Source organism: Ascaphus truei, chromosome 5 (assembly GCF_040206685.1).
Source record: "Ascaphus truei isolate aAscTru1 chromosome 5, aAscTru1.hap1, whole genome shotgun sequence".
NCBI lineage: Eukaryota > Metazoa > Chordata > Amphibia > Anura > Ascaphidae > Ascaphus > Ascaphus truei.
The window spans coordinates 279,502,500-279,626,170 of record NC_134487.1 but is presented as its reverse complement, the minus strand read 5'-3'; the positions used below and the strand labels follow the sequence as shown (position 1 = coordinate 279,626,170).

General features: G+C 44.3%; 2 protein-coding genes across 4 annotated transcripts; one reads left to right on the top strand and one right to left on the bottom strand.

Moving 5' to 3' along the window:
- The first annotated feature begins 49,327 nt into the window (after nucleotides 1-49,327).
- Nucleotides 49,328-79,497, top strand: LOC142496015 (NAD-dependent protein deacetylase sirtuin-3-like). Of its 3 annotated transcripts, none has more exons than XM_075602237.1 (8): nucleotides 49,328-49,452; nucleotides 71,404-71,641; nucleotides 71,724-71,906; nucleotides 73,110-73,342; nucleotides 75,572-75,672; nucleotides 76,800-76,961; nucleotides 77,665-77,877; nucleotides 78,731-79,497. In XM_075602237.1, exons 1-8 carry the CDS (start codon nucleotides 49,425-49,427, stop codon nucleotides 78,854-78,856), a joined length of 1,284 nt encoding a protein of 427 aa, XP_075458352.1. In that variant the 5' UTR covers nucleotides 49,328-49,424; the 3' UTR covers nucleotides 78,857-79,497. The 3 variants fall into 3 exon arrangements, with proteins under 3 accessions (XP_075458352.1, XP_075458351.1, XP_075458353.1); XM_075602236.1 differs by having other exon boundaries at nucleotides 71,401-71,641; XM_075602238.1 differs by lacking the exon at nucleotides 78,731-79,497 and having other exon boundaries at nucleotides 71,401-71,641; nucleotides 77,669-77,814.
- A 2,444-nt stretch (nucleotides 79,498-81,941) lies between these two features.
- On the bottom strand, nucleotides 81,942-122,640 carry RIC8B (RIC8 guanine nucleotide exchange factor B). The gene is made up of 10 exons (XM_075602235.1): nucleotides 122,423-122,640; nucleotides 116,949-116,996; nucleotides 112,834-113,442; nucleotides 106,441-106,535; nucleotides 99,048-99,198; nucleotides 96,105-96,200; nucleotides 93,617-93,761; nucleotides 90,872-91,016; nucleotides 87,353-87,472; nucleotides 81,942-82,999 (listed from the first exon to the last, which is right to left on the bottom strand). Exons 1-10 carry the CDS (start codon nucleotides 122,633-122,635, stop codon nucleotides 82,888-82,890), a joined length of 1,734 nt encoding a protein of 577 aa, XP_075458350.1. The 5' UTR covers nucleotides 122,636-122,640; the 3' UTR covers nucleotides 81,942-82,887.
- Nucleotides 122,641-123,671: the final 1,031 nt, after the last annotated feature.

Below are 123,671 nucleotides of genomic sequence, written 5' to 3'. Positions count from 1 at the left end.
CCTCATCGTCACCAACGTGATGTCGCGCGGTGTCACGTTGCCATGGTAACACGACGTCATGACATCACTTGATGGCGCGGCGTCGCGTTGCCATGGTAACAAGAGGCAGGGTGGCGTGACGCCACGATTCGGAAGGAGGAGGGCGGCGGCAGCAAGGAGGCGTGCCGCCACATATAAGTGCCTTCCCATCAGACCTGATAGGCCCGAGAGTGCGGCATCTCTATATGGGAGCGGACATTTTTTCCGCCCCAAAATTTTGCCGCCCGGGCCTATCGGGCCCGATGGGAAATCCGCCAATGTCTGGGTGTGAGGTCCTCATTAATACGTTTTAGCAGTCAATATCCTTTCTCTTCAGGGTGTCCACATGTAGGTAAAAACTCCTAAGAGTCAGGGGCAAAAATAACACTAGGGCTCAACGTTCAATAGTTCAAGGCCAAGTGTGACTGGTCAAGAGAGTATGCTGTAAACAATCACTCTTTGGAGGTTATTCATTAAAGTCAATGGGAGTTTCCATGGGATAGTGCCTCGATCAACAGTATCACAGTTCAATAAATGACGTTACCCATGCTTATTTTATAAACAGAAGTGTGGAATAAATCGGACGTAGGAATCTGAAAACTATATGTGAACATGGACGAAATAAAACCTCCCTGGATGGGTCAAGTTAAAAATCTTAAACTGAGATCATAGTAGATGAGAATCATTCCACAGCTGTGTTTTTTTGTTGGTCATGAGGAAGGAAGAGGCTATGATAAATTAGGCAGAGGTAGATTACAACGGTGACATTTCTGTCAGTAAGGATAGAACATAAGCCATGCATGACAGCAGTTGAGAATTTTTTTGTCTGCAGCAAGTCAGGTGCATCAAAGAGCATAATGACATGCTCTGAAATTCCAACCGAAGAAATACTGAAAACTGTCTGCAAGTACAGAGGTAAGACAACAAATATTCTCCCTCTATACTGCTACTATGGAGATGAAGTCCCATATTTACTACGCAATGCTTTTCCATAATACACTTTCCAGCACTTGGAAGTCCATTCAAGTTAAAGAGCCATCGGGTGTCATGCATTTGCACTGCTGAGTAAATATTGTCAAAAATCCTGTTATGCGCCATTAACACTGACTTTTGGTACAAAACAGTTGGAAAACACAATTTCAGACAAACATACTGAGCGTGAGTAGGAATTGTGTTGTTCAGTTGATGATTGCTGCTGTGGAAAACTGGGTCATGAGACAGGACATGTGTCTCAATATTGTTTTTTTCTTTTCATAGCCTTCCGTTTTATTGTCACCTGGTAATTAGCACAACCAGAGGTGGGGGGGGGGGTGCAAGGGTGCATTAGCACCCCTCAAGAATACAGAGACTCTGCGCTCTTCCCCTTAGCAATGAAACCGATTGCCGGGGAAGAGCGGGGCGTATATAAGAGAGCAGCCCTCCATCGACGTTGCGGCATGCGTTGATGCGTTGTCATGGCAGGACGAGGGCCGGCATTCAAGTGAAATGCCCGGACACATTCGCCTGCGTGCTCGGCCAAATGGACATTATGGACAGATAGTAATGTAGACATTTACACCCCAAAAACTTTGCACCCCCCTCCCCCCAATATGAATTTCTGGTTGCTCCCCTGCACCTGATGGCACACATCTGTGTAAATTAATGTGCACGGAGCATAGACAAGAGAGAGGGAAGAAAATGCCAAAGAGTATCTGAGAGGGTTTGTTGAAATAATTTCCAGTGCAAACTCCTCAGCTATAGGGAAAAAGAAAAAATGAAAATACTAGTGAAAAAAATCTATATAGTTAGAAATTGAATGCAGTGCAAAGAACAAGGAAAACATAAACTCAGATGGATTGTCCAAAAAATGGATACTGGACAATGATTAGTGTAGATTTCATCCCAAGTGTTTGCTTTATGCTGCCCCAGGTACTCTCTCTGATTTATGGAAGGTTGCCGCATTTTATCGCTACACCAATAGTGTCATTGTTTTTTTATCAAGTAAAAAAGGCTTATTGTGGGATTAAAAACACTGAAAATAAAAATTCTTGAATACACATATTTGATGTAGGAGAAAACCGCAAACAGGAACCAACAGAGAAGTCTCCCGAGTGCATGGTATGACTCCGACTGTCCGCACACGGCGTCTGACATCACGTCCGGTTCCATGTGTTGGCTGTCTTTACTGTCTGTTTCTCCACTCCTTCAGTCTTACGCGTTTCGCAGGTAACATTGCTTCATCAGGGAATCAGTATCTGAGGTAGCCATGGATTAGGGCTCGTAGTCATTTTTAACTATGTTATATAGTTTAGGTTAATGCTTTTAATATTCAGAATACAAGCTTTCCGATTGGTAAAAATTCTTAGAAAATAATGACCCAAGAATACCCAGAAATGTAACTCACAAATTCTCACAAAAATAAACAAACATTAATATGAAACTAAAATGCCAGGAAAAACCAATTTACCCTATAAAAGTAATAATAACCTGTGGGACAGGGCATCATGTGATTAAAAGTCATTGCCTATAGAACTCGAGCCTTCAACTCTTCCAGTAGGAGCACTAGTAGGCAAGTCATTTTAGATTGTAAGCACTAGGGCACCCTTGCCAGTGTACACTGTAAATTGTAAACTGTTATTGTCATTACACATCCATTGTACTGCGCTACGAAATGTGTTGGCTGTATTACTAATAAATTAGAATTATTTACAGTAATGATCATAAGCAATACCTTGTTCTGGGGGACTATAACTTAAGTATAGCCATTCCAGCAGTACAGATGTGTGAGATTCACCCACTTTCGTACTGTGAGTAGTTGTAACATTAATCTTTTTAAATTCCATTTGACTGTTTTCTAGCAATGAAAGCAATGAAACCACAGTGCACATACAGTAGCACTAGAGATGGGTGAATTTCGTGCGCGGACTCGGATTCACTGGTTCCTGTGGTCCGCGGATCTCTCAAAAAGGCCAATCTGCCATTTCGGATTTTTTTAATTTTCGAGGGGAGAGGGAGAGAGAGACCTTTTTTAAAAAGTACACCTGAGGTACCTGACTGGGAGATATGTTAATGGCTATGCAAAGTACATTTAAATGAGTCCCACCCTACACTTCCTGCACCGATGAAGCGAACCTTTGATTTTATGCATTTTAATTTTCAAGTTGATTTATCAAACAAGCTCGAAATCAGGAGTCTTTTTTCTGCAAATATAAATATACAGGCTTCATTCATTGATGTAAGGACCCGTGATCGCCTGTGTCACGCAACTCGCAGGGAAAGCTTACCACAGGTACCTCGCCGAGCTCTCTCTTCCCGGCACGTCCCGCGGCATCGCAGATCTCGCCCGTTGGTCCTGCCCCACGTGCGGGCGCCGCGTGACTGGAGAGACTGGCAATGCTGGCCCCGCCTCCGGCTCTGCCCACGTGATGGCATTGGCAGTGTGCGGGCGGCGCGCGCAGCGTGCGCAAGTAAACAGAGCCTAGCTTCTCTGCATCACACCACGGCTGCTGCGGACTCCTCCTCCACCTATCACAGTACTACCTACTGCTGAGCTCTCCTCCCTGCAAGCTTCCTATTGGTTCCTGGATATATATGCTCAGCCAGCCCCTTTGCAAGATGGCTGAGCATAAGACTTCATCCGTGCGAAGTGCTTACTGCAATCCCTGCCTCCTTGTTTTGTATCTGTTTTCCTAGTACCTGTCTCTCTCCGTGTCTGACATTGGCTAGCATCTCGACTCCTTACTTCTCTACTCCTGACCCCGGCATTACCTATGACGATCCGCACCTCCAATCTCGACCACGGCAAGTATCTACGATAATCCCGATTTTTCCAACCCCGACCCGGTTACCCACTACCAATTTACACTCCGGACGCGCTCTCATGGCCGGTCTATTCAATCCCCACCTCAGCCCCGCAGTCACGCCCTGTTTATGGTGGTGAGCACTCCGTTACAATTGTTTATAATTTTGCCTAAATTACTGATAAGTACTAGGTGTCACCAAGGCCTTAGACAGCGTTCCTGGACTAGAGTTTGCACTGGACCCCCCCAGTGTCGGCGACTTGTGAGACCCCCCTCTATATCTCATACCCCCATCTCACCTCTCCCCCTTCCTCTCTCACACCCCCACCACTTCCCCTCGCTCTCGCACATCCCCACCTCTCCCCTCCCTCTCTCACATCCCCATCTCTCCCCTCCCTCTCTCCCACCCCCATCTCTCCCCTCCCTCTCTCCCACCCCCATCTCTCCCCTCCCTCTCTCCCACCCCAATCTCTCCCCTCCCTCTCTCCCACCCCCATCTCTCCCCTCCCTCTCTCATACTCTCATCTCTCCCCCTCCCCCTTTCACATCCCCATCTCTCACCTTCATCTCTCACATCCCCATCTCTCCCCTCCCTCACACCCCCATCTCTCCCCTCCCTCACACCCCCATCTCTCCCCTACCTCACCCCATCTCTCCCCTCCCTCACACCCCCATCTCTCCCCTACCTCACCCCATCTCTCCCCTCCCTCTCCTCATTCCTGCCTCACACCCCCACTTCTCCCACACCCTCTAGAATCTTCTGATACAATGGAGAATTCATGGTTGTGTCAATGATGGAAAGCCGTCCAGGTCCTGAGGCAGCAACGCAGCCCCAAATCATCACACTTCCACCACCATGTTTGACGGTTGGGATGAGGTTCTTCTGCTTGAATGCAGTGTTTGGTTTTCTCCAAACATAATGTTTCTCATTGAGGCCAAAAGGTTCTACCTTTGACTCGTCTGTCCTGAGAACATTGTTCCAGAAGTCTTGTAGATAATCTATGTGCTTTTGTCACGCTGTGCTCACCACAAACTAGGCGGGACCAGGTTGCTGAGGTGGTAATGGATATGACACCACCCACAGCCACGAGGGCACGTCTTGAGTGTAGGTTGGTCTGGATAGTAGGGCCAGGATAGGAGAGGTATCGATAGTTGAAGGTACTGTTAGCCGAGTCCAGGGCTGGAGAGGGGGACGTAGTCGTATTACCGTAAGCCAAGGTCCGGTGCGGAGAGAGCGGGGTGGTCGTATTGCCGTAGCCAAGGTCAGGTGCGGAGAGAGTGGAGTGGTCATTGCCGTAGCCAAGGTCAGGTGCGGAGAGAGCGGAGTGGTCGATGCCGTAGCCGAGGTCAGATGCCATGAGTAGTCGAGAAGGAAGCCGGGTCGGTACACGGGAGAAGCACTGGAAAACAAGACAGGACTAGGGAGGCAGAGAGTGATGTGAACAGCATCTGGTTCTGTGCTCAGCCAAAGTGCCAGTGGCACAGTTGAGCATAAGTATGAGAGAGTCCAATGGGGAAACAGCAGCATGGAGGTGTGTGCAGAAGTGAAGCTGCGATAGGAGGTAAGGTAAGCAGGCTCAGGTGAGCTCCCTGGGGTAGAGCTTGAGGGAGCAGTGCATGAGTCTGTGCACGCCTGTGCACGTGATTTGTGTGCCCCGGCCGTCCTCGGGATGGTATGCCTTTAAAAGGCTGGGATGGGTGCGCGCTGGTGCGCCCGAGCCGAGACAACGCCGGAGGGACATGTGGAGGTAGTAGCGAGGATGGGGGAAGCGCTGGGTGCTGGAGCAGATGAGCGGGGAGCGCGCCGAGGGCAGCGTGGCTCCCCGAGCCTTACAGTTTTTTGGCAAACTTTAGACCGGCAACAATGTTCTTTTTAGAGAGCAGTGGTTTCCTCGTGTCTCTCCTTCCTTGAACACCATTCTTGTTCAATCGTTTTCTGATAGTTGAGTCATGATCATTCACATTAGCCAAGGCGCGTGTGGCCTGCAGATCCTTTGGATGTTACTCTGGGGTTCTTTGTAACTTACTGGATGATTTGCCGGTTTGTTCTTGGAGAGATTTTGGTAGAAAGGCTGCTCCTTTGTAGACTGACTGTGGTCTTGAACTTTCTCCATTTGGAGACTATTTGTCTGAGAGTGGATTGGTAGAGCACCAAATCCTTAGAAATAGTTTTGTCACTCTGTAAGGGAGTCAAGAAGTGAAACTCCCTTTACAGGGCAGAAAACTGAACTAGGTGTCCGATTTCCTGCAGGTGATGTGTAAAACTCCTGATTGAGCGGGGTGTAAAAGGCAGGAAATAGCTGCTGTTCAGGGTCCCTGTTGGAGGGTCTGTGAAAGGATCACAGACAACAGAGCTCCAGGCCGCAGGGTTACAGGCTTATTGACCAGAGGGTTTTGCCTGGCAACAGTGGGGAACCCAAAGCCCCATACAGCAGAGAAGCCTGTACAAAGAAGGGCAAAAGACTTACTGGGAGCAGCAGGACTTCACCGCCTGCATCTTAAGTGCCTGGAGAAATCGGAGACGCAGACCCAGAACGCACAGATAAGACTTTCTATATTGTTCCCTGGTATTGGTACTGTTTTATATATTTTGGGGTTGGTAACCAGCTTAGATGGCGGTCCAGTTAGAAAGGGCTGGAGTAATGTTTATTTAGTTTCCCTAAAGAGAATAGGTGTTTGTTTTATGACTTATGTTTTTCCTTAAAGGGGCAGTAGCCCCAATGTTCTAGTTGTTTTTGTGAAGAATAAAACCACTCATTATTATGGTTTACCCAGAAATGCATGCGTGGACTCGTATCTTACCTCGCCTACACACCCTTTCTAGACTGATGAGCATTAATAACGGCTTTTCTGAGGTCCTCAAAGATTTTTTTTGGTCGTAGCATGATGTGTTTTCACACACTTCTATGGTGAAGACCAAACTCACAAAGTTTCTGTCTTTATATAGGGTAGAGCCCCCAAACTCATACCTGAAGGTCTACCTCATTCTTTAAACACCTAATTCTAATTATCCCCTTTAATCTACCTGATAAAACCAGTTTTTCACTTACTTTTGCACATACCCTGACATTTAATTACTCATTGTTTGTCTAATTCATACATAACTGTGTTTCAAAAGACATGGAATTGGTTAATATAAACCCTACGAGTGTCAGGAAGCACTGCTCACACAACACCTCCTTACATGCCTCGGAGGTTGTTGCTGCCGCCCCTCGCTCCCCGCTGGGGTATCCCCGTCGTGGCGCCCTGCGATCCCGGCCGGCGCTGGCTCACGCGGCAGCCATCTTGTTGGGGGGAAGAACTTACACAGCGCAAGCCTCTGGCTGTAATTTATTCACCCCTCTGGGCTTCTGGCCACGCCCCCCGTCAGCAGCTGCAGCCCCGCTCCTGCCTTTACACTCCACAGCTGAGCATAGGCAATGATTACAGCCTGCACCTATTGCAAAGCGCTCCACGGCACACCCCTGCTCTGCCTCCTCTAATTGGTTCACCCACATTAATTACCCCTGTTCTCCCTGGGAATCATTGCTCTGCATAGCTTCTGCTAGTTTGGTTGGTTTTCGCTTGTGCTCTTGTTTTCTCGTATTCTTCAGGTTTTGACCCGGCTTGGCTTTCGACTCTCCCTCTCTGGCTCTGGACCCCGACTTCCTCCTCACTACGCAGTCTCTCTCCGCCCCCGATCTTGGCTCCCACCTCTACCTCCTGGACCTATGGCATCCTCGACCCCCGGCTACGGCAATCACCACGATTCTTCTATCTCCGTATCTGGCAAGTACCTTTTGTTACCTAACTAAAGTCTCCTGGCCTGGCAACGTATCTACTTCACTCCGGACACGCTCCTCTGCTGCGGGTGCATGGTATTATACTTTCCACCTCAGTCTAGGGACGGGTCTGGTCTGCGGGCAGCACTACCGTGACAATGAGATATTTAAGAAAAGACTGATATTGATTCAAGAAGGAAAACTATGGAATTTGCATAATTATCATTGGGGTTCACAAATGCTTTCTTGCCACTGTACAAAATGATCAACCGTTCTGCATAAAATACATTTTTGGGTTGATACCTATCAAGGTAATGCAGATCTAACAATGTAAACAAACGTTTTAGGATTTATGCCAGGATCAACGCGGCGGACGACTGACACCCATTAAAAAAAACATTTTGGCACATAATTTCCTTTAGTACATGCCATTTACATCTGTACATTGTACTGAGCTGCAGAAAATGTTGGTACTCTACAAATACACAATAATCATCATCATAGGCATGCTTAGCGCATTCCATTTCTGTTTGCCACAATATTTAACTGAAGCCATTTAACAAAATGTAACCCTGGGATTGAAACAGGGGTTCTCCTGAGATAAAAAGCCCATAAATTCCATCTCCAGGAAACCCCCTGTTTCATGAGATACAGACCACCGACTGGCGATGCCGGTATCTCTTTGCTTTTTAAATCTCCCGCTTCACGTGGGCCAATAGTGTCACGGTAGCTTATGACAAGATATAATGAACACCAAATATCTGGGTTGAATTGAACGAGGCTTAGATATAATAAAATATAATTTATTCCTTAAATAAGGTGCACATAGCAATATAGTACAATTAACAGACAAGAAGATAACACTTACTTAGGGTTGGGGAATGGAGAAGTATCCAATAGCAATTCTCCATCAATCCAGTGACATTCCATGTGGTATCAGAAGCACAACTTCAGCAATCCAGTGACATTCAAGATGGTATCAGAAGCATAACTCCAGCACAACTAAAAACTGTAGGGTTGACACCATTTATATACCTGTGCAACCCTATTCTTAACATTGAACACAGCCTATTGGTGAACAATTATCTGTATCCACTCTCTAATGTGGAGACACAGACTAACCCATGCCCTCAGGTAACAATTAGACTGGCAGAGTTTGTTGATTGAACTGGAGATACAGAAATGCACTTTAAAACATTAAAATACATGCTTATAATGAAACATGGGAACAGGGGAACATACATTTTCAAGGTACAACAAGGTGCAAACCTCATCCCTGGACCGCAGTCCAGTTAACCTCTTGTCTCTCTGGTGAGGTCAGGGGATGGCCATATGGGGTGAAACCCCCTTAATACTGGGCCACCCCCTTTCTCCCTCTACAAATAGGAAGCCGCACCGGATGACATCACGGCTTCCTATTGGCCCGCAGGGTGCTGGAGCTTTGGAAAGCGGCCATTACGTGATCCCTGCTAATGGAGCCTGAGCGGCTACCGGCACCCCCTAAGGAGGTATGTATCTCTGGAAGCAGGGGGCCCCCGGAGCTGAAATTAATGGCTCCGGAGACCCCCTACTTCAACCCTATGTAAAAATTGCCCATTTGGATTACCTCTTGAAGGCACACACTGAGAAAGATTAGGTTAGTATGTAGGCGCACACAAATGTAATTAAGACTATTTTGTGCACATTTGCATCCAGAATACCTTTTGCTATGCTTAGCACATAGGCCTTAAAATTGTATTGTATTGTATTGTATGTCTTTATTTATATAGCGCCATTAATGTACATAGCGCTTCACAGCAGTAATACATGTGGTAATCCAATAAATAACAGATAATATAAATAACAGATCATGGGAATAAGTGCTTTAGACATTAAGGAAGAGGAGTCCCTGCTCCGAGGAGCTTACAGTCTAATTGGTAGGTAGGGAGAACGTACAGAGACAGTAGGAGGGAGTTCTGGTAAGTGCATCTGCAGGGGGCCAAGCTTTATGTGCCATGTGTTCAGAATAGCCACAGTCCTATTCATATGCTTCTTTAAGCAAGTGTGTCTTAAGGTGGGTCTTAAAGGTGGATAGAGAGGGTGCTAGTCGGGTACTGAGGGGAAGGGCATTCCAGAGGTGAGGGGCAGTCAATGAAAAAGGTTTAAGGCGGGAGAGGGCTTTAGATACAAAGGGGGTAGAAAGAAGACATCCTTGAGAAGAACGCAAGAGTCTGGATGGTGCATAACGAGAAATTAGGGCTGAGATGTAAGGAGGGGCAGAAGAGTGTAAAGCTTTAAAAGTGAGGAGAAGAATGGAGTGTGAGATGCGGGATTTGATCGGAAGCCAGGAGAGGGATTTCATGAGGGGAGATGCTGAGACAGATCTAGGAAAGAGTAGAGTGATTCTGGCAGCAGCGTTTAGGATAGATTGTAGGGGAGACAGGTGAGAGGCAGGAAGGCCGGACAGCAGGAGGTTACAGTAATCAAGACGGGAGAGAATGAGGGCCTGAGTCAGAGTTTTAGCAGTCGAGCAACAGAGGAAAGGGCGTATCTTTGTTATATTGCGGAGGAAAAAGCGACAGGTTTTAGAAATGTTTTGAATGTGAGGGGCAAATGTGAGAGAGGAGTCGAGTGTGACCCCAAGGCAGCGTGCTTGGGCTACTGGGTGAATGATCGTAGTTCCAACAGTAATGTGGAAGGAGGTAGTAGGGCCAGGTTTGGGAGGAAGTATGAGGAGCTCTGTTTTAGCCATGTTGAGTTTAAGGCGGCGGAGGGCCATCCAGGATGATATAGCAGAGAGACATTCAGAAACTTTGGTTTGTACAGTAGGTGTAAGGTCGGGTGTTGAGAAATATATTTGTGTGTCGTCAGCATAGAGGTGATAATTAAACCCAAAAGATGTTATTAGGTCACCTAGAGAGAGTGTATACAGAGAAAAGAGAAGAGGTCCCAGGACAGAGCCCTGGGGTACCCCCACAGAGAGATCAATAGAGGAGGAGGAGGTATTAGCAGAAGAGACACTGAAAGTACGATGGGAGAGGTAGGATGAGATCCAGGATAGAGCTTTGTTCCGAATGCCAAGAGTATGGAGAATGTGAAGGAGAAGAGGGTGGTCCACGGTGTCAAATGCTGCAGAGAGGTCGAGTAATATGAGCAGAGTGTAATGACCTCTGTCTTTGGCAGCATGGAGGTCGTCAGTTATTTTAGTGAGGGCTGTTTCCGTGGAGTGAGCAGTACGGAAGCCAGATTGTAGAGGGTCTAGGAGAGAATAGGTGTTGAGAAAATGGAGCAAGCGAGCGAATACAAGACGTTCAAGGAGTTTAGAGGCAAAAGGCAGGAGGGAGACAGGCCGATAGTTAGAAAGACAGGTAGGGTCAAGCTTGCTGTTTTTGAGTAATGGTATGACTGTTGCATGTTTGAAGGAGGATGGAAAGGTTCCAGAGCAGAGGGAGGAGTTAAAAATGTGCGTGAGCGTAGGGACTATAGTAGGAGCAAGAGGTTTTAGGAGATGGGAGGGAATGGGGTCAAGAGGGCAAGTGGTAGAGGGAGAAGAGGCGATCAACAGCGACACATCCTCCTCTGAGACAGTGGAAAAAGAGTCAAGGAAGGCAGGAGGAGAGTTAGGAAGAGGTGTAGGATGGGAGGAAGAAACAGAGGGGATGTTCTGACGTATGGATTCCACCTTTTCCTTAAAATAGTCAGCAAAGTCCTGAGCGGAGATGGAGGAAGGAGAGGCAGCGGAGGGTGGTTTGAGTAGAGTATCAAAGACAGAGAACAGTCGGCGTGGGTTAGACTTGTGCATGTTTATTAGTGAAGAAAAGTAGGCTTGTTTAGCTTGCGAGAGGGCAGAGTTGAAACAGGATAGCATAAATTTGTAGTGAAGGAAGTCTGCGAGAGTATGAGATTTCCTCCAGAGGCGTTCAGAGGAACGAGTGGAGGAACGCAGCATGCGCGTGTGGGAATTTAGCCAGGGTCTAGGGTTAAAAGGGCGAGTGCGGCAGAGAGAAAGCGGGGCATGTAGATCAAGAGAGGAGGACAAGGCAGAGTTGTAGTTCCTGACCAGTTTGTCAGGGTCTGTAGCAGATCTGAGAGAGGAGAGGGAGGAGTGTAACGTGGACTCAAAGTCAGGTAAGTGAATAGAGCGCAGGTTTCTGCAGAACCGGGGTGTAGATGGAGGTGGAGAAGTTGAGAAGCGAGATAGAGAGAATGAGATGAGGTGATGGTCAGAGAGAGGAAAAGGGGAAATGGAGAAATCAGAGAGAGAGAAATTTTTAGTGAAAACCAGGTCTAAGTAGTGGCCATCCTTGTGGGTGCTGGCTGCAGTCCACTGTTGAAGGCCAAAAGAAGAGGTTAGAGAAAGAAAGCGGGAAGCCCAAGGGAGAGAGGGGTCATCAATGTGGCAATTGAAGTCCCCAAGGAGAAGAACAGGGGAGTCTGAAGAGAGGAAGAAAGAGAGCCAGGATTCAAAGTGAGAGAGAAAGGCAGAAGGGGGATGAGTAGAGGTAGGTGGGCGATACATGACCGCCACATGAACAGGGAGAGGAGAGAAGATCTGGACAGTGTGAACCTCAAAGGAGGGAAAGGCAAGAGAGGGGGGAATAGGAATAGTTCGGTAACGGCAGAGAGATGAGAGCAGGAGCCCCACACCTCCACCCCTGCCATCAAGGCGCGGAGTGTGGGAGAAGGAAAGGCCACCATAAGAGAGGGCAGCTTCCAGAGCAGAGTCAGACTGAGTGAGCCAGGTCTCAGTTATAGCAAAGAGAAGCAGGGAGTGAGAGAGAAAGAAGTCATGCACAGAGAGGAACTTGTTAGAGAGGGAGCGAGCATTCCAAAGGGCACAGGAGAAAGGGAGAGAGGAGGGAGGGTGGCAGGGGATGGGTATGAGGTTGGAGGGGTTAACACCAGAAGGAGTAGAAGTTGTATGTGGGAGGCGAGGACGAGAGCAAGTAGAAATAAGGCAGGGACCAGGATTGGGAGAGATATCCCCAGAAGCAAGGAGGAGAAGCATGGATAGAAAGAGGATGTGTGAGGATGATTTGTAGGGGTGTGTTTTAGTGCAGGAGGTATAGCTGTGTGGTGACAGAGGACGCAGGTAAGAAAGGAGTTCATGTGAACTGAGAAGTGGGGAAGAAAGGAGAGATGGAGATATATGAATAGAGTTAGAGACATAAGGAGACTGGTGGAAGGAAGTGCATAATTTGAAAATAAGTGCGGTTGCAGCAAATATAAAAAATAAAGGCGGCATCACAGCAATAGTTAAGTGTTGAGATGTGCAGTCTTAGATAGATGATATCCTCTTTTCCAACGTAGATCAAAAGCAGGAATCAGAAGCAGTAGGTGATGTCCACTTTTCCACTTCTTTTTGAACTTGGAATATGTTTTTACCTAAATAGAACTAAATACACAGCATGGGAGGATATCAGGATAGACAGACAATTGGAATATGTTTTTACCTAAATAGAACTAAATACACAGCATGGGAGGATATCAGGATAGACAGACAATTGGAATATGTTTTTACCTAAATAGAACTAAATACACAGCATGGGAGGATATCAGCATAGACAGACAATTGGAATATGTTTTTACCTAAATAGAACTAAATACACAGCATGGGAGGATATCAGGATAGACAGACAATTGGAATATGTTTTTACCTAAATAGAACTAAATACACAGCATGGGAGGATATCAGGATAGACAGACAATTGGAATATGTTTTTACCTGAGGAAAGAGAAGAGATGAGTGAGTGATTCAATAGTCTTCCTTCCTTTTTAAACTTCATAAATACTTGAAACATATATACTTTAAAGCATATCTGCTTAAAAGCATGGCTGCTAGCAGCAATGGCTGTTAGGAGTTTACTTATATACTTTTAGAAAGTCACCTGGTTGGCACAACAAACTTAATTAACACATGTGAGGGTAGTTAAAGCAAATGGTTTTTCTAAGGTGGGTGTTGCCTTGCCTTGCACAAGTGTGAAAGCTGAATTAAATTAAGACAGTAGGGGGATGATTTACAGACAGACAATTGGAATATGTTTTTACCTAAATAGAACTAAATACACAGCATGGGAGGATATCAGGATAGACAGACAATTGGAATATGTTTTTACCTAAATAGAACTAAATACACAGCATGGGAGGATATCAGGATAGACAGACAATTGGAATATGTTTTTACCTAAATAGAACTAAATACACAGCATGGGAGGATATCAGGATAGACAGACAATTGGAATATGTTTTTACCTAAATAGAACTAAATACACAGCATGGGAGGATATCAGGATAGACAGACAATTGGAATATGTTTTTACCTAAATAGAACTAAATACACAGCATGGGAGGATATCAGGATAGACAGACAATTGGAATATGTTTTTACCTAAATAGAACTAAATACACAGCATGGGAGGATATCAGCATAGACAGACAATTGGAATATGTTTTTACCTAAATAGAACTAAATACACAGCATGGGAGGATATCAGGATAGACAGACAATTGGAATATGTTTTTACCTAAATAGAACTAAATACACAGCATGGGAGGATATCAGGATAGACAGACAATTGGAATATGTTTTTACCTGAGGAAAGAGAAGAGATGAGTGAGTGATTCAATAGTCTTCCTTCCTTTTTAAACTTCATAAATACTTGAAACATATATACTTAAAAGCATATCTGCTTAAAAGCATGGCTGCTAGCAGCAATGGCTGTTAGGAGTTTACTTATATACGTTTAGAAAGTCACCTGGTTGGCACAACAAACTTAATTAACACATGTGAGGGTAGTTAAAGCAAATGGTTTTTCTAAGGTGGGTGTTGCCTTGCCTTGCACAAGTGTGAAAGCTGAATTAAATTAAGACAGTAGGGGGATGATTTACAGACAGACAATTGGAATATGTTTTTACCTAAATAGAACTAAATACACAGCATGGGAGGATATCAGGATAGACAGACAATTGGAATATGTTTTTACCTAAATAGAACTAAATACACAGCATGGGAGGATATCAGGAGAGACAGACAATTGGAATATGTTTTTACCTAAATAGAACTAAATACACAGCATGGGAGGATATCAGGATAGACAGACAATTGGAATATGTTTTTACCTAAATAGAACTAAATACACAGCATGGGAGGATATCAGGATAGACAGACAATTGGAATATGTTTTTACCTAAATAGAACTAAATACACAGCATGGGAGGATATCAGGATAGACAGACAATTGGAATATGTTTTTACCTGAGGAAAGAGAAGAGATGAGTGAGTGATTCAATAGTCTTCCTTCCTTTTTAAACTTCATAAATACTTGAAACATATATACTTAAAAGCATATCTGCTTAAAAGCATGGCTGCTAGCAGCAATGGCTGTTAGGAGTTTACTTATATACTTTTAGAAAGTCACCTGGTTGGCACAACAAACTTAATTAACACATGTGAGGGTAGTTAAAGCAAACCTAAACGTGTTATTTTGTTGCAATGTATGTCGGGTTCTTTCAGCTTCAAATGTATTACAGCTGCAACCTCACTTATCAACATACATTGGCATAGCAAAACAGTTAAAGTGCTTAGCCATGTAACAATCTATTTAAAATGTTATTGTTTGTTAAAAGTAATTAAATAATATGGAGCCAGATTAACTGCAAATGTGCAAGAAATACCATAGAAAATACCAGACTGCTGACTCATCACAAGGGGAGTGTAACAGGGGACTTATCCCTGTTCACAAATGTGCCTCTAATCCAGCAGTGTGGTGGTTAACTGCTGGTAGGCAATTAACTAACACCACCTGCCTGATTGCTTAGAAAAGCCTGTCTTTTGAGACAGGAAGTGAGACTCCTTAGCTCACGTGTGAGCTGAACAAGGAAACAGAGCAGAGGTTCTTGAGTCTCCCAGGAGAGACTCACCAAGAGAACACAGATCTCTGGAGCTGACAAATAAGACTTCTAAACCTGGATGCTGATGATCCGGAGAAAAGGCAGCAACCCTGGAAACAGATAAGACTTTATTTTCCATTGACTGTTGTATATATGTATATATATTGTGACAAACGGCTTACTCCGGGGCTCCGCCGTCTGTCCGGGACTGTTAGAACACGGTCTTTTAGGGTAGGTTAAATGATGAGACGTCACGTACTGTTCCTTTAAACAGGCTATGCCTGGTTTATTCAGTCCCAGGCACTGAGACTGCCACAGTTTAAACAGAAAACAAAGCCAAACAAAAAGCTGCTCGTCTGAGCGATAACTTAAACTTAGATGTCCCTGACTCAGAGTTGGAAGTGGCTTGTCCACTTCCACCAACAAAATAAGTACCTTTGCAGTCTTTAGACAAACTAACAGAATGAATGAAGCGATTTGGGAAAGAGGCTTTCTCACCCCTCTGCAGTTCAGCAGCCTTCCAGGCTCTTGGGCGGGGCCCAGAGGAAACAGGAAACAGGTCTTATATACCTGAACTCTAATCAGCATGACAGGTGACAGAAAACAGGCAGCAGACAAACTGTGGAATGGAGTGCCTGTACCACGAGGCTGCCCTGTTCAGCTTAGACAGGACAGAAACTGTTCAGTATCCTGGGAGCCCTGTATATGGAGTTTATTACCAACCCCTGGTTTCTGTCACATATCCTCCCCCCCAGCTCAGACCTCGAGGGGTGAGCGACCATGGATATTAGGGAGTGCATCCTTGACAACCCGTCGGCATTGCCATGTTTGTGCCCCGACCTGTGTTCCACAGAAAATTTAAAGGGCTGTAGGCTTAGGAACCACCTGGTCACCCTAGCGTTCTTCTCCCTATTTTGACACATCCAGGTAAGGGGTGCATGATCTGTGACCAATCGGAACTTTCTCCCCAACAGATAATACTTGAGTGTCTCTACAGCCCACTTTATTGCGAGACACTCTTTCTCGACTATGGAGTAATTTTTCTCCTGGGGATTTAGTTTCCTACTTAAATAAAGGATGGGGTGCTCCTCCCCTTGAGACTCCTGGGAGAGTACCGCCCCCAGCCCTACCTCAGATGCGTCGGTTTGGACTACGAACTCTTTGGAGAAGTCAGGTGTGACCAACACTGGTTGGGCACAGAGAGCTTCTTTCAGGCTTCTAAAGGCCTGTTCGGCTTCGGGGGACCATTTTACCATTAGCGGTCCTCTTGCTTTTGTGAGGTCGGTTAGTGGGGTTGCCTTAGTTGCAAAATTGGGAATAAACCTCCTATAGTAGCCAATTAACCCCAAAAAGGTCCTTACTTGTTTTTTTGTGACTGGCCTTGGCCAATTTTGTATCGCCTCTACTTTGAGTGTTTGTGGTTTGAGTAACCCTCTACCAATAGAATACCCCAGATACTTGGCCTCCTCCAGACCAATAGTGCATTTAGCGGGGTTAGCAGTTAGTCCAGCAGACCGAACTGCGTCGAGCACAGCTTGGACCTTTGGAAGGTGGGACTGCCAATCTTCACTATGGATTACCACATCATCCAGGTAGGCGGCAGCGTACCGAACATGTGGTTTTAAAATTTTATCCATCATTCTTTGGAATGTGGCGGGAGCTCCATGTAAGCCAAAAGGCAGCACCTTATATTGAAAGAGGCCGTCTGGGGTTGAGAAGGCTGTTTTTTCTTTTGCCCTTTCTGTGAGGGGAACCTGCCAGTACCCTTTTGTTAGGTCTAGGGTTGTGAGATATCGGGCTTTGCCCAGTCTCTCTACAAGTTCATCCACCCTGGGCATAGGATAAGTATCAAATTTTGACACCGCGTTTAGTTTCCGGTAGTCATTACAAAACCTTGTTGTACCGTCTGGCTTTGGGACTAAAACTATAGGGCTGTTCCACCCACTTTGGGATTCCTCAATTACGCCTAGTTTTAGCATTTTTTTAACCTCTAAACTTATAGCCTCTCTCTTGGCCTCTGGGATTCGGTACGGTTTAAGGTTAACTCGGACCCCCGGTTCAGAGACTATGTCATGTTTAATTACGTTAGTTTTACCTGGCTGTGTAGAGAAGATTTCTTTGTTCCTTCTCACTAAACTCTGGACCTCTCGTTTTTGATGCACGGACAGTGTTTCAGCTATGCTAACCTCTGGGTCAGTTTCTTGATTCTCTGACGGACCTGGGGGTACTAGGGTTAACAAGACCTCTCTATCTTTCCAGGGCTTGAGTAGGTTTATATGGTAAATTTGCTCAGGTTTCCTCCTACCTGGCTGCCTTACCCTATAATTTACTTCTCCCACTCTTTCCAAGACCTCATATGGCCCATGCCATTTAGCAAGGAATTTACTCTCCACGGTGGGAACCAGAACTAGTACCCTATCACCTGGAAAAAAAATTCTGACCCTAGCACCCTTATTATACGTATTCCTTTGTGCTTCTTGAGCTTTCTCCATGTGTTCCCTCACTATGGGTAGGACTGCAGCAATGCGGTCCTGCATTTGGGCAACATGCTCTATTACACTTCTGTAAGGGGTAACCTCGTGTTCCCAAGTTTCTTTGGCTATATCCAGTAAGCCCCTTGGATGTCGGCCATACAATAGTTCAAACGGGGAGAAGCCTGTGGATGACTGGGGAACTTCCCTAATGGCAAATAACAGGTATGGTAACAAACAGTCCCAGTTTTTCCCATCCTTATCGACCGCCCGGCGTAACATGCTCTTTAAGGTTTTATTGAACCTTTCCACTAAACCATCTGTTTGTGGATGATAGACTGAGGTTCTGAGATGCTTGATTTTTAGGAGTTTACATAGCTCTTTTGTTACTTGGGACATAAATGGTGTTCCCTGGTCAGATAAGATCTCTTTAGGAATTCCGACCCGGGAAAACAGAAGTACTAACTCTTTTGCTATGTTTTTAGCAGAGGTGCTACGTAGGGGAACTGCCTCCGGATATCGGGTAGCATAATCTAATATTACCAATATATGCTGATGTCCCCTAGCAGACTTTATTAGGGGTCCTACTAGATCCATAGCAATCCGGTCAAATGGTACCTCTATTATGGGAAGGGGTACCAATGGGCTGCGGTATGCTTTGAACGGGGCGGTGATCTGACATTCTGGGCATGAGGAACAATAGTTTGTAATTTCTGCCAGAACCCCAGGCCAATAAAAGCTTCGGAGAACCTTTTCTTTTGTCTTTTCCACCCCTAGGTGTCCCCCCAATGGATGACTATGTGCGAGGTGTAATACTACGTTACGGAATGTCCGTGGTACCAACAATTGTTTAGTTGTAACTGATTTTCTTTTATCAACCCGATATACTAGGTCGTTCTCTACCTCGAAGTAGGGGTAAGCAAGTGACCTATCTGGTTGGCCATGAGTACTATTCTGGTCCCGTATATTTCCCCTTGCTACCGCTAATGTGGGGTCCTCCCACTGGGCCTTCTTAAAACTCCCAGGACTGACCTCTAGGTCAGCGAGGGTCTTATCCTGTACTGGGGTGGTAAGTGCCTGATCAACATCTTGATTTGGGGTATTCCCTACCAAAGTAGTGATGGGGAAGGGAATTTCACAGCACTCCTCCTTTTCCCCCTTCTTATTTGGGCCCTCGTCAACCTCCATTTCTGAAAAAGGGAAAGGATTTGTTTCTTCTAACACTTCGTTATGGTCTGCTATTGAACTCTGGGCGCTATTCTGAGCTGGGGACCACATTTTTAGAAAATGGGGAAAGTCGGTCCCTATTAACACATCATGTGCCAGTTTGGGTACAACACCCACCTTGAAATCTAAAGAACCAAATTCTGTTTCAAAAAAAACATCAACAGTGGAATATTCATGATTATCCCCATGTATACAACAAATTGCCACTCTTTGTGAACTGTTTACCTGTTTCTTCTTAATGGGCAATAGGTATTCGGACACTAGTGTGACCATACTCCCAGAGTCAAGAAGTGCCCGAACCCTCTTACCATTAACCTTTACAAATGCCCACAGATGGTTATTCAAGGGGTCCTCTGGGCTAGGGCCCATACATTGGGACAACAGCGAATAAGGTTCCACGCTGTTGCATTGCATGGGCTCATCATTTAGTGGGCAGATTTTTGCTGTGTGGCCCCTCTCATGACAATTTACACATTTAGGTACATAGTCTGTGTCCCACTTAGAGCCTTTTCCCGGCTCCCCATGTTGGCTATTGCCCTTAGTGTGCGAACCACTGTTGCTGGAGCGGCGTGAAGGTGGTCGCCGCTCTTCAGCGCCCCTTAACCCCGGTACCCTTTTACTGTCTCTGGAAGAGTCCTGGAACCTCGGATAGTGGGGTTGCTCCACGACTGTGGGTTGCGGGTGCTCTTCTGCTGCACTGTACCTTTCTACAAGGGCCACAAGCTCATCCGCATTGTGGGGGTCACTCCGACTGACCCAACGGCGTAAGGCAGAGGGAAGTTTCCTCAAGAACTGGTCCATGACCAACCGTTCCACGATGTGGCTTGCTGAGTTGATCTCGGGTTGTAGCCACTTCCGGGCGAGGTGGATGAGGTCATACATCTGGCTTCGGGTGGCTTTATCCATCGTGAAGGACCATGCGTGAAACCTTTGGGCACGAACAGCCGTGGTTACGCCGAGGCGGGCGAGGATCTCGAACTTCAATTTTGCATAGACGTTAGCTTCGGCTGGCTCTAGATCAAAGTAAGCCTTCTGGGGTTCGCCGCTTAGGAAGGGTGCGATTAGACCAGCCCACTCAGCTTCTGGCCATCCCTCTCTCTGTGCCGTGCGTTCAAACGTGAGAAGATAGGCTTCCACATCATCCGAGGGTCCCATCTTCTGAAGGTAGTGGCTTGCCCTGGTCATTTTCGGAACTGGGGCTGCCTCTGCCAGTGGAAGGTTACTGATAGTCCCCCTCAGGATCTCGAGTTCCTGCTGTAAGCCCTGAGCGAACCGCTTTTGCTCCTCTCTCAGCAGGCGGTTTGTCTCTTGCTGGTTTGCATTAGTCTCTTGCTGGGCTATTAACAGCTGTCGCTGGGTTTCACTCGCCTGTTGCTGGGCTTCATTCGCGTCTTTCTGGACAGCGACATTGCGTACCAGCGCACTCACCACGTCTTCCATCTTGTTTGGAGAGAGAGAAAAAAAAACCTTCTTTTTTTTTTTTTTTTTTTTTAAAGTTAACCCCCAGACCTTTCAGTGTTCTGCCCGCATTCTCCACCATATGTGACAAACGGCTTACTCCGGGGCTCCGCCGTCTGTCCGGGACTGTTAGAACACGGTCTTTTAGGGTAGGTTAAATGATGAGACGTCACGTACTGTTCCTTTAAACAGGCTATGCCTGGTTTATTCAGTCCCAGGCACTGAGACTGCCACAGTTTAAACAGAAAACAAAGCCAAACAAAAAGCTGCTCGTCTGAGCGATAACTTAAACTTAGATGTCCCTGACTCAGAGTTGGAAGTGGCTTGTCCACTTCCACCAACAAAATAAGTACCTTTGCAGTCTTTAGACAAACTAACAGAATGAATGAAGCGATTTGGGAAAGAGGCTTTCTCACCCCTCTGCAGTTCAGCAGCCTTCCAGGCTCTTGGGCGGGGCCCAGAGGAAACAGGAAACAGGTCTTATATACCTGAACTCTAATCAGCATGACAGGTGACAGAAAACAGGCAGCAGACAAACTGTGGAATGGAGTGCCTGTACCACGAGGCTGCCCTGTTCAGCTTAGACAGGACAGAAACTGTTCAGTATCCTGGGAGCCCTGTATATGGAGTTTATTACCAACCCCTGGTTTCTGTCACAATATATATATATATAAGCCTATAGGGAACCATGTTAACAATGGTTATTGAGGCAAAAAGTGACACTGTGTGCTCATTTGCATGTCATTTCCCAGAATCCCATGCTGCAGTGGAAGTGCTGTATGCTGGGTGATAATGGGGAAAGGCGGGGTTGCAGACCTGCCTAAGACATGCAGATGAGCATACAGTTATATTTGCATATTTGCTTTCCTGTGGAGGGTTTTTGTCACTATTTTTACTCACCATAACTTAACTCAGTATTATGGTTTAGCCTATCCCATAGCCTCTCTTGCATTCCCAGTAAAATCAACCCCACACTGATGAGACCCATCAAGGTCGAAACGGCTGTCTGTGGGTGGTTTTCTGGGTATGCACCTTAACCCTGGCTGTGCTCAAAGCTGTGACCATGCAGCAAGCTTAAGCCTATAGGGAACCATGTTAAAAATGGTTATTGAGGCAAAAAGTGACACTGTGTGCTCATTTGCATGTCATTTCCCAGAATCCCTTGCTGCAGTGGAAGTGCTGTATGCTGGGTGATAATGGGGAAAGGCGGGGTTGCAGACCTGCCTAAGACATGCAGATGAGCATACAGTTATATATATATATATATATATATATATATATATATATATATATATATATATATATATATATATATATATATATATATATATATATATATATAACTTGGGCTGATGAATAGCCTGGGTAGCCACCCAGTTAAAAGGGGCTGAAATAGAAGGATACATATATGCCAAAGTGGAGCAAGTTTTATTTGGCTCACTATTTCGCTTATGTTGGGTTTTTTGCTGTGTTTTAAGCGACAGGCACAATAAAGCCTTGTTATGATTTCACCTTACAACAGTCTCCATTGTGTACCTCTGCACATGTCCTCCTACAGGGAGTCATAAGAACCCCCCAGAACACTGGTTTTAAATCAATATTATTAGAACTGAAAACCACTGGAGGATTTTACAATGTGGCATGCAATGATGATTTTAAAAAAAATGGAAAGTAAAGGCAGATTACACAAGCACAAACGTCCTATTGACCTAGGCGAAGATGGTTTCTTTTCCTTTGATTATAAGCTTAATGGGCCAGGGCTCGAAAAAAGTAATACATTAAAATGTATAACCGTGACCTATAAATCTTTTATAAGAAAATAAAAAATATGTATAACACACAAAGCTCCAACTCAATGTAATGTAATGATCGAGAAGCTAATTATTTCCCTGGTTAGTACAGGCATACCCCGCATTAACGTACGCAATGGGACCGGAGCATGTATGTAAAGCGAAAATGTACTTAAAGTGAAGCACTACCTTTTCCCCACTTATTGATGCATGTACTGTACTGCAATCGTCATAACTAATGTAAATAACGCATTTGTAACAGGCTCTATAGTCTCCCCACTTGCGCACAGCTTCGGTACAGGTAGGGAGCCGGTATTGCTGTTCAGGACGTGCTGACAGGCGCATGCGTGAACTGCCGTTTGCCTATTGGGCGATATGTACTTACTCGCGAGTGTACTTAAAGTGAGTGTACTTAAAGCGGGGTATGCCTGTATACTCTCACCCAGAGTACAGAGAAGAAATGTCCCAAATAAGAAGGAAAAACCTATTTTGCAAAAATGAAAGAAAACAGAGCAATCTGTAAAAGTATTGTGATCTCCCCACTCCAATGTGTTAAACTCGCAGGAAAATGTCTTTATATGAGGATGAAAAAAACAATAAACTGCACACCGAATGCAGCTTAATATATATAATAATAATAAATAAAATAATTATTGTGGACAATTTACAACCCAAAAAAAGTTGTGAATTAAAAGTGCACTTTAAAGGTTTAAGGGAACACAATGTTGTGCTCCTAAATGTGAAATAAATTAATTAAGATGAAAATAAGATACAAAAAACCTTTTACATCCGTGGAGAGTCTGCAGCCTGTCAGAGTGGATGGCTCAACATCACACAGGGAACATGCAAAAAAGAGAAAACACAGCGCACGACTTTCATAGTGTAGTAAAGTAATTATATTGTGATCATATTAAAATGTAAATGATTGCACGTACAAGATAAATTAATAATAAAAGCAGGACATGTTTAGGGTACATGTTACCACTCTGAAGATTGATGACTTGCTTCGTGAGGATCCCTCAGCATACACTCCTTCTGGTCCGGCAGGAAACTTAACCTCAGTTGCAGCAAGAGTATCCAATCACGTTATTGTAGCAAAGTCCGTTACATAGTACCCACAGGGTTACAATGAAGACAGCAATGGAGCAAACCTTTCCTACCGCACGCCTGCACGCACTCCCGCCCGCCGCCTCTCTCCCGCCCGATCTCCCGCCCGCCGCCTCTCTCCCGCCCGATCTCCCGGCTGCACGCACTCCCACCCGCCGCCTCTCTCCCGCCCGATCTCCCGGTCGCACGCACTTCCGCCCGCCGCCTCTCTCCCGCCCGATCTCCCGGCTGCACGCACTCCCGCCCGCCGCCTCTCTCCCGCCCGCACGCACTCCCACCCGCCGCCTCTCTCCCGCCCGCTGCCTCTCCCAGCCGCACACACACCCAGCCACCTCTCCCAGCTGCACGCACTCCCGCCGCCTCACCCGCATGCACTCCTGCATGCCGCCTCCCTCCCGCCTGCCAGTCGCACTCCTGCCTGCCCGCACCCCCGTTTAACCCCCCGTACTCCCGCCCCATCCCCTTTTGCCCCCCCCCCTTACCTGCCTTTCAACCCCTCCCCCCCTGGTGTGTTAGTCCTGGTCTCCTGTGACATGCAAATCCACCACCCCTCCTTTTTTATTTTTAATATACAGATGGGAAACAGAGTGTCTCCAGAGAGGAAACATGCTACACGTACCATACTTACGGCGGAAGGTAGCTCGGATACCATCCGCTCAAGGGAAACAAAATGGAGGTGTAAATCTCTCCCTCAACACGCAGTAGAATTGAAATACAGGAAAGTACCTACATTCTCCGGTAACTATTTTGGGAATCAGGGGGCCTCCCGAGCTGAAATCAACATCGAGCTCCAGAGACCCCCGGCTTCCCACCCATGTAAAAAAAAAAAAAAAAAAAAAAAAAAAGATGGTGTGGAAGGGGGATAGCTCCTTTAAGCATTTTTTTTTTTTTTTTGTAACTTGCATTTTATTAAACTTTTGTATAAGAAATAACAACAAAGTAATAAGGGGAAGGAGGCTGGAGTACAGTAATTGAGAAAAGAGGGGGGAGGGGAGAGGACACTGCCATCATTACATTGCATATACCAGTAATATCATGCTGTTTTCACAATCATATACAGTAGTAAGGTCTACATTGACCATTTGATACCGGTTATAAGGATTTGAAAAATTTTCTTTTTAAAATTACAGTAATCAGGACAACAAAGGAGAACAATCGCCTCATTGGGCTATCATCTCCCTCCTTTAGCTGTATGCCTTAAGAAAGAAGTACGTTTCTCCATAAGCTGAACTTCATCAATTATTTGTTCCACTATCCTTTGGGATGGGTGGCTCTTCCATGCTGCTGAAATTGCACATCTAGCTGCCGTTAATATATGGGAGATCAATCTTCATGTAGAATGACTCCCGTCTTCCAGTGGTTTAGCTAGAATATATAAAGTTAGGTCCGGAAATAATTGGACACTGACACAATTTTCATAATTTTGGCTCTGTACGCCACCACTATGGATTTGAAATGAAACAACTGAGATGCAATAGAAGTGCAGACTTTCAGCTTTAATTCAAGGGGTTGAACAAAAATATCGTATGAAACCTTTAGGAATTGCAACCATTTTCATATACAGTCCCCTTATTTTAGGGGCTCAAATGTAATTGGACAAATTAACACAATCATAAAAAAAATCTTAATTTTTAATAGTTTGTCGAGAATTCTTTGCAGGCAACGACTGCTTGAAGTCTGGAACGCATGGACATCACCATACGCTGGGTTTCCTCCTTTGTGATGCTTTGCCAGGCCTTTACTGCAGCTGTCTTCAGTTGTTGTTTGTTTGTGGGTCTTTCTGCCTTAAGTTTTGTCTTCAGCAAGTGAAATGCATGCTCGATTGGGTTGAGATCAGGTGATTGACTCGGCCATTGCAGAATATTCCACTTCTTTGCCTTAAAAAACTCCTGAGTTGCTTTTGCAGTATGTTTTGGGTCATTGTCCATCTGTAAAGGGAAGCGCCGTCCAATCAACTTCGCTGAATTTGGCTGAATCTGAGCAGACAATATATCCTTATACACTTCAGAATTCATCCGGCTGCTTCTGTCTTCTGTCACATCATCAATAAACACTAGTGACCCACTGCCATTGTAAGCCATGCATGCCCATGCCATCACACTGCCGCCACCGTGTTTTACAGATGATGGGATATGCTTCGGATCATGAGCCGTTCCAAGCCTTCTCCATAGTTTTTTTTCTTCCCATCATTCTGGTACAGGTTGATCTTAGTTTCATCTGTCGAAAGAATGATGTTCCAGAACTGGGCTGGCTTTTTTATATATTGTTTGGCAAAGTCTAATCTGGCCTTCTATTCTTGAGGCTTGTAGGCGGACGCTAACAGAGGTATGCAAGGGAGACTGGTTATGGTGAAATTAAATAAGGCTTTTATTGCGCCTGTTTCCTTAATATCAGGAAACCATCCAAACAAGGGGTAAACAAAGCTTCTATTCACTTGGGAGTATTTCTAGTGAAATACTATGCAGTCCACAACTCCCTTTAGATAAGCATGTCTCCCAGCCCCAAACATATATCATGAAATGAGCAGATATAAAAAGTCTTATAAATGAAAGTCTTATCTGTTCCTGGTGGTTTGGAGGGAAAATCTTCTCTGTTCCTGGTTGCTACCTTTTCCTCAGGGTTTTGTCAGCATTCAGGTTTACAAGTTTCCCCTGTGTCTTGCAAGCAGCCTCTTCTGGTAGACTCAAGACGTCTGTCCCAATGTCAGTCTCACAAGTTTTGAGAGTCAGGGACCAATCTCACTTCTGTCTCAAGGGCAGGCTTTTCTAAGCAACCTAATCAGGCAGGTGGTTTTTGTTAATTGACTACCAGCAGTTAACCACCACACTGCTGGATTAGAGGCATATTTCCTGAATAGGGATAACTCCCCTCTTACAAGGCTTATGAATGGTTTGCACCTTTTGGTGAACCCTCTGTATTTGCTCTCGTGAAGTCTTCTCTTTATGGTAGACTTGAATAATGATATGCCTACCTCCTGGAGAGTGTTCTTCACTTGGCTGGATGTTGTGATGGGTTTTTTCTTTACCATGGAAAGGATCCTACGATCATCCACCACTGTTATCTTCCGAGGACGTCCAGGCCTTTTTGTGTTGCAGAGCTCACCAGTGCGTTCTTTTTTCTCAGACTGTACCAAACTGTTGATTTGGCCACTCCTAATGTTCCTGCTATCTCTCTGTTGGATTTTCTTTATTTTTGCAGACTAAGGATGCCCTGTTTCACTTGCATTGAGAGCTCTTTTGACCGCATGTTGTGGGTTCACAGCAACAGCTTCCAAATGTGAATGCCACACCTGGAATAAACTCCAGACCTTTTACCTGCTTAATTGATGATGAAATAACAAAGGAATAGCCCACACCTGTCCATGAAAAAGCTTTTGAGTCAATTGTCCAATTACTTTTGGTCCCTTGAAAAAGACGGTTTGCATCTTATATACTATGTTTGTGAAAGCACTGTATGCCTGTCTGCATGGCCTCTGTCCCTAGGGGAAATCTCATTGGTCCCTTGGCCCGCCCGCCCCCGCACACCTCTCCTTGGCCTGAGGCAGAGTGACGGGCCAAAGGACAACCACAGACCCACAGACACACACGGTAGGGGGGGGGGGTTGTTGTGGGGCTCAGTGTTAGCAGCACATCTCCCGGTCTCTTACCCACCGGTCCCGGAGGCTCCGCCTCTTCCTCCCCGAACATCAGCCTGAAATCCAAGTCATCGTGACCTGCGCGCACCTCCTCCTCTCCCCGTGTCTCCCCCCGGTGCTCCGCTCAGCTCCCCCCCGGTGCTCCGCTCAGCTCCCCCCCCAGTTCTCCACTCAGCTCCCCCCCCCCGGTTCTCCGCTCAGCTCCCCCCCCGGTTCTCCGCTCAGCTCCCCCCACGGTTCTCTGCTCACCTCCCCCCCCCGGTGCTCCGCTCACCTATCCCCCGGTGCTCCGCTCAGCTCCCCCCCGGTGCTCCGCTCACCTCCCTCCCGGTGCTCCGCTCACCTCCCCTCCGGTGCTCCGCTCACCTCCCCCCCGGTGCTCCGACAGGCAGTGGGCAGGCAGCCTGCACCTGCCACGCGGCACCTAAGATGGCGGCGCCCAGAAGGACCCCCTTCCTCCCTCGCGGACTAACTAAGATGGCGGCGGCCGGAAGGAGAGGTGACGTGTGTGTGTGTGTGTCACTGTGTGTGTGTGTGACACTGTGTGTGTGTGACACTGTGTGTGTGTGTGTGTGTGTGTCACTGTGTCACTGTGTGTGAGTGTGTGTGTGTGTGTCACTGTGTGTGTGTGTGTGTGTCACTGTGTGTGTGTGTGTGTGTGTGTAACACTGTGTGTGGGGGGGACAGTGTGTGTGTGTGTGTGTGTGTGTGTGTGTGTGTGTGTGTGTGTGTGTGTGTGTGTGTGTCACTGTGTGTGTGTGTGTGTGTGTGTGTGTGTGTGTGACACTGTGTGTGTGTGTGTGTGTCACTGTGTGTGTGTGTGTGTGTGTGTGTGTGTGTGTGTGTGTGTGTCACTGTGTGTGTGTGTGTGTCACTGTGTGTGTGTGTGTGTGTCACTGTGTGTGTGTGTGTGTGTGTGTGTGTGTGTGTGTGTGTCAGTGTGTGTGTGTGTGTGTGTGTGTGTGTGTGTGTGTGTGTGTGTGTGTGTGTGTGTGTGTGTGTGTGTGTGTGTGTGTGTGTGACACTGTGTGTGTGTGTGTGTGTGACACTGTGTGTGAGTGTGTGCCCCCCCCTCCTGTCCACTGCCCCACCCCCTCCTGTCCACTGCCCCCCCTCCCGTCCACTGTCCCCCCCCTCCCGTCCACTGTCCCCCCCTCCCGTCCACTGTCCCCCCCTCCCGTCCACTGTCCCCCCCTCCCGTCCACTGTCCCCCCCTCCCATCCACTGTCCCCCCCCTCCCGTCCACTGTCCCCCCCCCTCCCGTCCACTGTCCCCCCCTCCCGTCCACTGTCCCCCCCTCCTCCCATCCACTGTCCCCCCCTCCTCCTGTCCACTGTCCCTCCCCTCCTCCTGTCCACTGTCCCTCCCCCCTCCCCTCCTCCTGGCCACTGTCCCTCCCCCCTCCCCTCCTCCTGGCCACTGTCCCTCCCCCCTCCCCTCCTCCTGGCCACTGTCCCTCCCCCCCTCCCGGCCACTGTCCCTCCCCCCTCCCCTCCTCCTGGCCACTGTCCCTCCCCCCCTCCCCTCCACTGTCCCTCCCCCTCCCCTCCACTGTCCCTCCCCCCACTGTCCCTCCCCTCCTCCTGTCCACTGTCCCTCCCCCCTCCCCTCCTCCTGTCCACTGTCCCTCCCCTCCTCCTGGCCACTGTCCCTCCCCCCTCCCCTCCTCCTGGCCACTGTCCCTCCCCCCTCCCCTCCTCCTAGCCACTGTCCCTCCCCCCTCCTGGCCACTGTCCCTCCCCCCCTCCCCTCCTCCTGGCCACTGTCCCTCCCCCCCTCCCCTCCACTGTCCCTCCCCCTCCCCTCCACTGTCCCTCCCCCTCCCCTCCACTGTCCCTCCCCTCCACTGTCCCTCCCCTCCACTGTCCCTCCCCTCCTCCTGTCCACTGTCCCTCCCCCCTCCCCTCCTCCTGTCCACTGTCCCTCACCCCCTCCCCTCCTGTCCACTATCCCTCACCCCCTCCTCCTGTCCACTGTCCCTCCCCCCCTCCCCTCCCCTCCCCTCTCCCCCCCCTCCTTTTCCTAGCAGGAAATGTAACTCCCGGGCAACGCCGGGTCTCTCAGCTAGTATTACATATTAAAGAGATGTAATTCCTAAACCCTTCCTCCAATGTGGATGTGAATACCCTCAAATTAAAGTGGATAGACTGCACTTTAAGCCCATATTCATTATTTAACTGTAACTTGAATTTATTTTGGTACACAGCCGAAATAACAAAACTTGTATCAATGTCCAATTATTTCCGGACCTAACTTTATATCAGTGGGTTGGTAGAACATTGATTTTCACTGTTTCCTCTATAATCCTCTGGATCATTAGCCTGTATTGCTGAATTATTGGGCACAGCCACCATATCTGGGCTATCCAGTATCTCCCAGTTGTCCACACTTCCTCCAGCAGGGTCCTAATATTTCAGGGATGATCTGGGTCAATCATTGGGGGGGTCAAATACCAGTGAAACATAATTTAATAAATGTGCTCCTTTGTCATTGTACAAATGGACATCTTTGAGGCATTGTCCTAAATATCTTCCCAGTCCTCGCTTGAGATATCTAAATTAAAGTATTTGTGATCTGGCATGTTCCCACACAGCTTTGTAATTAGACACTGTATGGAAAAGTACAACTCATTAGCTAAGTATGCCATAACATGTGCTTTAAGTAAGCAACACTTTCTCTCTTGTCACATGTTTGACCACTCATCAGCTTAAGTGTGCCATGGCATGTGCTTTGGGTGAGCAGAGCTCTCTCTCTCTCTGTCACATATTTACCATATATAGAGTTGTTTATTACAAAGGAAGTGTGACTCATAAGTTTAAGTATGCATTTGCTACAACTCTCAGCACTGACTGGAGGAAGCCTAACAATTTTTTTTATAAATAAGAGTATTTGCTGGGGATAGTGCCAGAAGCTTCTCCATGGACCGTGCAGTTGCCCTGGCCACGAATTCCCCTTGCTCTCTCGGGATCAGACTGGACTGATTGGTGCTTCCCCAGGTGTTTGGAGCGCTTTCCTGTTGTATGCTGTTTAGCTGTGCAAGCTATAACTGAGAACATAACCGAAGCTAAGTAAAATCCCTTTTTGATTACATCTCTAAGACTGTTTACTGACTCAGAGTGTGCAAGTTATTGGCTGAATCCAGAATCTTTGCATTACCGACCCTTCTGGTATTTCCCATGTCTACATTATCTTTCAAAATTTGTTAATTCTGGTAATTCTAAGTTGGGCAAGTTCTTTTGGAGAAAGTGTCTAAACTGTAGGTACTTAAACAGTTCTGAGTTAGGGATTTCGTACCTGGAACATTGTGACGGTAGGGGGTAACCTGGATCACAAAAAAAGGTTAAGCCCGGTTTTGGTTACCCGTGACCGTGTATGAGGGTCCAAGAGAGTTAACTGTTGGGCCAGTAACATTGTACAAAGGTATTGTATGTATTACAAGTATTTTTTGTGTTTTACCCTTAAAAACGTAACCGCGACTCACCACTAGTGTACCCTGCTTCAGCATAGCTCAGAAAGGTGAATGAGGCACAGGGATGAACAGGTATCGCTGTAGGGGATGTAATCCCTAGGTTAAGGGGGGTACCCCAGTCAGTGCCAAGGTGTCCGAGAACCTGTAAGGGGTTTGTGGGTGCCCCAACTGAATATGAGGTACCCCAAAATGTATGCTCTAATAAAGTATGACTTATGGTGTTTTTTACATTTACTATAAGGCTCTATGCAGTCAGCCTGGGCATATGTTTAAGGTGCCAGCTAGTCTGCATAGAATCCCTACATGAAAGAGAAGGTGGGGTGTTGAGAGGTGTCGGGGTGCTAAGTGGAAGGGGCAGGGCAGAGTACTGGGTCTGGAGAACAGAGACCCCCTCGGGGGGGATCATCTGGTCTGCTAAACCCAGTGGCACCTGCCCAACGGGAGGCAATGGGCTGGCTAGGGAAAATATGGCGATCGTGGGCGTTTTTCCTATTGGCCAGAACATATGTCCCGCCCACGGGGTGCCCCGAGCTGGCTCAACATGACCCCTGCCTCTGACATCACCAGCCAGATGAGCCCTGCTCTGATTGGCTGCTGAGAATATTCCCACGCTTTTAATCCATGTTAAAACATAAGAGACGGTAGTTTATAAAAGGAGCTACCGCACTCAGAGCTGTGTGTCTCAGTCTCTCTCAGTCTTTTCAGACTTATAGATAATCTCGGGACTAGTCCAGTGAAGCTCTGGTAAGGTACCCAGAGGCATTGCGGTGCCAGGGTATCCTAAGCCTAGCTGAGGGCTGGTTCTGAGGAGTAGGGTTACCTGTTCTAGTCTTATTCCAGCTCTGTGGAGTGAACAAGGTAAGCCTTTGCTGAAGCAGGAGCCTTGCATCTAGGAAAGCCAAGTTTTAACTCCAGACCCAAAGTAAGTGTGTATATTCTCTGTATTTTGTATTTCTGTGTGTTTCCGAGGTCTTATCCAAATAAACCTCATTTTATTTCACTGCCTTTGTTTTGCCTTGTGACTAATCCCTTAAATATAAATGGTGTTAAAAGACCTGGTCTACCGGGACAAACATATCGCCTCAAAGTGCAGCATTTTTGCCCTCTGAACCAATCCTCCCGCATCTGCTATATTTTTATTTCTCTAACATTCGAATGCTTTTGTATCACAACCAGGAGTTACATTTGGGTTGTCAAAAATAGGGATGAGATGGTAGGGTGATGAGAGTAATCTACATTTTAACTGTGTTTGATTCCAAATATCTAGTGTGAACCTTACTACACTAAGGTCGTACATTGTCTGTCTCGGGCACCTATCCGTATTTGTCCAAAGTTGAGAGGACAAGGACCCAGGTTTGCTATATTGGAATTCAATTTCCACCCAACAACAGATATTCAGAGTCACGTTCCACATTACAAGCTGACGGAGTTGGCCTGCCAGGTAATATCTTTTGATGTCTGGTTCCGGCAGACCACCCCCCTTCATGGGAGTCAACATAACTGATCTAGCAACTCTGCTTTTTGCCTTGCCAGATAAATTGGAAGATTTGATTTTGTATGTAATTTATATCTTTAGCTGGGATAGGGATCGGGTGTGTCTGGAAGTGGTGCAAGAATCTTGGTACATATAAAAGAGACCCCCTCCCACCCCCCCCCCCCACCCCCAATACATATAAAAAAGACCCTCGCCTCCCCAATACATATTAAAAAGAACCCCCCCCCCCACAAATACATATAAAAGAGCCCCCCCGATTCATATAAAAAAAGACCTCCACCCCCCCAATTCATATAAAAAGCTGGGATAGGGATCGGGAGTGTCTGGAAGTGGTGCAACAATCTTGCTAGGATTTTCATATTAACCGATGTGATTCGGCCTAGCCAGAATATTTGGCAGTTATTCCAGTTTTTAGGTCTTTTTTATTTTTATTTGTTCAAATAGGAATAGGTAATTACATGTAAAAAGAGAGTTATAGCCTTTAAGTATTCTTGATATTAGTACTAAAATGATTATTACTCTGAATTCAATATAGATTCCAGATCCCCTCACAAGGTACTCCCTGATGGTTCCAACTGATTACACGTCACAACTCGTACAACTTATCTTGGGAAAGAAAGTGTAAAAGCAGTAGAGCCACCCACAGATAAATTCAGGGGCTTGCCTATGCACAGGAAGGCGCATCCCAGTAACACTGCGTCCATCGTCTAGGCCCAGAAGACATTGTTTACTTGTGTTGCCATCCATATAAAAAACTGTGCGATTTGGGAATGTGGTTACAAGCAAATGGTACTTTAATGGACCGGTAATGATTTGTATCAGTGAGACCCTGTTTGGACCCCTGATGCTAAAAATCTGTGAGAGTTGGCAGTTCTGGCCTGGGAATGGCATGGGCCATGTGTGTGCTGATACTTGTGCCATTTCCAGAATTATCATATACCTTTTTTTGTGCCCAGGTTACCAGAACAGAACTCAGCCAATAAATGGGGGTTATAACATCTTCTGTATGTAAGAAGCAACACTCAATTAAAAAAAAAAAACTATATGTAAGAAGCAGCTCACCTGTCTAACGAAGAGCCATCGAAGGCCACAAAGCATTGTACTATGTGCATGCTCATGACAATTAAAATGCTGCAACTTTTTTGAAACAGCTTCAGTTTGCTTAGTTCTGTTCTTTCCCTGCAAGGATCTTCTTAACAGTGTGGTTTTTTAATGGAGTGCTGCATCTTACATACTGTATTCCCCTTTGTCTGATTTTTTGTGTGGCCACATTTTTGGGACGCAGGCACCTGCTATTTTTATATCAACAAATGCCTCTCCAGAATGTATCACAAATAACACCTGGCAAAAGATTTGATCATCCTTTCTGGAAAGTTAGAGACATACTAGAAGATGGATTTAAAGGCAATGGAACGCTATGAACTGAAGCCTCCCCTGGCAGAGAATGGGTTAATTACGATATTATGTTATTAGGAAGGACAGGTAAGAATACATATATTTTCCACATGTGTTGCCATCAAAATACATACTTATTTTGCCTAGTGACACATATTTAGGATTTAGGTTAACTCAGGTCTTTAAAACGCAAATAAATCATTCAAAAACTTGAATTAGCACCACCCCCACCCCGGAATCTGGTGTTGCATGACCAATTCTGGCTTATTTCATTTGTCAGGACCACACCCACTCTCAGCAAAGCAATAGATTAGGTTTAAAGCAGCAAAACATGTAACACTGCAGGATTTTAATTTAATTACAGGATTGAAGCAGGGGGTCTCCGAAGCTGAGCTGTGTTAATTTCAGCTCCAGGAACCCCCTGCTTCCAGAGATTTAAAGCGGCCATTTCGTTAGGCGCACAATCAAGGATTTTGACAGATTTATAACAGGAGCGCCAAACGATTGCCAGCTTAGATAAGAATGTAGAATTATACATTGTCACATGCTTTACATATTGAAAGAAAAACAAAAAATAGGGGGGAATCCTTACGGTCTATTCATTTACATCAGACTTAAAAGTGCCTATCTGAGTAGTCTGGGTAGAGAACTTACATTTTTAGAACATTTAATGTTTCATAAAAATAATGTTTTGGCTGCAACGCTTTCTAGTTTTCTGGCATATTAAATATCTAATGTTTGCTACCTGGTGTCCCCAGACTTCCACTGCCCGCCGATGCCGATGAGGTGGTTGCATACATCAGTGGTGCTCAACTGCAGTCCTCAAGTTCCCCCCAACAGGTCAGGTTTTCAGGATATCCCAGCTTCAGCACAGGTCGCTCAAACAGTCCCAGCTTCAGCACAGGTCGCTCAATCAGTCTCAGCTGCAGCACAGGTGGCTCAATAAGTCCTAGCTTCAGCACAGGTCGCTCCAACAGTCCCTGCTTCAGCACAGGTGGCTCAATCAGAGGCTCAGTCTTTGACTGAGCCTCTGATTGAGCCACCTGTGCTGAAGTTGGGATGTCCTGAAAACCTGACCTGTTGGGGGGGCTTGAGGAATGGAGTTGAGCACCCCTGATGTACATCATACCAATGTTCTCTCAATTGACTGGCTGCTCAGAAACAATGCAGCTGCTTTGGCCATATCAATTTTCTTCTGCACCAGCAATCCGCATTCCAAGTCTCCTGAATACGAAATCAGCTGTTCAGCTCTATTACACACCTTCCAGGTGAGATAAAAACATATCAGGTATATTAATGTAACCCTGCTTCCCCCCCTCCCCCAGACTCTACGGTAGTGTCTAGGGTGCATGAGGGCAGATTACATGCGGTGTGGTGCATACCTGTGAGGAACAGGAGGGTCTGAGCTTCCCGCGATGTTGTGGGGGAGCCAGGACCGGGCTTCTGGGGTGGTAACCTCCATGATCTCTTAGTGGTGCAGAGCCTCCATCTTCTATACTCCCAGGAATATGGGACAGGACCTGTATAGAAGAACCCCTTGGGTCCCAGGGTAATACCTTCCAATTCACACACAGTCTTTGGTAATAACGGATAGTCTCTTTTATTGACAGATCAGCAATCTCCCAACGGTAGTGGCTTCCAGTAGCCGCAACAACAACAGCAAAGACTTGTTATTACGCCGCTCTCCTTCCACACAGATAATTCCTCCTCTCCTTCCCTCCAAGTTTCTCCTCCGACAGGATGGTCTGGGCTAGGGCATCAATACCCTGTGGCCCACCCCCTAGGTTATCCTCACGGTGGGGCTTGGATTCTCCCCATCACCCCTGGCAGTGGGGTGAAGGCATTGGTCCACCAAGTCTATAATTCTATCAGCTCTACTAAAGGAAGCTGAATCTTTCCACTCCTCTCTCTCTGCTCCTGCACTCTGCGCAGGGGAGACCGCGGTCTCCTCCAACTCCTCGGACCGATCCGCAGGATTCTTCGACTCACGGCATACTAACTGAACTGCATACTCTCGGCATAACTAACCGGCAACTCCAGACTCTCGGTATCCCTATAACAAACTCTACTCACAGGAGTTGGCTGCTAGATATAGAGCTAGCCCCGCCCCTCGTGATGTCAGCAGAACCTCCCCTCTTGCTCACGCCTGCAGCAGAGTCCAGGCCTGCATCTATCACTCAGGATAGGGCTATGAAGGGGGAAAACCCATGATAATTACTGGTGCCTGATCTTAACAGGACTTACCACAGTAGAAGGAAGATAGGTATAGCCTGTGCTGTTTACAGGGGGTTACATTAATAAACTACAAAGCAACGAATTATTCTGTAATTTACTCAAAATGTAATTACACTCAAAAATACCAGCACAGACAAATACATACATGCAATAGGAACTAACACCCCTAACATCCACACCCCCAAACATTAAAAGGAGTAATCCAAGCAGCCTTTTTTTTTTTTACATAGTGTTTATGCAGGGGGTCTCCTGAGCTGAACCCCATTTAGCGCTGGGGACCTCCCATACCCCGAGATACTTACCAGTTTAAAGATGGCCGCCACAGTCATGCAAAGTTGCGTCTTCTTTTGGTCTGCGGGGCAGGGGATATTTGACAGACATTAACATTTTCCTAAAGGGGGAGAAAACATCGGCCCCTAAGTATCTTGAGATCCGGGATAAATATAGCCCGGTTCAGCTCACGGGGACTCACCAGTTCCAAATGTTGTAAATCTATAGAAGAGAAAAAGGAGGCAGGATTACTGCTTTAAAACTCTTGCACTGCCGGCGTCTTTATCACTGACACAATTAGTTTAGAAACAGTTATACTAAATGTGCGTAGCAGCTCCTTCTCATAATATGTAAAGCTGGTAAAAAGGAACACTGCAAAAAGGAGGGAATTAGAGGCCACTTAGAAAAAATAACAACATTTTATTGAGGCATAGAGCCTAAAAAGGTAAAAAGACGAGAAACCTCTCAACTGGAGGCCACATAATATGCAAGATGCTCAAAATGCTCAAAACTGTTCCATTCTTATTTCTTGACACAATTAACAGATGGCCAACTACTTTTTGGTTTATTTCACACACAAGTTAGTAACTACAGTAGCCCCAATGACATTTCATGTAAAGCGCATAGTACTACTGTTTGTTTAACAAGTGACGAGGTTTTCTTATTGTTTGCCATGTAAATACAAAGATGCCTCAGTACACAATGAATGGGGTTTTTTTTTTTTGCTGTGAACTACAAGTGACACATACCATGTCCACATCCACCTAGGCTCAGTTACCGGAACAATGAAACAAGATCATTTTCTTATCATCTTTAAATACAAATGTACCCATGATATGAACCAATTCCTAATGCTGTCTATCTGACTAAATAAAGCAAAACTGGTTAAACATTAGTGACTTACAGTTACCTGTCTTTAAGTGGGTTTTCTAATGCTGAGCTTAATCTAGGTTGTACAGGCATACCCCGTATTAATGTACGCAATGGGTCCAGTGCATGTACAGTATGTAAAGCGAAAATGTACTTAAAGTGAAGCACGACCTTTTTCCCACGTATCGATGCATGTACTGCACTGCAATCGTCATATACGTGCATAACTGATGTAAATAAGGCATTTGTAACAGGCTCTATAGTCTCCCCGCTTGCGCACAGCTTCGGTACAGGTAGGGAGCTGGTATTGCTGTTCAGGACGTGCTGACAGGCGCATGCGTGAGCTGCCATTTGCCTATTTTGCGATATGTCCTTACTCGCGAGTGTACTTAAAGAGAGTGTCCTTAAACCGGGGTATACCTGTATAACCTTCATGGTGGCAGAACGAAAAGAATGCAACACCCAGGAGCCTTACACCAAGGCTCTTCATCTGGCGGCCCGCAAAGGTTATTGATGTGGCTGATGAGGCTGTTCCTGCTAATTTCCTACTAGTTACTAAGGCAGCTAAGTGCACTTTTTCACACTGAAACTCACTTGTAAGTTAAGGCAATGTAAATATATATGACACATATGTTATGTTTGCAAAACCATGAAATATATATATTTTTTGTATGTCTTTAAATGTATCTAAAATTACATTCCAACAAGCTTGTGACTCTTCTACTGCGAAATGTTTTCCAATGTGGCCCCTTTGGAGAACGAGTTTAAAAACCCCTTCCCTAGACCCTTAGCCACTGCCACCAGGTGATACCTTGAGTCTCATGACACCCTCCAACAGGAATGGAAGAGGATGTCCTGATCTTTTGTTCCAATTTAGATTTCCATTACAAAATGCAAAATAGTAATGACATCCACTGACTTATGAGGGCCACTTGTATGAGAGCATTTGTGAAGATCAGTGGATGTCATAAAGCCACCCAAAGGGAAGGCATCCATGTTCAAGATGTAAAAGGAGCTAAAAAGAAAATTCTCCCAGTGCTGGTCATGACCTCAAATCCTTGTCTGCAATTGACTCATATGGGATGTATGATACATATTGGATATGGCAATGGAGCAAAGCAGGATGTTAGAATCCTAGAAACATAGGAATTGACCGCAGATATGAAACGTTTTGCCCATTTTCCTATTTCTTGTTAAACCTCCGAACATCTTAGATCCTTGTCAGAAATTGATTAACACACATTCCCAGCTAGCTCAAAACTCCCACACCCAGAACATCATGAATATATATTTATGTCATCAAGAGAGCTACTGAGCGTGGCAATTGTATATAACAAGAGACAGGGGAGTCCAATGCTACATCCCATTGACAAAACATATATGGTAAAAAGTATCAAGTTAAATACAGGCATACCCCGCATTAACGTACGCAATGGGTCCAGAGCATGTATGTAAAGCGAAAATGTACTTATAGTGAAGCACTACCTTTTCCCCACTTATCCATGCATGTACAGTACTGCAATCGTCATATAGGTGCATAACTGATGTAAATAAGGCATATGTAACAGGCTCTATAGTCTCCCCGCTTGCGCACAGCTTCTGTACAGGTAGAGAGCCAGTATTGCTGTTCAGGACGTGCTGACAGGCGCATGCGTGAGCTGCCGTTTGCCTATTGAGCAATATGTCCTTACTCGCGAGTGTACTTAAAGTGAGTGTCCTTAAACCGGGGTATGCCTGTACTTCAATAATAATATTAAATACTTGGTTATTTAGTTAACCCTTTGGCCAAAGCGTCATAAGCCTGCATACCAACGCCAAGGTATAACCAAATTAATGCAGGTCCTACACTACACTGTGAACGCTTCCTTTTACCTCTGTAAGAGGGGAAGAACCATTATAGGTCCTGTTCCTGCAGCAAAATCCTCGGTTTACTTGTGTTTATTGGTTGAATTGAAAGGGAGAAGTGAAAACTCTGCTAATACTGGTGGAGAAGCAAAAAAACTGAATATATATATATATTTCAGGGATGGTTACAGATTCCTGACGCATTTAACTTTGGTTACATGAAGACAGCTAAAAATGCCCCTGGTCCAAAACCCCAAATTGTGTAATTAATGGTTTTAATGTGAAACAAATTATCAAGTAGGATTAAAATATAAAAACAAAAATGATCTTGAAGCTTTTTTTTTTTTTTTCCAAACGTTTTTTTTAGGCATAGTTATCTTTACATACAGTGACTTACAATTTCAACTTTGGCCTAATACGGTTAAGTTTTCCTTGTTCAAATGGGGGGGGGAGGAAGGGGGCACCCCTAGGGCCACGTCATGGTCCATGGGGTGTGGAAAAAGAGAGAAGTGTGGGGGGGGGGGAGAGAGAGGGGAAAGAGGGGGGGGAGGGAGTTGTTCCTCCCTCCCCTCGTCCAGCAGGGCCTTCCATCCACAACTCAAGGCTCTTCTGCGTTTCCGTACCTCAGGGAGTTATATTCTAGTTTGGGTTAATGGGTTAACCAGGGTTCCCAGGTTTTATAGAAACCTTCAGTTGAACGCTTTAGAAAGGCCGTGAGTTTTTCCATTCTCATAACTTCATTGATTCTTTTTTTCACTAATTGTTTAGTAGGGGCGCTATCTTCTTCCACGAGTATGCGACCGAACATCTTGTTGCTGTTAGAAAAAAGGAGATTAATTTCCATACTGGGCGTTGGATTTCCTCTAACGGTCTGCACAGAAGGAAGGTCAGTGGATCAACAGGAATTGTGAGGCCTGTGACCTCTTTTATTAAATCTTGTATTATAAGCCAGTATTTTTGAATCTCTGGACATAGCCACCAGATATGGGCCATGTCCCCTCTATGTCCACAGCCTCTCCAGCATAAATCCGAGGCCAGAGGGTAGATTTGTTTTAATCTCACTGGGGTAAAATACCAGTGATACATTATTTTATAAATATTTTCCTTCAACGTGGTACATATGGACGTTCCTGAGGCTGCGTCCCATATTTCATCCCAGTCCTCTCTGTCTATAACTATGTTCAATTCCGCTTCCCATTTGAGCATACAATCGTGTGCGGTAGGGTTCGCCGGATTCTCCATGCCGGCGTATATTTGTGTTATGAGACCTTTTTGATGTGCCCCTTCTTGGCAGAGTTTCTCAAATTTTGTGAGGAGGGAATTTCAACGTTGGGGACATTTTTTGTAGAAAGTGTCGAATTTGAATGTATCTAGGTGAGGTACTTTTAATTTGGTGCGTCATTCTTGTAGACTCAGGAACTGTCCATCGCTCAGCAGGTCTGCGATCACTCTGATCCCCAATGATTTGAATAGGTCAAATTGTCTAGTTTCGCACCCTGAGGGAAATTTAGGGTTGGTAAATATTGGGGTGAGTTGTGAACTGGGGGACGAGAGCTGGAATTTAGTTTTGGCTTTCACCCATATTTCCCATGTATGTCTCATCGCTCCCAGTTCGAATTTGGGCGCCATATCAGTTCCCCTGTCACCTTGAAGCTTTTTTAAATGCGTTATTAATACCTTATTTTCTTCTTTAACTCATCTAATCAGAACATGTTGTCTGCCAGTGTTTGACTAAGGCTGTGTCCCCGCTAGCGCTGAGCTCGCTGTGTTGGTGGGGGGGGTTCTAGGGGGGGGCACGCGGCAGAGCACGGTACCTGAGGTGGTGTCCCATCTCCACTATATATTCGCACCATATATTTTATTAATTACAAAAGAAATTGTGTTTAAAACCTAAATCGAATTAGCGCTACTTAACAAATATATGCATATATCTCTTTGCAGGATTTGTTGCTGCTGCGGGAACCTATTATACTTGCTAAACTGATAGAGGTTGTGTAACATCTAGCCTAACTTACTCCTAGACACTAGGGCAGTGGGGATGTACCGCTGTGGTGCCTGTAAGGCATGTCCATTGATCAACTCTTCAAACAATTTCCAAAACTGGGACAATTCCAAGACTTACAAAATAAGCAAGTGAATATATACATATGAGTTTCCTCATTTATTAGAGGTTGAGTGCATGTTTCAAAGGGAATACTTCTAGTCCTCCAAAGTTGTAACCGAGTAGTCAAAGTGTACATGTTTTGAATAAACTTGTTCAGTGTGCGTTGTTTTAAATGTTTGATTGAGCAACCTAATTTCTCAATTTGTACATTGTGTGGCTATTTTTACTTCTCATTCGCCACACCTGTGGCTGCATTGAAAAACAGGTTGCTCACCTGGGTTCTAGGTTATCTGCAGGTGGTATCCAAGGTCGATGATAAATAGGCATATTCTGCAGATAAAAGCAGTAAAATGAGCAGAATGTTGTCCACTTTCCGTGCTATTTTTAACCCACGTTAGAGTCAGTAGTTTAATCATTTTCCTGTCAGAGAAATATGTAAAATTTCTCCGCAGTATATGTCTAAGAAATAATGCAGAGGCAACCTGACCTTACCTATGGGTTTCAACATGTTGCATCTCGTTAGTTGCGGATCTTAAAAATGGTTGAAATGAGAGTAACCTTCAGGGATTTTAGGCTCAAGGGCAGGAACGGGTGTATTGTATAGAACAGCTTAGGCCCAAATGGCTGCTTAGGAATATATGGAATTACGCTTGTAGTGTTTGTAATAGACGACAGAGAAGCCCAATGCTACATCCAACATGGCAAAAATACACAGTAAAATACTTATATATTCTCTTGAAAAAGGGTCATTTAGTTTAACCCTTTGGCCAAAGCGTTGTAAGCCTGTGAGCCATGACAAGGCAGACCCTGCTCACAGGTCCTAACACTACCAGATAAAATACTAATATACCTCTATTAGGATTAAAATTCTCATTTACCTATATTAGGAGGGAGAAAGACCACATTGGATCTATATCCAGTAGAATGAAAGGAACCTACTAACTTGGGAAGTGGGGAGGGGCGGGCTTAAAACCTGGGAAGGAGGAGCCACTACCCTCCAGCAGGTGAGACAGCTGAGAATAGGTTAACAAAACACAAAAACCCCAGCAAGCTCTTTTTGGGAACCCCTGAGCCCCCACAATATATATATACATAATAGCTGAGAGACCCAGCGCTGCCCGGGACCAAAACCTCCTGCTCCCTCCTCTCCACGTCCCTCTCCGCCTCCCCCCCCATGCGCAGCTCCAGTCCTCCCCCCCCTGCGCAGCGCCGGCCATTCCTCCCCCCCCCCCGCGCAGCTCCGGGCGTGTGTGTGTCCCCTACACAGCTCCAACCGTGCCCCCCCCCCTGCGCCGCTCCGGTCACAGTTCCCCCCCCCGAGCAGATCTGTCCCCCCCCCTGCGCAGCACACAGTGAGACACACAGGCACACACACACGCACACACAGTGAGACACACGCACACACACACAGTGAGACACATACACACACAGTGAGACAGTGACACACACACACATATTGTGACACACACACATACTGTGAAACACACACACACACACACATACTGTGACACACACACACATACTGTGACACACACACATACTGTGACACACACACATACTGACACACACACATACTGTGACACACACACACAGTGATACACACACATACAGTGACACACATACACACACACTGAGACACACACACACACACACACTGTGAGACATGTTTTCGGGCACCAAAAACAACTGCAGTAAGGATGCCGCAGCCTCGCCCCCCCACCGGGGGACACCAGTCCCCTCTGTCCATTCTCCGAGCTCCCACCGGTCCAGAAGGCGCCTCTCTCCAATCCGGGCGCTCCGCCCGGTCGGTCCCGGGCGGCGCAGGCCGCCGTGCGACCCGGAGCGTGCGCGAGCCGGCGTCGGGAGGATGGTGAGCCGCCCGAGGAGCGGGAGCAGGAGCGGGAGCAGCCGCGGTCCCGGGCGTGGGGGGCAGAGCATGCAGCGCAGTCCGCCGGGCGCATGGCGCCCCGGAGCATGTGCGAGCCGGCGTCGGGAGGACAGTGAGCCGCCCGAGGAGCGGGAGCAGCTGCGCGTGCACCGCCAGGCCGCTGGACGGCTCAGAACACGCAGGTGACAGGGGGGCACCGGGGAAAGGGAGGGGGGACCGACACAGGGGGCAGTGGGGGGAGTGACACCTGGGGGCAGGGGGGGCAATACCCGGTGGGGGTGATACCCGGGGGCAGGGGGACTCAGCGGGAGACAGAACAGGAGGGAGAAGAAGAGAGTGGCCGGGCGGCGGTGCAAGGCGGAGGAGGGCCGGTCGAGGCCACAGAAGCAAGCCAATTAGAGGGGGGCGGCCACGGAGCAATCTGATTGGCCAGAGGCTGAGTGACAGACCAATCAGATTGCCCCTAGACACAGGGACATACAATGGTTTCAAAAATATAGATATAGATGTGTCAAAAAGGAGTGCTATTGAGCGTGGCATATGTATACAACAAGTGACAGACAAGCCCAATGCTACATCCAATATGACAAAAATACACAGTAAAATAATTATATTCACTTGAAAAAGGGTCATTTAGTTTAACCCTTTGGCCAAAGCATTGTAAGCTTGTGAGCCACGACAAGGCAGACCCTGCTCACAAGTCCTAACACTATCAGATAAAATACTAATATACCTTGTTTCTGTGACTCTGTATATGTAATATTGCTAACTCTTCCCCTCTCTCTTTTTTTATTTTCTTTTATGCCCTTTTTATTTTTCAACGAGTGGCACTATCTTTGAATTAAACGATCCGGGTATGAAGTATTATCCAGAACTCTCCTCACGAGCTTGATCCCTCCTGTGGCACTATGGTCTAGTAGAAACCAAGAATATCTCCTTACGGCAACCAACACCCTCGACCTGAGGATATCATACTGTAATGCTGATGTACTTCTGCTGCTTTGGGAACAATACTAGCCTGTCGTCATCACATATATTGAACACAAGGTGGCGTGCCACGATGGATTACATCTTTAGGAAAATCGTTTATTCATTCTTATGAAATATAGATTGTGAAGTCATGTGCAGCTTTGTTATAGTATTGAGACATGGACTACTCTGCCTTAATGTACAGCTTTACTTTGCTATGAGATGTAGCTCTGCTCATAAGCCTCCGATCACATCGTGGGCGGCAACTATGCGTTTCCATGGCAATGTTGCTCCGTACGCGATGACGTAGAGGAATGACGATGTGGCTCGTGAGGACATTGAACCTGCAGTTTACGGACGGGCCCGGTGAACAGCTGTTTGAACTAGGTGGAATCAGCTGTGTATTGGCGCGAAAAAACTCTCAATTAATGTATGTATATAAAGTCTGCGCTCTCCTGTCATGCTAGCACTCCCAGTAGAAGACCCAGCGTCGAAACGCGTAGGAGTGGGAGCTTGGCTGGTGGACCTCTTGCCTTACCTCTGATACCAGGGATTTCTCACAGGATACACCATTATCTTTGCAAATTGGTGATGTATTGGACTTTGTGACTTTTTTGGACTACTGTATTTTCTTCTTGCATAGGATTTGCAGCCCATTGGAGGAGCTCATGTATTTTTTTAAGCACATTTGGAACTGTTCTCATTATTACTATTTTGTTTTGAAATGAGCTCTTCCTCTGTATACATCACGCCTGCTTCCCCTGCATGTTTCATTGTGTTGCATGTTTTTCTATTGTGGCATTTAGGCGTTTTGGTGTTAACTAGTTATCATGCACGTGCATGTAACATTCATGCAGTTAATTCCCCCTTATTGCCAGTAATCCATGCACACCCACATCAGTAGACCCCCGTGTGTGGTTCCTGATCTAGTGTTCTGATTCTCACATTATCAGACACTGTTTATGGTCCTTATCTGACACTCAGTCTCCCTCCGTTTTATTTCCTGTCTCCCCTGTTTTTATCCGATTCCAATAAACTTTGTTATTCTTTTTGTACACCTGTGTGCTCCTTATAGGGATATTTTTCGTTGTTGCTTTATATCTCCCTTCCTTAGAGCAGCGGTGCGCAAACTGTGGGGCGCGACCCCCAGGGGGGGCACGACACTGCCGACGGGGGGCGCGGGGTTTACAGAGGCCCCGCGCGCTTCCCGAAGGCACTTAAATTAAGTGCCGGGGGAGCTGCAGGGCCTCTGTAAACCTAACTTACCGTGGCTCCGGCGGCTTCCTCCCTGTGTCGCCATGGCAACGCGGCGTCAAAATGACGCTGCGCGGTCATGTGACGTCACGTTGCTATGGCAACGTGACGTCATTACGCCGGAGCGCGGGTAAGTTGGGGTTGGGAGGGGGGCGCGGGAGTGAGGGGACAGTCGGCAGGGGGGCGCAGGGAAAAAAGTTTGCGCCCCCCTGCCTTAGAGCACCGCTGGCATTACTTTATTATTAATATATATATATATTATATATATATATATATATATATATTATAGCCAGTATTTAGGTACCTTCATCTTTAGGCGTGCATGCGGTACTCTGTGTTTTTGTGATTATATATACACACACAGTGGTCGACAAATCACCTAAAACTCTACTCGCCGAACAAAAAATCTACTCGCCACCTAGCCCCGCCCCCAGACCCGCTTTAAAAAAAATAATAATAAATTCCTAGTAAGAACAACATTAGTTTTTGACATTAGTTTATTTATTGTATTACATTATACTACAATTAGTCCTTGTTACGCGCGTGTGTGTGCGTGTGCGTGCGTGCGTGCGTGTGTGTGTGTGTGTGTATAAATGTTGGATTTAGAAAAAAAAGCCAGATGTGAATGACTAGTTTCCTGAACCCCATAACTAGTTCCTGGACGCCCCCGCATCACAATATCTAAAGCAGCAATCCCGTCTGGGATCTTACCTGATCTGCAGTCCCTCAATGTCCAGGTACCTCATTCCCACAATGTTATACATTGGAGGGGAGGTGTTCCCTACCTGTCTTCTGGTTTAGGGGGGATTCCGATGCCTTCCGTGTGAAGCTCGAGAGTTAGATCTGGAAGAAAGCAGTATAGGTTATTTCGGTGTAGGTATAGGGCAGTTAAGATATATATTGTAAATAAGAGATCCAGAGTGTGAGAGAGAGAGAGAGAGTGTGGGTGAGAGAGACAGAGAGAGAGAGAGACAGAGAGACATAGAAAGAGAGACAGAGAGACAGAGAGACAGAGAGACAGAGAGACAGAGACACACACAGAGAGCGGCACACACACACAGAGAGCGAGAAAGAGAGAGAGAGACACACAGATACAGAGAGAGAGAGACACGGAGAGAGAGAGAGAGAGAGAAAGAGACAGAGAGACAGAGACACATAGAGAAAGAGAGACACAGAGAAAGAGAGAGAATGAGAGAGACACAGAGAGAGAGAGAACACACACAGAGAGAGAATGAGAGACAAATACAGAGAGCGACAGAGAGAGGGCGACAGGGAAAGGGTATGAGCGACAGGGAAAGGGTGAGGGAGACAGGGAAAGGGTAAGGGAGACAGGGAAAGGGTGAGGGCGACAGGGAATGGGTGAGGGCGTCAGGGAAAGGGTGACACAAGGAGAGGGTGAGGGCGACAAGGAGAGGGTGAGGGCGACAGGGAGAAGGCGACAGGGAAAGGGTGAGGGCAACAGGGAAAGGGTGAGGGCGACAGGGAGAGGGCGACAGGGAAAGGGTGAGGGCGACATGGAAAGGGTGAGGGCTACACAGGGAGAGGGTGACACAGGGAGAGGATGACACAGGGAGAGGGTGAGGTTGACACAGGGAGGGGGTGAGAGGGTGAGGGCGACAGGGAGAGGGTGAGGGCGACAGGGAAAGGGTGAGGGCGACACAGGGAGAGGGCGACACAGGGAGAGGGTGAGGTTGACACAGGGAGATGGTGACAGGGAGGGTGAGGGCGACAGGGAAAGGGTGAGGGTGACACAGCGACAGGGAGAGGGTGACACAGGGAGAGGGTGACACAGGGAGAGGGTGGCACAGGGATTGGGTGAGGTTGACACAGGGAGGGGGTGAGAGGGTGAGGGCGACAGGGAGAGGGTGACAGGGAGAGGGTGAGAGCGAAAGGGAGAGGGTGAGAGCGAAAGGGAGTGGGTGAGGGCGACAGGGAGAGGGTGAGGGCGACAGGGAGAGGGCGACAGGGAAAGGGTGAGGGCGAACAGGGAGAGGGCAACACAGGGAGAGGGCGACACAGGGAGAGGGTGAGGTTGACACAGGGAGAGGGTGACAGGGAGAGAGGGTGACACACTCACAGACACACACTCACTCACAGACACACAGTCCCACACACAGTCAGTGTCTCACACTGTAACACACACACACACTCACCCACTGTCACTCACACACACACACACACACACACACACAGTCAGTCACACACAGTCACTGTCTCACACTGTAACACACACACACTCACCCACTGTCACTCAGACACACACACACTTACCCGCAAGGCAGGGGGTCGCACATGGCAGCAGTGGGGCCTCTGCACGGCAGTGGGCCCTCCACACGGCAGCAGGGCCTCTGCAAGGCAAGGGGGGTCGCACATGGCAGCGGGGGCCTCCGCACGGCAGCAGGGCCTCTGCAAGGCAGTGGGGGGCCGCCCCCCCTCCAGAGGCGGACACCGCCGCAGCAACCCCCCACCCCCCGAAGCGGAAGCGGACGCCGCCGCATCACCGCAGCACCCCGCCCCCCTCAAGCGGACGCTGCACCCCCTTCAGAGGCGGACACCGTCGCTGCCTACCTCCCGCCCCGGGCAGCAAGCGGACACCCCCCTCAGCCTACCTCCCACCCCGGGCAGCAAGCGGGGATCCCCCCAGCCTACCTCCCGCCCCAGGCAGCAAGTGGGGATCGGGGGCAGGGGGGGAGGAGATCAGGGGCAGGAGGGGTAGGAGATCAGGGGCAGGAGGGGGAGGAGATCAGGGGCAGGGGGGGGAGGAGATCGGGGGAAGGGGCTAACCCAGAGCTGCCTGCCGGCCCTCTTCCCCGCGTCAACCCAATCAGGGAGGGGGATTATTTATTTATTTAAAAAATAAATAAATAAATTGGCGCGAGCAGGGGAATTCATAGAGCCGCAGCACAGCTCGCCAACGGCCTAAATCCACTCGCCACGGGCGTGTGGTTATGCCTATTTGTCGAACACTCTATATATATATATCAAAAGGAAATATTACTGTATGCGCATTTGCATGTCTTAGACATGTCTGCAACCCTGCCTTTCACCATTATCACCCAGCACACAGTGCTTCCACTAGCAAGGGATTCTGGGAAATTACATGCAAATGAGCACACACTGACACTTTTGCTTCAAAACCATATAACATGGTCCACTGTAAGCTTATGTTTGCTGCATTTCACAGCTTTGAGCACAGCCTGGGTTAAGATGCATAGCCAGTAAAACCAAACACAGACAGCCGTTTCGACCTTAATGGGTCTCATGAGTGTGGGGTTGGTTATACTGGCTATGCAAAATGAAGCTTAGAATAGGTTTCACCACACTTAGTTAAGTTATGGGGGGTAACAAAAAACAAAAGTGTCACTTTTATTTATGCACCATAACTTAACTAAGTGTGTGTGTGTGTATATAATTTTTTTTATAAACGTGCCACTGTCCACTTTTTATATACGGTATATAACACCTTAAAAAAATATTACTATCATAAGTATGTTTAAATAATGTTTTTAGCATGTGACCTTTTCCTTGTAAGCAAATGCTTTTTATTTGGGGAGGGCTTTACAATCTTTAACTAATGTTTTTGGTAATAAGATAAGACGGTCGGTCCTCAAAACTAGAGATGAATTGTTTTTTTACTTTTGTCTATTGTTTGTAGAGTAATTATGGAGCCAATATTAGCTACAAACATAAATAGCTGAGACGTGAAAAAGGAGAAAAGGTGAAACATTTATTTTAACAGGATGCAAATAAGTAAAATTGTTACTTTAACCTTTTCCTCACTTTTGTAAAAAGTGTATTATGAATATTATATTACAGGTGATATACATCTTATTATAAATATTATATTACAGGTGATATACATCTCTTTGTGAATATTATATTACAGGTGATATACATCTGTTTGTGGATATATTACAGGTGATATACATATCTGTGTGCATATTATATTACATGTGATATACATCTCTTTATGCATTTATGAATAATATGTTACAGGTGATATACATCTCTTTATGAATATCATAATACAGGTGGTATACATCCATTTGTGAATTTTGTCAACTAAACACTCTGGATAATACTTGAAAGTGGTAGTTCTTACAATGTAAATACAAGAATAATGATATGACACTACATGACATCCCCGAGATTCACTGCTATACGCAGAACAAACTCATCAGTTTCTACCAGCCCAACCAGTTTCTTTACCCAAACGCCATAAGATAACTCTTCTTTAACCCTCCGCACCCCGCAAAGCAACGTGACAGAGGTATACTGATTATTCATTTCTGTTTCATTCATTGTAAACGGTCTTAAGTCATTCCTACCACCACGCTCTTAAAAGTTCTCCCTTCCTAGAGTGACGCATTTCCTGGGGGTTGCCGTGGAGAGGAATCACGCGTGGTATAAGATCAGCTGTATCCGGTAGAACGCGTTCTAGTGATCTCACAAACCGAATAGAACGTTCAGTAACTCCTGGGAAGTGAACGTTCTAGCAATCGAACGCGGAGGCATTATGATGTCACGGTCAGCTAGAAGAAAAGGTACTTTTTTTTTTTTTAATGAGCCGGCTGCTGCCTGTAAGGATTTTTTGTTCAAGAGTATGATATTTTTAGAATAAAATGCATGACTTTTATATCCGGTCAATTCTTTCCATTTCAGGAATATGCAGCAACAATCCTTTTGATATAGTTGTTGTTATTTTTTTAATTGGCACATTTTGAAGCTTATCAAGAAATTTTGAATGGCATTTGAGTCTTGGCTCCAACTGCACCAGATTTGTCACATGAGAAAATTACATTCGTTCCAATGGGAATCTTTTTCGTTGGTACAATGAGTGCAGTTTTACAGCCTGGCGACTTTGATAAACGATTCCCTTTAAATATGCTGATATTTGGTTAAAGTTATATAAAGCTGAACAAATAAATCTTCTTCTGCCCTTGTCAATCCACTGCTGGAGGAAGGTCTCTCCAATAATCCAGGTACAGCTGTTACAAGCCTCTCTTCATGGTGCTCCAACAAGTTTTTCTGATTTCATCTTCCCATCTTGTTATTGTATTGTATGTATGTCTTCCCGTATTGTATTGTATGTCTTTATTTATATAGCGCCATAAATGTACATAGCGCTTCACAGTAGTAATACATGTTGTAATCATATAAATAACAGGTCATGGGAATAAGTGCTTCAGACATAAAAGTAACATTAAGGAAGAGGAGTCCCTGCTCCGAGGAGCTTACAATCTAATTGGTAGGTAGTGGAACATATAGAGACAGTAGGAGGGGATTCTAGTAAGTGTGTCTGCAGGGGGGCAAGCTTTATGTATCATGTGTCCAGGATTATCCAGTGCTATTCATATGCTTCTTTAAGCAAGTGTGTCTTAAGGTGGATAGAGAGGGTGCTAGTCGGGTATTGAGGGGAAGGGCATTCCAGAGGTGTGGGGCAGAAAGTGAGAAAGGTTTGAAGCGGGAGAGGGCTTTAGATACAAACGGGGTAGAAAGAAGACATCCTTGAGAAGAACGCAAGAGTCGGGATGTTGCATTGCGAGAAATTAGGGCTGAGATGTAAGGAGGAGTAGAAAAGTGTAAAGCTTTAAAAGTGAGCAGTAGAATTGAGTGCGAGATGCGGGATTTGATCGGGAGCCAGGAGAGGGATTTCAGGAGGGGAGACGCGGAGACAGATCTAGGAAAGAGTAGAGTGATTCTGGCAGCAGCGTTTAGGATAGATTGTAGGGGAGACAGGTGAGCGGTAGGAAGGCCGGACAGCAGTAGGTTGCAGTAATCGAGATGGGAGAGAATGAGGGCCTGAGTCAGAGTTGTAGCAGTCGAGTAACAGAGGAAAGGGCGTATCTTTGTTATATTGCGGAGGAAAAAGCGACAAGTTTTAGAAACGTTTTGAATGTGAGAGGAGAATGAGAGAGAGGAATCAAGTGTGACCCCTAGGCAGCGTGCTTGGGCTACTGAGTGAATGATCGTATTTCCAACAGTAATGTGGAAGGAGGTAGTAGGGCCAGGTTTGGGAGGAAGTACAAGGAGCTCTGTTTTTGCCATGTTAAGTTTCAGTCGGCGGATGGCCATCCAGGATGATATTCCAGAGAGACATTCAGAAACTTTGGTCTGTATAGCAGGTGTATGGTCGGGGGTTGAAAGGTAAATTTGTGTGTCGTCGGCATAGAGATGATATTTAAACCCAAAAGATGTGATTAGGTCACCTAGATAGTGTGAAAAGAGAAGGGGTCCCAGCACAGAACCCTGGGGAACCCCCACAGAGAGATCAATAGAGGAGGAGGAGGTGTTAGCAAGAGAGACACTGAAAGTACGATGGGAGAGGTAAGAGGAGATCCAGGATAGAGCTTTGTTACGAATACCAAGAGTATGGAGAATGTGAAGAAGGTGGTCCATGGTATAAAATGCTGCAGAGTGGTCGAGTAATATGAGCAGAGTGTAATGACCTCTGTCTTTGGCAGCATGGAGGTAGTCAGTTATTTTAGTTAGGGCTGTTTCAGTAGAGTGAGCAGTGCGGAAGCCAGATTGTAGAGGGTCTAGAAGAGAATAGGTGTTGAGAAACCTATCGAGAGAATACAAGATGTTCAAGGAGTTTGGAGGCAAAAGGCAGGAGGGAGACAGGTCGATAGTTAGGACAGGTAGGGTCAAGCTTGCTGATTTTGAGTAATGATATAACGGTTGCATGCTTGAAGGAGGATGGAAAGGTACCAGAGTAGAGGGAAGAGTTAAAAATCTGTGTGAGCATGGGGATTATAGAAGAGCAAGAGGTTTTAGGAGATGGGAGGGAATGGGATCAAGAGGGCAAGTGGTAGAGGGAGAAGAGGAGATCAGCAGTGATACATCCTCCTCCGAGATAGCAGAAAAAGAGTCAAGAAAGGCAGGAGGAGAGTTGGGAAGCGGTGTGGGATGGGAGGAGGCAACAGATGGGATGTTCTGACGTATGGATTCCACCTTTTCCTTAAAGTCAGCAAAGTCCTGAGGTGAGATGGAGGAAGAAGAGGAGGCAGCCGAGGGTGGTCTGAGTAGAGAGTCAAAGACAGAAAAGAGTCGGCATGGGTTAGACTTGTGTGTTAATTAGTGATGAAAAGTAGGTTTGTTTAGCCTGGGAGAGGGCAGAGTTGAAACAGGACTGCATAAATTTGTAGTGAATGAAGTCTGCGAGCGTATGAGATTTCCTCCAGAGGCGTTCAGAGGAACGAGTGGAGGAACGCAGCATGCGTGTTTGGGAGTTTAGCCAGGGTCTGGGGTTAGAAGGGCGAGGACGGCAGAGAGAAAGCGGGACATGAAGATCAAGAGAGGAAGATAAGGCAGAGTTGTAGTTCCTGACCAGGTTGTCAGGGTCTGAAGCAGAACTGAGAGAGGAGAGGGAGGATCGTAAAGTGGAATCAAAAGCTGGTAGGTTAATAGAGCGCAGGTTTCTGCAAAAACGAGGGCGAGATGGAGATGGAGAGAAGCGAGAGAGAGAAAATGAGATGAGGGGATGGTCAGAGAGAGGAAAAAGGGAAATGGAGAAATCGGAGAGAGAGAAGTTTTTAGTGAAAACCAGGTCTAAGTAGTCGCCATCCTTGTGGGTGCTGGCTTCATTCCGCTGTTGAAGGCCAAAAGAAGAGGTTAGAGAGAGAAAGCGGGAAGCCCAAGGGAGAGAGGGGTCATCAATGTGGCAATTTAAGTCCCTAAGGAGAAGAACAGGGGAGTCTGAGGGATGCGTCACAAGGCTGGTTCGCCCTCATTGGCTGAAATGCTCACATGATGCGCCTGCCATGTGGGGGGAAAACAATGATTTGTAGCTTGAAAAATCTGACGCGCGGTTGCTCTGCATCACGCCTGTGCATCGCGCGCACTATGGCCACCCTCATTGACTTCCACTGGTTTGTTTCCAAGGTGCGCGCCGTCACGGCTACTATAATCGCGGCCTTCGATGGCGGTCTTGCCTTTTCTTTTTGTACATCTGTGTTAAGCTCATGGGATCTTTGTAAATTAGTATTGCTGACCTGAGAAAGAGAGGAGAACTCTCAAAGGCTTGTCTTGTAATACCTTTTATTTGGACTAACAGTTGGTATTGCTTAATACAGCTCAACCCCGTTCCAACGCGATCCGTTACAACGCGAATCTGTTACAACGCGAATCCGCTTATAACGCGAAACAAGCGTGGCTCCCAATTTTCGTATTTATGAATACTTTACAACACGATTATTGGTATCTTAAATACTTTATTGTACAATGCATACAATTGTACATTATTTCTAACGCGATCCGCTTATAGCGCGATGTGATTCTTTGGAACCCAAGCACAGCGTTATAAGGGGGTTGAGCTGTACTGAAGTACCGTAATTTCCGGTCTATAAGCCGGTACTTTTCCCCCACGCATTGAACCCCGCGGCTTATATTCAGGTGCGGCTTATATGTGAATTTTTCCCGCTTTCTGCTCTCCCCCCCCCCCCCCTGCCTCCCTCCCTAGTAGCAGCACGCTGTAGCATGGAGGCACTTCCTGCCTGCTGCGTGCACTCCTGCTTGGACGGCAGGTATTTACTGTGTAATGTGAGGTGCTGGGGGGATAATGTTAGGTGCTGGGGGGTTAATGTGTGGTGCAGGGGGGGTTGATGTGAGGTGCTGGGGGTTGATGTGAGGTGCTGGGGGGCTTGATGTGTGGTGCGGGGGGGGTTAATGTGAGGTGCGGCTTATATTCAGGTGCGGCTTATATTCAAGTGCGGCTTATATTCAAGTGCGGCTTATATTCAAGTGCGGCTTATATTCAAGTGCGGCTTATATTCAAGTGCGGCTTATATTCAAGTGCGGCTTATATTCAAGTGCGGCTTATATTCAAGTGCGGCTTATATATGGTCAAAATAAAAGAAATTCTAAAATTCAATGGGTGCGGCTTATATACAGGTGCGGGTTATATACAGGTGCGGCTTATAGTCCGGAATTTACGGTACTCCTATTCAAAACAGATCTATTTGAAGGAAAGAGCACTTTCTGAAACGCTCTCCAATTAATTAATGAAGTTATCATATTGACATTTTAACCATTATCGCAACTTATTATAATCCTGCTACATTCAAATAATCTTTCAGAAATGCTGGCTGCAGTAATGCTGATCTTTCTTTCATATTTTGTGGCATCGAAAGTTGGCGTCCCACTGCGTCTTGCCATGCTGCCTTATAATAAAGGCCTTTTTTTGGGTAAGGTTTAATTTACACAAGCATGTAGCATCTGAGGTCTATTTCTAACGGGGAAAGGAAGACTCTCACGGTGACGAAGTGTCGGCAATATGTTTAATTCTTTTCTCCTAGAAATGTTTAAACATCAGAACCTTGGTGGGTTTTGTTGCATTATCCAGTTTAAAACCACAGCTATTTTGTAAATACAGCTCAACCCCGTTATAGCGTGATCCGTTACAACGCGAATCCGCTTATAACGCGGTGCAAGCGTGGCTCCCAATTTTCGTATTAATTAATACTTTACAACACGATTATTGGTGTCTTAAATACTTTATTGTACAATGCATACAATTGTACTTTATTTCTAACGCGATCTGCTTATAGCGCGATGTGATTCTTTGGACCCCAAGCACAGCGTTATAAGGGGGTTGAGCTGTATCTGCACCCTTCCTACGCCCCACCCTCACAAACGTCATATATCCCAATATATTTATCCTGCTGGTAAAATAAATAACTAATAAAACCAGCGACTGAAGCTGACTGTGGCGGCCCCCAGACCCAAATGAGATCCAGGCCGGGAATTTAGAATCTTTGATACTGGATAGTCAAAGCTGAAAATTCTGTCCGTGTCCAAAAAAAGTTGAATTTTTTTTCCCAGACAATATTCTGTAGACTTGTAATTTATTTATTTTTTTAAATAAACTTCTACATCTTTCATTATTGGCTATAATCGATCTTATTCTGTGTTTCAGTTCTGCAAACAAATTTTCCGTCACAGCTTTAGGGACTTATAAGACGGCTCCACAGATACAAAGTTTCAGCTCCTCAAGATCCCTTGGCTTGTTATGGTAGAAATATAATTTTTTTTAATCTTTCATAGACGTCAGTCACCCATATTTAATCCATTAATCATTACAACTGCCAATTCATTTGATCCCAACTAGATGGGCGTGCACCTACAGTATTAGTGTAGTGACTAGTCTAAGGCAGGGGTGTGCAAACTGGGGGGCGGGGGATTTTTTTGGGTGGCACGGGCTGTTGCAGAGGCCCCGTGCTCTTCCCCAAGGCATTTAAATTAAATGCCCGGGGCCTCTAACCTACTTACCGGGATTCAGTAGATTGTCCGCAGAGCCATGTGACGTGACCCTGCAACGTCCCTTGATGCCCATCGCCATGGCAATGGGGTCATGTGACATATCACCAAATGACGCCGGTCAAAAAGTAAGGGGGTGTGAGCAGCGGGGGGGGGGGGGGGTCACAGCTCCAAAAGTTTGCGATCCTGTGATCTAAGGCTAAGGCCCCAGTCACTCTGTGCACGCTGGGGTTGGAGCGCCTAGCGGCGCCTGCACCTTCTCGAGCCGTGGTCTGTGCTGGAGCTGGGGGGGGGGGGAAAGACAAGCTTGCGACGTGGAGGGGAGTGGTGCGCGGCCATGGTATCACCCAGCTGGTTCGCTCTCATTGGCTGAAACGCTAGGGGGCGTGGCCATCTCTCCATCGCCAGTTCTAAACACAATTTTCTTGTATTTAGAAAATCTGGGCGAGCAACACGGCGGCAAATTGTGCGCCAAGGTAGCTAGTGGAGCCGGCCCCATAGAGGGGCGGTTCTTGTTCCTGCAGCGCACGCCATAGCGCACGCTGCAGCAGGCACCGGGGACTTAGTCTTAGGCTGCGGCAACGCTGCCGCTGAGCGCGCTCATGCTTGAGAGCGGTGGTGTCACCAACTCTCCAAGCATGAGCGCTCGGCTGTCTTTCTGCAATCGCTCGGCTGTCTTTCTGCAATTTGCGAGCGGGAGCGCGTGGCATTTAAGGGAGGGGGCGTGGTGTAATGGGCTGGATCGGGGCATTTTATTGAAGGAACTATCGTGACGTAATTTCATGTGACCCTTCGGAGCGCTTGGAAATCAATTTTCCATGTCGCCCCAAGCGCTGTGTACGTACGTGCGCACAAAGCTTCAGCGTGGCCATGCTAATTAGATTACATTAAAGTGAGCGTGCGGCAGCGTGAACGCAGCCTATGCTTTTGTATGAGGTCCTTCAATGTGCTTAGGAGCCAATGAGTAACTTTTTAATAAACCAGCAGATGGCAGCATTGCCTCTTAAAGATGTGGAATCCCTGAGCTATGCTGTGAGTAGTTCAGTATTCACTGGTGGGGTTTTTTTTGACCAACAATGGATATTATAAGGCAAGTTTTCTAGAGTTCTCAATTCCTTGGGTCTGCAATACAGGTTTACAAAGATTCTCTCCTCCTCGCTCTCTTCTCTCTCTCCTCTCTCTCTCTGTCCTCTTTCTCTCTGTCCTCTCTCTCTCTGTCCTCTCTCTCTCTCTGTCCTCTCTCTCTCTCTGTCCTCTCTCTCTCTCTGTCCTCTCTCTCTCTCTGTCCTCTCTCTCTCTGTCCTCTCTCTCTCTGTCCTCTCCTCTCTCCTCTCTCATATATATATATCTAATATATATCATTTCCACTCCTTTCCCCCCCCCCCCCCCCAATAATTAAATAAACGTGTGGCGGTGTATACTGTACTACATTTTTTTATTTTTTATTATTATATTGAAAATAGGACAGCCTCCCCTTTATTATAATGTAAATGTTGCATAAGCCTTTTAAAGAGGGTGTCTGATCAGCTGAATTGAAAGAACGCTATCTTGCAATCAAGCATTGTAGCGCTTCTTTCTTGTGTAAGAATATATCAAGTATGGTTAGTAAGTGATTGAGTTTTTTTTTTTTTTTTTTCCCTACTTGTGTATTTGTATGGATATTGTATCCTCTACAGCCAAATGTGGTAAACCTGTTAAATCTTTCTATTTATCCTGGCTCCGCATTGAAAACCTTGTATAATTAGATTACGTGAATTACAATAAGCTTACTCCCAATGGTCAGTGGGTGTCATTAGACCATTAAAGGAGTTGGTTTTGTTATGTCTGGGGCAGTTACACTAAAGGCAAAGAACTAAATCTTTCAAATCCTTTTAATCTTCCCGCAGCTGTTTTGGGATGTATTTGGCATTAAATTAATCAAAGGATTAGAAAGACATAAAACGAACCATTTGCATGGGTATTCACTCCTTCATCCTTCCTCCTTGTAACATACCAGGCTTTTATTTTTTTTTACTCTTAAACAAGTCCTCCTTATTTTACTGAAAATCCACTTTGCTTTCTCTCTGTTGCTAAGGGGCAGTCAGTAACGAGTCTAAACTTTTCAGCGATCGCACTAAACTAATTTGAGTCAATTTGTCTACATCATTTCCACAGTTGTGTTTTTTGTGTGTGTGTGTGTGTGTGCGCATTTTGTATCTGCTGCAACCCTTCAGATAAAAGCACACAGGAGATTCCGACTGCTCACTCTGCCATGGCTTGGATAGTCCTTTTTCACCATGGTTTCTCCATATCCTAGTGACAATGTTAGTTTTTGTACTTGGTGTTAAAGTATCTGCCTGCTTAGTCTGTTTACAAAGGAAAGGTCATGCGGATCTATAGCCGCCTGGCATGGTGTCTTTGCTGTAGCTGGTGTTAACATTATACAGGTATATAAATAGATTTAAAAATGAATTAAACCCTTGCCTCGGTTGCAATTTTGTTCGTTTTTTTTTTTTCTCTTTTTCTTCAGTTCCTTATATTGATTTAAATGTTAAAACATTGTGGTCAATCCCCCACCCCCCTTCCGCCAAGATATGTATGTGGTTTCAAAGTGAAAGGGTAATGGGGGGGCGGGGGTCTCATTTATGAAAGTCTCCGTGGTGCAAAAACGCTGCCTCCGATTTTTATCAAAGAATAAAATCCACATTTGGTTTATTTTACATGTATAACTCTGGTGCAGGTTTTTCGCTCCTGTTTTGCAGCCTGAAGACTTGTAAGTAGGCTTCGCCCTTCTATGCGTCGGAAAGGAATTGGTTCTGTGATTCCAACCTATTACATTTGTATATGTATTTTAAGTATTGAGTGTTTATTACAGTAATCGTATGATTCACTGCACATGGTAAATCAGTGATTTATTAGCCGTAAATCATCAAAGCGCTATTGTGCCCGAATCGGCGATATCTGCCATTTACTTTAATAGTATGTATCACCGATTCGGGCGCGGATTACACTTTGGCTCCTGACCGTAGTGTCCAAAGTAGTCGACCTTTGCCCCCTTCAGTCTGTGCAAGATCACCTTTTAATTTTTTTTTTTTTTTGTTTGTTTAATTTTTGACATGTGAATGTTTTTACTTTTAAAACACTTTTGGGGGATGCTTACTGAACCCAAGGGGTCATAGGAACCCCTGTTGAAAAAAAACACTGCACTAGTGTGGCTTTATAAGGCTGATAATGTTTACCGCCTCCAAAACCAATTTGATGTTGCAATACTATATTCTAACGGGAATAACTTCTGATTCTTCCGATGTGGCTGTGCATGAGCTTTCATGACAGTCTATTATGTGCTGTACAAATTGATAAATAACAACATGTATAAGGCAAAACCAGGTCCTCGCATGACCCCAAAACAAGGGCTTGATTTCTGTGCCGTGTGAGCATGCAGAGATGGCTAATGCTAGTTACAAACATGCAATTGATTGTACACCATTTTCTCAGTATACATTCTTGTCTAGAAAATGGTAGTTAAAAAAAAATATATATATATATATATATATATATATATATATATATATATATATATATATAATATATATATATATATATAATATATGTCTAGTCTCAAACCTGCAAGCCATTAAGGCCAGCCTCACACTGATGATACCCATCAAGGTTGAAACATGTATGTGAGTGGGTCTTATGGCTTTGCATCTCATCCCAGCCTCTGTTTAAAAGCTGTGTTTAAAACAGCATGCAGTGGCTTGAGGATTGGCTTGTGTAATACGAGCTTGAGACAAAAGGTGGCACTGAGTGCTCATTTGCATGTCATTTCCCAGAATCCCTTGCTGCAGTGGAAGCGCTGTATGCTGGGTGACAATGGGGAAAGACAGGGTTGCAGACCTGTCTAAGACATACAAATGAACATACAGTAATATTTACAGTTGCTATATATATATATATATCTATATATATCTCTATCTATATATATATATCTCTATCTATATATATATATCTCTATCTATATATATATATATATCTCTATCTATATATATATATATATATCTCTATCTATATATATATATATATATCTCTATCTATATATCTCTGCTTGAAAATGACAAACTAAAAGGCAATAAACGACATAAATTAGATGTGGTTGGTCATTACCATTATCAACGCTCTGTTACATCAGCAGTGACACAACTAGCCTGGTGGTTTGTAAAATCGGCTTGTGAAACTGGTTGATTAGCCTGCAGAGAGATCGTAACTTGTCCTGCTGTTCATTGCTCTCTTGTGGCCTTTTGTTCAGCGCCGACAGTATATATTGTCACTTCACTTTCTGTAATTAGATGCTATCAAATTTCACTTTTTGTAGCATTGACTAAAAGCTTGAAAGCTGCTCTAAGGCCTGTAATATAGTGCGTGCGCTACCGTGCACGCACAGTCAAGTATAATTTCTATACTAGCGACGCACGCCCGTGAGCGGTGGTGCGGCAGACCAGGGAAAATACAATTTGATTGTATTTTTGCTCTGCTGCCACACCGTGAGCCAATCACAGTGCGGCCTAATGCTGTGACATCAGTCACACCCCCTAGCCGCATGTGCTATATTAACTAAACGTGCACGCGCAACGCCTGACGCCCGCACGTAGTATAGAACAAGCCTTGGGCTACGGACCCTGGCACAGATTGCAGCCGCGGTCTGTAGATGAACTATGGGGGGTTGGGGCCATGACGGGGTGTGTGGCCATGGCAGGGCATATCTGCCCTTCCATTGGCTGCCCGCCGAGCACTTGACCATGGCACGACATAATTCTTGTGTTCCCTGCCAGCGTACGCATCACAGCACTTTGCGTGCCCACGCACAACCACTGGGGCCTGCCCCATAGCGGGCTGTGGTGTGTGGCACACGTGCTGCAGCAGCCACTGGAGACTTGCCCTAAGGTGGAGGTGAGACGAAGATCAAGACGGTTAAACAGCATATCCCTAGGCAGAGTTCTATACTCTCCTTATACTGGTAGAAAACCTTAATTATATTGGAATTCTGATATAAAATGGCAATATGTAATAAAATTGTGGGGTGGAAATAAAGCCTTCAGAAAGTAATTACATTTGCTGCTTTTATACTTGGAAAAATTATTTGGACATTGTACGGGAAATTTTGTTTGCGATTTTACCCATCAATTGCTGTAGTAGCAATTTTCTTCCACAAAAATAACATTTATTTGGCGGATCTCGGAGCAAATGTCTTATTTAATTGAATTGTTTTGACACTACTTTTTTTTTTGGGGGGGGGGGTTCTAATTTGTGAGTGATGGCCTATACATTTTGACATAGATATGTGCTCTCTTCACTTCTTAAACCCATCGCTGTTATTCCTAAACCTGATAAGATCATGTTTAAAGCAGACAAATGCACTAAAGCAGACGACTAAAATTCACAAATGTACCCATTAATTATTCCAGTAATGCAGGAGGTGATGCTGATGGGGGAAAAACTCCTCAAGTAACGGTCAGCATAATTTCTCCCAGGTTTGGTGTATCTGGCTAACTCGTAACCATCTAATCATTAGGATTCTCCTACCCACAAACATTAATATAACACATGTACACGTGTAACCATGCTGTAAAATGGTTGCAGTCATCTCTCCTGCTGACAGTAAGGCCTGGTAAGTTATGGGCATGCCAGCAGTAATCATGGAGGTTTGCCCTCACACCCTGGTGAGGTACCCTATGTATGGATGGGATTGGTCACAGGCTCTGACTCCATGGTTAGTGATGTCAGAGTTGTGCCAGCCCCCAGAGGATACATAAGGCACAGCACTGATCAAAAGTTAGGAGAGTGAGTAGTGTGTGGTTAGAGGAAGACTGATTACGTTATAAGCGGAATAATGAGACTGTGACCAGGGACCTGGCACAGAATAGATATCCCTGCGGGGATAGGGAATCCCTAATTAAGGAGGACACTACCTTTCAAAGGGAAGTACGGTGAACAATGGAGGGCTAAATACACCCCATTGTGGAGGGCAGCTGGCCCACCGTACTAATAAAGATGCATCTGATCAAAGACCCTCTCGTGTGTAAGTGTGGAGTCATTGCACAGAGAGAAGCACCACAGACGAGTTCCTCATCAGAATCATCCCCAAGCGGACGCCGGGATCCTGATGAGGTGGAGGCGCTGCACTGGATCTAGGTAGGACTCAGCACACTACCTCAGCTGCCTGTCTGGCGGGCAAATCCCCACACACCATCATGCGGGAGACTCAGGAGTCCTGTTGCCAACAGGTGCACCACCAGACACTACCATGTAATGGGGACTGGTTAGACCACAGGGGCCAATATGAGATTGGGTGGGTCAGGCCAGTCCAGAAAACCCATTACATTTGGAGGCGCTGCTGAGATGAGTAGACCTGTCAACAGGACAGGCTTTTGCTAGGCACACTGGGAAACAGGGAGAAGTGTCTGCTGCCACTTTGTGCTGCGTTGGGATGGACCTAGGGGTAGTCAGGGGGCTGATGGAGTTGTCAGTTCGCAGGGACGACCTAGGGGCCTGAAAGGAGTTGGGGGTTTGAAGCCGGGCTATAGCTGTCCTAGTCATCTTGAGGCAGTGCTAGTTGGTAGGATGCCTAAAGGGATAGCCTGTTAACGTGGTCAGGAATCCTGGAGAGGGTCTGCGCTAGGCTGACCAAGAGAGGTAGACGCCCAAGTACTGCATGGAAGCCCCAGAGTACTCTAGCCCATTCCAGACCACTTACCGTAGGGAGCACAGACTGGGAGGAAGGAGATACAGCAGACACTGAGAGAGTGAGCCTAGCCTGAGGTAGTGCAACACGAGTCCAGCCTACATTAGGTACACAAGGTGGTGCATCAGAGCAATCTTTATTGTACCGATGTGGTGGCTGACCCGCAGAGAGGAGCCCCATGTACGATAACTGCTACGAGAGAATGTCGACCGCAAGAATGGAGGATCCGCGCGGTGCGGATAGTCCAAAATGGCGACCGGAGGCTGATGGGGAGAGCACATGTGGCGTGCGCCCCACTGAAGAGCAAGCTGTTGCTGACATGTCTTTTACAAGCCTGCTATGGAGTGGAGCGAAAGCTGTGGCCGCACCGTTTTGGTCCTGCTTAGGACCGCGGGGTGCTACCCTGAATGATAGTAGCGAGGACATTGCAATTGTATCTGGAGAACAGGAATTACAACATGGCGGCTCCCGGCTCCCTGGGAGACCGCGTGAGCCAGTTGCAGAAAATTCTGCCAATTCGGGACTTGCAGAGAGTTGGCCAGGAGTGGCGCCAACAGGAAAACCCCGCCCTGATGGGGGATATGGCGCGAAAGCTACGGCCGCGCCCTCATGGACAGTGACCAGCTCAGCCCCAGTGTTGAGCCAACCGATTAGTCTGTGGGAACCTCCCCTGATCTCAACCAGGGGGAGTGGCTTCCAACTATGCCCCGTGGGCATGAATCCGGCGGGCCAAGGAACTGGTGCACTAACGGCGCAACTACCGGAAGTAGTTCCGGCCGCTGGGGTGGCGTGCAAAAAGGAAGGATACTTTGCACGCAAGGCAGCTGAAAGGAAAAAACTGGAATTGGCGGCAAAAGAAGAACCCCACCCTGTTGGGGATAAGGGCATGAAAACTCTGACCGCGCCCGCTAGGACTGAAAAGGGTGCGGCCTTAATTAAAGGACATCCTATTCCCTTGTGGGACCCGCCCATAATTGCTACTACTGGGGGCGGGTTCCAGTTGTATCAGAGCAAGGAGGAGCTAAAACAGGGAGTGGCTGGCGCTTCGACTTATGTTGGTCACTCGCGAGGAACCAGCTCCAAAGACAGACCCGTGCTAAAAGTGGCTCCCACTAAAACCATGGCCTGCTCCTCGACGGTGACCACGATGGTGTCCATGCAGCCCTATGCGGTGCCTGGCGGGGTACTGGTGATCAGGGTGGCAAACACTGAGACGGTGGTGGGGCTCTGCTTGCAATGCAGACTGCCCGGAGGCACTGTGGGCACGGCGTCACGCTGTCCACAATGTGGGACTCAATATCTGTGGCCGATGCCTACCTTCGTGCCAATTCAAGTCAGCGACCCCCCGGGGGATACGGCTAGGCTGTCCGCCGAGTACCCTGGTGCACTGTGGCGTAACAGTGCAGATCCCGGAGAATGGGGATCGGAGCCGATTCAATCGGCTGGGTCAGAAAATAGGGAAGCGGTCGGTCAGTACATCGACCGAGAGAGCAGAAGGCGGTCGCCACGATTGGTGACCCCTAAGCCGGTGAAAGGGGACTCCTCCGACGAGGATCTCCGAGAACTATCTGGGTCCCAGTCTGGGATCAAGGCAGCCTCCGGTAAGGAGAAAGGGAGGGAGACACTGAGAAGGGTGAGGTCCCGTCTAACGAACAGTTGTCTGACAGCCGGGAACGGGTCGTAACCCAGTGGCGGCCGATCGCTTGCCCCTATGCCCAATCCCACTCCCTAGATAAGGCCCTTGCCCCAGCCACTTGTCCCCGGGGGTCCCCGCCTAGTTTGGAGATGTTGCAGGTGTCCTTGGGGGTGGATGAGGAACGGACTGGGGAGAGACTGAGCAGTTGTGCTTCGGAGGGTGTTTCCAGGGGTGGAGGGCAACTGGGTAAGGCAGCGATGGATCGATGGGTGCCTAATGTACCCGAGCCGTCAGAGGGAAAGGCACTGGGATCACATCGATGGTCTAAACCGCGATCCGAAAGAACCTCGGGGGTATTTTCATGGGGGGATACGGAGGAAGGTGACTCCATGGACTCCGATAAATTTAAGGAAACCCGGTGGTGGGCCCCCTTATTTGAGGGCTATGTGGCCTGGATGGATCGTACGCGATTCCTTATTCGAAGGGAGGACATAGTAGATTACTGGTGGGCAGTAGGAGAGTTCACACCCGCGCAGAGGGATAGGGAGCTACACGAGAGGTGGTTCAAAATTGAGCGCAAGGAAATAGAACCCATGGGTCCTGACATCTTATCAGACCCTGATGAACCCCTATCATGGGTGCTGCCCGGACGGGCAGGGAATGCTGAGTTAACCAGGAGCAGCCGGGCCGAGAGGGCCATTATTGCCAAGTACAAGGCGTCCCACGGGTTGGAGTACCCGTATGTCCCTGAACCCCTTATGGAGGAGATTGAGGAGAATAGGGATAGGTGGCTACGGGAAACCATTGAGATGTACATGGTGAATAAGGGGGGTGCGATAACGGGTCGTAAGGCCGAGGATAGGATAGAACACCTGATGAGGGTATGGAGTATTGGCCGGAATATTCACAAACACCGGGTAATATATAGACCCGAGAGGGGATTGCCACGCCACTACTATGTAACCTGGACAAGGGTGGTCGGGAAGTTAAAAAGCCTGACCCTAGTCACTATTATTAGGTGGTACAGGATAGTTTGTTGTGCGAGTTCGCGGCTGCTGGACGGAGCGGGCTTGGCGCAATGTGATTTCATTGATGTTATATGTTCACTGATTGTGTGTTCCATTTTACAGTGCTTCCTGGAGAAAGGTACTTTAAATTTAGGTCCCAGCCGGGGACGGTGGGATTCACCAGGGGGAGAATATAACCATGCTCTAAAATGGTTGCAGTCATCTCTCCTGCTGACAGTAAGGCCTGGTAAGTTATGGGCATGCCAGCAGTAATCATGGAGGTTTGCCCTCACACCCTGGTGAGGTGCCCTATGTATGGATGGGATTGGTCACAGGCTCTGACTGAGGATACATAAGGCATATCTGAGGATACATAAGGCACAGCACTGATCAAAAGTTAGGAGAGTGAGTAGTGTGTGGTTAGAGGAAGACTGATTACGTTATAAGCGGAATAATGAGACTGTGGGACCTGGCACAGGACCAGGGACCTGGCACAGAATAGATATCCCTGTGGGGATAGGGAATCCCTAATTAAGGAGGACACTACCTTTCAAAGGGAAGTACGGTGAACAATGGAGGGCTAAATACACCCCATTGTGGAGGGCAGCTGGCACACCGTACTAATAAAGATGCATCTGATCAAAGACCCTCTCGTGTGTAAGTGTGGAGTCATTGCACAGAGAGAAGCACCACAGAGCAGTTCCTCATCAGAATCATCCCCAAGCGGATGCCGGGATCCTGATGAGGTGGAGGTGCTGCACTGGATCTAGGTAGGACTCAGCACACTACCTCAGCTGCCTGTCTGGCGGGCAAATCCCCACACACCATCATGCGGGAGACTCAGGAGTCCTGTTGCCAACAGGTGCACCACCAGACACTACCATGTAATGGGGACTGGTTAGACCACAGGGGCCAATATGAGATTGGGTGGGTCAGGCCAGTCCAGAAAACCCGTTACACACGTAATTCCCAGCACTCAGTAAATGGAATAATCAGATGAAAATAAGCACATTTAATGTGAACAAGTATCGTTGCATGAGACTATATGGTGGGAGTAAAGGGAGGTAGTAATAACTCCAGGTGTAAAGTAATACCTAAAGGGGGAAAAGGGTGCAACGGAGGATAAGGACTGGGAAAAGTGAAACCAGAGATACTTCCCTCTCCCTTAATCCTAGACTCCAAGATACTGCACAAACTACCAAAAACTCATAACCCCACACTAAGGCCGCCCTTGTAGGGCCGGCGACGCGACCGATGACGTCGCCATTGCGATAATTACATTTCAAATTTAGGCGACGTCGTTGGCTACAAGGCCAGCGACGTCATAAAGGGGGAAGGTAGAGGGGACGGAGAAGCTCCTGATTGGCCACAAGGGGAGACCGTCGCCGAAAAAAAAAATATATCAAATAACGGCAACTACCAGATTTTTGGTAGCACTGTCGCTCTGCCGTGTGCACTATAAGCGCCGACGACAATGCATTTGTTTTGACACGACGTGACGTCGCGTTGCCGGCACTATAAGCGCAGCCTAAGGGAGTAAGCCCAAATGTCCTCTGCTTGGTGGATGCACAGAATCTGGCTACGAGAGATGAGGTGTAGGTACAGACTAAGGCTTCTGGCCAAAGTCGCAGTATGCAGAGAGCTCAAAGTAACCAGCTCCCGATTAGATGAAACCCACGGACTGTTGCTGTCAGCTGTGATGAATCTGCTACAGATTATAGGGAACGGGCCAGAAGAAGGGGTTTATCCCCGACACGTTGCCCCCCCTCTATTTACCCTTCATCTTTTTTTTACACCCTCCGTCGTCGTGTTTTTTAATTTTAATTTTTTTTAATCCCTGCCCTCCTCCCATTTTTTTACATTTAGTGCTTGGCGACGTCTCTGGGAACTTTTTTTTTTTACAAATTGCACTGTGTATAAGTCCAAGTTTCTATGAAAATAGAGTATTTAGAGAAGTAAAAAGGTCTCCCAATAAAACAGACCTAATTAAAAAAAAAAAAAAAAGTTTAAGTGGTAAAGCCCCCCTTAATTCCTTCTGTCTGGGGCTTGTGTTGCAGACCCATCTGAAAGCAAAGGGCCGCTTTAGGTGACCTGTTTTATACTTGCAGGGCAGCCTCCATATTTTAGGGTGGACTTTGCCTTCCCGTTGGCCGACTTTCCTCTCCTCCGTTTGTAGTAAGTGTTGCTCCTTTCTCCTGTAAGATGCCTGCGAGTGAAGAAAAGCTTTCGGTTTCACGGCATTCTCTCCTCCGCCTTTATTGAAATCCACATATATCTAGATCTATCATCATTTATCTCACACTTTATTTTTTATAAAATGTGTTACCAGGAAATAATACGTTGCGTTACCTCTCGTTTTCAAGTATGTCCTGGGATAGGGTTGCCAGGTGGCTTCTCCAAAAATACTGGACACAATTATGAAAGGTGCGTCAGGTCACTATGTCCAGGGAGGTAATACCGGACACATGTCCAGTATTACAGTACCTCTCATTTTTTTACAGGACAGTCCGGTTCAATACCGGACACCTGGCAACCCTATACTGGGATATGATGACAAATACATGGTTACAAAAACATAGTTACATTAAGTGAACAGGGTTATACATTATATACAAGACATTGCATGCACAGTAAGAGATAATATATACAGGGCCACAGACGGCTTTCCCAGGACTACAGTTTCCATTGGACCCCCCCCCCGACAACCTCCTCCCACCGACCCCCAGTGTCGGTGGCCTTGTGAGACCTCTTTCTCCATTCAGAGATGTCTATTGGCTAAATATTTTTATTTTGTATGTGAAATCTGTGATTTTTTTTTATCAGTCAGACTTAATTGATCTGTGGGAGCATTTATATGAGAAACCAGCGAGACTCGCGTAAAATCAGTGACCGGTCTAGGGATTGCTGCTCTTAAGTGTTATTTTAATGATTACGTTTTTAAAATTCCCTGACAACGTGCAGGTGGCTCCACGGCATATCATATAGCGACCATTGTCTAATTCAGAACGATGAGGGCAATATTAAAATAAAAATGGTAGTGGTAACATGAAACTCCAATAGCAGCATTACTGGGGCTTCCACTTGGCCAGCACTGCTTTGCTATTGGGAGGTAGGAGGAATGTGAACCTGCTCAAGCTTCCCTTTGCTGTCTTCTATGATCAAATAAGGGGCTTCAGCAGCTCTGTGTGTCTCTCTCTGTCTGTGTGTGTGTGTGTGTGTGTGTGTGTGTGTCTCTCTCTGTCTCTGTCTCTGTGTGTGTGTGTGTGTGTGTGTGTGTGTCTCTCTCTGTCTCTGTGTCTCTTTCTGTGTGTGTGTGTGTGTGTGTGTGTGTGTGTCTCTCTCTCTGTCTCTGTCTCTGTCTCTGTCTCTGTCTCTGTGTGTGTCTCTGTCTCTGTGTGTGTCTCTGTCTCTGTGTGTGTCTCTCTCTCTGTCTCTCTCTGTGTCTCGAGGCTGGCCACAGCAGGGGAAAGAGGCTTGTTACATAGTGGGGAGCTGGGGCCCGCAGCCTGACGCGGATGTTGTCTGCCTGCCAGGCCTGGTTGCAGCAGAGGCCCGGTAGCTGGCCCAGCCCGAGGTCGGGACTCGGGCCCAACTACCAGCACCGGCCGTAGCCTCCGGGCCTGGGACAGTTGTCCCGGCTCTCCCCCTCCCCCTATCGGTGGCCCTGAATATATATTATAGGCGTATGTAACAGTTACAGACCAGCTTAAAATTAGAGACGGCTATTAAGCTGCAAAGAATTTGAGGGTCTTCCTTTTCTTTCCCAGCTGCATTTGTTGACGGTCAATGCTTTCTCCTCTCCCCCCCCCCCCCCACTCTTCATTCCTCTCCTCACCCCCCCCCCCCCTCCACCCCAGAAGCCATAAAGTATCCACAGCTGTGTCCTTTATTAGCATAGCTATTCTCCACACTACAAGGGGGCAGAGACGAAATATATTACAGCCATTAAGTCTGTCAAAAGGTGACCATTTTAAAGCCTTTTAGCTTTTCACTGGGAAAGCGAAGCTGCACAAAGGAGGTTATATCTATATCTATATCTCACTTGGCCATAATTAGTGGGAAGGATGCAAAAGTTCAAAGCTTGAAACAATTCATGCAGATATCGCCGCTTTAAAGCGTTGCTATAAAAATGTTAATTGGCAGAAAACCACGGGGGGGAAAATGTGAAGTTAAAGTCTCCCTGTTCCTTCCCAGTGCATTTGTATATGGGCTGCCCACCTTGTAAAAATAGCTTGCACCGAAAGCTCTGCACATTCACCGTTTTAAAAACTTCTCCGGCTAAATGTTAGGACAGGGATAATTACCATTGGTCCCCCCTCGCCTCCTAAATAAATTAATATACGTTTTAGTATCTTTAAACTGAAAGCAAAAATGTATAAGGATGTAGGGAGAGGAGGATACCACGATGTAACGCCGTGAAGAGAAAGACGGGTTAAAATCAAGATGGAGGAAACAGAAGTTTTACCATGACATTAAGATCCACTCAAACAGAAAGAAAGCTGCTATGTGCAACCATCCTTAAGAATACCATCCTTTATTTGGAACGTCGTCATCGCCATTCTTGCTATTTTTGTATGTAATTATTTTCAAAATAAACGTTTTTGTTTTTTTGTGTGCAACGACTAGAATGCTGAGTTCTGTTATGCTGGAGTAAATATATAGAAAAGATGTAAAAAGACATGTAACCGCAATCATTGCAGACACCTTCTTAGAGGGGTAACACATTTTATTTAAAAAAATGGCGAGTATGGGGATTTTTGCTTTTCATGTGGCAGGGTAAAAGGTGCGAAATACAATGGGTACATATGGATGTGATTTAATGTAGATGACTTTTGAATAAAAAAAATTGAAATCAGTTTTGATATCAACATTTTTTTTTTTTTGATATTTGATATTTAAATGTTTGGAGCTTGGACTTAAACTGGGCATTACACCCCCCTCCTTACTGTTCTTATTTACTACATCCCCCTCCTTACTGTTCTTATTTACTACATCCCCCTCCTTACTGTTCTTATTTACTACACCCCCCTCCTTACTGTTCTTATTTACTACATCCCCCTCTTTACTGTTCTTATTTACTACATCCCCCTCCTTACTGTTCTTATTTACTACACCCCCCTCCTTACTGTTCTTATTTACTACACCCCCCTCCTTACTGTTCTTGGTTATTACATCCCCTCCCTCCTTACTGTTCTTGGTTATTACATCCCCCCCCCCTCCTTACTGTTCTTGGTTATTACATCCCCCCCCCCTCCTTACTGTTCTTGGTTATTACATCCCCCCCTCCTTACTGTTCTTGGTTATTACATCCCCCCCTCCTTACTGTTCTTGGTTATTACACCCCCCCCCTCCTTACTGTTCTTGGTTATTACATCCCCCCCCTCCTTACTGTTCTTGGTTATTACATTTCCCCCCCCCCCCTCTTACTGTTCTTGGTTATTACACCCCCCCCCTCCTTACTGTTCTTGGTTATTACACCCCCCCCCCTCCTTACTGTTCTTGGTTATTACACCCCCCCCTCACTGTTCTTGGTTATTACATCCCCCCCTCCTTACTGTTCTTGGTTATTACATCCCCCCCCCTCCTTACTTCAGAAGGCTGTTATGCATGCGACTCAGGTTTGAGCTATCATGGCAACCATTAAAGTGCTGTAGTGAACTATAGATCACAGCTTAAAGCAGGGCATTCCTAGTTTAAGGCTGCGCTTATAGTAACGGCGACGTCGCATCAAAATAAATGCATTGTCGGCGCTTATAGGACGCGCGACCAAGTGACAGCGCTAAAAAATCTGGTAGTCACTGTTATTTGATATTTTTTTTTCTCCAGCGAAGGTCTCCCCTTGTGGCCAATCAGATCTTCTCTGTCCCTCTGCCTTCCCCCTTTCTGACGTCATTGGCCTTGTATCCAGCGACGTCGCCTAAACTTTAAATACAACTATCGCGACGGGTGATGTCATTGGTTGCTGTCACCGGCACTATAAGCGCAGCCTTCGTTCTTGAGCACAACCAACGGGGCTGTTTTTAAGGGCATCACCTACCTATGCAAGTGGTATTGGTCCTTTTCTAGCTGGGTTATTTCAGAGAAATATTGAAAACCTGGTCTGTTGCTCATAAGGATGGAATTTGGTGGGCTCTAGAATAGACATGAAGGGCTATTTTTTAGTATGTATATGACACGTGTCTGCTCCATTCTGGATCACGTACTAGGATAGACCAGGAATTTTCCACTTGGATAGGGCAGGCAAAACGTTAGACCAAATCCCTGTTCTGCAGCTAAGCAAGTTCCACAGCCTACACATGCCCCCGAGTGATTGTGTAAAATGAGTGGTGACGAACACGTTCACAAAACAGGTCTGTCTTGCTAGGATTATCTAAAGTGATGACTTATTTATTTTTTTGTCTGTAAATGTTTCTTTAAAATGTACATGCCTTGAGTTTCAGATTTGTATCCATGTTAAATGTGAAGTATTTGCAGAAGGACAGTAGAGACTCGCTCTTCCTAATTTGTTAGTTGTCCCACTTCCCCAAAAGTGAACACATTCAAGTTTTATTCTAAACACCCTGCTATGTATATAAACTTTCTATGTTTAGGGGTGTGTGGCGTGAACAAGTTTCTTGCGGGGGCACTTTTTTTTCTTTTTTTTTTTTTTAATTTATTTTTTTATATATATATTTTTTTTTTTAAATTAAATAGACAAAAAATACAAATCCTTTTGGCATGAAAAAAAAAAACTAAATCTGCATGTGTATTTGTTTTTATGCATCTTCCTCTACTATATAACTACATTATGTAAGCGCTTTTGTCTCGTGGTAATATGACCATTATTCTTTTATCAAAATATTGACTAAAACTGTGTATGTTGTATCCTGGACAGCAGCTGAAGACAATATGAAAAGCACCACTTCAACGCCACAGTCTCCTGTTGTTGCCACTGGGAGGATTGATAGACGGCAGAAGCAAGGGAGGCAAACCCTTGCCAACACATCTGTAATCACGACTAAGGGGCCAAAAGCTGAAAATGCAAAGTCTTCAGTTGTCCCGACGCACTCGCCAGAAGACCTCTTAACAAAAAATCTTGGTCAAATTTCTTTAAATGACAAGAAAATCAATTTAAGGTAAGAACACCACCTCCTCTCTTCCGATATACTTGGTTTGGTCCATTAGTAGAATGCCTCATTACCTTATTTATTTTTTTAGGACAAGCCTACTGGCAAAAGAGACATTGACCAAAAAAGCTGCTGAAGCAAAACCCCCGCAGACTAATTTGAAATGTAAAGTTCTAGCCGATATTTCTGATCTCATATTAAAGAACTGCTGCAAGAATATCATAGTTATGGCTGGAGCTGGAATTAGTACGCCTAGTGGAATACCAGACTTTAGGTAAGGAAACAGATCAACTCATGGTTTACTACACATTACGTATTGGAATAGTATTTATTTAGCATGTACGAACATATTCTGCAGTTTAGTACAATGGGGGGTGTGAAGAGCACATTAAACACTAGTAGAGTAGGTAAGGAGAATGCTACTACACAAACTTTACATACAAACTTTTGATTTCGTGTTTCCGTACCATGTAGAATATAATTCCTGATGCCCAGGTGTTGCCTTTTTTTTGTTAATTCTGATTATCATGTAGTATGCCGGTCCCAGTTTAGAATGGAATTGTTAAATTGTGCTTCTGCTTGTCTCCTTGATCTTGCCAGCATCTACTATTGGTATATTGGCCTCTGGTACTCCCGTAAAGCTGCAGTTCAAGCTCCCGTTTTTTTTTTTTTTTTTATTATTATTAATTTATTTATTTTTTACTTCAATAGTTTCATGTGGGCAATCTCTACTTACCTAAAGAACTGCATAGCTGCCAGTCAATTCGTTCTCCGTCTATTGATCGTCAAAGTTTGGCGACATCTTTAGATCTGGGGAATGTAAATGGTTGCTATAGGAACAAACATGCGTGTTAAAATAGAATACAAGAAAACTGGTCTTTCAAAGTTGTTTTTTTTTTAAAAAAAACAGAAAATGCTAAAAGTATTTTTTCTTACTACAGAACTGCAGGATATTGCTTGAACTGCAGCTTTAACTGGGCTTGTCCTACTGCAGCAGTATCCTTCGAGTCTAGGGCCATTGGAGAACAGACAATTCAAACAACTGCACTTGTATTGCTTGTAGAAAGTATGGTAAAAGATCCCAGTGTCGTGTTTTAATTCACAAGCTGTCTAGGGGGTTACTAAATAAAATTAACTGAATATGTGGTTCCATGATATTAGGTAGAGGTCATTTTGTGGATTCACTGGAGTCCCTCCGGGCCCTTCAGCATTCACATCACTTAATATCTCCCATAATCTCAGGTGAGGCTACAGGTTCTGTCTGTCTGTTATTGCCTTTATAGTTTCACCTGTCATGTCCCCATCTCTATAGAGTGCCACTATTCTTTATTCCCGAACATTCTATCCTGTTATCCCACCTACTCCAATTTTTAAAACGCATACAATTGCAATTTGCCAAGACTGGTAATGCTTTCTGTAGTAACGGTCTGTAGCATTCCTGAGATGTCTTCTGGTTTTTGTTTCCTTTTGTAATTAGGACACCTGGCACTGGACTCTATGACAATTTGCAGCAGTACAATATTCCATATGCCGAAGCCATTTTTGACATTGACTACTTTGCATATAACCCAAAGCCATTCTTTGCCCTGGCAAAAGAATTGTACCCAGGAAGATATGAACCCAACTACATCCACTACTTTGTGAGGTTGTTGCATGAAAAGGGGCTTTTGTTGAGATGTTATACACAGAACATTGATGGACTAGAGAGAAGTAAGTTATTATGAAAATGTAACTTGATATGCATTGTATTCCCCCAAAAAAGTGCACTTTGTTTCATTCGACTAGTTTATTTTTAAACTAGCTGATATACCCGGTGTTGCCCGGGATGTAAATCAGTAGTAGGTAGTATTATTTATAAATAGGGGAACAATAGGATGACTATTTGGTGGAAAGGTTGTATAATGTTGAAAAGAAACATGGAAGAAAATCTAATACGATGTTTAAAAATGGTTTATTGTAAACACACCACAGTACAATGTATATTTTGGTGACATAAGTGATGTAAAAATGTGAGGTGTGTGTCCCGCTAGGGTGTGAGCGGGTGTGAGGCGTCGGGTGGGTGTTCAGTACGGGTGGTGGGTGGGTGTTCAGTACGGGTGGTGGGTGGGTGGGTAGTGAGCGATGGCTTTGGGTGTGAGCGGGTGTGAGGCGGCGGGTATCTGAGTGGGTGCGGCGGCTTATCAGTGATGTAGGGGCGGGAGGTGGCGGGTGTGTGAGTGTGGCGGGTGGGTGAGAGGCGGCAGGTGTCTGAGTGCGGGCGGCGGCTGTGGGGTGCAGGGGTGTGAGGCAGCGAGTGGTTGAAAGACAGAGGCGGCAGGAGTGCAGGCAGCGGGTGGGTGAAGGGCGGAGGGAGTGCGGCCGGCGAGTGGGTGAAAGGCAGAGGCGGGTGAAAGGCAGAGGCTGGAGAAAGTGGGGGGGTAGGCAGGAGCAGAGAAGGCAGGGATTGGGGGGGAAGGCAGGGATTGTGGGGGGGAAGGCAGGGGTGGGGGAGTAAGACGGGGGAAAGGCTATTGGTAAAAGGCGGGGGGGAAGGCAGCGGGAGGGAGGGAGGTAGGGGCAGGGGGAAGGCTATTGGTAAAAGGCGGGGGGAAGGCAGGGGGGCGGGGAAAGGCAGGGGCGGCAAGGCGGGGGGCGGGGAAAGGCAGGGGCGGGGAAGGGGGAAGGGCGGGTTGTCACTGTTTGTCACTGTGTCGGGGGGAGGCAAAAATGGAGCTTTGGGGGGCAAAAACGGAGCGGGGGGTCAAAAATGGAGCTGGGGGGGGCAAAAATGGAGCTGGGAGGGGGGTTAAAAATGGAGCTGGGGGGGGGGTTCAAAAACGGAGCTGGGGGGTGCAAATACTCACGTCTCAGTTAAGCTTCCCCCCCAGCAGCAGCAGCAGCAGCAACAACAGCCGGCAGCACCAGGGAGCATTTCGTCACCTCAGGCAGCAGCAGTGTGGCCGGGGGTTGGGGACCTCTGGGTTAGAGTGCACCGGCCTATGAGAGCCGTGGGGGGGCGGGACACACACGGGGGGGGGGGAGAAGAGAGACACACCGGCCAATGAGAGCCGTGGGAGGGCGGGCGGACCGATGGACCAATCAAATTGTCTTCAGAGACTCACAACCAAGATTTTCAATTATATAGATATAGATTGTGGGGTGTGTATGTATTACTACCTTCTTACAGCAACTTGGTAAAATACTTACTCATTATTTTTATGCCACTCCGAATGCTTACATTTTCAAATCCTTCTAGATGAAGACTTCATGATATTCTATGTACATTTTTTTTTTTTTAAATATTAAAAGCAAACTGTTTTTATACCAAATACCATCTATACTGCCTAACAAACTCACATTTAAAATGCGGAGCTGTAAATATAGATCTGCTGACAAATAAAAAAAAAAAACAAGCTTTAACGTGAAGCTGCAGTTCCTGTTGTGGAGGAAGAATAAGTTCCACTTCTGTTACTGAACCTGGATTACTTTTAAGGGAAGAGACTGATGTAACCCCCTTTTGATACCAAGTGGGCTTCTCTAGTGGAAACAGTATTAAACAAACGTTGTCAATGTTTTAGATCAAGGGTGGCCTACTCGTGTCCTCAAGGGCACCCAACAAGTCTGGTTTTAAGGATATTCTTGCTTCAGCACTGAAGGGACACCCCTAATACCTGGTCTGTTAGTGGCCCTGGAGTTGCACCCCCCCTGTTTTAGAGTAATTGACAACCCATAAAAACAAGCAGTGTTGATCTTAGAGTTGGCAAAGTTGATAATCTAAAAGATCGCTCTTCTGTCCTAAGTATCATGAGCACTCGCTCACACTCGCACACTTGCTCATCCCATTGGTCATTGTCACCCAGCCTCAATGAAGACTTGTAGCTGCTGAAGATGAGCCATTTATGAATACCAGTACTATGTATATGAAATACAGCTTTATATTTGTTTGTTTTTTATTTTAAGTGGCTGGAATTCCTCCAGAAAAACTCGTTGAAGCTCATGGAACATTTTCAACTGCATCTTGCCATTTATGTTACAGTCCATTCCCTTCAAAAGAAGCACGGGTAATGACCCTTGGAATTTTTAACCGTATTGCTGCAACATGAGGTGTTGGTTTGGGAGGGGGTGATTTATAGGACTGACCCTCCCCCCCCCCCTAAATGTCACTCTAGTGTAAATAGGTGCAAGAGAAAATCATTGCAGTGTCATGGTGCAGCTGTTTCATACAAAGATGCATATATATTGGGTCCATTGTACATCGGTGTATTGTGCAAAAAGATACTGCCCATCTCTGCACTGTATTGCTTTATAAATTACGGTAAGCAAAATCCACTGATTTTAATACCGGTGCTGCTCAAACACACGCACCCTTGTGACCAGTTCACTGCGCCTAATCTAGTGTTGATGCTGTGGAATTGGCAAGAATGCTCTCATAAGATCTTAGTTGGGGAACATTTTTATTCAGTAGTCCCTCTGCTTTAAAGGATGGGCGTATAACTAGCAGCGATTACATCTTGGAAGGATTATGTAGGATTAAGTGTGGGGGGGGGAGGGGACAGGACACCAACATACAGTATTATATACTGTACTTTAAAGATTCTGAATTTGCATTTAAACTTGTTAGGGGCGGGGGGACTTGCATATTGAAATGCCACACGCATTAGACTCCCTAATCATGATACACAGGCATGTTTCATACCTCCTATGGATACGAAGTACTGGGGCGGTGTAATCTTTTAGCCTGCTTCGACTGACCAGAAGGGGCCAGTCTAAAATAAAACTAGACTAAACTGACCATAATGTAAACCATTTTCCTGCCTCCTGCTTACAAGTGAAGACTGCTTTTGCCATATTGATTTATTTTAGTGCAATTGCATAGATTGATCACGAATTTGTGCTATTCCACAAAAGAATGAGTCCTATTTACCACGCTGTCTTCTGCACAGGAAGCCTCACGTTGCACTCTAGTGAACGGGCCGTAAAGTCTTTCAGCTCGGAGTGGTGTCCTCCACTAGAAGGATGCTTGGTAATGAAATTGGTGCAAAACTTGGCTAATATTGCTTTCATTTTGCCGGACCAATATTAATTATACTGTACTTACTATATTATAAATGTCAGGCATACTTCAGTTTTGACCTGTTTTTGTGCGTGGCGTCCAATACAATATTTTTCCTTTTTACTCTTGGTTTAGGACTGTATTACTAATGGCAGAATACCACGCTGTAATATCTGCTCTGGAGTTGTTAAACCAGACATTGTATTCTTTGGAGAGGATCTTCCAAAAAACTTCAATGGATTTTCAAAGGACTTTCCAAAGGCTGATCTGCTCATTATAATGGGAACTGCTTTGGAGGTAAATGTTCGTCATTACGAATCGCGAGAGAGACTTCTCAGTTGCCGCCAGATCACGGTTTGAACTGAATATCCATCAGATAACGACCACTGGTTGCGTGTATTCTTGTAGCACTACATTTTGGTTTTGAGTCTACAAAAATGTAAACTAATTCTCGAGTACATCACGCAATAACTTTTATACTTTGATTACTCTATCAATTGCTAGCTTACTTGGTCATCTGACAGACTTCTGCAAGCAATTTTAAAATGCTCGAGTCATAATAGTGCTTTGTGTATGCACCAACTCTGCAGTACAATCAACTCAAACCACTAACATACTCCAGTAATAAAATGACCGACAAATTATGACTGTTACACTCTTCGCTCAACCATTTAGCAAGCCTTCCTCTTGGCTTTTTAGTGTCCCGCCACAGTTTATATCAACTAATTATGCTGAAATCAGACATGTATTTGAAACCAGGTCTATTAATCTGTTTCAGGGGAATTTGAATACAAAGAAAAAACAAAGTGGCAAATACATTACAGTACTCTAGAAATATAGCTTGATCTCTATTACAAGTATTTATTTTTTTTCCCCTGAAACCCTTTGTTAGAAGATGGAATATAGAAGAAATTAATCACGCAGACCATGTTACACAAAGTAATTAGAAACGTACATTGTTTTCATATCTTGTTCCTGGTTGTCTTTATTTTCCGGAAAGATAGACCCATTTGCCAGCATCGTGAATTCTGCACGTCCAAATATTCCTCGGCTGCTTCTGAACAGAGATTTAGTTGGTCCCTTTAAAAAGAAACCATTAAAGAGCACAGATGTTGTAGAACTGGGGGAGCTGTGTGACATAACAAAAAAGTTTGTGCACGCTCTGAATTGGCAGGATGACATGGAGGAAATGATAGAAATTCACCGTATACAGGTAAATATCATTTTCCTGAAAAATATTTTCTCGGTTAATGTAGATCAATGTGTAATCCCAAACAGTGTAGCTGTCTTTCTAAATAAACAAATCCTGCTTTTTGCATTAAAAAAAAAAAGACTTATTTTTCCTAAGGGAGATTGCCTTCTGCAGAGGGCGATCTAGCCAGATCCGTGGTGCTGCTATCCCGTGAGTGGTCCAGTGAACAATGTGTTGGGTCACTCTACTGGCATGGCCCCTTCGGCTCTCAAAGGGTTAAAGGGCTTCACATTGAGCTCAACTTTTTTTTTGTTTTTTATTTGTATATAATTTTTGAATAGTTTTCTACCGAATTGATTTTATTAGACCCAAATCCAGCAGTAGAGGAATCACATGGCAAACTGTTTCTACGTTTTCTAAGCAGGCCTTGCAGGAACACTTTTTTTTAATATCGGAGTTCCTGATTTTTGAAGTCGCGATGTGGGATGGGTTTAGACGTCATGTTCAACTAGACGTCACCTTCTTCTTCCCTCGAGCTCGAAGCTGGGTGATTTCCTGGAAACGGCTTCCATTAGAATTCCAATTTAGACACCAACTAAATGCTGCTATAAGTGTCCCACAGACCAATTTGGAGTATGACTTATGACTGTATTGCACTTTTTAGTTTTGTATGTTAAAAATTCTAATACAATCCACTATTTACCCAACACACTTTTCTTTAACTTCCTTTTCCTGTATATGTCTAGTTTTAAGCTTACTTTTCTGTGATTGTAATAAAACATCTTTGGGAAAGTTGTCGTCCAGCACAGGATCAACAGGGGCTTGTATGTATATAAATGGTCTAATTTTTTTTAAAATTTTTTTTTTTTTTAAGTGCAGAGACCCAGCTCGGCCTTCAAAGTCTTGCGAAAAGCCGCTGGTTATTTCTCCACCAACCGTTGTATCCAAAGTAAACCGGATTGGACGAGTAGTCCGGTCTACAGCGCAAACAACCATCTGAATGGATCAAGCCCAATTTTCTAAGAACTTCATTGATGAGATTGCTACAGTGACCATCATTCCTCCAGTTGGCTGCAGAAGAAATGCAGCATGTGACTCGATTTGCATTTTCCATGTCAATAGACCAAATAACAACTTCAAATCTATTCGCATCAGACATTTTGATTTATTTATTTATTTTAACATTTGACTTTCTCACTACATAAAATCTTCAGGTTTTTTTATTTCCATGACTGTGCCCACCCGTCTAAAACAATAAGAGGAAATGCTCTTTGTATAGGAGGAAAAAACATCCCCAACTTCAATATAACAATAATTGTGGTGTACAGTATTATATTTGCTTACGTAGTGCTTTTAATGCATTATACTTCAACACATGAACAAGTGTTGTGGCAAGTTTCTCAAACAAGCACTTTTTTAAAAAATTTCTTATTTAAAATGCTGGGTTTTTTGTTTAATAAGATCTTGTATTTGCAGCTTTTCCTTGTAAATATATTTATATTAATGCATAACTGAATAAAACTATTTACTGCAGAAATGGCACGATCAGTGGAAAATATTTACTTAAGATGTGAGCTTTAAGTAAATTGAAACAAAAATATGTTTTAAGACAAGTTGGTAACTTCAGTAAGAAGAACTTAAGTCTTGGGAGCAGGCAAGGTATTTGGGCATTCCCCAAATCAGGAAAGGGTGTTCCTATGCAAAGGGAAAAGCTTGAGAGCTCTCTGGAGAAGCTAGATTATCCATTATACCAGCCATGCACAACTCCAGTCCTCGAGGGCCGCAAACAGGCCACCTTTTCAGGATGTCCCTACTTCAGCACAACTGACTCAATTAGTGGCTGCCATACTGAGCCACTAATTGAACCAGCTGTGCTGAAGTAGGGATTTCCCAAAAACCTGGCCTGTTTGCGGCCCTCGAGGACTGGAGTTGTGCAGGCCTGCATTATACCATTGTATGGGGGGGGGGGGGGGAGGGTATAATATACTTCACAGTATATGTATAATGTGCTTGGGACTTTTGGAACCGATGTTCAAAAAAAACTGCCAGGGCTAACACATAGGCGCCAGTAAGTCTGCTGGACATAGGAGTTCAAAGTAGCCTGAGATGCCAACGGTGTGAAAGCCATTTGGGTAGCAGGGACGGGCACAAGTACCCAGGTCCAGGAACAATGGCAGTCATCCGAGCTGCCATTTGCTCTGCCAGACCTAGTGGAGCCTGATCCAGCGGGTGGCATTGAGAAAGCCAGGGACGGCGGTGGTAAACTTACGCATGGCCCTTGGCAATTTCCTGCCTTTTCATACCAGCTTGACTCTGATTGGCTACTGAGAAAGTTCCCACGCGGTGATTGATGCTCAGACTACTATAAAGAATGTGTGAGCCAATGAGAAGAGTTCCCCAGTAGTAAGAGTGCGGACTTTTCAATGTTACTCTTGCGCGAATAGCAGAGCAACCGGCTTCGATTTCAAGCCTGAAACGTCTGCCCGCTGGTATCTAAGTCCCGTCTTTTTTTATGGCCAAGTTCTCAAAATCGAATGTAGTGGACGTGGCTGGGATTTCATGACTATTTTAGTTCGAGAATTGGTACTAGCTCACGGTCAAGAAAAGTCCAAGTTCTCAGAAGAGAAGTGAGCGGAGGCATGTGGAACTTCACCCAATTTGGGTACCAGGAGATTCCAGACTAAGTCCCGGTCAGGGTAAAACTCTTATTTAGAGTTCCCAGCACCTAAGAAAATCTAGTTTTCGACCCCCAGTGTGTCTTGTCTGTGTTTTGTGTATCATAGCGTTTAAACGAATTTGTGCCAAGAAATTACAACTTATTTCATTACCTTATTTTGCTCAGTGAATGATCCCGGTTAAAAAGGTGTAAACTGCCTGGTCTCCCGTGACTACAAATAAGTAAAAGAAATTGACCAGGAGAAAAACTGCATACGTGCTTTTATTTTTAAATGCATTGTAAAATCAAACACAAATCCTCGCCAGGGTATAGAATAACCTGGCACATTTCTTATTGAAAACAAAGATCTGTTCGTGATGCTTTGCGAGGAAACCTGGTAACATTGTATCAATTTTCAAGTAACATTATTTGATATGTAGCACTGTCCATGTGCTTTTAAATATAAAATCATACTTTAGTAAAAAAAAAGTTTGTGAACTCTTGCACTGATATCCTTCTTTTCACTATTACCTATATTGAGGTTATGTAGTCATCAATTCTTACTAGCTGCACTTATTCACATTAAGAGCCTTATGCTTGGCTTAATATTTTATTATATAATTACTCTATTTAGAGGTACCACTACTAATATTGAGCACATCAATTTTTTACTTCTGTATTGAATTAATGATTTTAAATAGCAAGTTCTCCCTCCATGAATCATAAAACATTTTTTTTTTTTGGTGAAACTTTTGAGTAACTCCATTTATATACTGCTGCAGTAAAATACATTTTTTTTTTTCTTGAAGGCTACACTTTCTGTCCATAAAAAAAATTCAGGACCAACATTCAACTCCATGGATGAAATGTGTATAGTAGAGCTTTTGAAAAGTCTGGTTTCCAAGTGTATACTATAATTTCATTTATGAACAACTCTGATACTTTTGAGTAGACCAACAACCTACATACAATCTACTTTCTCCAGGACCAATAAAGCTACTCTAACTTTGAGCTTCTGTAAAAGAGCGAGGGATATATTTTTAATGTTGACTATACATTCAACTGCAATGCAAGAATTCTCATATTTTAATGTGTGCCAGTCAACTGTAAGAAACGGGATGTTTTCTAGATTTGACACTAATATTTAAAAAGGGGCTGTCCCACACGGGGAGGGGTAGAGGAACTGTAAGCCACTTATGAATGGAATTGATATCTAAGACTCAAGCACCCTCAAAGTAAGTGTTTGATTCCTATGAAATATTAATTCTTCAACCCCCCCCCCCCCCCCTCTATTTTTCACTTGTCTCTCCTCCTTCCCCCCCCCCCCCCCCCCATCTTTTCAGGTTTAGACCCATCATATGACAAAGGTAGATCACACTGGTTGGAACAATCTCATGCCTAACTATAGATGGGATGAAAACTTTACTCCTTGTTAATTTCAAAGGGATATAGTTTAATTATTTTAATGTCAATGTTTTATATATGATGTTCTAAAAACCATTTTTTTACTATATGATGTGTATGCACCTTGACATTTGCGATCAAGGCAATGTTGTATTATCCTTTTCTCGTTACATCCAATAAAATATTTGTTAAAAAAAAATTCATTCAATTTACATGACACTGAACTTTAGTCATTTGGTAATGACCGACTGCCTCAATTTATTTCAAGACAAGAGAGAATTATATTCTATCAAAACTACCAAAGCATTTGGTTACCAGGGATGAACTAAACTTCAAAGTACTTACAGTACATGTGACTTTTTGTTAAAAGAGCACCCACCACTTACATTTACCTATTAAACATGCTACCATTAGTCCATTTTGGTCCAAGAGACTACTTGAAGAGCAAAGATTAATACCATGTTGGATTTAACTGTTTAAAATGTAAAATGTCAATGAAAGACACAAACACTTCTACCACTGTGCCAAGGAATTCGTCCAGTAGCCAAAATCACTCATTGGTGGAAACTGTGCTAATTGAGCACTAACATGGGGTAAAACACCTTGATCTGGCATTACCTACCACTAACTTGAACAGTTCATGCCGGCTCAGGTGCAAAACCCAACATCGTCACTTTGTGAATCTCTCCCAAAGAGCCATCTTACTTTTAGAACATGATACCGACACTTTGAATCAATTTAATGGGGAGATTTTTGGAATGCGTGACACCTCAAGAGAGAGACACTGTGTTATACAAATTAGATGTAGTGCTCTTATCTAGTTTCAGGGACTTTAACGTGGAAAAGGTTAAACATGACAAAACCAGGATTTTATATCATACATATTCAAAGATCAAAGCAATTCTGACATCAAGAGTAAAAATAGAGATACTGTACAAACAAAAAAACAAAAAAACAAAGCAGGTGACTCTTTAATCTGAATCTGAACTGTCTTGCTCGGTGGTGTGGGAACAACATATTGTTTCTTCTAAAGGAGCTATGGTTCCGTCTGGTCTCACTCCCATTGGTTTAATAATATCTTCCCTAGAAAAAATAAAAATAAAATGTTATTCAGCACTAGATACTAAGTCAGTACATCTTTACACAGTCCCGAACGCCACACAAGGATTTTTTTTCTTCCCTACTACAGCTCTGTGTTTTGCAAATAAAGATAAAACAGAAAAACAAAAAGATGCTGAATAATAAAAAAAAAATAAAGCGTTCACAGCAACCAAACCTACTAAGCCAATTAAAAGCTTTGCAGCAATAGGAAGTCAAAGCCTAATGAGCAGAGGACAAGGTGCAAGTCTACAGATGTAAACGCAAGCTTTCTTTTGTTACTTTGTAAAAAAAATGTTTTTTTTATTAAGAATAAATTGTTGCAGACTGTCATTGGCCCTGCTACTGGCCGCTATCCAATTAAATGGCTAGTGAGTTACATTTTTATTTAATTCAGTAAAATAAATTGTTAAGAGAACCATTCTGCATTCACTTCTAGTGGTGCTTGAAAACTCGTTGATTCATTTGGAATTGGTCAACCTTTACTGCTGCTTTTGTCTGTGGCAGTTTAATTACAGAGCTGACAGTCATTTTAATCCTTTTAAAGCTCCCCACAGCTCTCCAGCATTAATCCAATTATATCTACTCCACAAGCTACTGCCTCATTTAAGAATCAATTATTGATTTAAGCCAATAAGCATATTACAAAAATAAATAAATATATATATATAATTTATTTAAAAATTAATAAAATTGCTCTAAGGTGGTATTAGGCAACTGACCCGCACTTGGGGAAATCCTTACATACTTCAATTTGTATTTTGAGAGTTACAATTAGAACGGTCAAAATCCGACACATACAAAAAAAAAATCTTGTGTTTTTTGATCGCTTTAAAAAAAGGGCAGAGCATCTTAGTCCTATTTCCTACAAGTGTTTCTTGACAAGGGTGTCGAGAGATCCTGTTATGTCCCTATACACTTGGCTGTTGCAAGAATTTCTGAAACGGCTGCATAATATATAAAGAGCTCTTATAAACAAAAAATGGAATAAGTTGTAAGTAAAAAGGAACAAAACAAATGTAAAAACATCATTGGAATAGGACAGACATGAATAAGAATGGCTTCAAAAGCAGCAGTCCAAGCTGCAGTTTTTATTTATTGTTCCCCTTTAATATGTCAATCAATACAATCCACACAGTGATAAGTAATTAGCTAAGTTGCCTATCAAATCGGCAAAGATTCAATTCTGGGGTTCACTAAAATGGCTGTCAGTGCAGCAGACGAGGACCAAATATGCAAAGTTCTGTGGGGACGATCATGTGACCAGGCAGTCACAAGATACAATTGGTGCACTGCTAGGTTGAGGGCAGGGCTCAAAACTCAAAACAATTGACAAACTCCAGACATCAATGTGTTGTTCGTATCTTAGTAGAGTGTCTAGGAGACTATAAAGAAGTTTCCTTAAGAGGAACCATTTTTAATCTAGGGGATGGATAGTAGTCTCATCCAATGGCTCCAATAAAAGTAGAAAAAGCTTCAGCTGCCACTACTACCATTTGTTAAATTGCGTAGTCTCAATACATGTGGGCTAGGTGAGCTAGATGAGGACAAGGTCCTAGGTGAGCTCATGGTGTCGCAGCAGTCAAGAGTACCTTGTATATACTGTCCATCTTGGCACGATTCTTTCTATGGCCCCCGGTTCAACATGCTGTGAAGCTTTCTTCCCTGTTTAAATAGAACTGAACTGTTTCTTTTGCTCGGGAAAGATGTCTTCACTGCATATTGAAAGGGAGATCAAGAAGGGAAAGTCCAAATACTTCTCTGTAGGGCTCAGAACTATTTATACTTTTTAAGCTGTAGCCCTCACCCATTTCCATGAATATAACCGTTCATTGTTGCCATTGGCACAGTGAGGAATCATACAAAGGAAAAATATGCTTGTATGCCAAAATATTAAAGCCTTAAGTATTAGCAGCAATTCCACAATGATATATGCATCCATTAATGTCCTGAAAAAAATGAATGTTTTTTTTTTTTTTTAATAAACACGAAATCATGTTAGTATCCTTATTTTTCACAGAGGATAGTGACCCACTAAGATAGTTCATAAAAATAAAATGTTTTCATGATCTATACATGGGGTTCTCAACTCCAATCCTCAAGCCCCCCCACTTTTTTTGATTGATCCACCGATTAAGCCACCTGTGCTTAAACTGGGATATCCTGAAAACCTGACCTGTTAGGGGGTTAGCGGGAGGACTTGAGGACTGGAGTTGAGCACCCCTGATCTATAGCATAAAACCAAACAATATGCACCTCAAGGGGAAAGCATAATGTACAGCATTTCCCCAATTGCATTCTTTCATCTATTTGCAGGTCTCCTAAGTGTTCCTTCAGTTCATCTATACAAGTTTCTGGGTCTTGTTCACGGTTTAGCTTGATGACTACTTGGAAGTCATTCCCTTCTTTTCAATGACCCTTCATTCTTGCATGCACTTTGTACCAAAACGCAAGTATTCACACGTGTAACTAATGATCGTGTCTGCTGTGGAATAACAACCAACCATTCAAACATCAACCTGCGGCTTTGATTACACAGTATTTTGTTTCGAGCCTATTAATCTTTTTTACTAATTGAGGACTAAACAATACTTCCATTTCCTTTCTGTAACATTACTTTTTTTTTCCCCCACTGTACAAAGAGCCAAAGCAGCCGCATTGCCTTAACAATTACCCAGTAATTATGTGGTTTTAATGAGCTGGCTAATACGGGGGCATGTTCTGTTACATACTCGTCGCTTTGTTGAATATATTACAGAACTCAGGCTGTGATAATTGGACCCATTTCCTCACCCGCAGGATTCCAAGTATAAACACCAGGTTGGCTAGGAAAACTGAAGCTTACCTTTAATGCAGTTAAATAAATCCAACTTGGTTTCAGATGTTTAACACGTAAGACTGAAGCTATTCTAAAACCTTTACTAAACTGACAGAGCATCTACATATAAATGAAGAAATCAGAATAATTTGAAGATATGCAGGGGGGCGGAAGGGAGAATGCATCAAATGTTAGACAAATCAACTAAAAAACTCATAAAGTGACAAAAGGCAATTGTCTTTTTCCTGTTTGTGTTTAGCCTTGTAAACAGAGTAACCGGCAAAGTAGGATGCCCTTAGTTCAACGGTGGCAAGACCATGGGTTTGTAGCCGGGCAAAAAGGAGTATGTTTATGGCTATAGATCAGAAGGGTCTGGAGAAGTGGACAGCACAAGGTTAAGTCAGGAGAAGGCTGTGGGAGAATGATGAAGCACAAAGGGGAAATTGGATGCGAGAAAGCAACATATTCTAGTGTCCCTGGATCTTAGCAGGTGGCCTATTAAGTGGGTCTGGCTGGAGGAGTTCATATGGAACTCTGTATATACGTGCTGCTGGCAAGGTCCTCTTTATATATGTATAAGATTAGGAATACAATGTTGTTGCCATTTTCACCCATAATTGTGTTTTGTGTGTTGTAGTAAGAGGAGATATGTGGAATGTATGCCCACAAAAGGAGGGACAACTAAGGACTCCACACACACAAAATACAATGGCAATGTTAAGATAAAATCTTAGACTTAAAAATTCTAAGTTTGAATGGGGTTGATAGCATTGTTTGTATATACATTCTTGCAAAATGCCTCTTTGAATGCATGTCCTGCTCACTATCCCTTTCCTCTGTATGTCAGTACCCAAACCAGATGGCAGAATGGGTAGAAAGGTCAGAGTGATGTGTTACTAGGGCTGGGAGATACATCAGGGCCGGGGTAGCCAACTCCAGTTCTCAAGGGCCACCAACAGGTCTGGTTTTCAGGATCTCTGCTTCAGCACAGGTGGCTCAATCAGTGGCTCAGTGTACTGAAGCAGGGATATCCTGAAAACCTGACCTGTTAGTAGCTTTTGGGGACTGGAGTTGGCCACCCCTGCGATAGAGTCATCTTGTATGCAGACAGATGGTGAAAGTTTACAGCCCAAAAATACACATTTGGTAAAAAGATCTCAGTGATTTATATTAAAATATATAATTTTATTCGGTATAAAAATACATCAGCAATTAAATACACTCAACCACATTTCAAACCTGGCGCCCACATAATGTGAATGACCTGGCGCCCACATAATGTGAATGACCTGGCGCCCACATAATGTGAATGACCTTGCGCCCACATAACGTGAATGACCCGGCGCCCATATAACGTGAGTGACCTGGCGCCCACATAACGTGAGTGACACGGCCCCCACATAACGTGAGTGACACGGCCCCCACATAATGTGAGTGACACGGCCCCCACATAACGTGAAGTCCAAGTTCCATTTGTAATAAAATGAAAAACACACAGGTATTTTCTGAAGGTAAAGTACCTTGAAAGTTTATCAAACATGTTGACAAGCTTCATTGCTTCATATTCCTTCTGTTCTTCTGTCATTTCATCTATGGGGTTTGGCATTGGTTCTTCTACATGACCAGTTATCATATTTATACTGAAAAATAAAAATGATATATTGTAACCCCCCAAAAAGGTATTATATGCATTGGTTTTCTTTTTTCATCACATAATGAAAGCTTGAGGATTTCTGGAGAAGAATAAAGTAGCACAATATTACATTTGATTGCGCATAATATTTCAAAAAGCCACTTTTCCAAGATTAAATTCAAGGCCATATGATTTGGCATGATTGCTTATATTGATTGAACTGTAACCAAGTTCATAACTTACAAGAGTAATAATGTTAGTCATAGTAATAATAATAATAAAAGTGATAAATACGGAGCTCAGCACCAGACCTAAGCCAGCCAGTCTGGACTAGATATTAAATAGTCTTTATTCGGCCAATGCCATAAGGAAAAAGGACAACGGAAACCTCAGGCGCGTTTCGCACTAAACTTTATCAACGAGTTTGGTGCGAGACGCGCCTAAGGTTTCCATTGTCCTTTTAACTTATGGCATTGGCCGAATAAAGACTATTTAATATCTAGTCCAGTCTGGCTGGCTTAGGTCTGGTACTGAGCTCCTTATTTATCACTTTGTTTTGCTGCCTTCTCCACCTTCGGATACATGCTGCTGTGGATTTCATTTGTGAGTAGTTTTCTCCTTGCCTTGCTCACTATGCCCCTTTGCCTGCACTCTATGCTGACTCTGCAGCTACTCATTATCTGAGATGGGGGGGGAGACTTACCTGCACCTGGGGACACTAAGTGATTGGTGTTAGCTGTGGGGGGAGGAGGGGGGGGGAGGAGGAGGGGATTGTCCCTATTCCCTCAGTAGGCTGTGCCATTGAGGATCGAGCTGTGCACATTGGCTTTACGCAGCTTCTAACTGTGTTCTTCTACATGGTTTATGGGCATGTGAAGTCTCTACCTTATACCACTCACCACTTCAATCAAGGGAAGCATAGGATTCATGTATCCTTTAATTCAGATTTCTCTGTTATCAATGATCTATTTGAATAAATATTGGACTTTGAATCAAGTTTTGCTCTGATGCACTGAAGTGTGGATTCTGTCCACTTTTTTCATAGTAACAATGGACACACAGAGTTAATTTTAATTCAAGTAAAACACAACATGTGAAAATATCTCATAAAAGGACTAAAACTGTGCCGGAAACTACCAATTATGGGGGGGTCAGTGGATCATATTAGTACCATATATTCTCATTTCGTGAGGGAACCTTATATTATATATTATTTCTGATGGAATCAAAAGGACAGGCAGGGTAATGGGGTGAAGGAGTAACATATGGTAAGCCGGGAGTCCCTAGACCGTGAATAACTGCTACAGAAAGCTAGAACTGGGGTGCATGGATAAGCTTCCGGATTATTGACAAATAACCCAATTTCTTTTCACAAGATCACCCACCATTAGAGAAGGATATTTGTAGCGCAGATATCAGAATGGGCCTAGATTATGAGTCTGTCCATACAAAGAAAAATAATGGACATATTATAAAAAGTAGGTAATTAGACTAGGAACCCCATGTGTTTATTCTAGTTTCCTATTGTTATCCCACTTTGATAGTAGTTCAAAGTTCTAGCAGCGATCTGTGTCATGGAGATATATAAATATATTGCAGGTTGTGATACCTTTTATTGGACCTAGTTCTTTAAAAGCTTTCAAACCCTGTTCTTTATGTGTATATTAAAAAGGATGTTACAAACTACAAGAGTTCTTACGACTTAAAGAGGCAGTCACAGGGGACAGATTTTTGGGAAAATTATTAATATACAATTGAAGCAGGGGCTCTTCGGAGCAGAACCCTACTAATTTCAGCCCCGGGGACCCCCCTGCTTCCGGAAATACCTTACCTGCGAATTAGGTGCTGGTAGCCGCTCTCCTTGGCAAGCAGGGATCTCGTAATGGCTGCTGTTCAGATATTTCCCAGCCTGCTGGCCAATAGGAAGCCGTGACGTCATCGGTGCGGCTTCATATTGGCTCATGTGACGCGGGAGCTTCAAAGCCCGAAAGCCCTGCTTGCCGAGATAGATATAGATATAGAAATAAAAACAAAAATTGCCACCTGGGACTGCTCCTTTAATGGCCAACCACCCTTACTGCTGTTCAAAAAACAGTATATTGTAATGGCCTGAGTGGGAGGTTCAGCTGAAGATATGATCTGAAATAAAACCCGTTCCCAAGATGTAACACGAGGCTACATAAACAGCTATTATATTTCCAAGTGTTTACTTTTTTTATTTCAAGTATTATTTTCCAATGTATCAAAATATACTTTCACTTTAAGGGCAAACAAACAAACAATCATGCTTTAATAGATATGTCATCTTACAGTATGGACCATCGATGGCCAATCAAGAAAAAATATATTGCATTCATTTTAATAGAAACTATAGCGATAGTGACTCAACTTTCAGTAATAAATATTGGATTTCAATGACCAAAATATAACTATTTCTTTAACAATTTATTGTTTAGTTAATTAGTACACTCAAAGAAACACATTAAAAAAAATGGTGTTATATTCCCAGAAAATGCCTTTGAAAAAGCTCATATTTGAGAACTCAAGACTGAATCAAAATATATCCTACAGTATCCTTACAAAGAAACCACAGGTAAGATCTGCTCATTTAGTTAATCAATATCGCGGTCTTAAAATATCTTGCCGTCCAAGATCTTCTGCCCGAAGCAGCTTGGAAAACTGGTCTCTACAATACAAAAGTATATATCTATCTATCATGTATGACTTTTCTGATTATTGCTTTTGCAATCTAAAGAAATCGAAAACTTAAAAGCAGGTGATGCATGACTGGACGACCCTGCGTTTATCTCTCATGTTTATGTGGGACCATCACAAGATCATGTTTTGCGAGTTGTAACAGATCAGGGGTAAATGCGCATCAAATGTTTCTGCTAATCCAGTTTATTACATTGATAGAAGAATTGTTACAGAGAGGTTTGTGTCACTTCATATCTGGCTGATTCTTTTGAAGCAAGAGAAAAAGATCAGAATAATAAAGTATCACAGCTCAACTCCGTTATAGTGTGGTCCACACACACGCGCCCGAAGCTGATGAAGCAGGGAGAGAGCTGCAGATGTGGGTAAGTCCTTGTGGAACCCCTGATCGCGATGGCGATTTTGTTTTTAAAAAAATACCGTAATAATTTTTTGTTAACGCGATCCCGGTTATAATCCGGTCTCATTATGTGGACCCCGAGTACCGCGTTATAACGGGGTTCAGCTGTATATGCACCATTTGCTACATACCTTTCCGTAGCTCCGTATAACCAATGCCAATAAACCTACGTTAGTGTATGCTAGGCAAAATAGCTGAAAGATATCTAAATGCTCCTCAAAGAATAGAATAGGACCATTGCATGAAATGCAGGAGATAATAGACCACACAAAAGGTCAACAAGTGACTTACTTTGGTTTTGCCGATTTGTATTCTTCAGTGTCTGAATCTTCATCATCAGAGTACCAGCGGTCACCTCTTCCCCCTGCTAAGAGACCTCTCGCAGCAAGGAGCCCCGCTGCATTACCATACCCTGTATACTTCAACAAATTGTCCACTGCAAGAGAGAATGAGAACACAAATAACCACAAACGGAAGCATTTGAAATAAAATGATGGCATTCTTTATGGAGTAAGGCCTTCTAACTAGCTCCAAATAAAGCCGCCCTCTGCACAACACAAAATATTGCTCAACTATTTGGCCTTTAAGCTCTCAGGTCGAAAATTTACAATACTGTAGAATGACTATATTCTATGAAATAAGCGTAAATAATTGTAAATTTACCATGCTGTAAAAATTATTATATTCTGTGAAACAAACAAATAGTAGTAAATTATAAACATGATTAGTAGTAAAGTAGGAATGCATTGTTAAAGCAAAGTTTTAAAGCACCTAGCAATACAACACTTGTTTATTGCTATGTGCTTACAGCAAATGAAAATATCACTTGTATGCACATTCACATGTCTCAGACAAGAGAGAACCCTGATTTTCACCATTATCTCCTAGCATACAGTGCTTCCACTGCAGCAAGGGAGTCTGGGAAATAGCACCTAACATACAAATGTTTGTAAGCTAACAAAACTTTGCTTTAACTATACATTCCTATTTTACGAATAATAACCATGTTTATAATTTATATATTTAAGGGTTTTCAACTTACAATTAAAAAACACGTGTCACAGAATATAAAATATTCACAGCTTTATTTAGCAATCAGGAATTAAGCAGTACTCAGAAAACAGACAATCTTATCTATTCAGACCTGTGCACATTTTGCTGTACACCATCATCTTAAAATCCTATTGGGATTTTCTGTTTCTGTGAAATAATATTTAGGATTAAAAATAAATAAATAAATGTATGAAAAGAAAAAAAATAAATAAAAAGAATTAACCACATTGGGACACTTAGTTCTTCGCATTATGATAATTTATTAAAGACTAATATCTTACTATGGTGTCTAGGTTTGAAGCTCGCAGACTGGCCATTTTGTCCCTTAAAGCAGCAGTTCAAGCTATTATTTAATTTTTTTTTTTCCCCCATTCAATATGTGCATCAATACAATCTGCACACTGACAAGTGATTAGTTAAGTTGCCGATCGATCCATTCTCCTGTAAATCGATCGCTGAAGATTCTGCTCAGGGGTTCTTTATATCACTGTTAGGGCTGCAGAAGATTACCCAAGATGCAAATTTGTCTGTGGAAGATCATGTGACCAGGCAGGCACTAGATACAATTGGTGCACTGCTAGAGAGATAGCAAAAGGGGTGTGCCAGAGCCTGTCTAAGAAGAGGAAGGGGATGTGACTTTGTAAATGGTTGCTATAGAAACAAAAATGCGTGTTACATTAGAATAGATTAAAAATAGGGTTTTTTATTTTTTTTTTAAATGCTACAAGTATTTTCTCATAGTACAGAACTGATTTATTAAAAGAAAACACACATGTAGGATATTGCTTGAACTGCAGCTTTAAGTTGACATAAAAACTGTAATTTAGCATATGCATCAATGGTACATAGTCTAAATGTTGCTTTGCTTTCATGAGAAACAGATCTGTAATTAAATGGAGCAAAAGAATCAACTGTCTGTCTCAACTTTTTATCACGCTCAACTTTTTACATCTGCACTTAAAACAATTGGTCCGAGTTACTGTATATCTTGCCTGTCTTAGAAACGTTGGCAAATGTTTGAAATTGTTTGTCGCTTTACCCACACTACAATTACTACAATCTGATCATTACATTGACATTCCCCAAGTCTGAAGACTTGTTTGCGATACTAGCGTTACATTAGCCTCCAAAAGATGTGATAAAAGGAGCTTGGCACTGCAAGGATCAGCCACCATTATTCATTATATGGGGGGAGATCTCTTCATCTTCGACCGAGATGTGGAAACCATTGTCGTGTGAAAAGTGCAGAGACTATACATCTGGGAGCTGCCTTGATAAATATTAAGATATGGCAATCCATCTTAGTTAATAAATCAATATTCCTATACCATGAAGAATATACATCTCAGCTGAGAGTTTGGCAACTACTTATTAAGTTAATGATTGCGCTAGTGGCTGGCCATCTCCGAGAGCTGCAACTTCCTAGGCTATACACAGCGTTCTAGGCTACTCAAGGTTTTGTGTTCTTGACTTTGAGATGGGGTGCGAGTCCCACAGAGCTCAACCCACAGCGAGAAATTAGATTTAATCTCCAGACAATATGGACGCTAGCGTCACCATCGGTCCAGAGCCCACTAGAAAGCGGTGGGATGCGAGAGGGGACATGCGGTTGTCTATTGGTGACCAAAGAAAGATCTATTCTCTCATCAACAGCAAAGTCCAGCGAAGCGGGAGCACAACATTTTAATAAGGCAAAAGCATACATTTTTTATATTTAGGGGGATGGGGGTTTACCTAGGATCTTTTTGAGCCAAATAGTAATATGCTATGTTACAACTTTAATGCTACTTCATTTGTGGGTAAATGTTATGAAGAAATAAGGCATTTTTTTTCTCTCCTTTTAAGGCAAATATGACTTATTGGCTCTGGAAGAAACGCTCTGGTGTATTTGAAGACCACACTTGTGTTCCCCTTTTTAGTTTTAGGCTACTAGATCGGAATGTGACAAAAAACGGACATGAACATATTCAACATGCCAGTTACCTCGCTCCTTGCAGAGAACAAAGAGGAATTCAGCTGCGATTTGCTTCACTCCAAGGTCCACATGGGTCATTAATCTCACCAGTTTATTCCGCACTGTTGTACCAATTTCTGGGCGACTGGAAACATCTCTTAAAGGTGGTAATACCTAATAAGATGTAAAAGGTAAAAACAGGCACATGCAGAACCTTACACACTTATTTGCACGTCTAAATTGTCCTTGCACAGATTACATTCTTGGAATAGAAACCCTCAAAATTGGTTGTCACTTAATTAGACTTAAAGACTATATTAGATATTTAGTGATAGAAAAAAGTAGAAGGCATCACTCAATCTGTTAGACTCAGTGTTAGTTGGCCTTTGTAAGGAAATAATGTTAGCAACAAGAGTTGTTTCCAAAAATGTACAGAATTTTAATTAAAATAAATAAATAAATAAATAAATAAGAGCATGCAGACTTTACTACGTTTCTGGTCTCCATGGGTCCTTCGTCAGGGAGTCAGTGTGGGGATAAAAATGATATACTCCAGCTTTGTTCCCTTCAGGGACTGAAAAGGTTAAAGCAATATATGCCAGCATTATTTCTCTCAGGGACCGAAATGGTAAAAATAAAATGTTTGCTTTAACAGTTTTAGATAAAAAAATGTTAATGTGTCTTAAACACAAGAAGCAAAACCACAGAGATTCCTGTCACCCAGCTAACAATTGTGTTACTTCTCTGAAATGGCCTTTCCAGACTGGATATATAACCACAAATGTCTACTCTGTATGTCTGAATTCAGTTTGTAACAACAGATGTATAGAGCTGATAACGTTTTTTCTGCTTGCTTTTCTGTATAAATAGACCGCTTGCCCATTATTAAACAGATGTAGGAAAACAGCAGCCATTGTGTTGTGTCATCTTACTCTCCGAGCTTGTGCTATCATATCTGAGCCCAAGAGTATATCAGTGTCGTGGTGACATCTCCCCGGGTCGAGTTTGGTGTGGTTGCCTGCCCTACGGAACGATCAGTTGGATCGGACCTAACAGTCGGTCCATACAGGCCAGAAACGTTGTAACATCTGCATGCTCTTTTGAATTAAAATGCTGTACATTTCTTTTAAACAACTAACACTATTCTCTTATGAGGACCAACTCACAGGGAGTCGAATAGATGTAACTTTTTTCTATTACCGGATTTCTTTTGTGCAGCCACACATTTTAAAGGGCCGGCACCTACAATCATTTATGTAACATAATTTGGGGTAATAAGTAGGTTTTTTTCCCTTTCTTTTTTTGATATTAGATAATGATAAAAGCTCGTCGGGTCATACACATCTCTCATTGTGAAAGGGGGGGGGGGGGAGAAACCAATGTTTCAATTTTGAAAGTTTATGAATTACACTGATGAATACATATACAAGAAAGTTTAATAAAGGGGTCCCAGCCAGTAAATAACCTAGATTCCTATATTTTAATAGGGTTAGTGGCATGTGATAAGATAGCGTACCATGTACAATATTTATGACGGTAGGAGCAAGATAAAACAAATTGTTGATTTAAGAGGTATAAACTTAGACAAATACTAGGTATATACTGTTTATCCTATAACCTAATTTTAAATCAAAGCTTAGTAAACTATTAGAATATAAAATGTGTGCTGAACTTTCAATGCAAGTTAAACTTTCCCACACATTGTGGATACTGTAGCACGGTCAATGAGTTTCTTGGAGAAGAGAAATGTTGTGTGCATTACCGACAACTGCATAAGGCTGCGAACATAGTGGAACGCTTCCGCTTCCGCGCTCCTCGGCGCAGCGCACGCTCGCCTGCAGCAGGAGATATTTCCTGTCCTGCAGTCAGAGGCGACAGGGAGGCGTGGCATCACGGAGCTGGTTTCCCCTCATTGGGTTAACCGCTCACGTGACCCGGCCGCCGCACGGGAAATACAAACCTGTTTGTAGCGCAAAGCGTCGGTCTCCCCGTAGCCTATGTGCGCGCACTATGCACTAATACACTGTAGTCCTAGTGTTTGTTTCAGCGCGAGCTACATAGCCGGCGCCGTATCCTGCACTATTGATGTAGCATTAGGCTGAGATTATACTCGCGATGGTGCTGGAGCGCACGACAAACACAAATGTCATAATCCCTGTGTGTCCATCCCTAGTGCGTGCACGCACGACGGCGCAACCGCGTTTTGAAAAGACAAAAAAGTATATTTTCAAGCGTGGCCGCGTGACGTCAGCGTCACGTGAGCGGTTCAGCCAATGAGGGCGAACCAGCTTCGTGACGTGTCCGCCACGCCTCCCCAATGTCCTGCGGCCAAGTTCACACATCGCTGGGGCTGCAGGCCTGCGCGAGGCTAAGCAGGTCTGTCGCACGCCTGCAAGTAAGGACTATAATCTTAGCCTAAGTCAGTCACAACATTCAAGGAACATTGTGGATGCTGCGAAATACTGCTAGTGATAAATGACAAAGAATATGCTATTTTGTGGTTTAGTGGCATATTACCTCAGCTTTAATGAACTTTCTGATGTTTCGATGAGCTCTTGAACACTCTGTGAGCAAGCTGAGAACTGGAGTAAGTCCCTCTCTGTAGCAGCTGGCCTGAAACGGTATGAAAAAGCAGGTTATCCTATTTTATTAAGTAAAACAAAGGCTGTATATAAATGCAGAATTAACATATTTCAACTTCAAGGAGAAATTCAAGCAATATCCTACATGCGTTTAAAAAAAATAAAAAAATCATCTGTTCTGTAGTATTAGATAATACTTACTACTTTAAAAAAAATGGTATTATTCAACTCTTAATGCCATTTTAAATGAGTTTGAATATACTGAGCATACGTTGATTTTTATAGTAGGCTTTAGCACACCTTCCCGAGCAGTGCAAGATCTTTGTAACACTTTCCGTTTTCTGATCATTTGATGCCAAAATTCCCAGCAGTTTGAGCTGCAAACTGTAACCATAGATAATGTTGCTTTTGTAATATAAGGATACATTGTAGCTGATGAGTTACACTGACTGAAGGATCGACTGAAACAGAAAAGCAGCCATTTTGTGAACCCTGGGAAGCAGGATTCGGCTGATCATTTTTTTTGATCACGGGAGAACTAATCAATCAATCGGTATCTTAGGTAATTCATTTTAAATAACGGTAATTAAAGGCTGCATATATTAAGATTTTTTTTTTTTTTTTTTTTTTTTTTAAGAAGTTTCGATTGCCTCTTTAACCTGAATTCAATAAAGCAAGACAGCAGTTTTTTAATATTTGATAAAAAACATTATAGGGCTATAGATACATTGTTACATAAAACAAATTGTACTTTATCCAATCTTTTCATAGTGCTCGTTCGTGTACAATACCCAAAGAGGGTAAAAATATAACATAGGATTTAAGATTTAACATGAAACATGATTTAAAAACATGAAAAACTATTAGAGCAAAATATCGTGAAAGACTTTACTGCAAACACTAATTCTAGGAAGCCTTAAAAAATAGCAGTAGTAACCCCCCAGAAAAGGGCATCCCTCCTAACAGTGAACTAACGCAGTGACATATTTAAAGGGTTAAACCTGGGTGGATAGCACCTTATACTTTTTTTGCGGGGGTCAAAATCTGACACCTGCAGGTATTTTGTATTCTTATTTTTTAGTGTGTTAAACTTAGTTAGTAAACATGATGAGAGGAGACTTGTTAGGGGGTTGATGTCCTCTGGCTACTTTTTGTCACTGTTTAACGAAATTCAACATGCAAATCCTCCTCCTTAACTTTATTGGCTCTCTGATAAGGACAGGGTGGGGGGGGGGATATGATACAGGTGAGAGAGGCAGTGCACTGCCTAAAAAAGCAGGAGGGGGCTCACGGCTGCATAAAAACGACTATTCCATATGTGGATCAAACATGACCCCCACGAGCAACAGTAGGTAACACACCAATGCGTTTCGGGCCGTGTGCCCTACCACCTTGATAAAGGGCACACGGCCCGAAACGCGTAGGTATGTTACCTGCTATTGCTCGTGGGGGTCATGTTTGATCCACTTATGGAATAAAGTCGTTTTTATGCAGCCGTGAGCCGCCTCCTGCTTTTTTAGGCAGTGCACTGCTTCTCTCACCTGTATCCTGCTAACCTTGCTTGGTGGACTGCACGCCGCTGAATTACCGCCATTGGACTACACTATGGACTGTGAAAGTAAATAGTGAGTCATTCCTGTGGGTTTCCATGCCCTTATTCTATACTGTATGGGACAATCTATGTACTGGTTATATGTGCCAAGGAGCACTAGGTACTAGTCTCCCATCCCTATTAGGGAAGTTATATTATATACAGTTTATATTGGAGTGGTCTTAGCTGAGATCTTGTACATTAAAGGCACTCTCGTGTCTGATGCACCGGTTACCCACACTCAGGGGGGGATTTGAGCAGAGAAAACACTGACACATGTTCACCTATTCAGAGGCAACTGAAAAAGAGGAACCATGCCCTCGTTTTCAAAGAAAAAGACGACATCTTTGCTTTAGCATGGTTATATTTGTTTAAGAAAGCCGTTTACATTCGTTACAAATTGGTGGCTTTGCACCGTTAACCCCTAAAAACTAGAACGAGCAACTAAAAAACAAACAAAAAAAAAAACCAATCACGCCAAGTCAAAGACTGAGCTACCTGTGCTGAAGCAGGGATATCCTGAAAACCTGACTTGTTGGTGGCCCGTGAGGACTGGAGATGCCCACCCCTAAATCTAAAGAGTGGAGATTGCAATCATAAGGTCTGATCTTCGCCCCTATGACATTCCAAAAGGATCTACCCCCGCCTGCCACCACAGAGTGGCAGCACCATACCCAGGCTCGCTTGTATACATATTCATTTAACTATTGCAGGAGTCTATTTTCCAATAATGTGATCAGGCAACAAATGATGGAGTAAGTTATTACAGGAGTGTGTGATTAAGCCTGATCAGGATTATGAGATTCAGTTGTGTGTATGAGCGGCAGCTGTAGCTTGCAGAAGGCCCCCCCACGCCCTCTCCCAACTGGTCAGATTTTTAGGATATCCATGCTTCAGCACAGGTGGATCAATCTTCGACTGAGCCACCTGTGCTAAAGCAGGGATAACATTAAAACCTGACCTGTAAAGGAGAGGTGGAGGTGCTGGGGAGTTGAGAACCCCTGACCTAAAACTATTTTGCCAGATTGGCTCATGTTCCATGTCTAGGTAACATCTGATAACATCAAGAAGAGGGAGAGTCTCTGGAAATGTTGTTTCAAATATTCACAGCACGGCATATAATACAAGTTTCTGCTGCATAGAAATAGTATGTATAAGTTCAATGTGCATTGTATTATCACTTTGTGATAAGAATGCTTCTATCCAAGTTAACAAAGTCCCAGAACACACGACACACATGCACCATCCTAACAATAACATAAGCGTTCCAATAATGTAACAGACTACCTTGTCTATTCTTTTCTCCATGAAGTCCAGTATAACTTGAATGGCCTCCATGCCCATGTCACTGGTCTTTGATGATCCTTGTTTACCTGAAGGGCCAACCAGAACATCCAGACAGGAAACCGGAACATTGCTTAAGAGGTTGACTGTATTGCTGTGGAAATAACATGGTATAAAAAAAAATAATTAAACTTGTTAAGTCAACATTTAAAGTCAACATTCACGCAAAATGTAAAGTTCACATAAGATAAATATATGAACCGGACTACAAAATGCCTGAACAAACACATTGCACTAGCAGGAGCAACATTTCCATATAAACCACAAGCTTGAGCTACCTTATTTAACAAATACGTTTATTGCATGTTGGTTTTTTGCACGGATTCGCTTATTGATGCCATAGTCAAAATCCTTATATTAAATCCTAAAACATCTTTAGGGGCTGTTCATATTCATATTCTCAGCCTTCAAACTGAGCGATCATATGGAAACACAACTGCTTATGTGCCAAAAGAACCAAACTTGTCTGTACACAGGAGAAGGAGCGGCTCTGTGCGTCAAGACACTGAGTCTGTAAACAAACAATGAAACAGAGTTTGAATCAGGGAACCTGGTTCAAATCCGGTGTCAGCTCCTTGTGGCCTTGGGCAAGTTTTTATCTCCCTGTGCCTCAGGCACCAAAAACAGATTGTAAGCTCACCTGGGCAGGGACTGTGTGCTGCATACCGCGCACTATACTGTCATTGTAAAGTGCTTTCAATCCCCATAACAATTATTATTAACATTATTATTATTTAAAGTTATCACTGCTGCCAGGGGGTCAGACTGCAGGAGAAGTAGGGCTATTCATCTTGAGGTACAGGTCAGACAATTAGTGGGGGAAGGAAGGCTGGAAAAGAACAGAAGTCCACAAATGGAGCAAAACAGACAAAGACATGGAGAAAAAAAGAGAAGAAAGATATTCTGATACACCAACACCCACTTCATTTTTGTTTTAATTTAAAATGTATAAGCGACCCAATTGAAAATGAAATCGTTTGGGCGGCAGAACCCAGAGGCTCATATTGAATTTTACAAGTATACTTCAAAGAAGCTGTACTCCCAAATGTCTATTGGCAATTAAATGGAAATGTTAATTTCCCAGAATCCTTTGCTGCAGTGGATGCATTGTATGCTGAGAGATAATAGGGGAAAGCGGGGCTGCAGACCGTTCTGAGACGTGATGTGCTCACAAAGGATTTTTTTTATTCACTCTACGGTGGGTGGTTTCTCACTTTTTTACCCACCATAACTTATTTAATAACACACACAGTAAAGTGCAATAAACTTCTACCACTTCTATGGCCATTAGCCAGCTTGTCTTATCACTCACAAACTCATTAGTACTGTATATCCTCCCACCAGTCTCAGAAGGAATGCTGGAAATATTAGGGGGGGGGGAGACAAGAAGTTTTTCTACCCTTATTATAGGAGGACGAGCTTTTGCGATTTGTCACTTGCCATATTTTACTACTTGATCATCAAATTTTAAAATCAACTCGCACATTATATTTAGATCTGCAAGATATATCTACATTATAAATCAAGCTATAAACCTAATCCACAAATATTCAGTTAGAGAATGCCAATAAGTTATCTCACGGACTATTCAGGCTGTTTTCTTCAGGTTTTTTTCCTTACGCTACGTACTGAACAAAAACTGTTTTCAATGATGTTACAACAAATTAAAATTCCAATATAACCTTGTACTGCGGTATGAAGAAATCCTCACAGGAGAGGTAGGTGGAGCACAGCAATGGGGGAAAAAACAGGGAAGCGGCACACCAAAATTAAAATAAAATCCAATTTATTCCGTAGTGAGAGAGATATCCAGACAGGGGCCAAAAAAGCAGCACTCTGACGCGTTTCGGGCAAAGCCCTTTGTCTACTCTTTAACAAAGGGCTTTGCCCGAAACGCGTCAAAGTTCTGCTTTTTTGGCCTGTCTGGATGACTCTCTCTGTCACTACGGAAAAAATAGATGTCACTTTGCTTTTTACATCTGCAAACAACCAAAGATGATTTAAACTGATTGTGGTGACATTTCTTGTTAATGTAGCTTGCTACAATTGAGCCATTAAATAACCTTGAAACATATGAAAACCGAAATATCAACACACACAGAGCGTGGTCCAAAACTATACTATGTTCCCAGCCCTCGATGGTGCCTTTTAAAAAACCCAGCCCCTTCAACTAACAATATTGCATTTTCTGCATCACTGCGTCTGAGCAATTCTTTTCATAGTAAGAGGCCTGGCTTTCTGATCTTTGTCAGAGCTCTGACAGTTTTATTTGTGGAATACAAGTGTATGAAATTCTCTTGGTACCGGGAACTTGGGCTCTATGCAGAGTTCTTCACAATAGTATTTGCATTCCTACACCAGGGGGTAGAATAATGGTGTTACATTACTCCCCCCTCCCCCCCTCCTTTCCTTCCCAGAGGTCATTAATCACTTAGACGTGACATCCACCCCCTTAGCTCCCAGCCCCCTCCTGTTTTTAGCGAGGAACTTTCACATCTTCTATGCAGGGCTACTTCTGTGGGGGGACCAGGCGGGATTTTTTTTGCACAATTTATGTATATATAAAATCCTAATAACGCCAACAGTGTACAATGTACAACATTACAATGCAGGGAAAACACAGTACAAACAAGGGGGATAAGAGCAGCAGATAAATAACATAAGGGGAGACTGTGCCAAAGAGCTTACACTCCAAGTGGCATCAACAAGGAAGTCGTGTAGTGATTGGGAAATTAGGAATGAGGCTGGAATAGCGACTGCGTGGATACTGTACAGGTGTTTTCTACCCTTTCTTTTTACAGCTGAATTGTATTAGATGCAGCACCTTTTCCCAGACACACCGCTGGTCCTGATGCATCTTTCATGAACAGATTCCTTACTAAAAACAAGTTATTATTTCATAATGTACTGATAACTCATATAAGCTGAATGTGTCAGCATACAAGAACCATGCAAACTCCAATGACGCATTGTAGGCCAGTAGATGAACATCTAAGAAAAGAAAGAAAACTAAACTAACCCTTTAGTTACCAGAGATCTGTGGGCCCCTCCGACTGTAAAGGAGCCAATGGAAACAAGTTTACCAACTACACTTAAAATGTGGTGTGTGTTACAGAAATAAAAATCCTCTTCTCTCATTCTAAATATCAATTGTCACACTTATAAATAAATAAAATGTTTTACCAGGAAGGAATACATTGAGAGTTACCTCTCGTTTTCAATTATGTCCTGGGACCTACAACCTATTCTTGCATAAATATCTCTGCTTTAAAAAATAAACTATTATTATTACCTTTTATTTGTATGACCCCAAATATGCCACAACGCAGTACAATGGAGGGAAAACAATAATATTGTACAAATGATTATATTTGAATACCTAGATTATACTATATTGATTAGCAGTCTTATGAGAAGTCTTAAGAACAAAATCGGTGTTGCTTTAATTCAGTAACCACTTAACGTGTTAGGACTGCCAAGACAAACGGACAAGGAAGGAAGGCAGGAAGGAGGTCTCTGCCCCAAGGAGCTTACAATCTAGTAGGATGGGAATAATATACCAGTTCCACTGCAGTGCAGGTCACTAGGGTACCTAGCCCACACTTTTAGGAACCTGCCGGCGAACACAATTGCTTGGATATTACGAACACAAAAAAACAACATGCTCAGTTGTGTTTTTCGACATACCAGTAGGAAGTCACTGCGACTGTCCACATTAAATATAAGTAAAAGGTTAGTGAACACATATGACATAATAGCCCTTATCCAATATGGTAAGAAGGGGGTTTAATACACTGCCATCAATGCAGTAAATTCCATTCCAATGAACTGTGCATTGTTCCATTTCCCCCAGCAGGGGGCAAGGGAGATGGGAGGAGAGGAGCTCGCGTTACTGCTCCACACTCATCTGGAAGACCTGGAATGATGAGGAAATCCCATGACAATCTTCAAGACGCGTCAAACTATGGAACTTACAGAGGGATCGCCCTGCTGTCTATCGCAGGAATCCTCCTTATCTGTCTCCTTCCACATAAACCGCTCTACATGGCCTTTTTTTGCCCTCACCTTCAACTCTGTCAATTGAGAAGCGTTGTGAAAGATCCTTTGAAGCACAGACGCCCACCAACATTTATCACTTTGGTGCTCCATGACGATGGATGACGGATCCATCACAGACCACTTTGAGGCTAAGCCAAGAGTGGAGCAAGTTACATTTAATTACAGAAGAGGCAGAGAATACAACTGCAATAATGCAGATGGCCCTAAAAAGCTATATATACATACATATGCTTCCAACCTATGACCTGAAAGCCAGATAAAAACTTCCCATATTGTCAAGATTAGATGTGTTCTAATCTGGACCACAGTGCAGTCTGTACTTCTACATTAAGCACTCACAGGCAGCTGTTGGCCCATTTCGATTTCTGAGAAATATTGATACAAAATTAATTTTTGTTTCATTGCCCCAACACGGTTTTTTGTTGTTCCTTCTGATGATGCTACATCTGACAACGGGCAAGCCATCAGTCAGAGAGCTAAACTACCAAATGGATGGTAAGCAACTTAACCTCAGATGACTCCAGCCAAGAACCAAGACCACCCGAACTCCATCACAGAGCCGGAGTACGCCGACAATTCTGTAGTGTTTGCTCCCTCTGAAGTAGATCTTCAGGCAGTTGTCTGTCTTTACTGAGGAATCAGAAAATAGGACTGACTTTTAGAACTCAGAAGACCAAGATCCATCATCAACAAGCTCTCAATGAGTCCCCCAGTCCAAGCTATTTTGATTCACTGTGACACTAGCAGAATAGCAAATATTTGCCATACATCAGTAGTCATCTGGGGAGGGGAGGAGGGCAGAATTGCTGCTTTAAGATGACATATGTAGGCCCCACATTTGTTTTTGGCCCTTGGAGGTTGACATCTCTACATTACAGTATATCAGTGGTTTTCATATCACGTTTTACGAATTATCAATTGATTAAAACAGGAGTGATTGTAATTAGGTTACAAACCAATGGCAGTGACTAATATTTCAATATCAGATTTCAATGAAAAGATGTACTGTACTTGGTAAACACAAATACATTGATTATATGTTATACGTAGAAGACAGATCTGATCAGTCCAAGGCTAAGGCCAGGGCCATGGTACAGCAGCCTGCCTTAAGGCAGAGTTCCCGTCAATGCGGCCTGCGGGCACGTCAATGCGGCCTGCGGGCACGTCCACGCGGAAGCAGGAATGGGGCGCTCACGTTACGTGAGAAATCAGTAAAATTGATTTCTCAGCGCGACAGACAGGTCACGTGAGCGGTTCGCCCAATGAGGGCGAACCAGCTCTGTGACATGACTAGGAACGCCCCCAGGAACGCCCCCCCCATGGCCAGGGAAAGCACCCGCTTTCCCTCAGCCTCCACGTGCCTTCCCACGGGAGAAGGCACCATGGCCCCAGCCTTACAAACAACAGGTGTTACATTAACTCATTAGCCAATTAATTATGATTTATGACTGGAAGATACACGATTCATAGTCACCAAGGACTTAGATGTAATAAATGGTGCCAAGTAATAAATCACTATAAACCATTCAAATGAATGGGCCCTAGGTAGTCTTACAGCTTAACGCTGCTTAGTGAATATGGCCAGGTCTATTCACATGACCGGCATATTTGTATATATTACACAATGATCATATTTAGGATTTTAAGAAGTTTTTTTTTAAATAACCTACTAAATGTGAGTAAAGATATTCATTTGACAGCAAATTAATTCAAATATTTCAAGTAAATGGGAGAATAAAAAAAAAAAACAGGTCTCCAGCTATTGTGTCAGCGTGTGTTAAATGTTTATGAATTATCATGAATTTTACATTTTTAGTTTAATCCTTCTAAGATTGTGGAATATTTTGGCTCCTCATCAATGAATGATGATCATATTAAAGCAGTAATCCTGCCTAACTAGTCCCCCTTTTTTATTACAACATGGGAATCATGGTGTCCTCTAGAGCTGTACCACACTATTTTTGCTCCGGAGACCCCCAGTTATAGAGATACTTACCGGTGAAGATAACTGTGTTACTTCCTGGTTTCTTGAGGGCATTTAAATGGCCGTCCAATAGGAAGCCACAAATAATGACAATACATCTCCCTATTAGCCCGAAATGTAGTGGTCCTTTTGTTTCACTGGAGTGATATTTAAAACCAGGAACATGGGTAAGTATCTAAAATATCATAATTCAGCTCAGGAGAACCTCTCGGTTTCCATGTTGGTAAAAAAAAAAAAAAGAAAAAAGGGAAGTGTAAACAAAACAAAAAACACACAGGAGCAGCCCAGTTTGAAGAGAAAATGACGTGTTTTTAACCCCTCGTATGCCAAGCAAGATTTGAACACTGCTCCTTAGCAGGTTTCTCTCCATGGACATGTGACTGTGATAAGCCAGTACCAAAACTGGTGAAGGAGGAGGGTGAGCTTTAAGACTGGGGCGTCCATGACAGTGGGGAGATCTGCACGGAGCTGAGACAGTGACGCTTGAATCAGAGTCTGCTGTGAGACAGGGCCTGCACGTGTCCCATGTGGAGACAGGAGGGCTGATCATACGGAGTGTCCAGCTGTGGAGTGCCGGAGATCGAGAGAGAGAGAGACTGCCGACGGAGGGGGATCACCCGATGGGTCATAGGAATAGTGGTACCACACTACAAACTTTGCTTAGCACGGGCCTGCAACATACAGTGACAATGCACAAGCTCCAATGGGGTACCGGTACTACAAATATAGACCTGACCAGCCGGGATTGGAAGGCCTATACACGTGCAGCGTTTAGATGAACAGTAATGATGGAAGTTGTATTGTGCCTTGTATATAGTGATCCCATTCCTAAGGATTACGTGGTTACTGTTTACTATATCTACATATCCTATACATAAACCTGTTATATACATACAAGTGTTATGTCACCTTACTGGCTCCACACACGTGTAGCAGCTAACATAAGTTAAAAAAAAACTTAGGCCGCCGCCTCAGCATTAACGTATAGCCTGAGGTATAGTAAAAAAAGACATGCGTTACATGTTTATAGTAAGTTTATAACACTGACAGGCACGTGTGTGTGTGTGTGTGTGTGTGTGTGTGTGTGTGTGTGTGTGTGTGTGTGTGTGTGTGTGTGTGTGTGTGTGTGTGTGTGTGTGTGTGTGTGTGGTGTTAAACTACAGTATCTATTAACCCATTGTTTGTATTGTCACTGCCTTTTTAAAGAGCAGATTTCATGAATAAAAATAAAAAACCAATAACAGTGCAGTAACAGTTGCATTACATGCGTCTGTATCCCACAAATATACTAACCTGTGAAGCTCTTCTGTTTTGTCTTCAGCTGGACCGCGGGTCAATAAAATGTGGCGAAGTATGGCAGTCAAGTAACGAAACTGATGCGCATCACTCTATTTAAACACAAATTGTGAAGGGGGAAACTTACATTTTGAATCATGGAGAGAGAGAGAGGTGGAGGTTACATTAATTGCAGAAGAGGCAGAGTACAACTGCAATTATACCGATGGCCCTACAGAGCCATATAAAACATACATATGTTGCCAACCTATGGCATGGAAGCCAGATAAAACATCCCATATTTTCAAGACTATTAGATCTGTTCCACTCTGGGCCGCAGTGCACAGTATGTACTACTACATGAAACATGAAGCACTCCAAGACAGCTGTTCAATGTCTGAAAAATATTGATACACAATTATTATTTTTTTAGCGGCTCTTAAACGTGGCTTCTCTGAAATCATTGCAGCATGCCTTAATACTGCATATTCATTAAAGGTCCGTACCTAGCCACTAAAAAATAAGTATGCACTGAATATTTGTATGATACATAGCAATATAGACATTGAATTTGACGGCAGAAAATAACCGTTCTCCTATCTGCTGTAAAACCTCAGACCCCATCTGATCTTTGGTGTTCTTTCATGCCTAGGATTTAGAGATGAGCATTTTATTCCCGTACTCCACCACCTCTTTTCGGAAACTATTCCACGCCTCTTCCCATGAAGAAGTACTTCCTCACATTTCCCCTAAGCCTGCCACCCACCAGAGCATGAACTCTCATTCTAGCACTTCTCTCCCTCTGAAATGTGCTTCCCTCCTGCACTGTGCTTAAACGCTATACACTGTAAAGTTTCTATCACATCCCCTCTTCTCACGTCTCTCCTCCAAGCTGTACACGTTGAGGTCCTCTAGTCTTTCCTAATAAAAAGGTTTAGGCTGTAGCCAGAGGTTCTCAATTCCAGTCCTCGAGGACCACTAACAGTCCAGGTGTTAAAGATACCCCTGCTTGAGCACAGGTGGTTCAGTGAAAATGATTGGGACAGGGGTGCCCAATTCGCTACATCCAATTGACAAAATATATATAGTAATAAGTATAAAGTTTAAAAATAATAATAATAACTTGGTTATTTAGTTAAACCTTTGGCCAAAGCGTCTTAAGCCTGCATACCAAACGTTCAAGGTATAACCAAATTAATGCAGGTCCTACTCTACACTGTGAACCCTTCCCTTTACCTGTTTATGAGGGGAAAGACCCATAGTAGGTCCTGTTCTTGCAGCAAAGTGAAAAGACCTCCCAAGTCAATAAGGTGGTGAGTGAGCTCTGGGGGAGGTGCCACCTACCTCCATACAACTGTTACCAGTCAGAAATTGATTAACAAAATTGTGTGTTAATCAAAATGATTGGGACGCCTGTGCTAATGAGAGGACATCCTTAAAACCTGGACTGTTAGCTGTCCTGGAGGATTGGCTCTGGGAACCTCCAAGTAGACATGTACTATTTCAGCGGCCCTTCTTTGCACAAGCTCTAATTTATATACATATCCTTCTAGGGACAGGGTATCAAGAACGTAACACCGTACTCTAGGGGCGGTTTCACCAATGGTCGATTAAAGTATACCTGATGTTGTTGCAATGTAGGCTTTAGAATCAAGAACTTACAATTTGAACTAAAATCGTAGCTTGCAAAACAAATGTTACCCGTCAAGAAGCGGTTGAATGGCTGAGCGCATTCACTTTACCACAATGCCAACAAATGTTGTTCATTACGATGGCACATTGGAGGATCAGCAATACCCACTTTACGGTAAAATAGTGGAAATAAATTCTACGATTTGGAACAGATCACTCTTCTTCTTCAGCTATACCCGGCTGCCACTTCGAACAGAATGTATTTGTCACTTTGCTGATTTGGAGTGTTGACTGTGTTCACTATTATCCTTCAGACTGGTTCAAAATCTTCTCTACATAGGGACACAAACTCTATTGCAGGGCTGGCCAACTCCAGTCCTCAAGAGCCACTAACAGATCAGATTTTCAGGCTATCCCTGCGTCAGCACAGGTGGTTAAGTCTTCAACTGAGCCACTTGTGCTGAAGCAGGGATATCCTGAAAAGCTGACCAATTGGTGGCCTTTGAGGACTGGAGTTGGCCAGCCCTGCTTTATACTCATGCCAGTAAAACCAGTAAGGAGAAACCCCTTAATAAAACCAGACACACACACACACACACACTAACAGTGTCTCCCATCCCTCTTCTAAAAACAGGTGTTACAAAAGCTGCATTTAAAAGTTTCTAAAATGAGCGTACCTCACAAAACTAAAGTCCTTTGTATGCAGGCAAGGGGTGAAGATTTGAACGTACCACTGAAAATTAGTGAAGGTAAGATTGGTTGTTAGTAATCTCTCATGAGGGTACCCGATTTGAACACCTACATAATTCACTGCTGTTTGTGCCATGTATAAGAAACATTCCAACAATATGCCCACTAAAACAAGCATGAACACACTCAAACAGATGGAGAATACACTATCAACATATTCTATATGTTGGATATGAAATCTTATATGCATACATTTCTTAAAGCCCCCAAACACCTTAGACAAGCTTCTAGATATGGCATTCGTTTTAGAAATAATGGCAGGTATTCAAAGTCATGTGAAAGATCAAAGCAAGAGTAGCTACAGTATTAGGTGATCTGATGCTATGTGGAGGAAAATTATCTTATTAGGGTACCAGTTAAAAAATAAGTATCGGGCATGACGGCTGGCACAATGTGCCGGGGGGGCTGCAGCCCCCCTGGAGTTATACATTTTTACATTATAGAAATGTATGTATGTTACGGATTTCATTTGTACAGCACTTCTACTCACAAAATAGTACCTGCCCTCCTGGGGGGGGGGGGGGGGTATTCTTCGTGCTGGAGGGCTATGGATAGTTAGAATGAAGTCGTGGCACCAATTATTGTTTGCAATAATTCTAATTTTTGAATGTTTTAACTAACTGAATGCTGAACAAGCGGTAGTGGAAAAGATATATTCTTATCAGATCGGTTATTTTACAAAGCTGCACACAGTGCTAAATAAATAGGCTAGTTGCACTGAATTAAGTTTTATGAGCTAGCACCTGTTATTTTCTTTGAGGCGTAGTGCAGTTATTATACAGGATTGTGGCAGTTTTGTTTGCATTATATACACTAATTTTTTCCCCCATAATATTTTGCAGGAAATTATATATTGTATTATTATTATTATTATTTAGTGAGCAACACAGAAAGGCCTTTATTCCATATTCTGTGATGCTGCTTTCCAGTGGTCTAAGTGATAACTGTTCTGTACAGGACTTAAACAATGCTACATTTAATGAACATTATTGAAAAGCTATTTGGACCATAGTTTAAAAAGATAAATACAATATTTATGTATAAAAAAAAAAAAAAAACACAACAGAAAGGGAGAGGCGCTTCCTAAAATAGGAGAACAATTTGTGGATCTAGAAGTAAGAATAAAAGTAGTGGAACCTAGGGCTGTATCAAATCATCACACGTTGACTCGGGCGGACAGAAGGTTTTAGTCCCATTCATATCAATGGAGCACTTCTCGGCAGTCTAATGTAACTTCTGTCGCCCATAATGCACTGCGGAATATGTTGGCTTTCTATTAATAATAATAATATGCAGCGGAACATATGACTTGATGGGTCTAAAATTTAATGTGTTGGTGAAGGGCCTCTATTTGGCATATATTGCAAGTTAAACTAATTAATAAACCAATGGCAGGTCCAAGTCATGGCGATTTATCTTTCTACAAGTTGAATTGTTCGTTCTTTCAAAACAGATTTCTAGAGATTTAGTACTTTACAAGTACACTGTAAATTTAAATATCATTTCCCTTGGCCACAGATTAATTGCTAATTTAGCAGAGGTCATTGGATATACTGTAGGACAGCGTTTCCCAAACTTTTTTTTCCCGTGACCCGGTTATTTTTGAACTTCTCCTTCGTGACCCACTAAAATTTTTATCGCCTATAGGTAAAATAAAACAGTTATGAATGTCCATACAGATTTCATATATTCTCCCAATCCCCTCTATTCTCCCCCCCCCCCATTCTCTATCTGACCTGCACAGACGCACACAGTCACTGACCTACAGACACTCACACAGACAGACCAACACACATTGACCACGCACAGACACCCACACAGACACAGACACTGATGCACACACACACACAGCCACTGACTCACATGCAGCCACACAGACACTATTACACACACACACACACTGAGACACTGCTACACACACACACTGATACATAGACACTGATACACACACACAGACACTGGTACACACACACATACTGATACACACACACAAACACACACACACACACCTTCCCCTATACACACACAGACATACACAGTGAATTACAGGCAGCGACGGATGTGAGTGACTGGAGGGGGGGGTGGGTGGGGGAGAAAGGAAAGGACGGTGATCCAAGCAGGCGGCTCCACCACCTCCCCCTGCCCGCCAGCGACCGCGTAGCCACCATTGCCCGCCCCCGCGCCCATCTCCCACACCAAGGGGACAGAGGGGAAGGGAGCGCCAGGACAGGAGGCACAGGTACAACAACACCACCACACACCCCCCCCCCCTACCACCTCCTACCTCCTATCCAGGGCCGCCAACAGAAATCATGGGGCCCGGGACAAATAAAAGGAGCAGGCCACCCCCCCCCCCGAACCCATAGCGCACCTACCACGAAAAAATATATTTTAGCGCGCAACTTTTACTTAACTGTTTTCTTTTTGAGATATAAAAATAAACAGGTTGCATTGTAATGTTTTTTCTGTATTTTCAACAAAAGACATGTGACTGCCTGCCTTGAGTGGGTGGGTGAATGACAGTGACTGGGTGGGTGAATGACAGTAGAATGACAGGTGGGTGAATGCCGGTGGGTGGGTGAATGACAGTTTGAATGATGGTGGGTGGGTGAATGATGGTGGGTGGGAGACAGTAACTGGGTGACAGTGTGGGTGGGAGACAGTGACATAGACAGTGACTGGGACAGTGACCATAGACAGTGACTGGGTGGATGGGTAGGAGACAGTGACTGGGTGGGAGAGAGTGACCTTAGACAGTGACTGGGTGGGTGGGAGACGGTGGGTGGGTGGTAGACGGTGGGTGGGAGACGGTGACTGGGTGACAGTGACTGGGTGGGACAGTGATTGGGTGGGTGGGAGACGGTGACTGGGTGGGTGGGAGATGTTGACTTGGTGGGTGGATGGGAGACGGTGACTGGGTGGGTGGGTGGTAGACTGTGACTTAGACAGTGACTGGGTTAGGAGACGGTGACATTTGGAGACGGTGACTTGGGAGATGGTGACTGGGTTGGTGGGTGACAGAGATTGGGGGGGGTGACAGTGACTGGGGGGGTGCCAGTGACTGGGGGGGTGGGTGCCAGTGACTGGGGGGGTGGGTGCCAGTGACTGGGGGGGTGGGTGCCAGTGACTGAGTGGGTAGGTGGGCGACAGTGACTGGGTGGGCGACAGTGACTGGTTGGGTGGGAGACAGTGACTGGGTGGGTTGGAGACAGTGACTGGGTGGGAGACAGTGACTGGGTGGGGTGACTTACCTTGCTGCCGGACGCTTTCCCCTGCTGCCCCCGATATCCCCGCGGCAGCTGCCCGGGACGGGAGGTGGGCTTGGGGGCGCGGGAGGTGGGCTCGGCAGGGGGGGGACATGAGAGGTAAGCTCGGGAGGAGCGCGGAAAGCTGGCCGCGCGGGAAGCGGGCCGCAGTAGGAGCTAGTACTTCCCCCCCCCCGTCCCACGTAATGTGCGGGCCGCAGAGGAGCTGCCATAATCGCCGTCATTTTTTTAAACTTGAGCGGGGGGGGTGGGGGGAAACGCTGCTGTAGGGAATATGTGCCAAGGTAATGTATAATCTTAATGACTTCCCACAGACAAATGAAGATGCTCACATACACTGATTTCGATTTGCATTACACCTGTACACAACACTGGCGCAGAGTCAGCTAATCAGAGTGGAAGAGGTAGGCGGCTAATAGTGATCAGTGCTTCTATTCTGCAGGCCATGAGTTCAAGGCCACATGTTGCAGACATTTAGCAAGGCTAGGGCAATTGACTGAGCCACCTGAGCTGAAGCAGGGATATCCTTAAAACATGGCTTGTTGGTGGCCCTTGAGGACTGAAGTTGGCCACCCCTGATCTAAGGTGTCCAAGATAAAGTTTTGTCCATTTTCCATAAAATGATTTACACAAAGAAAAAAACTGAAAATATTTAGTTAACTACTGTACCTTGTTATATTTTCTTAAATTCACTTAAAGGGACCACAGACTTACTCCCCCCCTTGTAATAAATAGACTCCTAGAACAAACATGGAAGCCTTACCTCGCTGTGAACATTCCAGCTGTCCAGCGTCACGTTAAAAAGAGCTTTTAGCGCTTCTATTGCACAGTCCGTCTCTTGCAGAGACAGCAGAGGGACATTCTGCTCTGTAACCGTTTGGTATTTCTCTGCCCATTGTATGTCAAGGATATTCTCAAGGGTCTGCGTCAGCAGAGGTAACCCTTGCAACTCGTGCTTTAGCTGGGACCGGATATCTGTGTGCAGAAGCGTTAGGAGGAAAAGGAGACGCAGGTCGAAGCACCTAATGTCATTTACCATCCGTTGGTCCTTGCATTTCTGTAAAAGGCTGCAAAGCATCGCAGCGAGATTCAGTTCCAGGCTGAGCTTCTGTGCAACTGGACTATTGAAAACGATATTACACAGACACTTTAATGCTTCCACGACAACAGGAAAACCTGTCACCTCCCCTAAGCCTTTCAGTGTTGGTTCCAGCTTTGCCATTTTCATTAAGATTTGCAGGTTTGCCTTTGTCGTCACTGGAACTAAAACCTTCTTATCTCTCGAGAGAATGCGAAGAGCTTCCAGGCAAAGAATGTTACAGGAGGTCTGGGTACTTTCATCGAGAACTTGGAACAAAGCTTCACATAGTTTCTGCAAACAATAATAAATAAAAACACTCAAAATATGACCTACTTATACATTTATAATAATATTTCTACATATACGCCAGTGTAGATTGAAATAAATGTATATTTAAAAAATAAATAAATTTAAAAACACATACACGTTATACGAATATATATCTACTCCGTATACAAGTTGTGAAGGGGATGGTTATTATTTTTCCCCAGCGAGAAGCCAATATTTTATTTTGGCAGTTTAACTTAGAGGGTCAATAAAAAAATAAATGACGAAAAACAGTGTAATTGGCTTGCACAGAAAGATTAAAATCCCGCTTGTGTAACAGCCTTACTTTTTCTATCTTATGAAAAATGTAATATGCACCACTTCGTGTCAGGAACACTGGATTTAAGCACATCGGCTACTGTTTATCTGTTTCCCAAATGATGGCCCCATAATTACTTTGTAAACAAAAAGGAACAAAGCTAAGCTAACAAGCTGGATGAGCAAGTCATTTCTTTTAGTTATAAGATCATTTGCCAAACGTCATAAAAACTTTTCAAACCATTTGATAAAATAGGGGAAAAAAACAGTGGCAAGTACTTTATTAAAACCCCGGGGGTAAACAATAAGGAAATTATAACAAAGGTACACGACATACAATGAATATCAACAAATACTGGAATATCCTAAAACAAAGAACAGAGGGGAGGTGGAGGGACAGGAAATACCGCTGCTGGTATAAGTGGGATGACAAAAGGGTCCGGACCAGATCTACCTCACTTTAAAAGACAAGAGGGACACCCGCGCTCTCCAACACAGCCTCTGCAGGGACACAGGTCCACAGGGGCAGCTTCACGTAACCTCTACACGTTTTGCACGTAGACGAAGCACTACGTGCAAAACGCGTAGGGGTTACGTGAAGCTGCCCCTGTGGACCTGTGTCCCTGCAGAGGCTGTGTTGGAGAGCGCGGGTGTCCCTGCTGCCTTTAAAGTGAGTAGATCGGGCCCGGACCCTTTTGTCATCCCACTTATACCAGCAGCGGTATTTCCTGTCCCTCCGCCTCCCCTCTGTTCTTTGTTTTAGGATATTCCAGTATTTGTTGATATTCATTGTATGTCGTGTACCTTTGTTATAATTTCCTTATTGTTTACCCCCGGGGTTTTAATAAAGTACTTGCCACTCAGTGCCCCTTTCTGCCTGCTTTTTGTTCCTGTGAGCTCCCTTACAGGAGCTCACGCTTTCAGGGGGTGTGGAGTCCCTTAGGCAGACGGCAGCAAGAGTGCTGACGTTTTGCAGTGATCATTCCTTTAAGTCAGCACCCGCGCGGAGTGACTCTTCTGTTTCCATTTGATACAATGTTGAACGCCAATCTGCTACATGTAACCTATTGAATTTCCCACTGGCCTTAGTTCTCTTTTATCCTAGGTTGGACTGACCTTTTCAAATCATGACCTGGTGCATAAGTCACAGCAAATTTCAACTATGTGCAAACATCTTTTAAACACAAACTAGTGAAAAAGTGTGGTTACACACGGTGGGTAGCCAGACTTACACACCTGATCTCACCCATGCCTCCCTGACATCTCTTCCCCCGCAAACTGTGTTAGACCTGGGACATAGTAAGTCCAAGCTCGCTGAGGCGGGCTGAGCCGCGCTGAGCAGATGCACTAACCCCCTGCATCTGTCATCAGCGCGGCTATAGTTTCCCCCTCCGCATGCGTGCTGATGCGTGCGGAGGCTCAGAAACTTTGCAGAGACAGGCAAGTTTCAAATTTGCCGCTCGGGGAAGCGATGTGAGCGGTCACGTGACTGCTCACATCCAATGGGAGTGAGGGACTAGCCCCGCCTCCTGCTCCTCCTCCTGACATGCCTCCGCTCCGCCCCCAGAGCGCGCTCACTGCGGCTCAGCGTGGCTGAACCTGCTATGTCCCAGGCCTTAGGCTGCGGCCCCAGTGCCTCTGCTACATGCACGCCCGCGAGGCTGGCGACGCATGCAGCTGAATTCCCTGGTCTGCAGGGAGCTGCAGGAGGAAAGACAGGGTGGAGCGTGACGGGGGAGCGGACATGACGTCACCCGGCAGGTTCGCCCTCATTGGCTGAACCGCCAGGGGGCGTGGCCTAGCGCTCCATCGCCATCTCCATTTTCAGGTGTTCCTGAAAAACTCCGCGTGCAGCGCGGCGGCCCCCCCTTGCAGCAGGCCTGGCCCCGTTGTGGGGCGGCTCTTGTCCCTGCAGCGTCTGCCACAGCGGGTGCTGCAGTAGCCAGCGGGGACCTTGCCTTAACCTTCTCGTTTAATACTGACTAACCTTAAAACTCGCCACACAAATCAAGCATCCCAATAGCCTGCACTCTTAGCTATTGTCCCACACTCAGTCACTCCTACCACCCATTGTGGCCAACCACAGCCATCTACAGCACTTATTCCCTCACCTGCTATCTCTGTAAATTTTCCATCAAATCTTTTAGATTGTAAGCTCTTCGGGGCAGGGATTTCCTTTCCTATTGTTTGATTTTGCGGCACTTATTGTATTATTATAATTCCCTGTACTGTATTCTTTGTGACGCGCTGAGTACACTTTTGGCGCTATATAAATAAAGACATACAATACAATAGTAACTGTTATGGTGCGAGTGGCAGTTTCTCTCAGTTCCTCTCCCACACTGATCATTCTCTTCCCTTCCCTGCATGCATTGCTATTGTGCTGGACTCTAGTAAGGAGGGGTGTTGGTGGCCACAGGAACACTCCTGCATTCAGCTGCAAATAAGATAATGCATCATCGCCCACTATCTATCTCCTGGTGGTCAACAGCAGAGACAGTCTGGTCATGCCAACTTTAATGCATTTAGACAACCAAAAAAGGGAGGCTCTGGGAAGACTAGGACACGGAGACTTTATCTCCAGATCAATATATTTCCTATTTCTGAATGAACTATATATGTACATTGACCATTACAAGGTTTTCTATATTTATTCGTCAACGTTGGTCAAAAAGGAGGTTTTATCTACCTTTATGACAGCGTTATTTCTAAAGACTAATATAAATGAAGAAATCAAGACTGGAAACTAATGCCCAATGTTTAGGTTCAAAGATAAAATAATATCACCTAAGGATCTTAGCTCCCAGCAGAAAGCATAGTACGCAGTAAAGAGCAACACTATTCATTTGCAGGTCATTACCCAGAATCCCTGACTGTAGTGGAAGCACTGTACGCCAAGAGATAATGGGGAAAGACAAGGTTGCAGACCTGCCTGGGACAAGCAAATGCACCACAAGTGGTACAGTATTTTTATTGACGGCACATAATACTATGTAATGCAGGCACAATTTTTGGGTGGGAGTGCAGTATAAGAACATCAGTCACATATACACATTACGATATCGTAAAACTATATAAGCCTGGAGGGGAGAGGGCGGATGCCGCCTCCTCACACCTTTTATAGTTACAGCCCTCATAGTCACAGTACATAGTTGAACATAACCAAGTAGTAATCCGGTTTCAGTATGCACATGATCAAATCGAATGCTCACCTTTCTCTTCTCCTCATCAGATGGATCAAATTTAAACATGGTACGGTTCTGTTAGGGGGGGAAAAAAAAGGTTGTACTATTATTAATATTTAATGGCGTCTTCAGATTACTTGCATGTAACAGAAGTAGTTTCCTGTGCTCTTCCTAATTCTTTAATTCACCCCCTGCCCTTGTGAATAGGCTGGCAAATATATTTTACACCTTTCTCCTGATTTGGTGTTATTGACTTGTGGTGTTGCAGATCACTGGGGTTTTCTAGTCTTTTCACAATCAATCAGCCAATGAAGAATGCATTGCATTTACAAGAAGAAAGCAGTTCTTCTGCAAGTCTGGGAGATATATTGAGCAAGTAGAAAAACCGCAGAAACTACCCACACGCATACGTCGACAGTTTTTCCGGAGCCGTTGGACCTGGACAGCTGAGAGAGGGGTGGGGTGTTAAGCTTACATAGCTGGGAAGGATGGATCCAGTCAGTGATCAAGCCATAGTGGAGTGGGGCTTGGGCCCCAGTAGCCGTAAGTTGGGCCTGAATGTATCAGCTGAACAAGTTCCAAGCAGTGAACCTGGAAAAAGCCTAGTTACTAGCAGCCGTGGTGCTCAAACCCAGGGGTGTGCGAGATTCGCTGTGGGGAGCGCGGGGTTTACAAAAGGCATTTAAATTACTGCTGGGGGGAGCTGCAAGGCCTCTGTAAACTACTCCTTACCTTGGTTCAGACGCTCCTGGTGACGCGTCGCCATGGCAACGCGGCATCAAATGACGGCGTGGTGTCATGTGACGTCGCAATGTGACGTCAGAACTCAAGGTAAGTAGGGGGGGCCACAAGGAGAGGGGAACAGCCAGCAGGAAGGGATGCAGGAAAAAAAGGATTGCGCTCCCCTGCTCTAACCCAACTATCAATGATAATGTAACCTTCATTTTGATAAAAGTAGACCCCTGTCACATACGGCACAACTGAGCACGTGACCTGCATACAGGACAAGGATACACAGCTCTCTAGCTGGCCCACTTTTCACCTTGCGCCAAAAGGACCCCCAAATGAACAATATCTTCCCTCAATCAATCCCAATATACCATCTGTCACGGAGAGCACACGACCACATATGCAAATAGAGGTTACACTCGCCTGTGTAAGGTACTTTCAAAGAGTTAATAATAAACTCCTTACTAGATTGCAGTCACCTCCCAAGTTATGTGCAAAAATATGTAATTAAGTATTTGCCAGGATCTGTGGGTGCGATCAATGCCTTAGGGCATTGTGATTGCGCCGCGCGCAGACGCCTCTGCGCGGTCTGCGGCAGCATGGACTGAGCCTGACAGGCGATCGCGCTTTTTCTGTATATAGGATTGAAGCAGGGGGATCTCCGGAGCTGAACACCATTATTTTTAGGTCAGGGATCCCCTGCTTCCCGAGGTACAGGCCCCAGTATCTCCTGCAAGTTTAAATATCCCAGTCACGTGACGCGGGACATTTAAAATTGCAGGGCATACCGGCACCCGATACGAAAGCCTGTACCTCAGGGAGCAGGGGGTCCCAGGACCTGAAATTAATGTGGATCAGCTCTGGAGACCACCTGCTGCAATCCTATGTACTAAAATAAAAACTGCGCAATCGCCTGTGCAGGGAGACGCAGAGAGGGGGGCCGCTTCCCTCCGCGCAGCTCTTCCAGACTGGTGCAGCCTGGTAGGATTAACACAGCAGGAATCCCATTCAGAGGCAGGGACCCCGATGTGTTAATCCTTATGGGAGTCAGCCTGCGCTTGGCCACGATCACGGCCACAGTTTACCCACTACAATCCCGTCCCAACTCTTGCGTTCTGCTCAAGGATGTCTTCTCTCTGCCCCTTTTGCATCTAAACCCCTCTTCCGTCTAAAACCACTCACTGCCCCACACCTCTGGAATGCCCTTTCCCTCAATATCCAACCTGCACCTTCTCTCTCCACCTTGAAGACCCACCTTAAAACACACGTCTTTAACGAAGCACTTGGGTGGCGCAGTGGCCGATACATCGACCTTAACCCCTTGCTGATGCACTTACCAGAACACCTTTCTACTTACTGTTTCTGTACATTCTTGCTACGCACCACTTAAGATTGTAAGCTCTTGGGAGCAGGGATTCCCCCATTCCTAATATATCTCAAGCACTTATTCCCATTATGTGTTATATGATTATGGCACGTGTGTTACTGCTGTGTACACAGCAGAGAGTCTGCATGCTTATCAGTTATCACACATGATAAAGTGAGAGAGATTCTCCGCCACACACACACACAAAGATACTGGAAACCTTCACGCATGCGCCATTTTGGATTTCCTGCAGGTCAACATGTTGATGAAAAGAACAACATTTCAGGGGACGTAGCCCCTTCATCAGGTAGCAGCGGATGGGTTATCGTCTGTACAATGGGCAGTTAAATACAGAACAGGAATACCATTTTATGACCATTTCCCCAATATATAGATATACAGTAGTCTGCATTTTACTTTTATGAATCATTCCTTTAAAAAAAGAAAAAAGGACACCACCATGAATCATTAAACTACTCAAATACTTTAAGACACACCGGTACATCTCGTTATTTGTGAAAGTTGATACTGGGAATCTTAACTTATTTACTTATTTATGAAGGGCTCCTCCCTGCAGTGTGCATTAGTTATTCTAAGCGCTAGCAACACAATATTGTGTTTCATGCTGCACTGCAACATTCTTTTCTCTTAGCTTCTCACAGCTTGTGCTGGGTTTGGAAATATCACTCCGTGCGTCACACTACGAACATCAAACATTACTAGTATGCAAATGAGCACATGAAGTGCGTCACTTTTTTGCTTCCTTGTCCCTCAAGACCTTCTTAAAGGTGAAGTCCTGCAGAAAACCAAATCGTGAGAGCAAAAAATGTTTAATAGATGTCTATAGGTGTATTCGATAACGGATGGGTCTTAAAGCAATCCAAACTCTTTGGCAAGGTCCCCGGTGGTGACGGCGGCATGCGCCGCACAAGAAATCGCTCACCTCAACAGTGGCAGGCTCCAGTGTCTTCTTGCGTGTTGGCTCACGCAGTGCGGTGGTGCGTCAGCCAGCAGGGGATACAACACGATTGTGTTCCCGTGCGGCAACGCGGTCACGTGCTGCAGTGGGAGCCAATACAAGGGCAGATAGCTCGGACCAGTGGGAGCGCAGCTACTGTTGACCAATGGCCGTGCTCCCCCACCTCATGGCCAAGCCTCTCGCACCTCCCATCGCTCCCTACAGGTAGCGTTTTTAAGCTGTGCACGCGCCACCAGGACGTCAGGTGCGCATGCAGCAGCCTCCACCAGGGACTTAGCCTTTCTTTTAACACAGGATTGAAGCATGGCGTCTCCAGAGCTGAACCCCATTCATTTCAGCTCCTGGGACCCCCTGTTGCCACAGGTACTTCCATAAGGGGTGCTGGTAGCAGCTCTTCTCAACTAGCAGGGATCATAGATAGGCCGCTGTTCAAAGCTCCCATGCCCTGCAGAGAAATAGGAAGCCGTGACGTCATCAGGTTCAGCTTCCTATTGGCCTGGGTGACGCATGAGTGGCTAGAATGGTTGTTGAAAACGGCAAGTGTAAATTCAACATTGCGATGAGCAACGCCATGGTTTCAAGGATTCATTTAGTCTGAATAAAATGCATATACGAAATAAAGAAAATACTGCAGGGTCATTAAAAGATAATCTTCAGATTTAAATCCTGTCCCGATTTTCTGGAAACTTTGAAAATAAAGACTGGACAACAATCTCATGATGACATGGAATTAGGTTAGTCAATAGCAGTGACATGTTGATGTCTTTTTTTAAAAATTTTTTTAATCAAATCCCAACAAATATTTTAAGTACTTTTTTTTCTTCTTAGTTTATAAATATGCTACACTGAAGAATGGGAGGGATTCCAATTTCTTTATCTATTTCTTATGTGATGCCACCCTGTGTTTAGCAAGACCTGCCACAGACAAAGTGACCCCTACTTCTACTGGTGCTGGGTCCCGGACAAAAAATCACAACATCTTATAAACATGCATTTTCATTTTCGGCACATCCACTTATAATGTTTTATGCTTGTATAGCGCTGATAGTGTACACAGCGCTCTACATAGCATTTTTTTTTACAGAAAGTCCCTGCCCCATTGAGCTTACAATTTATTTGTACTGGGGCATAAAATGACTTGCCCAAGGTCACAAGAAGCGGACACAGGGAATCGAACCAGGCTTCCCCTGCTTCAAACTCAGTGTCATTGTTTTTAGAGTCTATACTCCAAGAGCTGCTCATCCCTTCTGCTCCACGGGAGGTTTCTGTCCTCCCAGAGCTCGCCTTAGGACATGTACATTATGGTTTGACAGGTGTACCGCCCCTGTCAAACTTCCCACCTGCCACTGTCCTCAGAGCCACAAAACTTGTAGATAGAGATATGTATGCATCTCTCGGACACATAGAAATATGTAAATACATATAAATGACCACTGTGGAAGAGTACATGCACAAGCATATATTTCTGTATATTTACAGGAAAGAAAAAAAAAATCGGCTTCCATTTTGAAATATAATTTTCAGGGGGCAACACAAGAAAACCATGAAAGGTTAGTCCATAGAAGAAGTCTATACATATTTACTGACAGCTCATTTCATTGTCAAACAAGAATGACTGGATCACCTTGATTTCTATTAGATAACAATTACAAAATTGTCAATAAATCAAAATAAAAAAGTCAAACCTCGTACAACTAAAGCAGTGAGAAAAAGGTCTTATATATATATATATATATATATATATATATATATATATATATATATTTAACCATAGGGAACCATGTTAAAAATGGTTATTGAGGCAAAAAGTGACACTGTGTGCTCATTTGCATGTCATTTCCCAGAATCCCTTGCTGCAGTGGAAGTGCTGTATGCTGGGTGATAATGGGGAAAGGCGGGGTTGCAGACCTGCCTAAGACATGCAGATGAGCATACAGCTATATATATATATATATATATATATATATATATATATATATAATAATGAATGACAGCAATTCAGATAATTAGCCAGGTGTATGTATGTATATGTATATATTATATATATATATATATATTTTTTTTTTTTTTTTTTTTTTTTTTTATTTATATATATATATATATATATATATATATATATATATATATATATATATATATATATATATATATATATATATATATATATATATATATATATAAAATAATGAATGATAGCAATTCAGATAATTAGCCAGGGCCTAACGCAGAAAATAATAAGATGGGCACCCATCGACCCAAACAGAAATACACCAGCGAAAACGTTTAAATACAGTGTCAAATATGTACAATGATCCCATGACTTGTCCAGGTATTTCCCTGCTGCCAGTAATGGGAGAGGAGCACACAGGGCAATATCAGTGCTGTGCAGGGTAATGCATGGGGCAGCTGGCTGTGATGGGAGTTTACCTGTGTATTGTATTCTTTCAGGGCTGCTTCCACCTCCTCTGCTTGCCCCGGACCCACTTTCTCCAGCACCGTGTCCAGATCCATCTCTGTATGGAAGATGAATGCAACTTGAGGATGGAGTGGGATCACAAGCTGTCCTTTCACTTCCTGCCAAGAGCCTGCGGATCTGAGCATGCGCGCACAGGCACTGATCAACAGAGTATGTCCAACCATAGACACTGCTCTACCCAGCATGCTCTCAGATACGCACACCTACCGCGCATGCTCAGTTACAGTGGCCAAGCAGTATTCCTTTTTTTTTTCTTCTTCATCTAACAAGCTTTATTAACATGAATGCTAGGCTACAAAAGAGTGCCGTTTTGAGTCCCAAGGCTGTGTTGTATAGCAATGCGTTGCAAACCCATTTGGCAGCATAACAGTTAAACACATACCCGTAGAATGCAACTATACTGTATGATCAAATGCCACTGTTATTGCATACAAAAGTATTTTTTAATCCACCAAAACATGAAATCCTATTAATATTAAGGGGGAAAAAATAGGATATTAAAAATAATAAAATAAAATAAAAAAATTGGATATTAAAATAATTAAATTATAGCATTTTGTAATAAGGTACAATGCGGTATTATCATCTTGCTGAATAAAAGCCGTATACATTTCCGAAGGGTCCTTTTGATTTTTCTGGAGACAAAGTTGCTCTTGGAGTCAAACAGCCCTAATTTCTCACTATGCACCATCCCGACTCTTGCGTTCTGCTCAAGGATGTCTTCTCTCTACTCCTTTGGTGCCTAGAGCCCTCTCACGCCTTAAACCTTTCCCACTGACTGCCCCACACATCTGGAACGCCCTTCCCCTCAATATCCAACTAGCAGCCTCTTTATCTACCATTAAGACCCATCTTAAAACACACCTCCTTAACAAAGCATACGAGTAGCTCCGTGGCTGATACTTTACACTTCATACATCAACCGTGGCACCTTGCAGAGGCATTTACCAGGACACCTTCCTACTGTCTGTACGTGCTTCATACTTACCAATTAGATTGTAAGCTATTTGGGGCAGGAACTCCTTTTCCTAAAGGTTACGTGTAGCCATGCCTGGTTTTGGCTACCAGTCTGCCCTCCCTGATATGTAAGCCCTGGTAACAGTGCAGGCAATGTCAGGACCAATCCAGGGATTTTCCGCACGGTATGCAGCTCTCTTGAGTGGCAGGGGAGGAGGTGGGACAAGGCCTATGTTCTATCCA

Excerpts from the sequence above, each read along its gene's own strand:
- LOC142496015 (XM_075602236.1), top strand. The coding sequence starts at position 49,425 with ATGATGTCACGGTCAGCTAGAAGAAAAG. Across the intron at positions 71,907-73,109 it reads AGTGGAATACCAGACTTTAG|GACACCTGGCACTGGACTCT; the intron begins GTAAGGAAACAG and ends TTTTGTAATTAG. Across the intron at positions 75,673-76,799 it reads TCCCTTCAAAAGAAGCACGG|GACTGTATTACTAATGGCAG; the intron begins GTAATGACCCTT and ends CTCTTGGTTTAG.
- RIC8B (XM_075602235.1), bottom strand. The coding sequence starts at position 122,635 with ATGGTTGGACATACTCTGTTGATCAGTGCCTGTGCGCGCATGCTCAGA. Across the intron at positions 99,199-106,440 it reads AAAACAGAAGAGCTTCACAG|CAATACAGTCAACCTCTTAA; the intron begins GTTAGTATATTT and ends TTATTTCCACAG. Across the intron at positions 93,762-96,104 it reads GAAAGTTCATTAAAGCTGAG|GTATTACCACCTTTAAGAGA; the intron begins GTAATATGCCAC and ends ACATCTTATTAG.